A 144,179-nucleotide genomic window follows, 5' to 3' on the forward strand; every position below is an offset into this window, starting at 1 on the left:
ATATGTTTTGTTAATTTATTATTAAATATTGATTTAATCAGGTGAAGTTTTTTTTATGTTTTCTGAAGATTTTTTTTTTTCAAATTTGTCTCTTTAAGTGCATGCACAATTATATACCACTAAGAATTCATACTGGCTGAAAATATTTTATATTCAGTTCTTTCTTTGAATATAGATAGGCACATTTCAAGTGATCTTGACTTCCCTGCATATTGAAATTCATTATTATAGTAATAAAAATGATTTAAAATGTATAATAAAGAGTAGAAGTGCAAAACACTTTAGAGTTATCTTTCATATGAATAATAAAACAATTGAAGGTTCAAATTTTCTATCATTCCAGTTACTATTGCTGCATTAAAAATTTCATCCCAAATTCAGTATCAAAAGTAACCATTTTATTAGGCACACAGATTCTGTCAGTCAAAAATATGAAAAAGAACATGGAAAGCACTATCCTAACTGGAACTTCTGTTGAGAAAATTAAGAGGCTCTTGGTAATCAGGGCAGCCATCAGCTAGAATCATTTAAAAATACTTTGCTCACATTTCTAGTGCTTGTGCTGAGGCTTTCAAGGGGAACACTTAGTTATCTCTCCTCTATGTGGTTCAGACTTTCTCAAAGCATGGTTGCCTACAGATAGTCAATCTTTTTACATGTTCACACAAAGCTCCAGAATTTTATGGACAAAATAGACGTATATTCCTTCTTATGACTTATCTATACTAGGTACATGACCTCATTTCTACTTACATACTTTTATTATATCTTCCATGCATTAGCACAATCATATAATCAATCCACTATATATCAAGTTTCAAGAAAAAGAGACTTGGACTTGATGAGGAAAAGGATACTGCACTATGAATTTTTAAGTACACATATGGAAGAAAATGCATTAGAGAAATTGTGTTTCATGAATGCTTAGAAAATGAATCTGCTAAATCTTTTTTATTAAATGATTTATCATTTATTCTAATTTGTTGTATATGATGGCAGAATGTAATTCATTTCGTCTTACACATATAGAGCAAAATTTTTCAAGTCACTGATTATACACAAAGTATTTTCATACCATTTGTGTCTTCATACATGTACTTAGCATAAGGATGTCTAACTCATTCCAATGTCTTTTTAGCCCCATGCTCCCTCCCGTCTCCTCCTCCCCTTTGTCCTATATAAAGTTCCCCCATTCTTCCCATGCTTCCCTTCTATGCCATTATGTGTCAGCATCCTAATGTCAATGGAAACATTCTACCTTTGTTTTTTGGGGATTGGCTTACTACAGTTAGCATTATCTTCTCTAACTCCATCCATTCACCTGCAAATGCCATGATTTTATTCTCTATTATTACTGAATAGTATTCCATTGTGTATGTATACCAAAGTTTCCTTATCCATTCATCTACTGAAGGGCATCTGGGTTGGTTCCACAATTTAGCTATTGTGAATTATGCTGTTATAAACAATAATGTGGCTGTGTCCCTTCAGTATGTTGTTTTTAAGTCTTTGGGGTAAAAAGGAAGGAGTGGGATAGCTGGGTAAAAGGGTGGTTCCATTCCAAGTTTTCCAAAGAATCTCAATACTATTTTCCATATTGGCTGCACCAATTTTCATTCCCACCAGCAGTGTATGAGTGTTCCTTTTCCCCCACATCTTAGCCAACACTTCTTGTTGTTTGTGTTCTTAATAGTTGCCATTTGACTAGAGTGAGATAAAATCTTAGAGTAGGTTTGATTTGCATTTCTGTAATTGCTAAAGATGATGAACATTTTTTCATATATTTGTTGATTGATTGTATATCCTCTTCTGAGAAGTGTCTTTTAAGTTCCTTGGCCTATTTATTAGTTGGATTTTTTTTTTGTGTTAAGGTTTTTGAGTGCTTTATATATTCTAGAGATTAGTGCTCGATCTGATGTGCTTGTGGTAAAGATTTGCTCCCATTCTGTAGGTATTCTATTCATCTCACTGATTATTTCTTTTGCTGATAAGAAGCTTTTTCATTTGAATCCATCCCATTTATTGATTCTTGGTTTTAATTCTTGCACTATAGGAATCAAAATCTCAGTGACATTCCTCATAGAAATACAAAAAGCAATCATTAAATTCATCTTGAAAAATAAGAGACCAAGAATAACAAAAGCAATCCTTAGTAAGAAGACTTAAGCAAGGGGCATTACTATTCCATACCTTAAACTGTACTACAGAGCAATAGTAACAAAAACAACATGGTATTAACACCAAAATAGACCCGAAGACCAATGGTAGAAAATAGAGGACACAGAGACAAACCCACATAATTACAGTTATCTCATATTAGACAAAGACACCAAAAACATATATTGGGAAAAAGATAGCCTCTTCAACAAATGGTGCTGGGAAAACTGTAAATCCACATGTAACAAAATGAAGTTAAACCTCTTTCTCTCACCATGGACAAAACTCAACTCAAAAGTGGATCAAGGACCTAGGAATTAAATCAGAGACCTTGTGCTTAATAGAAGAAAAAGTAGGCCCAAATCTCCATCATGCCAGATTAGGCCACAACTTCCTTAATAGGGATCTGCTAAATCTAACATGACTCTCTTCATCATCAATAATCACCTGCATTCTTTTCTTCTTTAGATAAAGTCTGTGTCTTTATCATATGGTATGAGTCAATGGATTTGCAAATTTAATCTCAATAAGTATTAACTGCTGTTTGCAATTAATACCCTGTCTGAAATAATAAAGATTATGTGTGAGTAATTTAGCAATGTGATCCCAGGGTGCAAGAACACAAGACAAAATGAATGAAAGAGGGATGGAGACAAAATCAATATTAATTATAATGGTGTCACAGGAAAGGGGTAATTAACACATAAAATTTGAGGATGCATAGGATGAATATTGAAAAATTTCACATGTGTGGCATAGAAAACAAGAGCAAAAAAAAAAGAGAGAGAGAGAAAGGTTAAGAATGTGGGTGTTCATTACAGAGCAATGGTAACAAAAACAGCATGGTATTGGCACCAAAACAGACTGGTCAATCAATGGTACAGAATAGAGGACACAGAGACTAACCCACAAAATTACAATTACTTATATTAGACAAAGGCACCAAAAACAAGTATTGGATAAAAGATCACCTCTTCAATAAATGGTGCTGGGAAAACTGGAAATCCATATGCAACAAAATGAAATTAAACCCCTATCTCTCACCATGCACAAAACTCAACTCAAAGTGAATAAAAGACCTAGGAATTAAACCATAAACTCTCTGTCTAATAGAAGAAAAATTAGGCCCTAAACTTTATCATGTGGGATATGGCCCCAACTTCCTTAATAAGATACCTGTAGTGCAAGAATTAAAACCAAGAATCAATAAACGGAGTGGACTCAAACTAAAAAGTTTCCTCTCAGTACAAGAAACAATCTGTGAGGTGAATAGAGAGTCTAGATCTTGGGAGAAAATCTTTACCCCTCACAATTAGATAGAGCCCTAATCTCTAGGGTATATAAAAAAACTCAAAAAGCTAAGTACCAAAAAAACACAAATAACTCAATCAATAAATGGGCCAAGGACATGAACAGACAGTTCTCAGAGGAGGATATACAATCAATCAACAAATACACAAAAAATGCTCACCATCTCTAGCAATCAGAGAAATTTAAATCAAAACTACTCTAAGATACCATCTCACTCCAGTCAGAATGGCAGCTATTATAAAGACAAACAACAATAAGTGTTGCAGAGGATGTGGGGGAAAAGGCACACTCATACATTGCTGGTGGGACTGCAAATTGGTGCGGCCAATATTGGAAGCAGTATGGAGATTCCTTGGGAAACTTGAAATGGAACCACCATTTGACCCAGATATCCCTCTCCTCAGTCTTAAAATCAGCATACTACAGGGACACAGTCACATCAATGTTTATAGCAGCACAATTCACAATAGCTAAACTATGGAACCAAACTAGATGCCCTTCAGTAGATGAGTGGATTAAAAAAATGTGGCATACATAAACAATGGAATATTACTCAGCAATAAAAGAATAAAATCATGGCATTTGCAGATAAATGGATGGCGTTGGAGAAGATAATGCTAAGTGAAGTTAGCCAATCCCCAAAAAATAAATGATGAATGTTTTCTCTGATATAAGTTGACTGACTCATAGTGGGGTAGGGAGAGGGAGCACAGGAGGAGTAGAAAAACTCTAGATAGGGCAGAGGGGTGGGAGGGGAAGGGAGGGTGCAGGGGGTTAGCAATGATGGTGAAATGTGATGGACATCATATTCCAAAGTACATGTACGAAGACATGAATTGCTGTAAACATACTTTATATACAGAGATATGAAAAATTGTGTTCTATATGTGTAATAAGAATTTTGATGCGTTCTGCTGTCATTTATTTAAAAATAAAAAGCAATTTAAAAAAAGGAATGCAGGTCTTAGGAAACATTTTAATAAATTGTACCTGCAAGAAACTTGTAAGATATTGAATGAGGAATATCAGATAGTAGTGAAAAGCATGAGGAAGGGGCCCAAGAGATTTCACATGTCATAATGCAGGTTGCAAATAAATGGTATTTTCTGGTTACTGTTACTGTGAAATTGAACTGGCAAAATTATAGGATGTTATGTTTTGGTATTATATTAGCTTTTCAGTGCTGTAAAAATACCTAAGAAAAACAACTTAGAGGAGGAAAGATATAGTTTTACTTAATGGTTTCAGAGTTTTCAGTTCATGCTTAGTTGACAAAACACTGAGAAGAGGAAAGATAAAGTCTTTGTTCATGGTTTCAGAGTTTTTAATTCTTAATTAGTTGGCACCATTGCTCTGGATTTGAGGTGAGGCACCACATCATGACAGAAAGGTTTTGGTGGGGGAAATGTGCTCAGCTATGGCAACCAGGAATAAGAAAGAGGAGGAGGAGGAGGAGGAGGAGGAGGAGGAGGAGGAGGAGGAGGAGGAGGAGGAGGAGAAGGAGGAACAGCAGCAGCAGCAGCAGCAGCAGCAGGAGGATGAGGAGCAGGATGAGGAGAAAGAAAGATAAGAGAGCAATAATATTGTTATGGTTTAGATGTGCGGGGTCCCCCAAAAGCTCAGATGTGAGATAATGCAAGAAGGTTCAGAGGAGAAATGATTGGGTTTTGAGATTCTGAACCCAATCTGTAAATTAATCCCCTGGTAGGGATTAACTGAGTGGTGGTATTAGGGTGTGGCTGGTGGAGGTGGCAATTGGGGGCATGGCTTTGGGCTATATATTTTTTATCTGGAGATCTCTCTCTCTCTCTCTGCTTCTGATCATCATGTGAGCTGGTTCCTTCTTCCACAATTTTCTGCAATGATGTTCTGCCTCACCTGTAGCCCTGAAGAATGGAGATGGCCTTCTATGGACTACAGCCTCTGAAATTGTGAGCCCCCTAATAAACTTTTACTCCACTACAATTGTTCTGGTTGGGTCTTTTCAGTTACAGCAGTGAGAAAAGCTGACTAAAACAGAAGTTGTTTCTGAGAAGTGAGGCCGTTGCTGTGACTAACATGACCATGTGATTCAGAAGCTTTTAGAGCTTTTTAGAATTGGTGGTAAGAATTTTGAGATGTTTAGCAGTGCAAGCTGGAAATGCTTTAGTTTTTTGTAAAGTGGAGCTTAATGTCCAATTCTGATGGAAGCTCAGAAGACCAGAATGCCAACAGAACCATGGAAAGTGAAGACAGGGTTGAAGAGGGTTTAGTGGAAAAGGAGCACAGTATTGGTAATCGTACTATAGGCCATTTGTGTTATATTCTGCCTGAGAAGTTGTCTGCATTTGGCCCATGTCCTGAAACTTTCTGTGAGGCTGATTTTGAAACCCATGGACTTATTAATCTGGCAGAAGAAATGTCTAGGTAGCATAGCATTCAAAAAGTGGCATGGGTATTGTTGATGGCTTTTAGCCAAGTTTATTATGATATTCAGTAGCAGAAAGCAGAGCAGAAATAATTGAAAAACTGGAACTTGAAAGGCAGGAGTAAAACTGGGGCTAAGGAAGTTGCAGTTGTTAAGGACCTTATTGCCATTAAAGAAATGCTAAATACTTTGCCCAGAGACAATAATAAAGATAGGTGAGGCCACTTCAGGAGCTGGCAAGACCACACCCACCTCAATCTCTATGGAGTAAATGTGAAAATTCTCTTGAGAAGAGACCAGTGGAGCACCCTTCTTGCACAAGTTTGTACAATGTGCTCAGCCATCCAGGCACAGAGATGCTGCTGCATCCAGGGTCCCTGGACCTTGGCTTCTGCTTCAGAAGGCAGCAGAACTTAGAGTCAACTACATTGTGCTAGTTCTGCAGGAATGCATGATCCTGGACTTAGGGGGTTATTGTGGCTTCCACCAAGAATTCAAAGAAGGCCTGGAAGGCTAGCCAAAGTTGGTTTACCCCCAGAAACCTCATGGGAAATCAAAGTTTGGAGATGTGTGGAGGAAGCCGAAGTTATAGTGGAGACCCCTGCAATTAAGAAATGTTAGTAATGTGGGATATCATCCTAAGAAAGCTGCAGGAATTGAGCAAAGGCAAGCCAACAAAAAGGCCACTTGACCTCTAACAAATGAGGCCATGGAAGCAGAGTTACACAAGCCCTTTGGAGAGAACATCATGATGCCATATGCCCCAGATGCTAGACATGGAACTACAGGACTTGTTTGCACAGCTGGATTTCAGTCTTGCTTTGGCTTTATCCCTTCTTTCTATACTCATAATTTTGTGAATGGAAATATTTACTCTGTACCATTATATATTGGATACTTGTAAATTGCTTTTAATTTTCCTAGAGCTCACAATGTGAAATTGCCTTGAGACTCAGAGTAGACTTTACACTTTAACTTTGAACAGTCTTGGAACTGTTGAGGCTATGGGAACTCTTGGGAATGGACTAAATATATTTTTTTCATTATCATATAAGTGTGAGATTTTGGAGCCAGGGTAAAATGTTATGGTTTCTATGTGAGAGGTCCCCCCAAAATCTCACATGTGAGATAATGTAAGAAATGATCAGGTCATAAAAGTCTTAATCTAATCAGTGACCTAATCCCCTGATGAGATTAATTGAGTGGTGACTGAAGTTGTAGTTTGTGGCTGGAGGAGGTGGGGCATTGTGTGTGTGGCTTTGGCTATATATTTGTATCTGGCAAGTGGCAACCTCTCTCTGTGCTTCCTGACCATCATGTGAGCTAGTTCGCTCTGCCACACTTTTCTTCCATGATGCTCTCCCTCACCTCTAGACCCCAGTAATGGAGCTGGCCTTCAAGAGATTAAGACCTATGAAACCGTGGCCCTCTAATAAAGTTTACCTCCCCTACAATTGTTCTGGTTAGGTCCTTTTAGTTACAGCAGTGAAAAAAGGCTGATAAAAACAAATATATAGTCTCCAAAGGCATGCCTCCAATAACCTACTTCTTCCAACTATTCCTCACCTACCTATTGTTTCCACAGACTTCCAGTATTTGATTCAAATTATTAATACATGAGATGTATTAATGTATTGATGAGGTTAGAGAAAGCACTCATGATCCAATAATTTCCTAAAAGCTCAACCTCTGAACATTACTGTATTGGAGACCTAACATTCAACAAATGAGATTTTGGGGGCACATTCCATATACAGACTATAATAGGTATCAACTGTAAAATGACTGGCTCCACCTATATAACTGGATGATATGCAATTCTATAGGCCATAGTACTCATAGGCCTCTTTTTGTAAGGAATCTCAAATGCATTTTGTCTTTTTTTCAGGCTCAGGCCTTTTCTGATGCTCTTTTTTCTTTCTTTTTTTTTTTCTTTGCTTCATATCTCTGGCAATTATTCAGAAAAATTTCAGCTGTGTCATCTCCCTTATGCCACAATACCCAGGGCACTGTGAAGATACTTTTAATTAATGCCTTCTCCTATTGCTACTCTGTGTGCCCCATGACATATTGTCTGTGGCATGATAATAGTGACATTTAATTTTTTTTTCAAGCTAGGCCTTGGGAAACAATAAGCAATTCCATGCACTACCCTGTCATGACATAATGGGGATATTCTGGGTATTTCTCCAGTTCTTTATCAATTTCTTACTCAAGAGTGTGGAGTTCAAAAGGGATGTCATAGAAATTTAATGGAGTACTAGACTTTATGAGAGTTAGTTTAAAAGTAGTTAATAGCATGGAATCTCAAGTCAGATTACTTGGATCTCAATCCAGGATGCTTAACTTTGTTGTATCAGTGTTGTATAAGCTGCATGATATCTGGTATGTTGCCTATTTATATTTTCTTCAGTTTTGTCATGCATAAAATGAGAAAGATGACAGTAATTACCTCTTTGGGTTATTGTGAGGATTAAAGAAATTAATACATAGAAAATGCTTAGAATGATGCCTGAAACAATAAAGTTATAATTAAATATTAGATTATTATGCTATTTAATACAATAATAAATTAAAATGATTAGTTATTTAATTTAATAGTAAGTTGTTCTGTGCTCCCATGTCCTTTCTCACCATCACAATAGTCAGAAGATTTTTTTTTCTCCCCAGTTTGTGTCAGGTGACATCTTGGCAAATAGTAATACCCTATATTCATTTTAAAGTAGCAGCTTTACTAATACATGAATTTCATAACATAAAGATTATCACTTAGCATGCATAATTAAGTGATCTTTTATATATTTACAATATTTGTTCAACCATCAAACCTATTTAATACTAGAATACTCCATTATCCCCAAAATAAACCCCCAAAAACATAAGCAGTTTTTCTACACTCTTCTCCCCAAGGTCCTCAACATACATGATGTATTTTTTGTTATGTATAGATTTGTGCATTCTAGAGAGTTCATATATGTTGAATAATACAATACATAGTATTTTATATGTAGTTTCTTAAATTTTGAATGGGATTTTTAATATTTTACAATCTGTATCATATACCATTAATTATTTGTAATTTTGAACTGTATATTCCCCTGTATGGACATATCACATAGTAGTTTTCCATCCCTCAGTTGATGAACATTTGGGTTGTTTACACTTTTTTACTATTATAAATAGTATTTCTATAACCCTTTATCTATAAGGTTTTTTTTTTTCATAAGTTCTTATTTTTTGTGGTATGTATTTGGCAGTTGTGCTATATTGTAACTCTTTTTTACTGTTTTTGAAAAATGGCCAAATTCTTTTAATTTTTTAAGGCAATGACTGCATCTTTTTTCTTTTACTCTTATTTTATTTATGTATTTTTATGCTGTGCTGAGGATCAAATCCAGTACCTCACAAGTGCTAGGTAAGTGCTCTACCACTGAGTCAAACCCTAGCCATGGTTTTCCATTGTTTAATGCCACCAGAAATATATGAGGATTCCAATTTCTCCACATCCTCAACAATACTTTTTATTCTTTCCATATTCTATAATAGCCATCCCACTGAGGATAAAGTGGTCTCTTACTATGGTTTTGATTTGAATTCCTAGATGAAAATATGCATATTTTAATAGGCTTATAATTATATTATTGTGAATATATATGTATATGTGCATGTATATATTTATATACACATATATATTTATAGATTTTTCAATTCATAAATTACGTTTAAAATTATAATCTATATTTATGTATTTATGTTTCTCTCTCCACAGACACACACACACACACACACACATACACAGAGACTAAATCCTTGAGAAATATTTTAAAACATAATTTTCATACATTTAACCACTTATAATTGGGTACTTTCTCTTTTTATTGCAATTCAGAATATTTTCCTTAAAGATATATAATGGCTTATAGGGATATATGATTCAGACTTTTTAGGGTTATTTCCTGTTTCACAAAAAGAATTTTTAGAAATCATATAAATCTTTCCTAAGAAAGCATGATCTACAAAACTATTGTTTTATTATGATATCAAAACAATTACTTTAAACTCCAAATTAAACACTTTTTTTTCTATTTTAATTAATGGTACTGATTTAAAGAACGGGAAATTCATACAACAGTATAGTTTTATGTTGAAAAGGTAAATCAGTGTGGTAATTTCAAAATACTGTCATATATGTATATGGATGCATTTTCTATGTGGAAATAGATAAAGTTGTGGTTTACATATGAGGTGTCACCCAAAAGCTTCTGTGTTAATGCAGTGAGTGAGATGATTCAATTATGATAGATGTAACCTAATCAGTGGATTAACCCATTTTATGTATTAATATTTAGAGAACTACTTTACTGGATGGTAACTGTAGGCAGGAAGTACATGGCTGAAAGAAGTGGGTCAATGGCAACATGACCTTGGGGATTATGTGGCCCTGGCTATTTCTTATTGATCTCTCTGATTCCTGGCTACCATGAAGTAAGCAGCTTTCCTCCACCATACCCCCCTGTCATAATGTTCTGCTTCACCTTGGAACCAGAGTGCTAGATCCAACCAACTACAAACTGAATATCTGAAAGTTAGCCCAAAATAGTTTTTTGCATTTTTAAGTGATCTTGTCAGATATTTTAGTTACAGTACAGAAAACCTAACTAACATAGATAGAAAGAGAAACAGATGATTGATAGGTGAACAGATAAAATTATTTTCCTTTTCAATGTGGCATATGCTAGTTGGATAAAATTATAGGTTGTTGGAAAAATAAACCAAAATGCTGAAAGAAGAATAACTAGAATGGAAGAAGAATAGATGTCAATAAAAGAGGCCATTTCACTAAGTACATAATGGCTGCATGATGGGGAACTAAGCAAACTCAATTGCTTTATGTCAAGTCAGGAAGCTAAAACACTGTTTTAATATCAAAGCCTTGGGTCTATTGTTACTTGGAACTGTCTTGAATTTAAATCTTTTCCTATTTACTTAATATTTCTGTGCAATTTTGGCTATAAACATGGCTATGTGTAAAGTGTCTTGAAGGGGTTATGTCATCAAATTTTTACTTTTATGTGTGTGACTGTGTGTTTATGTCTGGCTGATATATTATTCCATGATCATGAGAATTAAATACACATATTTACAAAGTAGCTTTTACTTTGAAAGCCACATCAAATTTTATATTCTATTTTTCTAAACCAAGCATATAATGAATCTATTACCAAGTAATTAAAATCATTGATAAAATATCCAAATATATGTTTAATTCATTTTAATCTCTTTCCAGGACCTTTGAAAATTTTCTACAAAATAATGATGGGGGAAATTGCCAGACAGATTTACCATGTGATGTATAAGAACTTACTTTGAATTTGAAGAACTATAGTATTTCTTTAATATAGTAGTGTTGTTAATCTTACATTCTCTCTTCTTGACATCCAACTACAGAAATATTGCACTTACCTAATGGAAAAACATGAAGTACAGTTCTCAAATGGCAACATGAGGTACTCTACTGAACTTCTTCCCAGAGAAATATCCATAATTGCTGAATATTATGGATTAAACAATCATTAATAATACCTCTAGAATTTTTTTCTAATAATATACACAAATAAAAAGACATTTGATCAAGAAAATCTGATATTATATGAAAACAAGATTCTGTGGCACTTGAACCATGATTCACACTATACCTCCTCCCCTCTAAACTCAGCATGTTGGAAGCTCCACTCTGGTTAATTGTGGCCAAAAAGTATGGCTCCATAACTTTCCTCTACCTTCTGGTCAATGGTTTTGTAATCTTATCAGGAGAAATAATCCATTATTTTGGAATCTGAGAAGTTCCATGTGGTATGAGCTAAATTTCAGGCCAGTAAGTGCCCCCTTTATTCACTCAACCCCAACCTAAGGATATTATTTCTACCCCAGGCAGAGCAGGTCAAGAATACTAGGGTTCTGATCAACCTATGACATCTCAGTTGTAAAGTATATGTTCTATACCAATCAAGGCAAACTCACAAGATTAATGGCTATCATCTCTACAGAGTACCCATCTTTATTAAACAGACCTTTATTCTGAGAGAAGAAGGCCATGCTACCTGGATGTAATTTTGTAGAGGTGACTCAGAAATTTTGCTCAGGGAGAGAGTCAGACCACAATAAATAAATAGATGATTCCAAGCTCTTCCCAAAGAAATCGATCTGATCTGAAACACACAGAGAGGGAGTTCAATCTGTAATCAAGGAAAAATCTAAACATCTAAACAGCTCTTGATTTACTTGATTTTAGTTGACTTAAAAAGTGGCTAAATTTGGAGATCACACACCTGAGCAATATAATAGTAATCTCCTACTAGCTTTGCTATAGATGACACTTCTGATTAAAACCATCTAATGTATGAAAAATCTTTTCTGACAAATCTACCTTTTGCTCACCACACATTTTATGTACTTTAAATTGCAAAGTTAGTTATTTCTAGAAAAACAAATTTCTAACCAGTAACCTTTCTTTAGAATTACAAGCCCAAGACAGATGATAACCTGTAGAAAATGAATAGTATATGTGTCAAAAAAGCAGACCAAGTTGTAAGCATATTAATGTCCATCTATCTGATATGCCTCCCATAAAACCCTAATATCAGCTTGTGCCTTTGAGGGGTAAGTAAGATGGCCTTTCTAGGAAAAAGGTTGCTATCTTTCAATTTGCCAGCTTGTTGCCAATTAAAGCTTTTTATTTCCTGAACCACACAGTGGCAAATGAACCGGACATATTGCAGCTATGATTTCTTGAAAACAACAGAAGTTTTGGTGATAATCCATTAAGGAGAGGCAAATATCTTCATAAAACATCTGTTAAAGTATAGTTCATCTAGTTTACTGGAAAGGACAGGAAAGAAGAAGCTAAGAAGAGACCTCTTAGGGTAAAGCCCAATATAAAAGATCGGCCTACATATACCTTTCAAAGTATATAGAACTTAATTTATTGGACTGTAGAGCAGTTTAGTCCTTGGGGAACTATTGAAAACAATAAAGCAATCAGTTAGCACTTAATAAAACCAAGGGAGGAAGAAAAGGTTGAGATCAGGGAGAGAAAAAGAAAACCCTTCTAAAACCACTTCTAAAACCATCTTAGGATGACTGTACACATACGGTTGGGTCCTCTGAAAAGCAATATCAAAGGTTTCACACTAATTGAGGAAGTATAGACTTTACTAAAATAGCCCTATCAAGTCAACAAATAAGCAAGCCTTAGGTGAGGGCATCAATTTCTAAAACTGACACAATGTATCATCTAAAATGTCAACTTTTCACAAAGAAACAGGAAAGTGTCAACCATAAATTAGAAAAAAAAAAAAAAAAAAAAGACAACAGACTACTTCTATGTGGAGCTCAAATTTCAGATATATCAAACATTAGAAAATAACCATTATAAATTGTTAAAATACCTAAAGAAAATTAAAGAAAAAAAAAAGAAAAGTATGAAGTCAGTATCTCATCAAGCAAAGAAAATCAATAAAGCAATAGAAATAAAAAAGAATCAAAATGTAAAGGAATAAAGGGTGAAATCTTTCTAAATTTGATGAAAAATATAAATATTTAAGAATCTCAGTGAGCTCAAAGCAGAATAAACACCAAAAACATTATATTAAGACACAGGAATACATTAAGACACATCATATTAGAACCTTTGAAAGATAAAAGGAAAATCCTGAAGGCAGCAGAAAGAAAAATGACTCATCACTTCCTAGGAAACCCCAATAAAATAGAGAGATGACTTCTCATTAGAAATATAAAATGGTCACTTTATTCTCTCAATTTCTTTAAAAGACATTAAACTATGTCAAGTTGTAAAATTAACAATATTTTTAGATTTATAATATATATTAATGGAATGTGTATAATAATAATATCACAACATATAACACAATAGATTTATTTGAATAACATTTTCATATCATTGAAATTAAATAATTATAAAAAAGAAGTATAAGTTGATAAGGAATTTATGAGGTGAATTTAAAGTCATCATCAAGGAAACAACTAAATATAATAAGATTATTTTAAATAGATACATTGGATTTGATCAAAAATTAAAATTTTGTGCAACCAAAGACAATATTAAGAATATTTTACAAAACCCAGATATCATAAATCATTTACCAATCATATTTATGATCAGGAAATTTTATATAGAGTATAAAAGGAACTCTTATATATCAACATTAAAAACAAATAGCCCAATTAAAACTGGGCAACGCAGTGGACACATATCTGGAAAGAACAGTTTCTTTGGTTAATACACACAGAAAAATATGCTTAACAGTTTTAGTAATTTGAGAAATGCAAATGAAAACCACAATGTTATACCACTTCATACGCAATAGCATGTGAATTATCATAGAGAAAACATATGTGTCAGAAATGGGAATCTTTATGCATTAAAATGGCACTGTTTCTGTATAAACAATTTTGGCCATTCTTTAGAAGATAACCTTCTACCATATGGCCTATCAGTTCCACTTTTAAGTATATGACCAAGAGGAATGGAAACATATCATCCCAAAAAAGTGTATACTAATGTTCATAATAACATTATCTATGTCAGTCAAAAAGTGGAACTAGATTAATTGTCCATAAACTGATAAAAGGATAAAAAAATTGTTTATCCATACACTAGAATATTATTCAACTGAAATGTAAGAATTATGATGTATACTACAATATTGATGAATTTTCACAACATTCTGCTAAAAAAATGAAAGCAGTTGAAAAAGACCATATATTGTGTCATTTTATTTATATTAAATATTCAGAACAGGTAAATCTACAAGAACTAAAAGTTGATTTTTATGAACTAACTTCTGGATATTAACTGAATAAGAGTTAAATGAAAAAGTGACTGCTCATTTTACAAGGGTTCTTTTGAGGGCAATCAAAATGTATTAACATTTAGTATATTTGTGAATATACTAAAAAATCATTGAAAATACCACTTAAGCACCATTTGTTGAAGATACTATCTTTCCTCCATTGCATGCTTTTAGCCCCTTTATCAAATATATGAAAGTTGTAATTTTGTGGACTGGTCTCTGTGTCCTCTATTCTTTACCATTGGTCCACGCGCCTGTTTTGGTACCAGTACCACTCTGTTTTTTTTACTATTGCTCTGTAGTACAGTTTGAAATCTGGTATCGCTATACCTCCTGATTCACACTTCCTGCTTAGAATTGCTTTTGCTATTCTGGGTCTTTTGTTTTTCCATATGAATTTCATGATTGCTTTATCTATTTCTACAAGAAATGCTGTGGGATTTTGATTGGCATTGCATTAAACCTATAGAGAACTTTTGGTAATATCGCCATTTTGATGATGTTAGTTCTGCCTATCCATGAACAGGGTATATTTTTCCATCTTCTAAGATCTTCTTCTACTTCTCTCTTTAGGGTTCTGTAGTTTTCATTGTATAAATCTTTCACCTCTTTTGTTAGGTTGATTCCCAAGTATTTTATTTTTTTTTGAGGATATTGTGAATGGGGTGGTTGTCCTCATTTCCATTTCAGAAGATTTGTTGCTGATATACAGGAATGCCTTTGATTTATGTGTGTTGATTTTATATCCTGCCACTTTGCTGAATTCATTTATTAGCTCTAATAGTTTCTTTGTAGACCTTTTTGGGTCTGTTAGATATAGTATCATATCATGCACTAATAGTGATAATTTAAGTTCTTCTTTTCCTATTTTTATGCCTTTAATTTCTTTTGTCTGTCTAATTGCTCTGGCTAGTATTTTGAGAACTAAATTGAATAGAAGTGGTGAGAGAGGGCATCCCTGTCTTGTTCCAGATTTTAGAGGGAATGCCTTCAGTTTTTCTCCATTTAGAATGATGCTAGCCTGAGGCTTAGCATATATAGCTTTTACAATGTTGAGGTAAGTTCCTGTTATCCCTAGTTTTTTTAGTGTTTTGAACATAAAGGGATGCTGTACTTTGTCAAATGCTTTTTCTGCATCTATTGAGATGATCATGTGGTTCTTATCGTGCTGAAAAACTGGAAATCCATGTGCAACAAAATGAAACTGAATCCCTTTCTCTCACCATGCACAAAAGTTAACTCAAAATGGATCAAAGAGCTTGATATCAAATCAGAGACTCTGCGCCTGATAGAAGAAAACGTTGGCTCCGATCTACATATTGTGGGGTCGGGCTCCAAATTCCTTAATAGGACGCCCATAGCACAAGAGTTAATAACTAGAATCAACAAATGGGACTTACTCAAACTAAAAAGTTTTTTCTCAGCAAGAGAAACAATAAGAGAGGTAAATTGGGAGCCTACATCCTGGGAACAAATTTTTACTCCTCACACTTCAGATAGAGCCCTAATATCCAGAGTATACAAAGAACTCAAAAAATTAGACAATAAGATAACAAATAATCCAATCAACAAATGGGCCAAAGACCTGAACAGACACTTCTCAGAGGAGGACATACAATCAATCAACAAGTACATGAAAAAATGCTCACCATCTCTAGCAGTCAGAGAAATGCAAATCAAAACCACCCTAAGATACCATCTCACTCCAGTAAGAATGGCAGCCATTATGAAGTCAAACAACAAGTGCTGGCGAGGATGTGGGGAAAAGGGTACTCTTACATTGCTGGTGGGACTGCAAATTGGTGCGGCCAATTTGGAAAGCAGTATGGAGATTCCTGGGAAACCTGGGAATGGAACCACCATTTGACCCAGCTATTGCCCTTCTCGGACTATTCCCTGAACACCTTAAAAGAGCGTACTACAGGTATACTGCCACATCGATGTTCATAGCAGCACAATTCACAATAGCTAGACTGTGGAACCAACCTAGATGTTCTTCAATAGATGAATGGATAAAAAAAAATGTGGCATTTATACACAATGGAGTATTATGCAGCATTAAAAATGACAAAATCATGGAATTTGCAGGGAAATGGATGGCATTAGAGCAGATTATGCTAAGTGAAGCTAGCCAATCCCTAAAAAACAAATGCCAAATGTCTTCTTTGATATAAGGAGAGAAAATAAGAACAGAGCAGGGAGGAAGAGCAGGAGGAAAAGATTAACATTAAACAGAGACATGAGGTGGGAGGGAAAGGGAGAGAAAAGGGAAATTGCATGGAAATGGAAGGAGACCCTCATTGTTATACAAAATTACATATAAGAGGTTGTGAGGGGAATGGGAAAAGAAAAAAAAAAGGGAGAGAATTAAATTACAGCAGATGGGGTAGAGAGAGAAGATGGGAGGGGAGGGGAGGGGGGATAGTAGAGGATAGGAAAGGTAGCAGAATACAACAGTTACTAATATGGCATTATGTAAAAATGTGGATGTGTAACCGATATGATTCTGCAATCTGTATTTGGGGTAAAAATGGGAGTTCATAACCCACTTGAATCTAATGTATGAAATATGATATGTCAAGAGCTTTGTAATGTTTTGAACAACCAATAAAAAAAAAGAAAATACCACTTAAGAAAAAAATAAAGAATTTTTTTGAGAGAGAGAGAGAGAGAGAGAAGAGAGAGAATGTTAATATTTATTTTTCAGTTTTTGGCGGACACATCATTGTTTGTATGTGGTGCTGAGGATTGATCCCTGGCTGCACGCATGCCAGGCAAGCACGCTACCGCTTGAGCCACATCCCCAGCCCCCAAAAAATAAAGAATTTTATAAAAAAATAAATTATGGCTATACTAAACAAACTACTTTGTATTTATAGTATTTAAAAAATATTCAGGTGAATCAAAATAAGCTTACCTTTGAAAGGAGATAATTTGTGATCATTAGAAAATACACAATAATTGGGAGACTACACTATTCAAACAACTATGAATATTGTTTTGATTTCTTCAGAAAATGCCAAGTTTTGTTATGAGAAGCAGATAAAATGAAACTTGAAATTGTATGAACTGTGTGGATATGTTAAAGGCAAAAAGTAAGATTTTAAACTCTTATACTTACCTGATAATTTTTATTAAAGAATACATGTTCAAATGAAGATTCTGTTTGAAACATAATTTACCAGAAGTTAATTTTGTTCACAGTAGCTTCCATGCTACTTGCTCTGCATGCAAAGAAATCAATATTTTAACATTTTATAAAATCATATTACCTAAAATCTTTAAAACAGTGGTTGGTTCCATGACTTTATAAGTATGTGCATTGGAAAAATCATAAAAGTAAAAGAATCCAAGCTTTTGAATATGCTCTAGGTAATCATGTAGTCTGATTTCCTGTCTCTAGACACTAACTTACCAGTACCTATACTAGGTTGAATAGTGTCATCCAAATTTCCAGAACCTCAGAATGTGATATTATTGGCTATAGGATTTTTTTAAAAAATATTTATTTTTTAGTTGTACACAATACCTTTACTTTGTTTATTTGTTTTTATGTGGTGCTGAGGATCAAACCCAGGGCCTCGCACGTACTAGGCATTCGCTCTACCTCTGAGCCACAACCCCAGTCCTGGCTATAAGATTTTTATAAACAAAATTAGGGTACATGAGGTCATGCTGGATTATGGTGTGCCCTAATATAATGACCCTATGTGTATCCTTATAAGAAGGGAAAACAGAGATAAAAAAAAAAACAAACATAAAGTTGTAATGGAGAATGTCATGTGACAATGAAAGTACATATGAGTTCTGCCACAAACCAAGGAATACCAAATATGGTCAACAACTACAAAATGGCAAGGTGCTAAAACTGAGAGTGAATAATGTGTCCTAAGTGTCCATGTGTTAAATGTTTGTTCCCAGGGGTGGTGCCATAGGGTGGTGCTGTGGATCTTCAGAAGATGCTTTGTGGGAGGTCCATTGATCACTGGGAATATGACCTCATAGGGGATTATGGGACCCCAGAATTTTAGTCTTTCCCTATTTTCTTACTAAAGATATGATCAGTTTATTCTGGCACATGCTATCTAGAATCCTTATCAGAAGCCCAAATCAATGCAGCCACTTGATACTGGATTGGATTCTCTAGAACAATAAGAAAAACAAATGTATTCCCTTTATAAATTAATTTCTTCAGCTATTTTGTTGTAGCAATGTGAATCTAATATAGAAGGATTCTCTCCTAGCTGCTCTAGTTAGAGTATGACATGTAGATACCTTCATTTTGGATTTCTAGCATCTAATATTGTGAAGCAATAAAATTCTGTAATTTTAATCCACTCAGTTTGGAGTACTATAGTATTAGAGCAATAGGAATTTAAAATATTTATTTAATAAAATCAAAATTTTAAAAGGTATATCTAATACATTTAATAATGTTTTAGGACATATAAATTTCATTTGGCAGATAAGATGGTGGATTAGAGGAAGAATGCACTTCCCACCAGATCCTTAGTTCAAGATTTAAAAAGCAGGAAGACTGCTCCTCCATGAGGTGGGTAACTAAAGGACCTTACTGAAATTCAATACTGGACAGTAAAGAAAGTATAGAAACAAAGAAAGTAGGAAACTTTGAATATAATATCTAATAATATGTTAGAGATGTGACAGCCTGGTTGACTGCCATGGGATACAGAGGGAGTCTGATCTTAATGAGCCCAGAGATGGTGCAAAGCAACCAAAATCACTTAGTCCATGGGAAGATAGTCTAGTGTGAACCAGGTCTGGAGGTGTGAAACATTTACAAGGGCCACACATAGTGATTAGAGGTAGGAGATCAGGAACTCATAAAGGACGTTTCCAGGCAGAACCAGCAGTCACCTATTTTGGACTTCTAAGTGTGCCTGAATCAGCATGGTGACTGTAACAGGTACAAAAAGAATTGTGCCTATAGACCTCCTGGATTAGGACATCAAGGAGAGAGATCCACGCCCCACTTTTTTTTTTTCTGTCATCACATAAGAGCTATTGGGAAGATAATAATTAACAGCTATACAGGAACATCTGCATTCCAACTCTGATCCTAAGTAATTCACACCCATAGCAATGAATGTGAGATCTCTGGAGATTTAGTGCTACACCATAAAAGTGGAATTTAAAGTAGGACAGTGAGACCCAGATGTCCAGCAGAGATCAACATACCCCAGCAACAAGGGGTGTAGATTGAATTTCAAATACTCACCAACAGAGTTCCAAAGGTCAGACAAGACTAACTCCTAACTACTAGAATGTCTACTTTAGAATTCTGCATCAGCTCCACTATGGGAGTATATCACTTGTCAGTATCTGGAGATTGTCCCTTCCTCAGGAAGCTGACAGCTATTACAAGTAGGTTTGGCTCCAGGCTGTGTGAAGAATGCAAAAATGGGTCATTTGACAATGCCAGCCATTGATCCAAGAATTATAGAGTCCAAAGTAGAAAGAACATCTTTCCTTGAAAACATTTTTGACCACCTCAGCCAAAGCAAGAATTTTATTTCCCATTAAGAATGTTCACTTGATCTTTTCCTACTCCCCCTATTTTTTTTAACATTTTTACTTTTAATTTTAATAGAATATATATTTTTTTACATTTATCCATTCTGTGTGATTGTGTGTGTGTGTGTGTGTGTGTGTGTGTGTGTGTGTGTGTTGAGGGGAATGTTCTCACTGTGTGGATGGACAGATTGGAAGGAAAAAAATATACGTATAGACATACATTTATATGTATATATATTGCATATATATATTCATACAGTTTTATTTTCATTTTAATTGCTTCCTTCTTCCTTTATTAATTAGACCTTTTTGGTTTTTTATTTTATTTTTTATTCCAATTTGTTATACATGACAAGAGAATCCATTTCAGTTCATAGTACACAAATGGAGCACAATTTTTCATTTCTCTGATTGCACACAAAGAAGAGTCACAGCGTTCATTTTAGACTTGTTTTGTATTTGTTGAGGTAAAATTATGTGAGGATTTGAGTTGTTTTTGATCTTACATTAGTTTGTTAATACCATGGTTTTCTTCCTTTTATTGCCTCTTCTTCACTCTTTTCACCAAGTATAATCAAATTTTCTTGTTCCCTCTTTCTCTCTTCATTATACTATTGCTTTTAGTTATTGTTTACTCCTCCTACTTTATAGCTGTCATTTGTCCTATCTCCTTTTTCTTCTCTGTCATTTTTTAAACATTTCAAACTTTCTTTGCCTTCCTACACAATTTCATCTTCACTTAAGAAACTATAATTCCACTACCTGATAGAATTATATAGTTCAGGTAATTTCTACCCCATTAATATTGTTGTGATTATTAAAACAGTCGACAGCGTAGTGAACACTTGCTACTTAGTGTCTAATCTATTGAACAGTTTTTTATTGGTGTCACTGATGGTTATATCAACCCCATCATTTTTATAAAGGTAGTGATTAATGTTACAGATGTTGAAACGGACACATGACATTTATCTTAATGCTATACATCCATTCCTAATATCACGGTAATTCCTTCCTAAGCCCTTCCTTTAAGAGGAGCTGAAAATTGATTGGGACACTTCACACAGTAGAAATTCTGATGACAAGCAATACTCACAACACAGTCAATTAATAGGTAATCCTACTACACAAGATCTAATCCCACTCAACCTCAAAAATACTTCAACACATAGAGTAGGGATGACAAAAACCACAGAACAAATACCAGGCCACAAGTAGGAACACCAAAGGGGGACCTCATGTCCTGTTTCCAGATGTCTACTCAAACACCAAAAGCAGTGAGAAGTCCCAGAATAAAAAAGATTGTTACACACAAAAGGATAGATATATAAAAGAGGAAAGGAAATCCATCTCATCTGGTGCATAAGTTCACAACTTTTTAAATCATGAAAAAAAAAAAAGGCAAATACATCCACACATAAAATTCAGAATTCTCCAACAAAGAAACCACAGATATAATAGTGAATGAAATTCCAGAGAAAGACTATAAAATACTGATTATTAAAATGTTCAATGAGCTGGGCACGGTGGCATACGCATGTAATCCCAGTGGCTCAGGAGGCTGAGGGATGAGGATTACACATTCAAAGCAAGTCTCAGCAACTTAGTGAAGCCCTAAACAGCTCAGTGAGACCCTATGCCAAAGTAAAATATTTTCTTTTTTTTTTTTTCTAAAGGGCTGGGGTTGTGTCTCAGTGATTGAATGTAACTGGGTTCAATCCCTGGTACTAAAAAAATAAAATAAAATGTACAGGAAAGTATAAAAAACAATTTAAGAAAGCAAATACATGAAATGAAACACTGTTTTGATAAATAAAGATGTTATAAAGAAACCAACCCGGACTCCTAGAAATGAAATGCAAAATTAATCATATTAATCATTCACGTGTAAGAATCACCAACAGATTAGATTGCATACAAAATAGAACGTAGGTCCTTGAAAATAAAATTTCAGGCCTTAAAGACAGGGCTTATGAACTTAAATACTCTGTATAAAATACAGGAAAAATAAATAAAATATTTGAATATAAAACACCTCTGGGACAGCATCAAGAGAACAAATCTGAGAGTCACACAGATAGCAGAGAACATGGAGATACAGGCTAAAGTTATTAAGAATATCTTCAGTGTTATAGAAGCAGAAAAATATTCCCATATGGGAAATGAGATAGCCATATACAGGAGGTATATAGGAACTCATGGATAAAAGATAAAATCAGAATTTTACAAGAAATATTATAATCAAAATTTGAAATAGAAAATAAGGAAAGAATCTTTAAAACTTAAATAGAAAAGTGTCACATTTAGAGGAAAAGCAATAAAACTCACTTCTTACTGCTCAACACAGGTAATTAAATGACAGAGGGCCTGGAATGACATATCCCAAGCTCTAAAATAAAACAATAACCAAATAAGTTGAGTTACTATATCCTTCAATGCTATCTTTCAGAAACAATGGGGAAATGAAAACTTCCCTTGACAAGAATAAACTAATGGAATTGATGACTACCAAGCCAGCACTATAAAAAATACTCAAAGATTTACTGCACATAGAGGAACCCCCAAACAATCCCCAAAACTCTCAAATAGATAAAGATCACTAGAAAAGCAACAAATTAAATGAAATTATATATATATATATATATATATATATATATAGTGTCTATATGATTTAATTGGGGAGTCTAATATATATATATATATATATATATATATATATATATATATACTTTAATGCATTAAAAACCTCCAAATATGGGCTGGGGATGTGGCTCAAGTGGTAATACGCTCGCCTGGCATACACGGGCCACTGGGTTTGATCCTCAGCACCACATAAAAATAAAGATGTTGTGTCCACCAAAAACTAAAAAAATAAATAAATATTAAAAAGTTTTCTCTCTCTCTCTTAAAAAAAAATTCCAAATATATGCTGTTTGAAAGACTCCTTTCATGGTAGTCTTTTTTCACCCATAGGCTGAAAATAAAAGAATAGAAAAACATACTCCATGCAAATAGAGTTAAAAAAATAACAGTAGAGAGGAGTAGCTATTCTTATATCTGACAAAACAGATTTCAAGCAAATTTCATCAAAAGAGGCAAAGAAGACCACTATGCACTGGTAAAGAGAACAATACATAAAGAAGACATAATGAGAGAAAATACGTAAGTCCCAAATGTCATTGCACCTAAATAATTAAAAAAACACTTCTTGACATTAGATTTCAGATTTATTCCAATACAATTATGCTGGGAGGCTTCAGCACACCCTTATCACTAATAAATATGTCATCCAAACGTAAAATCAATAAAGATCTTTACAACTTTAATATTACTATAAATCAAATGAAACTAATAAAATGTACAAAATATTTCACACCAAGTAACTGGTTATACTTTCTTCTCAGCAATTCATGGAACATTTCCAAATTATATCATATTCTAGTTCACAATGTTAGTCTTAGTAAATACAAAGAGAGGGAGAGAGAGTGAGAAAGATACAGAGACAGATAATCTCATACATTCTATCAGATCATAATAAGATAAAACTTAAAAGAAACCACATAAAGACATGAAGATTAATTCTTTTTAAAATGAACAGTGGATCACAAAAGAAATGAGAATAAATCAAGAAATTCTTAGAAACAAATGAGAAAAGGAACACAACATATCAAAATTTCTGGGAAACTCTGAAAACAGTTCTAAGAGGAAAGTTTATAGAATTGAGAGCTCATATACCCAAACTTAAAGAATGGAATAAGAGACATGAGGTACAGTAAAAAGCAAGACTTTAATGACAATTTTGCTAGATCAGGTGCCTGGTTGTGCTCAGGGACACCACAGAATGGTTACAATCAGCATTTTATCCCCTATTGGGTAAGGTCCTGCCTCAAGTTCCTCATTGAAGGAGTATTATGAGGTACACAGTCTTTCTGAATGTTGCCTAGATTTTATTGTCTCCTACTGAATTATTTAAAGAAATATACCTTTAGTTGTTTCCGCTTACCTTTCTTCTCTTGTTATGGGAAACACTTCTTGAGGTGAATATATTCTGACACATATGCCACTCATTCTTCTTTACCCAAGTTAATATTTCTTAATAGATAAGTTTCTACCTGTGTTGCTTAGGCTGACCACTTCCCCCACCATCTGTTTATCAAGGGAGTATTCATGTGCCTGGATTCAGGTTTGCCACATCCATAGACTATGGTGCTATTATGTAACTTTCCATTCTGCTTCATTTTGCCTCTCTGTCTGCTTTTCTTGCAATTTTACATTTGAGGCTAAGTACTATATTCTAAAAATGGACCATGAGACTTTCTATTTCTCACAAGTGCCCCACCCCCTTTTTATAATTTTGGTGATGTCATTTTTATTTTTATTCTTGTATCTTCTGGTCTTCAAACCATTTTAGGATCTGTTGGCTTTTTCTTCATAGAAAAGTGAATTGTGTTTTGTCTTTAATAGTAGTAAGTTACTTTGTTGATGAGTCATGGACATTTGTTTGTTAATAGCCATCCCAGTCAACTTTTGAGTAAATTCCATTACACAAAGAATAATGCAACATCTCACAATTGTTAAAATTCCTTCCATAATAACAAGAGAGGTAAGAACAGAGGCCCTTAGGCCTTTCAATTTTCCAAACCATCTTTCTTTCTTTTTTTTTTTTTTTTTTGGCTTACTAGGTACAGGTTTAGAATTTTTTTAAACACTAATACATTATTTTAAAATAATTTTTCAAGTTATACATATAATTTGCCATCATACAAAAATATATTTTCTATGCATGTATAAGTGAAAGAGAAGTTAATCTGAAATAAATATGTTTAAATGTTAATAGTGAGTTTTACTAAGTGAGGGAATTATAGACAAATCTTTATTATGTTCAATGTGTAGAGGTGGTTGTTTTTTCCCCTAGATTTTCTAAGCAAACTGCATAGTTTTCAGCACTTTTATAATTTTAAAAAATTCTCATTTTTTAAAGTATGGTGGAAGGAGACCCTCATCATTATACAAAATACATGTATGAAGATGTGAATTTGGTGTCAACATACCTTATATACAAACAGAGATATGATAAATTTTGGTACAAAAGTGTATTAAGAATTGTAATGCAATAATAATAATAATAATAATAATAATAATAATAATAGAAAAAAATATATTCAAGTTGGGCCATCAATTGTATCTGCTCTTTTGGGATCATTACCAGGGATTTCCCAAATATTATTTTATTCTGACTTGAGTATGGTGGTTGATTTTGTTGCAGGTAGGGGAATAAGTCAGATGGCAAATTGACCCAAGATATGTCTTCCTAAAATGTCTACCTTCAGAGCATATGTTCTAGGAGTTACCTTTGGTGCTTGCTTCAAGGGTACTGTGTTGTTTATAGTTAGAAGTAAGGCATGCTTTATAAATATTGACAATTGTTAGGTGAGATCCCATTTGTCTAATGGATCTTCAATTTTAAGGGAGATAAAGAGGGGCTGACCCATTCAGCATTTGTTGTCCAACCCTGATATTAGGTAGTGCAACATACATCATCTTGGGCAGGGCACAGATTGAAAGTCCTAGTTTTTCTAGTGGGACTGGGATCTGGACACAGATACCTATATTTATTAGTGAATTGTCTTTGATTTGTAAAATCCTCATAAACCAACATCTGGCAAGCATCAAACTTTATGCTCTGGGGAGAAACTGGAATCTTAGTCACATTAATTATTAAATTGAACGGATAACTAGAAAAATACCATCAAGGCCTGTGTGGCCAAAGGTTGTCTTGTATGATTACACTGTTAGCCTCTTCACTGAGGCTCCAACTAAACTATACCAATACTCATAAGTGTCCATCAAACCTCATGATCATGGTGACTCAGCTCCAAGTCTTCATTGTAGGGCCTATTTTAAGGGATCTACTAGAGAGAGAAAATCAGAAACTTCTTGATAGATTTTCCTTCCTCATCTCCTTGTCAAATATCCTTGTCAGTTTCTTAGTTTGCATATAATGGGTCCATCCTTTTTCAGCAGTTTGGACAGCAGTCTCATTGATCAGGAGCACTTGGTAAGGGCCCTAAAATCAAGGCTGGAATTTGTTCTTTTTCAGCGTTTTAATGAATACAACATTATCAGGCTGAAAATTGTGCACTGGAAATTCCAGGGGTGGGTTCTGGGCAGGAAGGTTCTTTAATCTAAGGGATGACAGTATAGAAAATATGACAAGAATATAGTTCCTTAAAATACGGTCTGTGGTTTCCATGGTAGGGAGATTGGTAGCTCTACTGAGATATGGTAACTTATATAACAACTCATATATTTCCTAGGAGCCATCCTAATCCTAAGGAGAGCTATTGGAAGACATTTAGTTCAGGGCATTTTGGTATCTAAATTTTTAGCCAAGTTCTACAAGACCTTCAAAGAGGAACACACACCAATGCTTCTCAAATTAGTCCATAAAGTAGAAAGAAGGGAAACCTTCAAAGATCATTGTATGAAGCTATCTAGTATCACTCTAATACCAAAACCAGACAAAGCACAGCAAGAAAAGAAAACTTCACACTAGTATCCCTGATGAACATAGATGCAATTGTTTTTAATAAAATAGTTGGAAATTGCATACAAAACATATGAAAAAAATAGTACACCATGATCAAATGGGGTTCATCCAAGGGGTGCAAAGTTAGTTCAACATAAGGAAATCAATAAACATAATTCACCACATCAATAGACTGAAAGACAAGAATCACTTGATTATCTCAGTAGATGTGGAAAAACCATCTGACAAAATAAATAATTCATTCATGTTCAAAACAATGGAAAAACTAAGGATATTAGAAACATACCTCAACATTGTAAAAGCTATATATGCTAAACCCATGGCCAACGTCATTCTAAATGGAGAAAAAATTGGAAGCATTCACTCTAAAAACTGAACAACACAGGGATGACTTCTTTCACCATTTCTATTCAAATAGTCTTTAAAACTAGACATAGCAATAAGAAAAAAGAAATTAAAGGGATCCCAATAGGAAAAGAAGAGCTAAAACTCTCCCTATTTCCTGATGACATGATCCTATATATAGAAGACCCAAAAAACTATACAAGAAAAATTCTGGCACTCAAAAAAATAGCAAAGTAGCAGGATATAAAATGAATATGCATAAACCAATTACATTTCAATAATGAATCAACTGAAATAAAACTTAGGAAAACTATTGATCTCCCCCTTAAGGGCAAGACAGCAGTAACCTAAAGGGACACTATAAGATTAGAGTGTAGAATGTGTCTGTAATACCTTGGATCTGCACAGCTAGAGAGGAAGACACATGGAAAGCATGAAAAAACAAGGAAAGAAAGTGTCCCAAACAAACCAAGATGATACAATAATAGAAGCCATTGACAGCATAATAGATGAATTGTAAGAGAAGGAGTTCAGAATGTATATAGTTAAAATGATCTTCAAATCAAGCAGTTACATAAGAGAGGAAATACAGGCAACAATTGATCACTCCAACAAAAATGGCCATACAACCAAAAACAATATACAGATTTAATGTAATTTCAATTAAAATTCCAATAACATTTCTCATATAAATAGAAACAGCAAGAATAAATTTTATTTAAAAAAATAAGAAACCCAAGCCAAATCAATCCTTAGCAAGGATAGTGAAGCAGTAGTCATCACAATACCAGACCATAAACAATACTACAGAGCTATAGTAACAACATGGCATGGTATTTGCACCAAAATAGACATGTAAAGGAATGGTACAGAATAGAAGACAATGAGACAAACCCGCATAAATACAGTTATCTCATATTAGACAAAGATGCTAAAAAATACATTGGCAAAAAGATAGCCTCTTCAACAAATGATGCTAGGAAAACTGGAAATCCACATGCAGCAAAATGAAATTAAAACACTATCTCTCACCATGCACAAAACTCAACCAAAGTGGATCAAGGACCTAAGAATTAGACCAAGGAAACTGCACCTAATAGAAGGAGAAGTAGGCACAGATCTTCATCACATTGGATTCCTGACTTCCTTAACCAGACTCCTAAAGAGCAAGACATACTATTAATAAATGGGATGGATTCAAACTAAAAAGCTTCTTCTCAGCAAAGGAAATAATAAATATAGTGAAGAGAGATTACACAGAGTGGGAGAACATCTTTACTACATGCACATCAGATAGAACACTAATTTCCAGGATATATGAAGAACTCAAAAATCTTAACACCAAAAAACAAATAACCCAATCAATAAATGGGCTAAGTAAGTGAGCAGACACTTCTCAGAAGAAGATATATGACTGATCAAAAAATATATGAAAAAATGTTCAATATGTCTAGTAATTAGATAAATGAAAATTAAAGCTACTCTAAGATTTCATCTCACACCATGTGAATGGCAGTTATCAAGAATACAAACAACAATAAATGTTGACAAGGATGTGGAGGAAAGACACACATTGTTGATGGGACTGCAAATGGTACAACCACTATGGAAACCAATATGGAGATTCATTTGAAAACTTGGAATGCAACCGTCATTTGACCAAGCTATCCCACTCCTCAGTCTATACCCAAAGGACTCAAAATCAGCATACTACAGTAATGCAGCCACATCAATGTTTATAGAAGCTCAATTCACAATAGCTAAACTGTGAAAACAGCCTAGATGCCCTTCAATGGATAAATAAAGTGATATACACACAGAGAGACACACACACACACTATGGAATATTACTTTGCATTAAAAGAGAATAAAATTTTGACATATGTAGGTAAATACATGGAGTTGGAGAGTGTCTTGGTAAGTGAAGTAAGCCAATCCCCAAAAAAACAAAGGCTGAATGTTCTCTCTGATAAGTGGATGCTGATCCACAGTTAGGGTGGGAGTGTGTGGGTGAATGTAGGAATTTTGATTGGCCAATGGGGAAGAAGAGGAGGATAGGGGACACAGGGACAGGAAAGATGTTGGAGTGAGCTGAACATCTTTACCATAGGTACAAGTATGACTGCACACATTGTGCAACTCTACATTTTGTGCAACCAGAGAAATGAAAAGTTGTACTCCATTTGTGTACAATGAATTGAAATTCAATCTGCTCTCATGTATACCTACTTAGAACAATTTAAAAAAAATCAAAAAATACCACTATTCTTTCTGAGACTTAAACACATTTATAGAATAGATAATCTTGAAGTCGTTTCAAGGTTTTCATTAACTTCCAGAATTCTGAAAAAATTGATATTGATAATTTAATACTAGAATGAATAAATCAACAAATGAATAAACAAGTAAACAAATGAGTAAGGAAACAAGCAGCCTATATTATAAATGGACAGATGACTTACATAGATATTTCTCAAGAGGAAGATATACAAATAGCCAACATGTATATAAAAAATTTCAACATTATGGTTTATCTGGGAAATAAAAATTAAATATAAAATGGAATTTTAAAAAATGGCCAGACCACCAATAACACTGTAGAGATTTAATACGTTCCTATTAAAAATTTAATTATGTTCTTCATGGAAATATAAAAATTGCAATAAAATTCATGTGGTGTAAAAAGAGGCCCAGAATAGCCAAAGCAATCTTTAGCGAGAAAAGTCAAGCATGAAGCATCATGATACCAACCTTATACTATAGAGCCATAATAACAAAAATGGCATGATATTACCACCCAAACAGACATGAAGACGACTGAATAGAGATAGAAGAGATCAACATGAAAAAAAAAAAAAAAAACAGAGACAAACCCACATATAAACATTTATCTCATACTACACAAAGGCTGCATAAACACACATTGAAAAAAAGATAGCTTCATCAACAAATGGTACTAGAAAAACTGGAAATTCATATGTAGGAGAATAAAATTTAAGTGCTGTTTCTCGCAATGCACAAAAGTCAAAGTGGATCAAGGACATAGGTATTAGACCAAAGATACTGTGCCTGCTGGAAGAATAAGTAGGCCCAACTCTCCATCATGTTGGCTTAGGAACTGACTTCCTCAATGAGACTTCTAAAGCACAAGAAATAAAAACAAGAATCAATAAACAGGATGCTATTAATTACTCTAAAATGCATCTTCACAGAGAATAAAACAATCAAAATAGGGTAAACAGAATGGGGGAAAATCTTTGCCACCTATATTTCAGAGCATTAATCTCCAGAATATATAAAGATCTCAAAAAACTTAAGAACAATGACATCAAAAAGAAAACAACAACAACACAAAAAATAGCCAAATCAATAAATGGATAAAGGAACTGAAAAGGCACTTCACAGAAGAAGAAATACAAAGAGTCCAAAAACATACAAAAAAAGTTTAACATCCCTAGCAATTAGAAAAATGCAAATTAAAACTACACTGAAGTTCCTTCTTACTCCAGTCAGAATGGCAATTATCAAAAATACAAGTGACGATAAATGTTGGTGAGAATGTGGGGAAAAAGGTACACTCATACATTGCTGTTGGGACTGCAAATTGTCAAAACCACTCTAGAAAGCAGTATGGAGATTCCTCAGAAAACTTGGAATGGAACCACAATTTAACCCAGTTATTCCACTCTTTGGTATATACACAAAGGACTTAAAATTAGCATGCTACAGTGATGCAGCCATATTAATGTTTATAGAAGCTCAATTCACAATAGATAAGTTAAAAAATCAAACCAAGTCACCTTTCTAGATAAATGGATAAAGGAAATGTAGTATGTATACAAAATGAAATATTAATCAGCCATAGAAAAGAATGACTTTATGACCTTTGCCAGTAGTGGATCTGTAGACTATCAAACTAAGTGAAATAAGCCAATCCCCCCAAAACAATGGTTGAGTGCTGTCTTTAATATGTTGATGCTAACATAAAAAAACACCCAAAAATGGGAGTGGAGGGGTAGAATAGAAGTTCATTTTAGAAAGAGGAATGAAGGGAAGGGGAGAGGGGGATAGAAATAGAAAAGGCAGGAGAATGAATCTGACATATCTTTCCTATGTTTATATATGAATACAACACCAGTGAAAATCCACATCATGTACAATCACAAGCATGAGATACTATTTAGAATATTATACTCATGTATATATAATATGTCAAAACACATTCTACTATCAGTATATATAAAAAGAAAAACAACGAAATAATGTTATTTCCTCTCTTTCGGTTGCCACCTCTATTAATCAGTGATTCTTGATGTGACCTGGCTAAAAAGAAACTCTGACTCCCCTAGTCCCTATCAAAAGTTCTGAGAGTATCTTAGGGTGGTTTTGATTTGCATTTCTCTGACTGCTAGAGATGGTAGCATTTTTTTCATGTACTTGTTGATTGATTGTATGTCCTCCTCTGAGAAGTGTCTATTCAGGTCCTTGGCCCATTTGTTGATTGGGTTATTTGTTTTCTTATTGTTTAATTTTTTGAGTTCTTTGTATACTCTGGATATTAGGGCTCTATCTGAAGTGTGAGGAGTAAAAATTTGATCCCAGAATGTAGGCTCCCTATTTACCTCTCTTATTGTTTCTCTTGCTGAGAAAAAAAACTTTTTAGTTTGACTAAGTCCCATTTGTTGATTCTAGTTATTAACTCTTGTGCTATGGGTGTCCTATTAAGGAATTTGGAGCCCGACCCCACAATATGTAGATCGGAGCCAACTTTTTCTTCTATCAGGCGCAGAGTCTCTGATTTGATATCAAGCTCCTTGATCCATTTTGAGTTAACTTTTGTGCATGGCGAGAGAAAGGGATTCAGTTTCATCTTGTTGCATATGGATTTCCAGTCTTCCCAGCACCATTTGTTGAAGATGCTATCCTTCCTCCATTGCATGCTTTTAGCCCCTTTTTCAAATATAAGAAAGTTGTAATTTTGTGGATTGGTCTCTGTGTCCTCTATTCTTTACCATTGGTCCACACGCCTGTTTTGGTACCAGTACCATGCTGTTTTTGTTACTATTGCTCTGTAGTACAGTTTGAAATCCGGTATCGCTAAACCTCCTGATTCACACTTCCTGCTTAGAATTGCTTTTGCTATTCTGGGTCTTTTGTTTTTCCATATGAATTTCATAATTGCTTTATCTATTTCTACAAGAAATGCCGTGGGATTTTGATTGGCATTGCATTAAGCCTTTAGAGAACTTTGGGTAATATCACCATTTTGATGATGTTAGTTCTGCCTAACCATGAACAGGGTATATTTTTCCATCTTCTAAGATACCATCTCACTCCAGTAAGATTGGCAGTCATTATGAAGTCAAACAATAACAAGTGCTGGAGAGGATGTGCGGAAAAGCGTACACTTGTACATTGCTGGTGGGACTGCAAATTGGTGCAGCCAATTTGGAAAGCAGTATGGAGATTCCTGGGAAAGCTGGGAATGGAACCACCATTTGACCCAGCTATTCCCCTTCTCAGACTATTCCCTGAAGACCTTAAAAGAGCGTACTATAGGGATACTGCTACATCGATGTTCATAGCAGCACAATTCACAATAGCTAGACTGTGGAACCAACCTAGATGCCCTTCAATAGATGAATGGATAAAAAACAAATGTGGCATTTATACATAATGGAGTATCACTCTGCACTAAAAAATGTCAAAATCATGGCATTTGCAGGGAAATGGATGGCATTAGAGCAGATTATGCTAAGTGAAGCTAGCCAATCCCTAAAAAAACAAATGCCAAATGTCTTCTTTGATGTAAGGAGAGCAACTAAGAACAGAGCAGGGAGGAAGAGCATGAGAAAAGATTAACACTAAACGGGGACATGAGGTGGGAGGGAAAGGGAGAGAGAAGGGAAATTGCATGGAAATGGAAGGAGACCCTCAGGGTTATATAAAATTACATATAAGAAGATGTGAGGGGAAAGGGGAAAAAAACAAGGGAGAGAAATGAATTACAGTAGATTGGGTAGAGAGAGAAGATGGGAGGGGAGGGGAGGGGGCGATAGTAGAGGATAGGAAAGGCAGCAGAATACAACAGTCATTAGTATGGCAATATATAAAAACGTGGATGTGTAACTGATGTGATTCTGCAATCTGTATTTGGGGTAAAAATGGGAGTTCATAACCCACTTGAATCAAATGTATGAAATATGATATGTCAAGAGCTTTGTAATGTTTTGAACAACCATTAAAAAAAAGTTCTGAGAGGGTACAAACAGAAATATAAAAAATTGTGGTATATATGTGTATTAAGAATTGTAATGCAAAAAAAAGTTCGTGTATAATGGCATATATTGGCATGAATATATTTTATATACAGACATACAAAAATTGTGCTCTATATGTGTAATAAGAATTGTAATGCACTCCATTGTTGAAGTGTATTTAAAAAATAACAAAATCAATAAAAAATAAAAATAAAAATAAAAGTCCTGAGAGGGATCAATTCCTCTTCCTTTATTAATTAGGACGTCCTCTTCTAAAGTGCCCAGGTTTTCAACACTTTTAACTTCTGCTCATGTTTTTTTTTTTTTTTTTTGGATTTTGTTCATGAGTTTTTTTTTTTTTTTCTGCTGATCTATGGGGCTATTTCTTTTACCCTATCATCAAGTAGGGTTTTTACTCACTGGCTTGTTAATCCCCTCCTCAACAGTTGAGAGCATAATCTTCCTTTCTGTTTTAATTTTTCTTTTTCCCTTATTATAAAGATCTTTGGGGATTTTTTTTTAGTAATTCTTTCATTGGCCTCTTTTCAGCCCTCTATCTTTTATAGCACTTTTGTAATATCTGGCCAATCAAAAATGTAGCTTTTACTAGACCTTATCCCAGGGGTTCTTCTAGATCTGGGCAGAATTTGTTTTGTTTTGTTTTTGTTTTTGTTTTCTTGTCTTGTTTTGTTTTTAATTTGGTTTTAGAGTTTCTGCAGGAAGACTGAATGGGCTTCTTTCTTCTCCTGTTTAATCTTAAATGTCTTAGATATATTTTGTGGCCTAGGGGTTGACTCTCTTATATCTCAGATTATTATTCCACTATGGTCTTGCATACTCAATGGGGAATTTTATTTAGCTGATATGACACCTGGTCCAGGTAATGTTGTCTCTCCCAGATAGCCATTTCCACCTATCAGATCATTTCCCATTCTTTTCCAGAAAAAAAATTGCCCATGATGACCATCATTTCTCCCAAGTATGAAGACTGGGTGCTAGGAATTGATCTTCTTATTCTACAAGGCTGACAGTGTCCTCTAGTTCATCTCCTTTTTGAAATTCCTAACCTCTGAACTTGTAAGGGGGTAATTCACAAAATCACGTTCCCCTTGTCTCATGGCAACCTCCCAGAGATAGAACATGAACTGCATGGGTGGGATAGAAAAATTTTCAATATCTCTCTTTCATTGATGTAACCCTTTTTAATTTTTTTTAAATTATTTGTTCTTTTAAGATATACAGGATAATAGAGTACATTTTGACATTATACATACATGAAATAGTGTATGTAATTATATAAGTATATAAATATTCGAATTAGGATCCCATTCTTGTAGTTGTACATGATGCAGATTTTCACTGGCGGTATATTTATATATGAACACAGGAAAGTTATGTCTCATTTATTCTAATATCTTTCTTATTCCCATCTCCCCTCCTTTGCTTTTATTCCCCTTTGTCTAATCCAACAAATTTCTATTCTTCCCTGCCCACTCCTTATTATGTGTTAATATCCACATATAAGAAAGAACATTTGGCCTTTGTTCAAATTCTTAAGTTTGTATGTGGGGATGATGGTTGTTTCCCACTTTGTTTTCCTCCTCCTGTTTCTCCTTATTCCCCATTTACTCTTTTTTCTTCTTGCTGTCCATCTTCCTGGGCATATGGGAGGCCAAGCAGCAAAGGGGATCCCACTAATGTTTCTGCATACCCTTCTTCTTTCCTCTAAGGGGAAACATATAGGCCTGCCCTTATAACAATCAGAGAAAATAATTCTTCTCTTACTGGATAGAGAATGGTTTGCAATTTACTAAAATAACTAAGGCCTGATATACTCAGTCTTCACCTGAATGAAATTTGGACCCAAAAGAAACTTATGGCCCACAAATTGGGTCCTTGGGCCAAATAACATAGAAATATCTAATCATCTTGTGTTTCCTTTTGTCTTTAATCTGAGATCTGTCCTCCCAGAACCTTAACATTTCCCTTAATGAACTATCCAGAGGAATGTCCAAGGGAGTCTGTTTTGCTCCACTTTCCTGAATGTCCCTAAGCCTAGAATTTTTATTCCTCATTTTCAGTACTAATGGAATATTCTAGACATTAGTGACTCCATTTTAAGTTCAGAACTACATCTTAACCCAAAACCAAAATTTAAAACTGCCAAGGGGAAAAAAAAAAAAAAAAAAAAAAAAAACTTAAGATAACCTGTTCCTAAATACAGAAATATGTTTTTACCCAAATGCCTGCACTCAAAGGCAATTATAGCTTGCTACACCCAAGGTCATTTCCAGCCTGTTATTGTTACTTGTTAAAGATATATAATAAACCTCTATTTAAGTGACTCTGGATAATGAACAACTCCACTGGGCAGCCTGGTAGGCTTTCCCTTTGATTACAGAGCATGAGACTGTCTGAAAAGATTTCTTAGAGTGTTCTGTCCTAAAAGGTAGGTTGCCATAATTGGGTTTCCCTGTGTACTTAACCACCCTTTATTGGAGATTTTCTGTACACTTTAAATGGTTAGTATCTGTCTCCAGCCATTTCCCTCACAGGGGAATGGAAATGTAGATCAGAATTCTGCATTTACTTTGTGCCCAGGCACTTTTGAGTCACATACTCTTAACTTCTGAAAATTCTCAACCACCAAGACAACATTATTAGCTCAATTTTCCTACCTTAACCAGTGCATGAAGCTGCTTGATTCCCATGATCCCGGGCTTGCTTTCTTTCTTTCTTTCTTTTTTTAACACTGCTTTGCTGTTCTTCAAAATAGTCTTTCTTCTGCTTCCACATAGAGGTGGAGTGGCCCCAAAGAGTGGATCAATAAAAATGGGGTAGAACACCTCTTCTCTATTGGAGTCTCACTCCAAGTAGGTGAAGAGATCCTGCATGAGCCCTCAATTTGTGAAAAATTTGGTCACCTACCCAAACACAAAGAATGGGCTCAGAGACATGAAGTACAGCAAAAAGCAAGATTTTAATTATGATTTTGCATGATCAGGTATCTAATGGGGCTCAGGGATCCATGAATGGTTACAAAATAGCATTTTATCCCATGTTAGACAAGGTCCTTCCCCAGATTTCACTGGCTGTGTACTTTGGAGTACATTCTTCCTGAATGTTGCCTAGGTTTTATTGTCTCCTACTGAATTGTTTAAGAAAATGTACCCTTAATTGTTCCCACCTTTTTTTGTCCTCTTGTTGTGAGAAGCCTTTCTCAGGGTGAATATATTAAGACAAATATGCAGTTTTTTACTTCTTCGCATAATTTACTATTTCTTAGCAGAAAGATTCATATCTATCTATGTTGGTTAGGCCAACACCTTTCCTTACCTCCCATTTGTCAAAGGGCTGTTCAGGTGCATGGACTTTGGATCTGCCAATCCATAAGCTATTGCATAACTTTCAATTCTGCTCTATTTCTCCTCTGGTGTGGCTTAATACTATATTCAGAAAATGGACCATTGGACTTTCTACTTCTCACAGAATGTACATTCAAAAACAGAGTTATCCCAAATAGTTAATCTAATGTTGCACCTCAAGGCTTTAGAAAAGAATGAATGAACTAATTTCAAATCCAGTATAAGATGGAAAATAAAGATTATAGCCAAAATTAGTGAGATTGAGTATGTAAAAACTGTACTCAGGATGAATGCAACAGAGTTGTTGCTGTTGTTTGTATGGGGGATAGGACCCAGGGTCGCTTAACCCTCAGCCACATTCCCAAACCTTTTTTTTAATTTTTTTTAGAGAGAGAGAGAGAGAATTTTTAATACTTATTTTTTTTTCGTTTTCGGCAGACACAACATCTTTGTTTGTATGTGGTGCTGAGGATTGAACCCAGGCTGCATGCATGCCAGGCGAGTGCGCTACCGCCTGAGCCACATCCCTAGTCCAACCCATTTTTTATATTTTATTTAGAGACAGGGTCTCATTGAGTTGCTTAGGGCCTCAATAAATTGCTGAGGCTGGCTTTGAATTCTCAACCCCCTTGCCTCAGCTTTTGGAGACGCTGGGATTATAGGCATGCTCCACCATGCCTGATAGGTAGTTCTTTAAAAAGATAAATGAGATTAATAAACCTTTAGCCAAAACACTGGGAAGAGAGAGAAAGAGAAGTCAAAAATTAACAAAATTATAGATGATAAAAAAAAACATCCTAAGAGAAACTTCTGAAATGCAGAAAAAACTTTAGAAAGTAGTTTGAAAATATATATTTCAATAAACACAAAAATCTGGAAATAATTGACATGTTTCTAGACACATATGAACTACCCAAATCAAATCATATCTTCCTGATTTGATTTGGGTAGTTCATATGTGTCTAGAAATATTGATAACTAGATCAATAATAATAAAATTAAAACACAAATGAAAAGCCTTCCAACAAAGAAAAACTCAGAATCAACTGTATTCTCAGCTGATTTCTACCAGACCTTTAAAGCAGAACTAATATCAGTTTTCCTCAAAAGTTTCCATGAAATTCTAAGGGAGGAAACCCTTCCAAATACTTTCTATGAAGCCAGTATAACCCTAATACCAAAAGCAGACAAAAAAGACACATCTAGGGAAAAAAGTTACAAACTAATATTCCTGATTAATGTATGTGCAAATCCTTAATGAAATATTAAAAAATCACATTCAACAACATATCAATAAGATAGGGCACTATGATCAGGTGTGTTTAATACAAGGATGCAAAGTTTTTTACAACATAGACAAATAAATAAATGTAATTAACTACACATATAGAATTAAGGACAAGAAATATATGATTAGCTCAATAAATGCAGAAAAGCCTGTGTTAAAATGCAGCACTTATTTATTCATGTTAAAGACAGTTGATAGTTATATAAAGAACCTACATTGACATCATAAGGGCTATATATGAAAAATACAATTTCAATATTATACTGAATGGAGAAAAAGTGGAAAATCTCTCCTCTCAAGTCAGGAACAGGAAAAGAATTCTCACTGTTACCACTGCTACTCAATATAGATCTTGAAACAACACCAAAAGCAATAAGGAAGAAGAAGTCATTTAAGGGGATACAAATAAGAAAATAAGAAATCAAATTAACTATTTGCTAATAACATGATCCTCTATCTTGATAACCCAAAAAAGTACTACCAGAAGACATACAGAGTTGATAAAGGAATTCTGCAAAATAACAGCATACAAGAGCAGCATTCATAAATTAATAGCTTTCTATACTGCCACAGTCTGGCTGGGCACAAAATCACGAGCCACTCAAGCAGGAACAAACTTTATTTCTGAAACTCCCGCCAATGCCATGCATGCTCCCGGGAAATATGCTGAATCACACACGCAGCATTCTCCTGGGCCACACTACACCAACAGGAAAATCCCTCCTCCGGAAATCCCTCCTACCGCATTTTCCCAACCAATGGGAACTCTCTGGGAGTCCCCCTAGAGCTCCAAAGTAGCAGGCCAAGGCGGACAGCAGGGGTCTAATATCCATTTGAATGCAGATCTTAACATAATCATATCATCTCAATGGCTTCCTGGCTTCACCTTTCAACCAAAAATGCCATGCATCATTCCTACTTGGCTATGGCTCTCAGCATGTCCCCGCTTCTGTTTAATTAAGCAGCAAGCAATGTGGCTTAGGGACCGTGCCTGTTAGGTTGTCCAATACAACATATGGTCCTTACCCGTCCTCGGATGAGCTGACCTCTAGGCGTCAGCCTCCTGTCTTAGTTTGGGACCACTGCAATTGGATCATTCCCATCACTGAATACCGGTCCAGCATACAGCCATACTTGTGGATAGGCCTATGCACCAGTGGGGGGGTGAGGTTCTTTGCCTCACCTCTGTTGGCCCCAAAATTTTAAACCATCACTAGCAGAAGGGAGGAGGATGCAAAATGCCACGACACTAAGCCAAATGACGGCTCTTTTTGGAAAAATTGTACCACTGATGACACCATCTGCAAAGATACGCCAGCACTACCACAATTAGTTGCACCAACAGATAGTTCACAATGCATACAAGTGATACATAGTCCAGGCAAGTTCTGCAAGCAGTTCAAAGCAGAGGAATCCATCAATATGTCCATTTACTTCCAAAGTGAATCAACTCCTTGATTGAGCATTACTTGTTATTATTCATTGATGCATCAGTTTATACAGTCTACTGTGATAGCTATCGAAGAAGCTGTAGTTTGGTTTTATCTTTGTCTTCACTGGCACTGGGATGAAGGTAGGAATTCTGACAATGATGGTTAAAAAAAATTATGTAACATTCCATCAGGCACTAAGAAAACAATTTTCTGAACAATTTAATTATTCTGAACAGAATTATTAAATATAATGAAAAGGAAATGTGAAAGTAAGCAAACAGATCTGTTAAACTCCTTATTTGTAAACATATTAAAACAATCCTCAACAGCTGTTTACCCAATTTAAATTAAACCATTAAAATCACGTGAATAAAAAAAATTTGGATCCATTTTTTCATGAGCGCTCCTCATATATGATATATGGACATACGCACACACAGACATACAATACAAAACACAAGTGTGCACACATAACATATAACACATAAGACAATAGTAAAGGCCTTGTAGCTTACACAGGTGAAATCTCCATTGCAATGTTTAAAAACTCCACAGTCAAAAAATAAAACTGATCAGAAAAACATTAACCTAGGTCTGTATGAGCTCAAAAAATAAAATAGAACTTTATGATGTGGGAAAAGGCAATAATAAAATAGATATTGAAAAAAGCATCCTGGTTAATCACTGTCACAGATGTAAGAATAGCCAAGCTGGAGCTCTGGATATCAGCTGTTATGGATTTGAGTCAAATCATCTTCTTTTTGGTCTGTAGAAATCACTTTGGTTAGTCTCTCTGGAATCCAAATCGGCTGCTGTTCTCCCTGTGGAAACACACAAACAGACCCCCAGCTCCAGATAATCTCTGGGTCAGGACTTTTCCATTGTCCTGTTAGAATATCCTTCCAAAGTACCTTAGGCTTATGTACATTTTTTGGACATATATGCCTTTCCGCAGCACTAAGCCCTGATGAATCCAGATTTTAAAAGTTTAGAGTAAAAAGTGTTATTTTAAGTTTATCTTTGGGGGATATATACCCCTTTCCAATTCCCTCTTTTTGCTTTAATAAGTACATTTTAATAGTTTGATGAGCTCTTTCAAGTATGCCTTGTCCCTGTGGATTGTATGGAATTCCTGTTATATGAGTAATGCCAAATGATGAGCAAAATTGTTTAAAGCAGGTAGAAGTATAACCAGGAACATTATCTGTTTTTAGCTGTTTTGGAACACCCAGAGTGGCAAAATTTTGTAAGCAATGAGCTATAATATATTTAGTTTTCTCTCTGGCATGAAGGGAGCCCATTAAAAATCCAGAAGAAGTATCAACTGTAACATGCAAATATTTTAATTTTCCAAATTCTGGCAAGTGTGTAACTTCCATCTGCCAAATATGGTTAGGTATCAATCCTCTAGGATTGACTCCAAGATTAACTTGTGGTAAAAAGGTCACACAATTTTGACATTGTTTTATTATATGTCTGGCTTGTTCTTTAGTTATTTTAAAACGCTTTTGTAAAGTATTAGCATTGACATGGAACATTTTATGAAAACTTATAGCTTCTTCTATTGTGGAGAAAATATGTATGTCATGTGTAGATTTATCTCCTAAATCATTGCCCAAACTAAGGGCTCCAGGCAATCCTGTATGTGCCCTGATATGTCCTATAAAGAATGGATCTTTTCTGTCCCAGATTAGACTTTGTATAGTGGAAAACAAAGAGAAAACAGTAGAGGAAGGGGAAATCCTACCAACATCTTCAAGGGATACTATAGCATTAATTACATACTGACTATCAGAAAATAAATTAAATACAGAATCTTTAAACATCACAAAAGCTTGAAATACTGCATTAATCTCTACCTTTTGAGCTGATTGTTTGGGTACTAAAAATGTAAAAGTTTGATCAGGTGTAACTACTGCTGCTGTACCATTATTTGACCCATCAGTGAATATATTTGGAGCCTTCATGATAGGGGTTTTTCTTGTCATTTTTGGAAAAACTACAGGATGCGAAGACCAAAAAGACAACAAAGGATTAGATGGTAAGTGATTATCAAATGAAACATTAGATTTACACATGATTATTGCCCAAGTATTTAACTCATTAGCTAACTCATCAATTTGATCCATAGTATATGGAGTAATAATTTTATTGGGAGAAATTCTAAACACTCCCTTTGCTTCTTTTTTTTCCTTTGAGTATTAATTGTCCTACAATTCAGGATACCTAGTAATAATAGTGTTAGGAGAATAAGATAAATGTATCCACAATAATGGACCTTCTTGCCAAAATACCCCTGTAGGAATATTTTTGGTTGGTAGTACAATAAATAATAAAGGCAAACTTATATCAATTCTATCCAAATGCATATTTTCCATATATGTTTCAATGATTTTTAATGCCTTTCTTGCTTCAGGCGTTAACATGCGAGATGAATTTGGATCTGATGGACCTTTTAGGATATCAAATAAAGGTCCCAACTCTCCTGTTGGTATGCCTAGATAAGGCCTTATCCAATTTATGTCTCCCAATAACTTTTGAAAGTCATTAAGTGATTGGAGTTGATCTACTCGTATTTGAATTTTTGCTGGACGGATCATGGTTGAAGATAATAGAACTCCTAAATAATTAATTGGAAGATTTAATTGTACTTTATCTATTGCTATCTCTACATTATATTTTTAATAAATTTTTAAGTGTGGCATAACATTCTAGCAATGTGTTTTTATCTTTATGTGCCAATAATACATCATCCATATAGTGAAATATTTGTAGTTCAGGATTTTGATTTCTAAGTGGCTGGATTGCTTTGTAAACTTAAATTTGACACATATTTGGGCTGTTAGCCATCCCTGTAGAGAGTACTTTCTATTCATATCTCTGATCAGGACCTTCATGATTCAGTGAAGGGATAGTAAATGCAAAACATGGACTATCCTCAGGATGAATTGGAATTGGAAAAAAAAAACAATCTTTAATATCTATAACTAAAACATGCCAGGTTTTTGGCAAAGCAGACAATTGAGGAATCCCTGATTGAGCAGATCCCATAATAACCATCTCATGATTAATGGCTCATAAATCTTGCAATAATCTCCATTTACCAGATTTCTTTTTGATGACAAAAATGGGAGTATTATGGGGAGATACAGAAGGTTGTATATGTCCTTCCGGTAATTGTTGTTTGACCAGATCATGGGCTGCTTGTATCTTTTCCTTAGTCAGGGGCCACTGAGGAACCCATACTGGTCTTTCTGATTTCCAAGTAATTTTTATTGTCTCAGTGGCCCTTTCTGAAAATCCAACGCATGTCTGTCTGTTCCTTGATCTATTTGTATTGGTGCTGCTATACCTTGTTCTTGTTTTTCTAATCTTTTTCCTTTCCTAAAACCTTGTCTAGTCATAATAGTGGGTGCATTTTGGTTGATGTTATTTGTTAATTTCAAACCTAATTGATCTAGGACATCTTGTCCCCATAAATTTATGGGAAGATGATCCAATACACATGGCGGTATAGTTCCTTCACATCCTTCAGGATCCCTCCAATCTAATACCATTGCACTTCTATGGGGATTAGTCACCACTCCTAGGCCTCGAAGCGTTTGAGTGGCTTGTTGTAATGGCCAATGTTTTGGCCATTCTTGACGAGAGATGATGCTAAGGTCTGCACCTGTATCCAGTAGCCCATTAAATTCATGTCCTTGAATATTTAGTTTTAGCATGGGGCGAGAATCTAAATTTAAAGACAGCATAGCCCAATCCACACCTGTGGAGCCTAATCCCCTGGAACCTCTTTCTACAGTAAGACTGGAAAATTCATCATGTAGGCTGTGTATTATTAATAACTGTGCTATTCTATCTCCTTTTGAAATTACTGATATACCTCTTGGAGAACTAGCTATAATTTTTATTTCACCTTCATAATCAGGATCAATTACCCCAGGACTTATCATAAGTCCTTTTAGTGTAGAATAACTGTGTCCCAACAATAATCCTACTGTTCCTTGGGGAAGAGGTCCTTTTACTCCTGTGGGAATGATTTGAACTCCCATCTCTGGAGTTAGTATTGCTCTGGTGGAGGCGCAGATGTCCAACCCTGATCTCCCTCTGGTTTGTCTGATGAGGGATTTAATGGATAATGTGTCCTGGGCACTACCCTGATGGTGTTGCTGGGTTCCTCCATTGCCCCGTATATTTTTGCTTGTGGGCCCTGGAGCATTGGGCCCCCCAGTCCGTTTTTTGGCAATGGAGCCTGATGCCTTTCTCCATGATATTGTGGGTACATACTTGGTCCTTGTTCGTTTTTTGATAACAGAGTACCTTCTATGGTGGTTTGAGAACGGCATTCATTAGCCCAATGTCTCCCTCTACAGCATCATGGGCAAATACCTGATATTCTATTCCTTTGATACCTAGCTTTGTTAAACCCTCCTCCTATGGGGCAACTTATTTTAAAAGGTCCTGTTTGTTCACAATTGCAGCATGTTTTTGGCCTGGCATCTAAAGACTCTTGCACTTCAGCTGCCAAGACTTACCCTTGTTCATTAATGTCTCTACATAATTTAATATATGTATTTAAATCTTCATGCCTCCATGGTCTAATGACCTCTTTGCAGTAAAGATTTGCTTGGTCATAAGCCAGTTGTTTTATTAATGGCATTGCTTGTTCTGTATCCCCAAAAATTCTGCCAGCTGTTTGAATAAGCCTATCTACAAATTCAGCATAAGGTTCATTAGCTCTCGGTATTACCTTAGATAATTGACCTTGTAAATCTCCATGTCCTTGTAAAGTCTTCCATGCCCTAACTGTGTCTGCAGCAATTTGTGCATATATAGCAGAATCATATTCAATTTGTTGCCCTTGACCCTCATAAGGTCCTTTTCCTAACAACATATCTAGATTTCTTTGAGGGTAACCGGCTGCTGCATTTCACCTAGCTGTCTCCATGCAAAATTCCTCATTGGCAACCTTCCATAACAAATACTGTCCTCCATTTAGCACAGATTTACACATGTTAGCCCAATCTGCTGGCGTCATGTCCAAGTTGGTAATGGATTCGACCATGCTTACAGTGAAGGGTGCTTGTGGACCATAGGTTGTTACAGCCTCCTTCAATTGCTTCACTGTTTTGAAATCTAAAGCATGGTGATTTCGTTGCCCTCCTGCCTGCTCAAGTACAGTGCATGCTAATCTTTGAGGTCCTGCCTCAGGATTCCATCTATCAACTACGGGGGTTGAGGGCCACTCAGCTGTCTCTATAGATGGAGGTGTTGGTTGAATTATGCCCTCTGGTGATAGAACAGAGTTAGTAGCAGCCTCCTGTTGTAGCTTCCCCCGTGATAGCTGTTTGTCCTCTAAGCTTTCTTCCTTTAAATTTTCTTCCTCTATCTGACTAGCTGGAGAGACCTTCTCTTTTGCTTGATCTAACATGTTTTCTACCATAGTCTGGACCTCTAACAATTTACTTAACACTCTTTCGGTTTGTTTTTTACTAATTTCTAATCTACTATAAAGATAACACCACCCAATAAGATAACATAAAACAAAACCGAAACAGAATGAAACAAAAAAATCGCTGTATCAATTTTCTCTTCCTCAGGGCCGAACAACTTCAAACCTTGAGCCAACCATTTTTCCCAGTTTGCCTGAGAAAGCTCTAGGGATAGGCAGCTTGAAACAAAAACAAAATAAATCAAAACAAGAACACATTGTTTTTTTAAATGGTCACCCATTTTCTCACCTTCCCTCAGGGGCAAGCAATTTTACTTACCTCCGAGCTTCAGGCATCCCCTGCACGGGCCACCAATTGCCGCAGTCTGGCTGGGCACAAAATCATGAGCCACTCAAGTAGGAACAAACTTTATTTCTGAAACTCCCGCCAATGCCATGCACGCTCCCGGGAAATATGCCGAACCACACATGCGGCGTTCTCCTGGGCCACACTACACCAACAGGAAAATCCCTCCTCCGGAAATCCCTCTTACCGCATTTCCCCAACCAATGGGAACTCTTTGGGAGTCCCCCTAGAGCTCCAAAGTAGCAGGCCAAGGTAGACAGCAGGGGTCTAATATCCAATTGAATGCAGATCTTAACATAATCATATCATCTCAATGGCTTGCTGGCTTCACCTTTCAACCAAAAATGTCATGCATCATTCCTGCTTGGCTATGGCTCTCAGCACTATACTCCATCAGTGAGCATGCAGAGGAATGATTTTTTTAAAAAATTCACTCACAGCAACCTGAGAAAAATAAAATATTTGGGAATAACTATAACCAAGGAGTTGAAAGATCACTACAATAGAAAATATATAACACTGAAGAAAAAAAAAATGAAGTAGATTTTAAAAGATGGACAGACTTCCAATGTTTTGGATAGACAGAAGTAATATTATAAAATGGCCATTCTACCAAAAGCAATATATGGATTCAATGTAATTTCCACCAACATATCAATGATATTTTTCACAGAACTAGAAAATTTTCTCCTGAAGTTCATTTGAAAGAATAAGAAACCCATAATAGCCAAAGTAATTCTGAGCATGAGTAATAAAGGATGTGTCACAATCCTTGATCTCAAATTATACAAAAGAGAACATCAACCTGTGCAGGACCAGGCTCACAGTAGGCCCGGGTCCATCCCTCCACTGGCAAGCACCTGCCCAAGCCCAGCTTCCAGTACAGTACATCCCTTCCAACCAGCATAATACTGCGGGAGGCCAGGCCTAGTCCAGATCCACCCATACCTGCCTACGTGGAGACCCAGGCTCACAATAGGCCCAGGTCTACCCATCCACCAGCAGGCACCCTCCCTAGCTCAGCCTTCAGCACAGGATTGCCCCTTCTGACCAGTAGACTACCAAGGGAGGTCAAGCTCAGGCTCACCCCAGATCTGCCCCAAATGACTAGCCCAGAACCCAGGTCCAGGGTAAGTCAGAGTTTAACCCCTCCCCCACCTGGAAGCCTAAGTCTAAACCACTTACATCTTGGGACAATGCAGCCACCACCATAGCCCTCCCCATGAAGTAGCCCCTAACTTTTTGAAAGCAGATAGTGCCTAGAAGTAGCTGCATCTCAGAGCAGGCCTCCCAAAGAGAGTGTGAGGCCCACCCTTTCAGCACCATCTCTATAAGACATTGCTTCCATCTTGGGACACCTCAACTATTATCTCGAGTTATCTTGGCTATTGCTGCCACCACCTTTAGTTGAAGTAGCATACATTGAGAGATACCACCAAGGTCTGAAAGCCCAACATCAAGGTGAGGTACAGACAATCTGCATGGGTACTTCAAAAATATAGAGTAGAAACTGTAATATCTCAGATCCATACTGCAAGAAAGGAAGAAACAAACAACATGAAAAAACAAGGGAGGAAAGTGCCCCAAACAAACAAGGATACTACAATAACAGAACACATGGACAGCAAAGTTGATGAAATGTCAGAGAAGAAGTTCAGAAGATTCATAATCAAAATGATCTGTGAATTAAAGAATGAACTAAATGAGCAAATACAGGCAAAAATTGATAACTCCAACAAAGAGATAAGAGCAAATACAGGTAGCAAAAGATTACTTAAAGAGAGAGATAGAGACTCTGAAAAAAAGAAAAAAAAAACAGAAATTCTTGAAATGAAGGATACAATAAACCAAATAACAAACTCAATAGAGAGCATAACCAACGTACTAGATCACTTGGAAGAAACACATCACGTAATGAAGACAAAGAATACAATCTAGAAAATAAAGTTGGCCACACAGTTAAGATAGTAAGAAACCATGAACAGAATATCCAAGAATTATGGGATAGCATCAAAAGACCAAATCTAAGAGTTATTGGGATAGAGGAAAGCACAGAGTTTCAAACCAAAGGAATGCACAATCTCTTAAATGAGATAATATCAGACTATTTCCTAAGCATAAAGAACAAATTGGAAAAGCAAATACAAGGGGCTTACAGGACACACAATGTACAAAATTTCAACAGATCTACACCAAGGCACATTATAATGAAAATGCCTAGTATACAGAATAAGGCTAGGACCTTAAAAGCTACAAGAGAGAGGAATAAGATCACATATAGGGGGAGACCAGTTTGGATCTCAGCTGATTTTTCAACCCAGACCCTCAAAACCAAGAGATCATGGAACAACATATACCAAGCTTGGCAAAAAAAAAAAAAAAAAAATGCCAACCCAGAATTTTATATCCATCAAAACTAAGCTTTAGATTTGATGATGAAAAAAGAAAAAAAAAAATCCTTCCATGATAAACAAAATTTAAAAGAATTTATAACTAGAAAGCCTGCATTACAGAACATCCTCAGCAAAATATTTCACAAAGAGGGAATGAAATACAATGATGGAAATTAGCAGAGGGAGGTATTACACTAAAGGAAAATCTAATCAGAGGAGAAACCAAATCAAGTTCAGCACCCAAAATAAACAAAAATGGCTGGGAATACAAATCATGTCTCAATAATAACCCTGAAGGCGAATAGGCTAAACTCACCAATCAAAAAACATAGAGTAGCAGATTGGATAAAAACAAACAAACAAAACAACAACAACAGTGATATACTAGGTTGAGAAAAATCATACCATTCACATACACTGCAGAAGCAAGCAGGGGTTTCCATCCTCATATCAAACAAAGTTGACTCAAACTAAAGTCAATCAAACAGGATAAAAAAGGACACTGCATACTGCTCAAGAAAAACATACACCAAGAAAACTTAACAATTATAAATATGTATGCCCCAAACAATGGAACGTCTATGCTCATCAAACAAATTCATCTCAAGTTCAAGAGTCAAGTAGAACACAACACAATAACTTCAGGTGACTTTAACACACCTTTTTCACCACTGGATAGAGCTTCCAAACAAAAGCTGAACAAAGAAATATAGAACTCAATAAAAAAATCAATAACTTAGACCTAACTGACATATATAGAATATTTCATTCTTCAACAAGTGAATACACTTTCTTATCAGCAGCACATTGACCCTTCTCTAAAATAGACCATATATTATGCCACAAAACAAATCTTAGCAAATATAAAAATATAGACATACTACCCTACATTCTATCAGATCATAATGGAATGAAATTAGAAATCAATGATAAAATAAAAATTAAAGCTACTCCAACACATGGAGCTTAGATAATGTATTACTGAATGAAGAATGGGTTGCAGAATACATTAAGGAGGAGATTAAAAAAATTATAGGTTAATGAGAAAACTGATACAACAAATCAAAATCTCTGGGACACTATGAAAGCAGTTATAAAAGGAAAAAAGAAAATGTTGACAAATAAATGACATAAAATTACATCTCAAAGCCCTGCAAAAAGAACAAACCAACACCAAAAGCAGTAGAATATAGTAAATAAATAAAATCAGACCTGAAATCAATGAAATTGAAACAAAAGAAACAATTGAAAAATAGAAAAAAAAGTAGATTCTTTGAAAAAATAAATAAAATTGACAGACACTTAACCATGATAACAAAGAGAAAGAGAGAGAAAACTCAAATCACTAACATACATTATGAAAAAGGAAATATCATGGCAGACTAAAGAAATACAGAAGATAATTAGAAATTAATTTGAATACCTTTACTCCATAAAACAAAAATAGAAAATATCAAAGGCATCGACAAATTTATAGAGAAATATGATTTTCTCAAGTTGAATCAGGATTATATACACAATTTAAACAGATAAATTTCAAGTGATGATATAGATGATGCCAACAGAAGTTTTCCAACCAAGAAAAGCCCAGGACTGAATGGATACAAAGTCATTAAAGAAGAACTAATACCAATACTCTCCAATTTATTTCAGGAAATAGAAAAAAGAGTGGCACTTCCAAACTCATTCTATGAGGCCAATCTTACCATGAATCCAAAACCAGGCAAAGACACATCAAAAAAAACTCCATTTCAGATCACTATTTCTAATGAACATAAATGCAAAAATTCTCAATAAAATCGTGGCAAATCAAATACAAAAAAAAAAAAAATATCAAAAATATCATGCACCGTGATCAAGTGGGATTCACCCCAGGGATGCAAGTTCAACATATGGAAATCAATATATGTAATTCTTCACATCAATAGACTTAAAGATAAGAAACATAATATCATCTCAATAGACCCAGAAAAAGCATTTCACAAAATACAGCACCTGTTCATGTTCAAAACACTAGAAAGAATAGGGATAACAGGAAGATACCTCAACATCATAAAGGCTATCTATGCTAACCCCAAGGCCAATATCAATCTAAATGGAGAAAAATTAAAGGCATTCCCTCTAATAACTGGAACAAAACAGGAATGCCCTCTTTCACTACTTCTATTTAACATAGTTCTTGAAACACTAGCCAGAGCAATTATACAGATGAAAGAAGTTAAAGGAATGCAAATAGGAAAACAAAAACTCTAATTGGCACTATTTACAAATGATATGATTCTATATCTAGAAGACCCTAAAATTCCACCAAAAAACTTCTAGAAGGATAAATTAATTCAGCAAAGAATCAGGATATAAAATCAACATCCATAAATCAAATACATTTCTGTATATCAGTGACAAATCCTTTATAAGGGAAAAGAGGAAAACTACCCAAAATACAATAGCCTCAAAAATATACTTGGAAATCAACTGAATTAAACAGGTGAAAGGATCCATATAATGAAAGTTACAGAACCCTAAAGAAGGAAATAAAGGAAGACCTTAGAAGATGTAAAAATCTACCTTGCTCTTGGATAGGCAGAATTAATATTATCAAAATGACAATACTACCAAGAGCACTATAGAGATTTAATGCAATTCTGATCAAAATCCCAATGACATTCCTCATAGAAATAGAAAAAAACAATCATAAAATTCATCTGGAAAAATAAGAGATCTAGAATAGCTAAAGCAATTCTTAGCAAGAAGAGTGAAGCATGTGGCATCACTACACCAGATATTAAACTACACTATAGAGCAATAGTAACAAAAATAGCATGGTATTGGCACCAAAACAGACTGGCACTCCTATGGTACAGAATAGAGGACAAAGACCAAACCCACAAAATTACAATTATCTTATATTAGACAAAGGTGCCAAAACATGCATTGGAGAAAAGATAGCCTCTTCAAAAAATGGTGCTGGGAAAACTGGAAATCTATATGCAACAAAATGAAACTAAACTCCTGTCTCTCACCATACACAAAACTCAATTCAAAATGGATCAAATACTTAGGAATAAAACCAGAGACCCTGCATCTAACAGAAGTAAAAGTTGACCCCAATCTCCATCATGTGGTATTAGGCCCCAACTTCCTTAATAAGACTCCTTTGATGCAACAATTAAAATCAAGAATCAATAAACGGGATGAACTCAAATGAAAAAAAATCTTCTCAGCAAAAGGAGCAACCTGTGAGGTGAATAGGGGGCCTACACCTTGGGAGCAAATCTTTACCCCTCACACATCAGATAGAGCACTAATCTCTAGGGTATATAAAGAACTCAAAAAAATCAAATAACCCAATCACTAAATAGGCCAAGGACCTGAACAGACTCTTCTCAGCAGATGATATACAATCAATCAACAAATATATGAAAAAATGTTCTCTATTGCTAGCAATTAGATAAATGCAAACCAAAACTACTCAGTCAGAATGGCAGCTATTATGAATATAAACAATAAGTGTTGGTGAGGATGTGGGGGAAAAGACACAATCATACACTGCTGGTGGGGCTGCAAATTTGTGCAGTCAATTTGGAAAGCGGTATGGAGATTTCTTGGAAAAATTGGGAATGGAACCACCGTTTGACCCAGCTATCCCTCTCCTCGGTCTATACACAAACGACTTAAAAACAGCTTACTATAGGGACACAGCCACAATAATATTTATAGAAGCACTATTAACAATAGCTAAACTGTGGATCCAACCTAGATGCTCTTAAATAGATGAATGGATAAAAAAATGTGGCATATATACAAAATGGAATATTACTCAGTAATAACAAGAATAAAAGCATTTACAGGTTAATGGTTGGACTTAGAGAAGATAATGCTAAGTTAAGTTAAGCAATCCCCCAAAACCAAATGCGCAATGTTTTCTCTGATACAAGGAGGCTGATTCATAGTGGGGTAGGGAGGGGGAGCATGGGATGAATAGAGGAACACTTGATGTACCCTCCCTTATCCTCATACCACTCTACACTGTCTAGAGTGAGAGAGGAAGGGAGAGGGTATGGGGTTAAAAATGATGATGGAATGTGATGGACATCATTATTCAAAGTACATATATTAAGAAACAAATTGATGTGAATATACTTTGTATACAACTAGAGATATGAAAAATTGTGCTCTATTTGTATAAGAAGAAATGTAACACATTCCACTGTCATATATAAAAATAAATTAGTAAAACAAGATAAACAAAATATACTAATGAGCTGTAACAAAAATTTCACAGCATAGGTATCAAAACAGACTTGAAGACCAATGGAATAGAATACATGATGGAGATAAACCCACATAGTTACAGTTATCTAATAATTGACAAAGGAGCCAAAGTGTATGGTTGAAAAAAAAGATAGCCTTTTAACCAATGGTGCTGGGAAAACTGGATATCCACATTCAGAAAAAAAAAAAAAAAAAACTAGACCCATGTCTCTTTTTTTAAATGTTAATTTTTTTATTATTTTTTATTTATATATGACAGCAGAATACCTTACAATTCATATTTTTTTCATATCTCTGGTTTTATACAAAGTATATTCACAGCAATTTGTACTTTGGCATATGATGTCCATCACATTCCACCATCATTTCTAACCCCATGTACCCTCCCTTCTCATCATACCATTCTACCCTGTCTAGAGTTGGTCTATTCCTCCCACTATGAATCAGCCTCCTTATATCAGAGAAAACATTGGGCATTTGGTTTTTGGGGATTGGCTCACTTCACTCAGCATTATCTTCTCTAAATCCATCCATTTACCTGCCAATGCCATAATTTTATTCTCTTTTATTGCTGAGTAATATTCCATTGTGTGTATATGCCACGTTTTTTAAATCCATTCATCTACTAAAGGGCATGTAGGTTGGTTCCACAGATTAGCTATTGTGAATTGTGCTTCTATAAACATTGATGCAGCTGTGTCCCCTCTCTCTCACCCTGTACAAAAGTCAAATCAAATTGAATCAAAGATTTAGGAATCAGAGTAGAAAATTTGCAATTGCTGTAAGAAAATATGCAATCCACACATAATTATAACTTCCTTAAACTCATGAAATAAAACATATAATCACTGAGAGAGAAACAAATTATAAAGCTTCTGCACAACAAAGGACATGATCACGAACATGCAGAAAGCAGCAGAATGGGACAAAATATTTGCCTGCTACTCTTCTTGACAGGAAATTAATATCCATAATATTAAAGAAATCCAAAAACTTAACACTATAAAGTGAATATCCCATCAATAAATCAACAAAAGAAGAAAGATAAAGAATATATATATCAGTCAGGGAAATGAAGATCTAAACTCATCTCACTCCAGTCAGAATGGCAATTATCAAGAATACAAATAATAAAAAATGGTTACAAGAATGCAGGGGAAAAGATACACTCAAAAAATTTTGGTGGGACTGCAGATTAGTACAACCACTTTAGATAGGAGTAGAGATTCCATAGAAATCTAGGAATGAGATCACCATCTGATCAATATTCTTGGTATTCATCCCAACTTATTAAAGTCAGCATATGTTGATAAACCCATGTCAATGTGACAGTAGCATAATTCATAATAGCCAACTTATAGAACTAGATTGGATGCTTGTCAATACGTGAGTAGATTAGGAAAATTTGTGTGCTTACTCAATGGAGTTTTACATACAATCAATGAATAATGAAATCATGACATTTGCCAGTAAATGGATGGAAATGTAGAACATCATACAAATTGGAAAAAAAAAGCTAGTCTTAGAAAATCAAGGGTCAAATATTTTTCCTATTTTATGGTAGTAAGGGCAAAATAAGGGGGAAAAGGAGGGTTAATAAGATGTTATAAATATATAGGGAAGATCAGTGGCATAGAAAGAGATGTAGAGGTAGGGAGGAAGGATCAGAAATGGGAGGAAATGTACAGTGATTTTAATAAAATAACGCTATGTGCATTTATAAATATACCACCAAGAATGCCATATTTATGTATATCTATAAAGCACCAATTGTTTGGGTCAACTTTTTTTGCCACTGTGACCAAAAGACTTAATAAAACAAATTTTAAGAAGATGTTTATTTGGTTGCTACACTGTTTCAGAGGCTTCAGCCAATAGATGGTTTACTCCATTTTCCATTCCTTGGGGACCTGAGTTGAGGCAGAACTTGATGGTGGAAGTGTGTGGCAGAGGAAAGAAGCAGGAGACATCACAGCAGGAATCAGAGAGAGACCTCTCCTCACCAGGAGAAAATACAAACCCCAAGGGCACTCCTTTGTTATCCTATCTTCTCCAGCCACATCCTACTTGCCTAGTTACCACCCAGCTAATCCATATTAGATGATTGATGCACTGATTATGTTAAGGCTCTTATAATGCAATCATTTCACCTCTAAACTTTCTTGCATTGTTTCATATGAGTTTTGGGGGGACACCTAATAGTTAAATCATAAAATCAGTCAAAATTAAATAATTGAGCAAAAGGAAGACCAGTAAAGTAGCGGAAAGAAAATAGGGTAAGAGAGGATGTATGGAAAAGGGGAAAGGTGGACCAAGGAATGAAATGAAGTAAATCAAATTCAATCCATGTGTGATTTTGTCAGAATGAACCCAACTATTATGCATTACGATAATATATCAATAAGAAATAATGACAAAAATGAAGTTCAACAATTCTTGTCAGATAATACTCCCTTATATCTAATCTGAATCTTTCCTTTCATTCTTTTTATTGTGGTGCTGGGGATTGAACCCAGGGCCTTGTGCATATGAGACAAGCACTCTACCAACAAAGCTATATCTCTAGCTCCTCTTTCTTAATTTCATTATTGTATTAAAAAAATCATCTCATTCTCTTCCAAAATATGTCATGAATGTCTGCTGTGTATACAAAATTTATATTGTGCATATTTAAAAATTTAAATATACATATAAGTAACCCTATATTCAAAACTGAGACCTGAATGTATATTCTAATACAGATTTCATAATATTTTAATTTAGCAAACAATAAAGATAGACATGTTCAAGAGATACGATTGATTTTAGTGACTCATGATTTTAAGTTTGTTTTGAGGAAGCATAATCAAAAAACAAGAATGTTCTAGCAATTCACATGTTTACTTAGCAGAGATTTGCTACATAGGCTATAAAAAATCAAAAATTTTTAAAACTACTTAGAAGAAAAACTCACATAACACTGAAACTATACTGAAAGTAACTTACGTTTTGATGATTTGGGGGGCAATTGAGTGACTTTTAAGGCTTTAGGCTCACCAGGTAGTTATCATAGTCATAGAGATACATGGCTATTCTGTTTTTGGGTAAAAGATTCCAGAAAAATTGAAAATGTTTATATTAGTACATGTGTATTATTTGTGTAGCTCTTTACTTAACATGAGACAGTGTATGTCAAGTGATATGAAACCACAGGAAATGGTTGAATGTGTTGTCACTTCATTGAGACTGCATTTAAGACCCTGTGGCATTAGAACAAACATACATTTCATCTGTATCTTGAATATAAAGCAGAGGTTTCATTTGAGAAGTCACTGAAACCTGAAGTAGCACTGATGAAAAATTCCTGATAAATGAGAAATTAAAACTGTTTACTACATAAGTAGATGGTTGTTTATCAGATTCCTATGTGACATTATTGTACATAGTTCTATAACTTTTTGGAGATCAAGATATTGTCTGTATCATGAGAAAATGTTTTGAGGAAAATTATATAAATAACATTCCAGAGTAACTGATAAAAATGAAATTTTTTCTCTTTATTAGTTAAATAATTAACATATATACACATACATATATGTATATGTTTGCTTATGCATATGTGTATCTTCATTTTAACAAACCCCAAATTAACACCTTTCTATAACTGGTAGGAGTTATTTTTTTTATTTCAGAGTGTTATGCTCATAATTTAACTTTTTTACTTCCATAGCTTACAGAGGACAACCATTAAAATGTATGTTGTCAATGTTGACAAGTCAACTTTTATGAAATATCACTTTTAACAGATCACAAATGCATCACAACATGTACCTGCTTAACATGATCTTCTATATAGAATTCATATCCAAGAAATAAAACTATTTTTTTATAGTGCTGGGCATTGAACTCAGGGCCTTGTGCATGTGAAGCAAGCACTCTACCAGCTGAGCCATATACCCAGGCCCAAACCATTTATTCTAATTTTATTAAACAATTTAATCTAATTTTATCTTAACCCTATAAATAGTTCATATGCATTTATCATGCTTATTATTCACTGTAGTAAAATTCTTTGTATAAAATCTACCATTTCTAGTCTTTAAAAATAGATACACATTTTAAGATTTAGGTAATAACATCTGAGTAACAAGTGCAACTTGATGACAATTTACTTACCTTTCAATCAATGTTTTACTCACTTAATTTGATATTAATAAAATGTATTAAGTTTTTTGAACGATTTATTGATTGGAGTGATTTTTAAATGCCATGTCTACCATCAAATAAAGTTTATTAAAGGGAAAATGAATCTTTGTAAATATCCACTTAGCAATATTCTAATTACATTCCTATTATTTTGAAAAGAATCCTACATACTCTAAGCATATTCATGTTCTTTTTAAAATCACACTTAAGGAAAACCATAATCTTAAGTTATTTAATTCAAATGGATATTTGCCTTTATCGTTTTACAGGAACAAATATTAGTACTATATGTTCAAAGATTCTAGACAAGGATGAAAAAAATACTACCTTTTTAAATTTTTATTTTTAGTTGTTGCTATAACTTTTTTATTAATTTATTTATATGTGGTGCTGAGAATTGAACCAAGTGCCTCACACACGCTATGCAAGCACTCTACCACCATGCTACAATCCCAGCACCATACTACCTCAAAAGGTATATCACCTTTTTTTTTTTCATTTTAAAAATTGTGTTAGCTTTTCATGAGTGTGAAAAATATGTAAATTAAATCTACCTAAATAGATGAAAGAAAGGTTTATTATAGCTCAGGGAATGGTTACTTGGTCTTGTTTCTTTGGGCCTGTGGCAGCACAGGAAATCATGGCAGAAGTATGTGAGGTACAGCAGGCCAATTCAACTCATAGGGGCCAGAAATCAGAAATCGACAGGAAGGTTACAGAGTTCAATGTAACCACCAAGGGAATGCCCCTGATGACCTAATATTTTTCCATTAGATTCTACCTCCTATGGGCCAAGGACCTGAACAGACACTTCTCAGAGGAGGACATACAATCAATCAACAAGTACATGAAAAAATGCCACCGTTTGACTCAGCTATTCCACTTCTCGGTCTATTCCCTAAAGACCTAAAAAGAGCATGCTACAGGGACACTGCTACATCGATGTTCATAGCAGCACAATTCACAATAGCAAGACTGTGGAACCAACCTAGATGCCCTTCAATAGAGGAATGGATAAAAAAAAAATGTGGCATTTATACACAATGGAGTATTACTCTGCATTAACAAATGACAAAATCATAGAATTTGCAGGGAAATGGATGGCATTAGAGCAGATTATGCTAAGTGAAGCTAGCCAATCCCTAAAAAACAAATGCCAAATGTCTTCTTTGATATAAGGAGAGTAACTAAGATCAGAGTAGGGACGAAGAGCAGGAGAAGAAGATTAACATTAAACAGGTATGAGAGGTGGGAGGGAAAGGGAGAGAGAAGGGAAATTGCATGGAAATGGAAGGAGACCCTCAGGGTTATACAAAATTACATACAAGAGGAAGTGAGGGGAAAGGGAAAAAAATAACAAGGGGGAGAAATGAATTACAGTAGATGGGGTAGAGAGAGAAGAGGGGAGGGGAGGGGAGGGGAGGGGGGATAGTAGAGGATAGGAAAGGCAGCAGAATACAACAGACACTAGTATGGCAATATGTAAATCAATGGATGTGTAACTGATGTGATTCTGCAATCTGTATACGGGGTAAAAATGGGAGTTCATAACCCACTTGAATCAAAATGTGAAATATGATATATCAAGAACTATGTAATATTTTGAACAACCAACAATAAAATTTTAAAAATAAATATTCTACCTCCTGAAAGTTCTACCACCACTTAATAGTGCAACAAGGTGCCAACGAAGCCTTTAACACATAGAATTTAGGGGAAATTTAAGACCCAAACTATGTAAACAATATGATATTTTCTTAATTATAATGAATGAAGCATATATCCCAAGTAATTTTTTATGATTTTTCTCTGACAGTTAAGCACTACTTAAAAATACAAACATATATTTAGTAGTGAATGAAGGTCCAATTGGATAATTTCCATGTTTTTAAATTGTTGCCTTCTTTACAACCTAATAAACTTTTTGTGTCATTTTCAAGGGAAAATTCAAATCTTAAATTTATTTGTATTTTTTAGGTGTGTGGAGCTTACATATTTACTCATTGTGTACTGAAACAAAAGAGAATTCATGTATCAAATGTATAAAACATTATACTTGTCCCAGTTTTCAATTTTATCATCTTTCAACTCTAAATCTACCATTATTTGTATGGTTTTATGATGTTGCAACTAGATCCCATAATTACATCAATTTGTTACTTGACACAACAGTAGGCTTTGTCAATAAAGGATCCTTTGGTGATACTACAGAATAAAGAACTTCATTTTTTCTGGTTCTAGTGTGCTTTTCACTGTTTTTCCTGTAGTATGTAGTCAACAGCATGTGGTATTCTTAGCAGCACTCACTTTCCCAACTATCTTCAGTGGTGCATGCAAGAGTAGCTTCTCAGGCAGTGCTTCAATCAGTCTAGTTTTATTAGCACATCAGAGATAATCTTCTTATTGCCATTCCCAGAGTCAGTGAGATCTCCCAAAAAACTCAGTGAGATTCCGTGCTATTCAGTGGTCCACAGATGTAACCATTTCAAAGAGGTGTGAATCTCAATTTTGAATAGCTCTAGTACTAATGGGGATCTTCTAAACTATATGATTCCTTAGGTATTCTGCCTCATCTAAGAAATAATGGATGGGGCATATATCTTCTATTATTGGATTTTTAAATGTCTGTTTACTTTTTAGTATTTACTCACTTATTAGTAATAAATAATTATTTTCAATAAATGTTCCTTAATTGGATTATTGGATTTTTCATGATTAGATCCTTCCAATATAATTTTCTTTGCCCAATAATATAACATTATGATTTGATTTTTCTCTGTGTGTCTATTTTCTGTTACAACAAATTTAGATTTTATACACTTGGGTATAGTAGAACATGTTAGATAATGAGGAAATAGTTCATAAGAACTGCTATGACAACTCTTCTCCTTATAGGATGTTTTTTTGTTGTAGATGGACAAAATGCCTTTATTGTATTTGTTTTTGTTTTTGTTTTTCAATTTTTATGTGGTGCTTAGGATTGAACCCAGTGCCTCACACATGTTAGGCAAGCATTCTACCACTGAGCCACAACCCCAGACCCTTTATAAGAAATTTTTATTTCAAAGTAAGTTTCTTTCTGTATTTTTTCATTCAATTTAATGTTTATAGCTGTATAAGTTTACCAAGGCTTTGATAATGAATTATCACTGTTTACTTGACTTAAAACCACAGAAATTTATTATTTTATAGTTCTAGAGGACAGAAGTCTGAAATCAAGTTTTGAGAAAAACTGGTCATTTCTGGAGGTTCTAAGGATAATGTCTCTGTCTCCTAGATTCTGGTGATCACCATAAATCATTGGAATTCCTTGCTTATAGAATCATCACTCCAATCCCTGTTTCTGTCATCACATGGAGTTTTTCTTGTGGGTGTATCTCTGTGTCCAACTTTCTTTCTTGTTGTAAAATTAACATTCATGGCATTAGAGTTCTTCCCCAGCCTAATATGACCTCAAATTCTATTAATGTAACAGTGTAACTTAAGTATATCTTTTCAGGTCATATAATTCACTCCATAATGAACTTCTCTCCATTCCCTATCACCAAATATGTGGCCCTCTTCTTTGTAAAATACACTTACTCATTTCAAATTTCCCAAAATTCTGAACTCATTTTGGCTTCAGCTTAAGACTAAAATTTCACTTAAATATAATAAAATTTTAAAAATCTCATATTCTAAATCATTAAAGGAGGTTTGTGAGAAATTCTGAAGACGGTTCAACCTGGGGCAAAATCTTTGTAGATCTCTGAAATTGGTAAATTATCTGCTTCCAAACTACAATGGAAATGTCATAGACGTTCCATTCCAAAAAGAAGATTGACAGATAAATGGAATCATAGGTTTCAAGCATGTGTAGAACACAACAGAGACAATTCCAGTAGGTTTTAAGAGCTGTGAGTAATAATAATTATCTTTGTCTTGATCTGTTATCTGGAACCATGGAGGTTCTGTCAAAACCAGTTTCTGGGCCTTGGAAGATCTATTGGCCATATCTGTTCCTGCAGAGTATACATCAGCCCTACTCAGCCAGTACTGAATGGTGGTCCTATGATTTGAAAAACCTGTTTTCCGTTTATAGAATCAGAGAAATTTAACTGATTTATTTCATTCACCTCTGTCTCTGTTTCCTTTAGTCCATGCTGGCAGTGTTTCTATTTAGATGCTTGATTGTATCCATGAGACACATGCCTTATCTCTCAAGCAAGTTTCTTTATTTCCAGGCAAACCTTTGGTGTTTTCTCCAAATCACATTATATCTTTTGTAACAAAAATAGGCTGGATGCTTTCCACATTATCAGCTTCTGGTTCTTCGATGTCTAATGATTCTGTTTTAAATTTATGCCTGTCCTTTCCTGGTTTACTTTAAGTATTGAAGCAAATATAGGCTGCATCTTCAACACTTTGCCATAAAATAGTCTCACCTAAGTATACAGATTTACAAATTATAATTTCTTCATTCTGCCCAACAGTAGTACATAATCCATCCAGTTTTTTGACAATTTATAGCAAAAATTGTTTTCCTTCCATTGTCCAATGGCATATTTCTCAATTGTTTCTATGACCTTCCCAGATGCCTTTAATATTTCAACAGTAATATGTTCACATAATATGTGAATTGTCTAATACAATATTAGCTTTGTCTTCTTTCTGAGGCCTCAACAGAATTGCCATTAACATGCATATTTTCACAGACATTTTATGGCAAGCTAAGCTTTTTCTATCATGTACCTTAAAATTCTTTAATGTCTGCTTATGACCCATTCCAAAACCATTTTCACACTTATTGGTATTTATTATGTACCACTCCAACATCCAGTACCATAGTTTCTATTAATTTCCTATTACTTCCATAACAAATTACTACAAACAGGGTAGGTTAAAATAACAGAAATTTATTCCCTCACAGTTTTATAAGTCACTAATTTTAAAACCATGTTATCTGGAGTGCTTGTCATTCTGAGAATTCTAAGGAATACTCTTCTGTTCTTCTTTCCTAGCTTTTGGTGGTTTTGGGCAATCATTGACATTTTGGTATTATTATTTTATCATGCCAGCTCTGCTTCGGTCATCAAATGGCTTTCTTCCCTATTCATATATCTCTTTCTGTGTGTCTTCTTTTTCTATAAAACACCAACTTATAAGTTTTGGATCCCCTTTTAATAAAATGTGACCTTAACTTTTTTGGCTGTTATCAGGGATTAAACTTCTGTGGGTGGTGTGTGGGGTTGTAGTTCAGTGGTTGAGTGTATATCTAGCATGTGTAAGGCACTAGGTTCAATCCTCAGCACTGCATAAAAATAAATTATAAGATAAATATATTGTGTATGCCCATCTACAACTAAATCATTTAAAAATAAATAAAACATCCAGGGGAACATAACCACTGAACCACATCCCCAGCCCTTTTTATTTTATATTTTGAGACAGTTTCTCATTCAGTTAATTAGGGCCTCACTAAATTACTGAGGCTGGCCTTGAAATTGTGATCCTCCTGCCTCAAGCATCCATGCTGCTGAGATTACAGGCGTTTGACACTGCACACAGTTTAATATGTGACTCAATCTTAATTTTATTATATCTGAAAAGACTATTTCTAAATAAGGTTACATTCACAGTTAACTTGTGTTAAAACGTCAATAAAAATTTGGGGGATATAGAATTCAACAGCAACATTGATTAAAGGAATAGCTGATGTAGAGCCACATGCCTTCACCATTTTTGAAGTTTTTCTATTTAGAATTTATCTTAGCCAGGATATAATGCCTGCATTCACTTAGTCTTGCTCTCCTTATGGAATCTGATGGTCAGAGCATGTTATCAGAGACTGATAACAAAGAAAAAGAAAATGGGAAACAGTAGAAAAAGGTTTTTTTCTTTTTTGTCAGTGTAATAGCTATTTTGGAAAACTCAGGTCACTTTAATTTGCATTAATTTGGTCTCCACACAAAATAAATATTCTATAAATAATTAATTTTAAGAATTAGATAAAGTTCACAACTAAAATGATGTAAAGAGAACTTCTCTGTTTTTATTAGAAGTAGCAAAATAATTTTCACAGATTACATTTGCAAAACAAAAAAAAATCTGAGCGTAGGATATAATTTAGCAAAAGTTTTTTAGAATCATATAACTGAGCATTGGATTCCATTTACAAAGATTTTCACCAAAAAATGTATTTGTTTTTATAAAATGGCCTGAGATATTATAAAGATAATAAGGTTCTCAATCTGTCTGGTGTGCTCTCTTCAGAAACAAGGAAGCTTTTGAATTTCATTGTTACCAAGATCAATTATTCATAGCAAAGACAAAACCACTTTTACATTCAGTTCTGATATGCTACTCAGAGTTATAAATATGTTAATTCCTAAGAAAGGTGGTAAGTAGATTCTGTTGCTTTTCAAATTACTTTTTGTTTTAAAAATATTGAATATTCCTGTCGCTTGAAAAATAAGGGAATTAAATGTCAACATAATGAGAAATCAGAAAGCATCCTTAAGGAACTTTGTATGAAAAGAAAGCAAAGGAAACTTATTTAACATAGAATTATGAGGTCTCAAGAAGGGAGAGACCTGGGCTAGGAATATAGCTCAGTTGGTAGAGTGCTTGCTTCACAGAACAAGGTGCTGGGTTCAATCACCAGCACCAAAAAAGAAGTGAGAGACTTGTGTGTGACAGTGCTACTTCCTCTAAGGGTAAATAACCCACCAAGAGGTACATTTCCTCCCCTTGACGAAGAGGTTAAGAAGGGGAAAATATCAATGCTTTTGGATTTTTAGTAATTTTTTAATGAAAATGAACTTTGGGAGGCTCCTTTGAATTTAGATTTGGATATTTGATAAGAAGTTAAAAAAGTTACATGTCACTGAGTACTATTAATGCACAAAAGTCAAAGAACCTTCCCACAGAGTCTGCAATGTGTCCAATATGCTTAAGGCTGGTGGTTCCCTGGGTTCATTTAGAAATTAACTACCCTGGAATAATCTGATTTCCAAACAATTAACAGACAATATAAAAAAAAAAACTCTTAAAGTATTTAGAAATATAATTTTTAAACTGCTAAACCAGGCTGGAATAACTTCCACAGTGACCCACCTTCAGAGGTTGTTGGAATATGAGATATTTCTGATTAGTAAAGCTAGGATATTAAGAAAATTATTTGACCTATTCAGTATATTGAGTAGTTTGAAAGTGCTTGGAAACACTCATGTGAATATTTCTAATACTCTTATTAATGGTTACTTTAAGAAGGGTTAATAACTGAGAAAAGTTGGAAACTGTGATAAAAATGTACACCTAGAAGATCTGAATATGCATAAACATTTGTGTATGACACTACAATATTTTTTTCTTCATTTCAATTAATACAATCATTTTATTAAGAGTAGCAGTTGGGATTGCTGAACATATAATTTTTTTTTCTTATCCTTTATATGAAGACCACTAGCCTATGTAAAATTAGTGGACATGATTTCTCCACCTTTCCAATAGAATGAATGAATAGATAAGCAATAATCCTATTCATACCTTGTAAATTTGTCATTAATTCACGCTCTTCATGTTCAAATTTATACTTTGAAAACCATAATAAGTAATTTCATGTTTTTACTGGAAAACTAATATTAAAACAAATATAAAATAGATAAATGTCACATCATGTACTTGCTATGATATTAATGTTTCCCTTGCTCCCCACTGTGAATTCTTTTCCACATTATGCTCCTATGTGATTCTGGTAGGTTACTACACAATGGTAAATTGGCAGACATTAGATTCACACATGTAGAAGAATTTCTGTTTTGAATTTAATTAAGTACTTTGTTTAATCCTGCATTTTATTGGAATAGAATGTTTTGCAAGAAACATACTCATTCAAAAACCATGACAATTTGCACTTCAGTTTGCTTTGTTTTAATTCTATTACTCTGAATTGTGAATTTCTTAAAAATGTTTTAAATTGTTGATAGACCTTTAATGTATTTATTTATTTTTATATGATGCTGAGGAATGAAGCCAGTGCCTCATACATGCTAGGCAAGCACTATACCACTGAGCCACACCCCCAGAACCTGAATTGTGAATTTTTAAGCTATTAATTAGCCACTATCAAGAATAATCAGTATTATTATACTAAGAGGTATATATATAGAATGACTAAAGTGACCATTGTGATAAGGGAATATTAGAAATCCCTGCATGCAAGAAGTGTTTTATTATGTTGATAATTTTAAATAATAGGATGGTAATGATTTCTGGTTCTTAACTCCAAAAGAACCCTCACAGGAAACTTATGTGTTGTAAAAAATATGTAAGCCTACCACATATATTTTTTATTCACTAGCCTAATATAACTTGGAGACATCAGCTTTGTATTAATATCTATTGGAATGCAATTTGGCATTGGAGAATTGACTGAAATTTTCTTTGATGACTAAAACCATTCCGTAAGTTATTTTTTTTCCTTTACTTTTCTTTCTTTTTTCTGTTGTCTCCTAAGAGTCCAGCCATTGGAGTTTCCATATATACTCCCTATACCTATTGACACAAATCTTTTGAAGTGGAGAGAATAAGGAGATTGAATTCATGGCAGTAAAAGGAGTGACAATCCAATTCAATAGCTCAAAGGAGGCTCACATTTTATATGTGCTAAATATGCCTCACCATTCTTATCATGCCACTTCACAGCTCATGCCACTTCACAGTTCCTTTAAAGCTTTCCATGGTTATTTTGAGAGTGAAAACATTCTCTACAAACATCTCTCAAACTGCTTTGGAGCATTTATGAGGATATGGAAACTTTCATTGCTACTTTCTTTAAAGCTTTGAAATACTCAGAGGAAGCAAACACTTTGAGGAAAGTTTGTGAGCCTGCTTCTCATTTTGCTGTGGATGAAGAGAACATATTGTGGTTAGAACTTTTGTTTATTTGTGTGTTTAAATCAGATGTGTGTTAAAATATTATCAGTTTTAAAAACTTGAGTGGATTGATGTTGGGGTCAATTTATGCTATTACTTGGTAAACTTCTCTCTGTAATTAAGTAACGATTACAACAAATTGCACATTATTCAGAGTTTTATTCAGTGACATGACCTCACAGTTCCATTGTGAAGATATTTTACTGCTCATAATGATGATGCTTTGCTATAGCTAGTAATTCAGGTGGAAGTGATTTATTAAAGAAGCACTCCCAGGAGAATAATTAAAGATTGGGAGTGGGGGTGAAGCACAGAGTTGAGAACAATCCAAGGAACGGTGTAATTTTAGTGAAGCCAGAGATACTTCAAAGCAGGGCACTTTGAATGGCTCTTCTTAATCACTTCTTAATATTTAAACAAGGATTTGCCATCTGTATTTTTTACTAGGGACTGCAAATTATATGACTATACTGGCCTCAGATTTTTTCCTATTTCTAGGCAAAGACAGTGATGTCTTTGTATTCCCACTTTCATCGGTCTTTGGCTACAAGTTGTTATTAGAGGAGTAAACCCCCAGGCATTTCCATATATGACAATAAAGTGTCTAAATGTAAGCTCTAAAGTTTGTTGGCCAAGCAGTTAGCAATGGAATTGGTACAAGCTGAAGGTTGGCACACAGATTTACATATGGCACCAATAGTGTCAGATACACATAGTTAACAGTTTGAGACATATTCAGACATGTTTTCAGATTTTTTTAGTGTGTTATCATTATATATAATAGTGGGGTTGATTTTAACATAATCACACAAGCATTAAATATAATTGCTTCATTTCAGTCTTATTTATCTCCCTTCTGCCATCCCTCCATCTTCCTCTACTATACTGTCTTCTTTCTATTTATTTATTTTTAATAGGAATTTTATAGATAAAATATAAAGGTGGAATTCACTGTGGCATATTCATATAGGTATAAAACATAATTCAATTTCATCCCATAAGTTCCTCCATTTTCCCATCCCTCCTTCTTCCTCCTCTATGATCCTGCTCTACTCCACTGTCTTCCTTCTATTTTCATGTGATACCCAACTTTTTCTCCTTTATTTTATTCTAGCTTCTGTCACATCTGAAGTGACTTTTACTCATTTTTCATCAAACCGGTGTGGAGAGGGGATTGAAAAAAAAGAGGAACAACACAAAAATACAGAAAATAGAGAAAGCAGGGCCCAGTTGTTCCCCAGACCTCTAATGGAGGAAGACTGACAAGGAGCAGGCTCTGCATGTTTATTATATAGATTTTTACATCAAAAGGATGCACTTTCAGAAAAGTGACTTTAAAACAGAACAGTTGTCAAAAGTTTGAACAGCCCAATTACAGTCATCAGCTTGTCCCCACAATTCTCCACCCCCAGGCTGCTGGTATTTGAACCTTAGGTCATGAACTGATAAATTCCATGGGAAACACAGAGTTTCCCTTTGAACATGGTGTCACCATACAAGAGGGTGTTTTCCTTGGTGCTTTTGCACCAGAGAGTTCCAAGTGACATATCAGCCTCTGTCTCTACACAATTGAAAGACCCATTATTCATTTCCTGTTCCCAGCAAGCTTCCACATATGAGAGAGAATATTTCACACTTGACTTTGGGAGTCTCGCTTACTTCACTTAGCATGCTGGTCTTCATTTCCACCCAATTACCTGGAAATTACATAATTTTGTTCTTTGTGGCTGAGTGATGCTCCATTGTGTGTGTGTGTGTGTGTGTGTGTGTGTGTGTGTGTTTGTGTATCTCACATTTTCTTTATCCATTTTTCTGTTGAAGGGCACCTGGGCTCTTTCCATAAGTTGGATATTGTGAATTGTATTTATGTAAACATTGATGACCTGTATCATAATAGTATGCTGATTTTAGTTCTTCTAAATATCAAACAGTGAAATATCTGGGTCAAATGCTGGTATCATTCCTAATTTTTTTTTTAGAAATTTCCATACTGATTTTTAAGTAGCTGTGTTTGTTTACCATCCTCCCATGTGTCCAAGTGTACCTTTTCCCCCACATATTACCAGGAACTCAAAAAATGCCACCAAAAATATAAATCAATAAACTGATATTTTTTTCATACTTATAAAGAGCTGGGTTTGTGTCTTTTTTTGTAAAAGGTAGACATTCTGACAGATAAGCCAATAATAGAATAAACTTCAGATATTTATTGATAAATGCTTAGTTCTTTATTCGGTTTAATTTCTTATCTGGCTGAATTTATTCAGTAGTTCAGGATCCCCCCATCACCACTACTACAATAAATTACTTATTTGTATTTCATTTTCTTTCATTTATTTATTCAACACCTACTATTTACTTTGCTTAGGTACTGTTCAGGTACATTCAGGTACAGGAACACAGTATAGAACTGAGCAAGCCAAATCTCATGAAGCTTGCATACTATTTGATAGGTATGGACAATGCGAATATGTCTGACCAAATCAAAATTTAAAAAAAAAATGCACTTTACATATTGCATTGTCTTTCTTCCTGTACTATTTCTTGTGGACGCACTGCCATTATACTTAACCTTTTTCATTTGACAGTTTTTAAATTCTATCACTGGACTCTAGTATATTATTAGTGGTATACTTTTGTGTGGTTTATTTACAGTTGCTTGTGGTAAGATTTTTGGACATGCTACTTTATAGTTTTATCAAATTTGGAAATCTCTCACCAGTACTTCTTCAAAATATTTTTTTTTTGTCTTCACCCTCTGTTTCCTCCTTTGGTTCTGCCTACATATAAATTAAAGCAGATGATATTCTCTAACAGTACATTGAGGCTCTGTTCACTTTTCAGTCTGTTTACTCTTTGTGCTTCATATAAGGTTGCTATTATTGCTATATCTTCAAGTTCACTTTTTTTTTTTCATATCAGGGATTGAACCCAGGGGCACTTCATCAGTGAGCCACATCCTATTTTTTTTATTTCATTTCGAGACAGGGTCTCACTGAGTTGCTTAATGCCTCACTTTTGCTCAGCCTGGCTTTGAACTCACTATCCTCTTGTCGTAGCCTCCTGAGCCACTGGGATTACAGTCATGTGCCACTGCACTCCTCTCAAATTTACTTTTATTTCTTCTTCTATTGTTAATTTCCAATTACTCATATCCACTATATTTGTAATTTATTTTGTTATAAATTTTATCTCTTGAAGATTTATTTGAGTGTCTTTCATACTTTTCATTTTTATTTCTTCATCATACTTATGTTTTATTTGTAAAAGGGGCCCCAGCAAACTTCCAGCTGCCGGCTGATGATTGGCTCACAGCGGCCCCAGCAACATCTAGCTGATTGGCTCCTCTGCGGTGATGCTCATTGGGCTGTTGCTCTCAACATCTGTGAATATTTATAACTGCTGTGCCAAAGAAGTTTTCTGGTTATGCCATCTCTATCAATTCTCATTCTCTTTCTATTGATTATTTTCTCTTTGGCTATGGTTCATACATTTTGTATCTTTTAATTGAATGCTATCATGCTAGATAATTTGTATTTTAAATTTTCATGTGCAAAATTTTATGATTTTTTTTACTACTGTTGTTTTGTTCTAGAATGTTATTAAATAATTTGTATATCTATTTGAAGATTCCTGTTAATCTTTGTATTAGCAGATACCAGCAAGTCTGTTTCAGAAATACTTTGCCCCTACAAATATATATTCTATTCCATTTCAGTGTATTTAAAAAATTATTCCAGGCTAGCTTGTAGGAACATGATCTATACACATACAGTCGTGCCCTCTATTTCTTATTAGACCTATTGCTTACCAGTGTTTTTCACCATGGCTTGAATAGTTTTCTTTCATCAATGTTCAAAAAAAGTTGAAGATTCCAGGAAGGCATCTGTGAATCTCTGGTGCCCTCTTTCTTTCTCTCTGGGCACTTCCATTTTATCTCCTACTATCCACATGCCTTAAACTCCCCAAAATCTTATCCCTGTTTCCTTATCTCTGGAAAACTTCCAGAATTTGTTTTTCTTTGTTCTTCATTTGAGGTGGTTTGGAAACTGCCTCCCAGCATTAAGCTAGGGCAACTACAGAACTAACCTTATTTACAATTTCCTTCCCTAAGTGATCATCATCATGGAAATTTCCTCTAATGCCTCAATATCATATCAAATTATATTTGATTTTCTAGTTAACTCTGGTAGGAGAATGATTCCCATAACAGCCAAGCCTTCATAAACAAAAGCAGATTTATATAAAATGAATAGAATAATTTTCAAATGATTATTCAAACAATAAAGGTAAAGAAAAATCAAATAGTAGCACCTGATTTTAGTATTCAAATAAAATCAACTCCCTATTATTCAAGAAAGTATATAAAATTTGAATCATATTTTAAATGGTAGGTATTTTAATTTCATAAATGTCTTTTGATTAAAAATGTCTTTTGATTAAAACTTTTTGAGCTATTGAGAAGAGACCTAAATTATATAAACGTGTTATGAGTTGATTTTTCTTAACTAATTTTCTTTAATAATTCACTTGCTATTTTGATTGTATGATGACAAATATACCTTGATAATTTTTCATTTTCTTATTGTAAAAAATGTAAGTTTGTCTTATATTAGATAAAAATACTTCCACAAAAATAAATATATATAGATATATATGTATGTATGTGTATATATATATATATATATATATATATATATATATATATATATTTCGTTTTTATATTGAATGTCTGAAATTACCAGCCTTTAAACAATACTATTATATACAGATCTTTTAGAAAGTAAAAAAGTCACATCTATCATCACCATTCATTTTTTAGTAGCACTATTTAATAGATCTCAATGGAAATGTGATGAAAGTATAAAAGATTATAATGATAGAATAAAAGTATCATCTCTCTGAAAATTTTTGAATCAGGAAAATCATACAGATATGTGGAAATTATATTTTAAGCAAATATATTTTGTCTAAAAAATTGTAAACTATCTATGAAAACCACAAAAATCTTTCAGAGCAAATAATGAACTTTATTTATGAATTTAAATTCAGTCACAGGATGGTGCTTTATTTGACTGCATGGTATTTTGAGCAATTCTTAATTTTCTAAAATTAAACATCTTTCTAAAATACTTCCTTCAAAGTATTTTTATTAATTAATTTTATAAGTTGGTATTGATTGAAAACTTTTATTTTGACAAAGATTCTGATAGCTAACACAGGAGGTATAAAGTTTATTTAGGATGGAAGTCTTGTTCATAAGAAATTCATGCTCATTTGGGTAAGGCAATATTTAAACAGCTAAGTAAAATATGCTACAAATTGATGCAATAAATGTATATACTGCACTAGCAGAAAGAACTAGCAGGTTCTATTTTTAAAGATATTTCTGTAAAAACCTTATATCCTATGGGTTTTCTCTTTGCTTCCAAATTTATTTGTAGTACATTGTGCTACAAACCAAACTCATTGATCTGTTGGTCCAAATTTTTCAGGAGACAAAAAAAAAAAAAATACAATTATTTACTAAGTTGTGCTTCTACTGTCAAAGAAGAATCTAGATCTTATTTCCAGACTTAATTGTGCACTCTATTTTGCTAAAATCCAAAGTAACAGGACTTACTTTTTACTAAAAAAAAAAAGATATTTTTAAATAAAAATTATTTAATTTGCTGACATTTATTAAAGTAATAAATCCTTTTTTCTAAGACATATTGTCATGCTTTTCCTCATAAGTTTCAATAACAATCATGCAATGCCTGTCTTTTTCCTTCCTATTCCCCCTCTGCAATTGACTTATACAAATAGGCATTTTGAATATAAAGGGGAAAAAAAAAACAATGGACATCTGTTCCTTGTGTAATATTATTTCGCTTACAATTGTAGCTAGACCAAAATCATGGTGTTTGCAATTATAGGTATTCAAATGCTATTTTAATTAATTATAAATTAAATTTATAAAGTTTAAAATGTTTAAATGTACATGTTGATGGTTAAGGGCTTTGTGGAGCTTATTTATTTTTAACTATGTATTGCTGAATATCAATTGACATAGACAGTTCCATGATCACATTTCCTATAAAGCCTAATGCTGCTATGGGTTCCTAATTATATTGTGAAACTTCAGCAGCATGGGACTAACAAGGTCTCTAATGAGTGGTCAAATTGAAGGTGGATCATGATCTGATAAACACTGGAATATGGAATAAAAAAATTTAAGACCTTGCTAGCATTTGTTTTTGATGATACTCTCATAACAATTCATTATAAAAATACATACTGCTTCTATGAACTACAACAAATAAACTTTCAAAAAAACTTTTTATTTTCTACCTTTAAAGCATAAGTGCTGAAAAGTATGAAGATTTTTTTTAAAAAAATAGCTGTTTCAAGCTTTTATAATGAAAGAAATAAGGCATGATAAGCAATGCCATGTGTCTAAAACCTGAGTAGACAGAGAAAATATATGAATTCCGTTCTCCCTAGAACAATATCAAACTAAACAAATTTATATGTAGCATACAATCACATGTAAGGAAGTTAACATTTCATAAAATGTATTTAATCTGATCAGAAAATCATATCATTCTTAAATTGACCACTGCTCTATTCCGACATTAATTTTTTATTGGGAGCACAGTACTGAATTTAAAAAAAATTACTATAGATTATTAGGTCAACATCTCTACTATTGAAATATACACTTATTAAATTTTAAACATGTTTCATTAAATTATAAAATTCTGTCACATAGAGTTTTTAATATTTTCAGAAATGAATAAGCTTTGTAGATAAACATAAAATGGATTTCTGATATTCTATCTTACAGACTAGTGTATTTTATTTGGAACTTTAATTCTTAAGTATAATCTCATAAATTTGTATAAAAAAATTAAAAATATTAGACATAACATTAAATGTCATTGATTTGTTTTCATGTTACAATATGACTTTCCTTTTCTAAAAACATTAAAATTCCAACATTTATTTAACTACAGAATATAATATTAAATATCCAAAATTAAAAAATGGACCCTGATGAAGCCAGATGGCCTGACAATGATTATGGAATAAATCACTGAAATAAACACTAAGAAAAGAAAGCTATGATTAAATATTATCTAATTATATCCCTTTGGAACAAGAGTTCTCAAACTTGATAATGCTTCCAAATCACCTGGAGGGCTTGTTAAAACACACTGTTGGATCCCACCCTCAGAATTCCTGTGGGGCTGATAGCAGAACCCATTATTTATTTCTGAATAAAATATTTACATTTGTTTCTAAATTCAGTTTCATTAATTAGTAGTGAAGCCAGAATTAGACAGGCAGTTAGTGTAGATAGGGAATTCAAGTCAGGTCAAAGGAGGCCAATTTTGAGTGAGTATGGGAAGTTGTAGATTGTCCCCTGAGGGATTGAAATGTTAATTCCTTCAGAGCCCTTTCTCCATCCTTATCAAGAACCTGCCCCTGCTCCAACATGCTGCTAAGGTAATCTGTCCCAGGAATTGCCCCTCCCTATAGGGAGCTATAAGGTTGTTAATATGTCCTGGGCTACTCCACCTTGCCTTTTCCCCTTCAGCCCACCTATTTCCCACATTTGGGTCATCCCAGCAAGCATTTGTGGGCCTAGTCACTGACGCAGGAAAAGAAAGATAAGTGGGAAAAGGCAGGAGAACAAAGTAAGCCTAGGACATACAAAAAGGGCAGAATACCTCACTTCTTAGGATACCAGAATACCAGCAATGGCCCTCTTCTTTCTCCAGGGCGAAGTATGTGTAATCCCTTCTTAAATAAACTCTGCTTTATATGCTTGCCTCAGCATGCTTCCTCACCGATAACCAGGTATCAGTAGTAGATATTTTCTGTTACTTAACCTCCAAAATTGATTGCTATGGTTAAGAAGAAAATTGTAGTTCTGGAAACACAAATAAAACCACCATTGTTTCTTTCATAAAATACATCAATTTCCTATTGCATGAATCTTCAATAAGTACCAATTCAGATTAGATTAAAATAAAAAATTCAGATTAGATTCATTGATTTTCATATGGAAATGAAGAATCTAGAAAAGTAATATTTAATTAATATTTTACATCATCATCTAAACACAAACACACACAAACATATTATAATGAAATGAAAGTTAAAATATATTTATTTGCAAGTGGAAATATCTAAGACATTTAACAAAGTTATGATCTTAAGTTATTTGCCCCCTCTGACATCACTTTGTTTGTCAATAAAATCAGTAGAATTTAGTTGATGTGTATCAAATTCAATTACATAGTATATATTAAAATGCTATACATAACACCAGGCCCAGAGTAGAAAATCAATGCTTATTAAATAAATGAATACAATAATTGCTTATTAGGTGGTATTGTTATGGGCTGATTTTAAAGTTAAGTCATGCTGACACCATTCTGCTCAGACATCACACCCTGTGCAGCAAGTTGGCCCCCCTTCCTATAAGAGCCTACTCACATAGAAGATGACACCCCCACTGTTAGAAGAGCATTTATTCAGGACCGGGACCACACCTACTGAAAATAACTCACTTTTCTGGTGGAAAATGAGCCACTGAACAAAGGAAGAGCCTGGGCTTATATAGGTTATCCTGAGAGGTGTTCTAGTGAGCATATAAGTTTTCTTGGGCCCCCAGGAATTTGGGGTTTGTTCTATCAATCAGTGAAGGTGTCAGTTTGAATCCTGAGGAATCTGAGCTCTTGAGTCAGGGTTCTGTGGTCTATATCTGGAGAGGATTTACTCCAAGGAAGCTCAGTGCCCCTGAGAAACTATCACCTTACTGTGATGAGACATCTACTTTATGCCTGCAGTTAGCACCAGGAAAACATTTGTCTTGGGAAATGAAAGCTGTCAGTGCATGGCTTTTTTTTACTCCCTTTCTCTCAGGCCACATTATTTTAGGGATTCTTTATTTTGTGTATCTATTACCCACCACTTGCACCTATGGAGCTTGTGCTAGCTTACTTCCTGAATAGGTAAAAGAGGTACAAATTTCTGAGAATATACTTATGACTCTGCTTGTTTCTCCCGACCCCCTCTTTGTGGTTTTTCTATTTAAATGACCCTTCCACCTGCATTCAGTGTCTTGGGCTGCACAACTGTTTGCTTTATGTTCTCTTGGCCCTGACCAGAATAAATCTTTTGTCTTTTCGTCAAAACACCCAGAGTTTTATTTGGGACTTTGGAATAGCAGCTTAACATTTGGAGGTCCCAGTGAGATCCTCCAGAGTCAAAGTTGTAGTTAGTTCTCAGCTACCCTGAACTCTCACCTGACAAACACAGAGAGGGCTGCTCTTCCCTCTGGTTGTGGGAGCTCTCTGTTTTGGCAAGGTTAGGATCCCTCATGGTGACTGATTTGAGCCCAGCCATAAAGAAGAGAAAAATGAAGCTTCCTGTGTTTAGAGGTACTTTATTTGTTCTCTCTGTTTGGTGTTGAATGTAAAGCCTAGAGGCAAATCAAGCAGATTGATTGTAAAGCCTTAAGGAGTCTCAACCAGGTTGAAGGTAAATCCTCTATGGTGTTTCACATAGGGTAAATGTAAAGCCAAGGGGTGTATCAACTGGATTGTTTGTAAAGACTTGAGGTGTTTCAACTGGGTTGATTTTGAGGACTTTTTAGGTGTTTCAAATAAACTGGATGCCTAACAAAATGCCAATTTTGGGCCCAGGGGTTCTGGTAAATAGATTGTGTCTATAATCTGAGACTAGAATGCGAGAAGTGTCTGTTTTTTTTTTTATTTTATTTTAATTTGTTACATATGACAACATATTGCATTACAATTCATGTTATACATATATAGAACAATTTTTTATATCTCTGGTTGTACATACAGTCACATCCTTCATGTCTTCATACATGCACTTACGATAATGATCACCATTGCATTCCATCATCTTTCCTACCCCTATGCCCACTCCCTTCCCCTCCCTCCCCTTTTCCCCTTTGCCCCATCTAGAGTTCATTTAATCCTCCCATCCTGCCCCACCCCCTACAGCATATTATGGATCAGCATCCTTAAATCGAGAAATCATTCGACATTTGGTTTTGGGGGATTGCCAAAACCAAATGAATGAATGAATAGAATAATTGCTTATGAGAAGGTATCTTTGGGCTGGTTTTAAAGTTAAGTCATGCTTAACTTTAAATATATTAGCATATTATTCTTCAACTCCATCCATTTTCCTGAAAAATGCCATGATTTTATTCTTTTTTACTGCTGAATAATATTCTATTGTGTATATATACCACATGTTCTTTATCTATTCATCTACTGAAGGGCATCTATATTGGCTCCAAGGTTTAGTTACTGTGAATTGTGCTGATATAAATATTGATGTGGCTGTGGTGTCCCTGTAGTATGCGGTTTTACGTCCTTTGGGTATAGACTAAGAAGTGGGATAGCTGGGTCCACTCCTAGTTTTACAAAGATTGTCCATACTGCTTTCCATATTGTTTGCACCAATTTGCAGTTCCAAATGAGTGTACCTTTTCCCTCACATCCTTGCCAACACTTATTTTTGTTTGTATTCTTAATAAACTGACATTCTTACTGTAGCTGAAATCTTAAGAGTAGTTTGGATTTGCATTTCTCTAATTGCTAGAGATGTTCAACATTATTTTTCATATATTTATTGATTCATTGTATATCTTCTTCTGAGAAGTGTCTGTTTAGTTTCTTGGCCCATTTATTGATTGGGTTATTTAATTTATTTATTTAATTATTCATTTATTTTTGGTGTTGATATTTTTGTGTTCTTTGTACATTCTAGAGATTAGTACTCTCTCTGACATGCATGTGGTAAGAATTTTTCTCCAATTAGTAGGCTTCCTATTACCCTCATTGAGTGTTACCTTTGCTGAGAAGAATCTTTTGAGTTTGAATCCATCCCATTTTTTGATGCTTGATGTTAATTCTTATGCTATAGTAGTCTTATTAAGGAAGTTGGGGCTTAATCTGAAATGATGGAGATTTGGGCCTACTTTTTCTTCTAATAGACACAGTGTCTCTGGTTTAATTCTGAGGTCCTTGATCTACTTTGAGTTGAGTTTTATGCATAGTGAGATATAGGGGATTAATTTTATTTTGTTGCATGTGGATTTCCAGTTTTCCCAGCACCATTTGTTAAAGAGGCTATCTTTTCTCCAATGTACGTTTTTGTCACCTTTGTCAAATATAAGCTAACTGTAATTATGTGGGTTAGTTTCTGTGTTCTCTATTCTGTACCACTGGTCTACCAGTGTATTTTGGTGCCAATACCATGCTGCTTTTGTTACTATTGTTTTGTAGTATAGTTTAAGGTCTGGTATAGTGATGTCACCTGTTTCACTCTTCTTGCTAAGGATTGCTTTAGCAATTTTGGGTCTCTTATTTGTCCACATGAATTTCATGACTACTTTTTCTATTTCTATGAGGAATGTAATTGAGATTTTGATTGAATTTCATTAAATCTGTATAGTAGTGTGGTCATTTTGATAGTACTAATTCTGCCTATCCAATAAGAAGGTAGATATTTCCATTTTCTATGGTCTTATTTTTTGTGTTTGAAGTTTTCTGGTGAAATTGTTTGGGTCTTTTAGTTACAGAATCATATCTTCCGCAGATAGTGCTAATTTTAGTTCTTCTTTACCTATCCATATTCCTTTAATTTCTTTCATTGGTCTAATTGCTCTGTCCAGTGTTTCAAGAACTTTGTTAAATAGATGTGGTGAAAGAGGACATCCCTGTCTTGTTCCAATTTTTGTAGGAAATGCTTTCAATTTTTTTTTTTTTAATTTAGATTAATGTTAGCCTGGGTCTTAGCATAGATAGCTTTTACAATGTTGAGATATTTCCTATTATCCCTAATTTTTCTAGTGTTTTTAACATGAAGGGGTGCTGTATTTTGTTGAAAGCTTTTTCTGCATCTATTAAGATGATCATAGGATTCTTATCTTTAAGTCTATTGATGTGATGAATTACATTTATTGATTTCCATATGTTGAATCAAATTTGCATCTCTGTAATGAACCCCACTTGATTGTGTTGTACTAGGAGTGCCTGTTTCTCGTGTATAATTGCCTTTTCTTGATTGTGTGCTTGTTTGTCTAGTTGCCTTTAAAGTTGTTCCTTCATTGTTGTCCCAGCGAAAACCTTCTTTACCTGAAAGATCAGAACTGTCAGCAACTTGACCACTCACTGCCCCTGAATCCATGAGCTGACTGTCTAAATAAATTTTTGTCTATCTGTTTCCTCCTATTTTGCCTATTGTTTTATTCCTCAGCCTTACTATGGAATCTAACCAGTATTGTCATCTGACAGCCGCCCCCCCGGAGTGTGTGTTAACAAACTTCTCATTGGTATTCCATGTTGAGTATGGGTTATCTCTGATACCAGGTCACCCCTAAATTTTGTATGAGATGGAATTGCCCACATTCAATGTGGAATAGTCATCTGAAGGATCTATCCATTCACAGTCCAAAAGGTCTAAAATGTGGTAGCTGACAAGCCTGGCCATCCTGACCAGTTCGCATATATAGACAAATGACCAAATTTGGTTCTAAAGCCTCCAAAATGGTTACAAAAATGCCTCAAGGGCATAGCTAACTGCCCGTTCTGGCTCTTCGGGATATCAGAGGTTCCCAGGGTCACAACAGGTGGGAAATGAAAAAGTCTTCTTGGTACCCTTTTCCTCTACTAACTTCAGAATATTGCCTAAAATGTTGCCACCTCCCTGTATATCTTGTGGACCCCAGACCCCTTGTCATTCACCTGTGACTTACTGAGTTCCCCTGATTCTGTGTTTTCATCACCAGAAAACCATGTAACCTCTCCCACATTCTCAGAGAGAGATGAACACTTGTTTGAAATGATAGTATCTTCCCCAATTTTTTTCCTTCTCCATTCCCATGATGTTGCCCCTGCAAGAGGTACCCAAGGGAAGGGATGGGACCTCACCTTTGTGTATGTCTTCGTTACAGCTACATTGGGAGCATAAAAATCCTCCTTTCTCTGAGCATCCACAGGCCCTCATTTATCTTCTTAAGACAAAAATTTTCGGCATGCATCAGCCTGCTGTGGATGATTGCTAGCAGCGTTTTCTGGCTCTTTTCACTTCTGATGAGCAGGACCACATCAAGGCAGAGGCCAGAAGGGCTATACTTACATCAGTTGAAGGAGGTCTTTCTGAGATCCATCCTGATTGGGACCCTAACTCTGGGGCAAAGCAGGCTCATTTGAATGCCTATCACTGGCATTTGTTAATAGGACTAAATGGCCTACTAAAAAGCCCATTAATTTGTCTAGAATTACTGAGGTACTCCAGGGCTTAAACAAAGCTTCAAGCTTATTTCTTAAAAAAGCTGCAAGATGCTTTCAGGACATGTACCCTCTTTGACCAAGAGGCACCATAAAATAATCAGACTATAAATATGACTTTTGTCTGTCCATCAGCTCTACAACAGCCAAACAAATCTGTGAACTTATAGGAATGGCAGGTTACTGCAGGCCTTGGATTGCCTCCTTTAGAGAATTAGCAAGGCCTTTGTTAAAATCACCACAAGAACTGGCCCTTTAAAATGGACTAAGAAGAAACAACCAAACTTTGAAGCCATCAAGGCATCACTGATCAAGGTCCCTGTTCTAGCTGTGTCTGATATTACTAAGTCCTTCAATCGGTTTATGAAAGAAAGTGAAAGAGTTGTCAAAGGAGTCCTCAGTCAGGATCTAAAAAATGACACCTGGTAGTGCCTGGATGGCCTTTCTGTTTATGTATCATAATGACCACTGCCCTTATGTTCAAAGAGGCCAATAAGTTAACTTTGAGACAATTCCTACAGTGGGAACATCACACTTTGTAGAGACCTCCTAAATGGTGCACTAGATAGATGGATGACTAACAGTCATATTATTCAACATCAGAGTTTGTTGCTTGACACCCTTGACTCACCTTTGCCCCCACAAGGGCCCTTAACCCTCCTCCCTGATGCCAGAAGGTGATCTACACAAGCCCCTCCATGACTGTAAGGGTATGCTTTACCAGTTGAGCTCTGGAAGGCCTGACTTGACTGATTTTCCTTTGATTAAGGCTGAAGCCATCTTGTTCACAGATGGCAGCAGCCAAGTTATAGATGGGACTCAGAAGGCCTGGAGCCACAGAAGGCCAGAGCTGCAGTCACAACAGAAACAAAAGTCATTTGGGCTCAAGCAATCCCAGCGGAATTCTTGACACAGTAAGTGGAGCTTATTTCCTTGATACTGGCTTTAAGTTGAGCTGAAGGTAAAAAGAGAAAAAAAAAGTAAACATTTGCACAATTTGCACAGATAGCAGCTATGCTTTTGGTACTTTACACGAGCACAGGGAGCCATTTACAGGAGCAGGATTGGTAACTGCTGAGGGAAAGTCTATAAAAGTAGAGAAAATATTGGCCATACTTGAAGCAATTTGGTTACCTAGCAGGTGGCCATCATACACTGCTGGGGCCACCAAAAAGGAGACTTTCTGATCATCAGAGGCAATAATTTTGTTGATGAGACAGCTCAATGAGTGGCCCTGGACTCCAAATCAGAACCAGTCACCATGGTCCCTTTGGTTTTATATCCCAAAACTAGCCTTCTTTTCTTCCCACATTATCTCCCAGAAAAAGAGAATGTCAAAGAAAATTAGGAGAACAAATCAGAAGGCTGGTGGATCCTGCCTGACTCCAGACTAATGATACCCTGAGCTTCAGGGAAAAGAAAACAGTAATATTGGATTTACATGCAACATTAGAAAAAAGGATAAAATAACTGACTTTCTGTCTAAGACATACTATATCCCAGGATTAAACAAACAGCCCAGGATGTCTTTGAGCTCTATCCAGCCTGTCAACAGGTAAATACCGAACAAAAAAGATGAACCCATCCTGGGATTCACAAATGAGGTGAGCTGCCTGGAGATCACTGAGGAATTAACTTCAGTGAGTTAAGAGCTCCCTCCAAAGGTTATCAATATCTTCTTATTTGTGGATATACTTGAGAAAGTATTTTCAGGTTGACCAGAAGTATATCCTAAAAAAAGTGAGACTGCCAGGACTATAACAAAAGTTCTTGTTAATGAAATCATTCCATTCTATGAACAGTCTGTCACTATAAGATCAAGTAACAGGCCAGCATTCACTACAGCCACAGCACAAGAAATAGCAAAGGCTTTAAACATAGACAGGAAACTTTTTTGCACTTACTAGCCTCAAAGTTTTGGGTAGGTTGAGAAAATGAGCCAGACCCTGAAGAGAACTCTCTGTAGATTTATATTAGAGACCGGTGCTGGGTGACCAATGTTTTTGTCTGTTGCTCTTTTGCAGGCCCAGTGTACTCCTTACAAGTGAAATATTTATTCCTTTGAGATCATATATGTGAGACCACCTCCTTTGCTCCCCTGTGTGTCTGATATTCATTTGGCTGAAATCAGCTACCAGTCTCTTCTTAACTACCTTAAGCTCTCTCAAGCAGATACAAGAAAAGGCTTATAGATTCTTTCGCAAGAACCAACCAAGGAGGTTCACTGGTTTCCAACACCTATTCCAGCTAGGAGATAATGTCTGCATCAGTTTTAAAAGGCATGACTGACACTCAGCTAAAGAGGAAACTCCACTGTGTGTTATTTTGCTCCTAATGGGACTTGGTTTACATGTGACATTAGGTTATCTCTCTGCATTTGCCCTACTTACAACCCAACTGTTTGTATTATTGTACATATGTTATCCCTGATTTCTCTCCAAAGGGGACCAGAGGGAACTCATCTCTCAACTAACAATGTCCAAAGTATAAATTACAAATTACTGCCCTGTATCTAACATAGATAAATAATCAAGGATTGGATTGTTTCTAGAAAAGGGAGATATGTTATGGGCAAATTTGAAAGTTAAGGCAGGCTAACTCCATTCTGCTCAGACATCTCACCCTGCAAATAGTGTTGACTCCCCACTCACACAGAAGATGACACTCTTACTCACTTGCATCTTGACCACAATGTCTTTAAACTATGAAGCTTGTGCTAGCTTACTTCCTGAGTAGGTACAGGAGGTTCAAATTTCTAAGAATATACTTATGTCTCTACTTGCCTCTCCCGGCCCCTCCTTTGTGGTTTTTCTGTTTAAATAGCCCCTCTACCTGCATTCCGTGTCTGGGACTGCAGAACTGTCTGGTTTCTGCTGCCTCAGCCCTGGCCAGAATAAATCCTTTGTCTTTTCTTCAAAAAGACCCAGAGTTTTATTTGGGATTTTGAAATAGTGACTTAACAGTATAATAGAGAAATGAAATGAAATTAACACCTTTAGTTTTTTGATATTCATGTGACTATATTACATAATAAAAGCATCTAAAATTCTCAAATTTGAAATAAATAAACAATTTTTAAATAGTTATTTGTCTCTGATATTCATGAAACTCATTGCTTTAAAATTCACTTTTAGTTAAATAGAGAAAAAAATAGCCTCTAGAAAATATTGAATTACACAATCACAACACACACACACACACACACATATATATATATATGTGTGTGTGTGTGTGTGTGTGTGTGTCTATATCTATTACCATCTAGTAAGCAATATAGCATACATAATATTTACTAAATTATAAAAGTTAGTACTTGCTACTCACTTTACTGAGTAAACAATTAGCATTTTACATGAGGATACATGTCTCACAAACCTTAATTTACAATATTTTTATCTGAGTAAAGAACTGTTTGAAAGACATTTTTAACATTTTAATAATAGTGTATTCATTATGATTTCCTCTGTGGTGAGTTTTACCTTTATGTAAGTCTTAAGATAATAAGAATGTTAGAAAAGCATTCATTAGTTAATTGATTTTGCAAGACAATAGAGCTTATGAAACACGTTATAAATTTAATATTATTTTAATTATACTGTATATTTTATATCATTTGATAATTTTCAACAAATATGATAAAACCAATGTTCATATAACATCTATTTAAGCACTTTTAAAAAAGTTAATGGTTATCAGCAAGAGGAAAATTATGTTTCCTTTTAAAGTCTTTAAAGTTTTAAACTTCCATAAGTCATAATCACAATTGATTCAAATCTTGAACAATGAAATCCTGAAAGCTGAAACCCAAAATCCACAATTCCTAAAAACTTGTGTTTAAAACTGCACTATTTGTCTCCATTGGCATTCCTTCCAGGTAATAAAATTCTAAGAACTTTACATTAAAGCTACATGTGCCTGAAGAAGCATGCAAAGTTTTTGACTGGTTAAAAAATCATTTTGTAAGTGGTATTATAAAAAGACAATTACATAACAGTGTTGCCATTTGATCATCAGTATGTTTTTCCAAAATCTGTTTCCTGTTTTTGAATGCACAGAGAATGGATTTCCACATATCCAAAAAAACACAGAAGTGTGGCACAGAAGGTGGACAAATTTAATAGTTAATATCCATATAGGTGTATATCAAATAACAGAATTTCAACAAGAGCTGAGCTATGTAGAAAATGAATCTGAATGCATTCCCTGAGTAGAGCCAGGCCCTAAAAAAAGAAATCAGCTATTCATTTCAGTGCAAAACTTCAAAATATAATATTTCTGAATGTCAGATAGTTCTTATAGACTACTTTTGTGCAATTGCACATAATCTCTAACTATTGTACACTTTTTCATGCATCAAAATTTCTTTATAATTTTTAATTTTAGTATTTCCCCCATATTTTTAAAATTTCAGCATTATTTTTCACAATTTGTTATACAATATACATTTTTTCTTCTGTTTCCATTGTGAAGGCATAACTTGTTTAAACACTCTTAGAGAATTCTAATGGATTTTAATGTTTTTTTTCCAAATCTGACTCCATGAAAGTGTGCTGTTACAGCATTACACTCATTTGTAAAGTTCTACATGTATGTAAAAATGGTGAAACTTCCTCAGTACAAGAAGAGACATCTATTTTGTACATTTGCATTTGGAAAAGGAAATTACTCAGGATCTCAGTTTTTTGAGTACCTGCCTATGTGACTTATATTGTCCTTCAAAGTATTTCAGATCAATGCATCTATAAAGCTAGGTGCACTACATTACCAAATATAGTGACTCTGTATTCATGCATTTAGCCTTTTAACCAATTTGTTCATCTGCTCATAACTATTATTATACCTGTTTGACCATTGTTAGGACATGAGTGGATAGATTGGAAAAAAAAATATGTATGTTATTATTACTTATTTTTTGTGTAAAATTAATTATGAAGTGTTCTTTCATGTTTACATTTCTTAAATCATCTTTTTAAATTTTAAATAAGTATATATTAATGAGTATATTATTATTTTCTATACATATTTTAAAGATATTCATCTTTCAAGATTTTAGACTTTAGAGATTCTGCCCTTTGGGGGTTTGTAACATCTTGGATTACAACATTTGCAATTGATTTTTTAAGGGGATTATGGCCCAAACAAACATATAGCAACCACTTAATTTTATATAATATACTTTTGTCAAAATTACAGAACATAAATTAAAATGCATTAAGAACATATTTAAGTAATCTAGAATTGCACAAGAAAAGGAAATAGTGGAACAAGAAACAAAAGGAAAAATTAGAAAACACAAAATAGAATTCTGTATCTAAATCTGAACATATCAATAATCACATCAAATATGTGCATTAAATTTCGAAATTGTCAAAATAAACTTTCAAAAATGTTTTAAATACAGTGAAAATTATCAGTTTATGTTATAAGCATATTAGAAATATGCCACAATGAAACACATTGCTCTGTGTTCTTAATGTACACCAATAAAAAATGAACCAACTGTGTTCTAGTAGCTTGAATAAAGGCTACCAAAACATATCAAGTTTTAATTCCTGACAATAAATGCTACTTTACAAGAAAAAAAGGGTCTTTGTAGATGTGATTAAGGATCTTGGGCAGGGGACATAGTTCAGTAGTTGAGCACTTACCTACTGTGCGTGAGGCCTTGAATTTGATTCCCAGCACTATAACAATAAATAAATAAGGATTTTGTCCTGGGGAGATTATCCTAGATTTCCAGTTTGGCTTTTAACTAAATTATGTGTCCTTATAAGAGAGAATCAGATAAATTTTTCATCATACACATGGAAGGTTGAAGGCATTCTGGATATAGATATTAGGGTGATGTGGCCACTGGTAAAGGAATATAGGAAGCCACTAGAAAGTGAAAGAGAAACTCCCTTGATCCTCTTCAAGGAGTTTCACACTATCAACACTTTAATATCTGCCCAGTGATACTGATGTAATTCTTCTAGCCACCCCAATTATATCCACAGAAACCAAGAAGCACCTCATTTTCTTTTAATAAAAATACTGCCTCCTACAGCCCTTTATTTCACTCTGCTCCCCATTGAAACCCTCATTGTGGCTCTGTTCAGTGTGTGGTTTCCTCCTTCCCCAAATTATAAGTGAATATGACTAAAAAACTAATATTTAACTCATCTTCCTCCCCCCAAGTATATCCATGAAAATAAGAAGAAAGAAAGGAAGAAAAGAAGAAAGGACAGCTGTTTCTACATATTCTAAGGCTACAATAAATGGTCTCATCAAGTATCTGTCTCCTTTGTAGTTGGAAGACATTACTGAACACGTTTCACTTTTCAGATTATCCAATGCTGCATTCTTGAAAAAAGAATTCAATAGAACTTTTATCTCCTTGATAGTTTCCAGATAGCCTGTTAAATTCAGAGGGACAATGGATCTCTCAAATATTTTTTTTTAAGTTGCAAAGTTATAAATTGTCCCATTACTTGGGGTCATTATTTTCACAGGAACTGACTAATCTAAATCCAAATCCCTTTAGAACATATACTCCTAAACCAATGCTATGAAGATCCTTCAATTGCCTTTATAATGTGAAAAACATTGCAAAAGATGTTTTTGATAACTACCTCACCACATGCCATTTCCCTCTTGGTGAAATGCTTATTTTACTTCTTAAGGAATCATTTGTTCTCTCTAATACATACTCTGAGCCACACATTCTCAATTTTTTTAATATGCATTGGAATCCTTTACTAAGTGTGTTAAATCCAATCTCCCTTCTACAATGGCAAATAATTCTGATTTAGCAAATCTGAGATGAAGAATGAAGATTTACATTTCTGACAATTCCCTTTTGTTTCTGATAATGCTCATTGACCACATTTTGAGAACCACTGAAATAAACACAATCAGAAAAAGAAGAAAGTAAATTGTTCTCTTAAGCTTATAAAGTTCTGTATATGTTTGAAATATCTACTTTAATATTCAATAATTTTCATTTTTAGGAAAGAACACTTTTGAGAAGTGAAGCTGTATGCATGTAATAGGATGCAAAGTAGGATTTATCAATAATTAAATCAATTAAAAGACATCAAAAATTAAGGAAATAATCCTAGTAGTATAACCAGAACATCCTCCCTTAGGAGAATGATAATAATATTTTATATAGTTATTTACTGTCTTTCACAAAAATAAACAATGATATTGTTTGGCCTATTTGATTTTTAAATATTCCCTATCCAGAAAGAAAATCCACATTGAATGAAACAAGCCAATCAGTTCATTTGTGATTCAAAATATAATTACACATATGCTTGATACTATCAAACATTGTCTGAAAATGGAGCTACATTGTGTAATATAATGATCAATAGGATAGAATTTGTATCAGTTTTATGAACGGCTAATGACGAATTTGCAGAGAGTTTTTTTCTTTCAAAACAAGCATTTCCAGGCCTTCTTTGAGTTTCAATGTTCTAATTAGTTTTCTGTACATATAATATTTTAGAGGCATATTTAATAGGCATAAATTAGGTGAAAGTTACTTGGGACTTCATGAACCTCTTATTTGATCCTTAAAAGTTTGTGTCCATATGAAAAAATTAGGAAACTGGACCTAAAAAGAAAGTAAGGGACATTTCTGAAGTCTTAAAGATAGTAAATGGAATACTAAGGATTCAGATCTAGGAAAATATTGGACCAGAGTTCTATCCAATTTAATCAAATTTGTTGACGCTTATTAGACCGTATAATTTCTGCTTCTGTTAGTCAATCTAGGTAAGGAACAATGATGATAGATGATTGAAAAAATGGGCAGAGAAATACCAAGTTCATTGTGTTTTGGTAAAGTAAATTCTACCATGTTCCTAAGGACTGAAATCAGCTTCACAACTTTGATAAGTCTCTCTCCTAATTCTGAATAGTTCTCCCAGTTACCTCTTCTACATCCCACTGTTTCTTATTCCATGAATCTCAGTGCAAAACATCACCAATGTCTTCCCTCATCAAAGTTCCCTCTTGTTGAATAATAAACAACCACCTAGCTTGAGGTCACTACTTTTTTCACACTCTCTCTGACAATGACTTTTATTGTTTTTTTAAATAAATCAATCCATATCCTTGTGTGATAACTGTTATCTCTACTATCACTACTCATAATATTTAGAGAGCTTTTATCTGTGAAATCAAGTAAGTGATAAATAATTGACACATATCATTTCATTTAATTTATACAACAATCTTCTGAGTTGGGTACTAGAAGTTTTCTTTGTAGATGACATAATAGAGACACATAAGACTAAATTGTGCCAAGTTGCACAGTTAATATTTTGATGATGATTATGAGGATAACAATATTAATGAGTTCTGTGATTTATTCAGCACTTTACATGTTTCCAAAACTATCATAGGATTTATGTATTTGTTCAATCATCCTTTCAGGTAGAAATTATTACTTTTCAGCTTTTTTTCTTTTGTTTTATTTATTTTTTATCATTAAGTCTGTGAAAGGTAAAATAAATAATTCAATGTGACAAGGCAAGTATTTATGTTTATGTAGTCCAGTTCTAAATTACTGAGTTTTCTAAGCATCCTCTCAAAGCCAAAATAATGATTAATAGACATGTGAGTGATAGCACAACATGTCAGAGTCCAGATAATGGGAAAAGATCAAGGTGTTTATTGATGAACACCTATATACCACTAGTTAAGACATAAAAGTGGTTATCTCACAGAACCTAGACCTTTGGAACATATCACCTTTTTATTTTTCACCTTGCCCTATAATGCACCATAATCAGAGCCATCATAATTACCAAAAGTACTGTGAAAACAGTGATTTCTCAATAACATAAACATTTTTGGGAGAAGATAATGACATTCAGAAGAATCAATCTTAGAAGCAGATTTTGAGAGAAGACTAACTCTATGTAAGAAAATATCCTTTCTATAAGTCAGAATTCATTCACTGCAATGAACTTCCTGTGCCAAAATCATCCAATTTGAGACTTTTATTACAAATATCTTGTTTTAAAAAGGAACATACTTATTTGAAGAATAGAAATATTTCCATGAGTTCATATCAATATACAAATAACTAGTTGAACAAAATTAAATACAGCAGAATACTCTTGTGGAGAACAATCTCAATATTTTATGTGAAGTAAGTTAAGCTTAACTCAAATCCTTAAATGTTAATGTTTATGTGACCTCTTTTCAGAATATATACAGCACAGAAAAGGGAAAAGGGATGAATTTACAAGTAGACAAACCGGAAAGACAATACTTCAGTCAGATGACCAAGTTCTCATCAATAGTAGTAAGGCATACTGCTAATATGATGGGAAAAGAATTGTGATTGAGTGATATGATCTTTCATATGTCTCTTCTCAGAACTCATAAATTAAGTTTAACTCTAATAATAACCCCACACATATCCATTTGTGTAACATTCTAGAAAACATTTGACCAGGAATACCTTAAATCTACCAAGGTAATCAACAATATGAAAAGTCTGAGAAACTATCACAGCAAAAAGCAGCCTGTGATAATGAAAGAGACATGATGACTAAGTGTAATGGAGTATCCCTGATTAAATACTATAAGTAGACAGAACTCTAGGTAAAAACTAAGGAAATATAAATGAAACATGGAATATAATACTGGTATATTAAATTTATTAATTGAGACAGCATAACACTTTTATATAAGGTATTGATAATAAGGAAACCTATATGTGGGGAATATGGAAACGTTAGTGATTTCACAGTTTTTCTGTAAAGCTAATGTTATTCTGTAATTTTACAGTTTATTAACAAAAATGTAGGAGGATGTTACTGGCAACCTGTTTATTCAGTAAAATTTTGAAATAACCATATATTCCTTTTTCAGTTAAATTAACAACTTGTTACCATTCCCAAACGTGAACATATTGATGCAGAGGAGAGGAAGACAGACATAAAACATTAAATGCTGAAGTTATATAGTACAAAATACCGTTTAAGTAAGTTAAAAAAACTTAAAATATCATCTTTGATTTCAGAAATCTTCTTGGATGAGGATAGTACCTTTAATTTGGCAATTATGACACTATATATAAACTGTTAATGTTAAACTTTATATAAATTGACTCATGCAGAATGAATTATTTTGTTTCTTTGTTATGGGTTACATCTGAAATATCCCAAAAAGTCTCATGTGTTGAAAACTTGGTCCATATGCAGTAAAGTTCAGAGTAGGGACTCTTGGGAAGTGATCAGATCATAGAGCTCTAACCACATCAATAAGCTCCTGGGTTGGTAGCTGACAGCATTATAGAGAGGTAGTGAAAACTGTAGGACTTGGAGTCTAGTTAAGGGAAGTAGTCACTGGATGCATGCCCTAGAAAAGTATTTCTTGTCCCAGCCCTTCTCTCTCTCTCTCTCTCTCTCTCTCTCTCTCTCTCTCTCTCTCTCATTAGGTAAGCAGATTTGCTCTGCCAGCATGCTCTTCTACCAGAATGATCTGCTTCACAGTAGGCACAAAAATAACTGAGCCAGTTGACCATGGACTGAAACCTCTAAAAATGAGCCAAAATGAATCTTTCATCTTTCAAGTTGGTTTTCTTGGGTATTTTGTCACAATGATGAGAAGCTAACAAGCAGCCTTTATTCCTTAGTATTATATTTTAGAGATTTATGATTTTTCCTATACTACAATACTATGAAATATTTTGTTGTGTGAAATCTATGGAATTTATTCAATCATTCATATAAAAGTCTTGCATTCCAAAGTTATAGCTAATGTCTTAGTCCATATGGGCTGCTATAGCAGAATAGCATAGATTAGTTTAATTATCAAAAATAGAAATTAACTTCTCACAGTTCTATTGGTTAGGAAGTCCAAAATCAAGACACTGGAAGATTTGGTAAAAACAGCCATCTTTTCACTGTTTTCACAGAGCAGATGGGTTAAAGGAGTTCTCTATAAAGTCTTTTGTAAGATCACTAATAGTATTCATTATGACTTTATTTGCATGACTTAATCACCTTGAAAACACCAGAGCTTTTAATACAATTATCTTATGGATTAGGTGTGTGTATATATATATATATATATATATATATATATATGGGGGAGTCCTTAGGTCTATAGCATCAGTTATAAAAAATACTGCTCTGAAACTTATTTTGTTTTGCATATATATATATATATATATATATATATATGCATGCAATTCTATAGAAATAAAAATATTATTGTATGGTGTATTTGAATGTTCAAATTTAGTTAAAAATGTCAAAGTTTTCCAAAGTCATTGTACCAATTAAAACTCCTACCAACAGTATATATGAATTTTATACAATTTTGAGAAAAAATTATATAGCATTCTTATAATTTTTTCTTAACTATAAAATTGATTTTTTGTACCACTCTTGGACAATCATTTTGAAGATGAAATGAAAATTAGTAAAATGTATTAAAATTGTAATCAAATACCTGTAACAAAGTAGTTATTTATTCATTGGATGAGACATGCATATCACCTTCATACACATTAGGTCAAATCATATCATTTTATATTATTTTCAATTTATATTGACAGACTTGGAATATGGTTAAGTGGTAAAAAGCTTTAATAGCATGTGAAAAGTTAAAGATGGTTTGAAATTGTATGCAGCAAAATTACATGATTAAAAACTATCTGGAGTTTTGTTTAATCCCACTGACACTATTAACTGTTTTTTTTTTTTTTTTCCATCAAAGGAAGCATATTTAGTATCTGGATACTAGCATTTTATTTTTCCATAAAATGAGAACAATAATTTATATTATTTCTACCTTTCTGCATCAGAGAATTATATGCAAAATTAATTTGATGTTTCTGTAATTTATTCAATGAATATATACTTGGTCAATTACTATGCAACTGGGCATTATTCTCCAAACTGTGGATTGATCAGTGACAAAACAAAACAAGAACAGGTAATATCCCTATCCTCCTGGTGTTTACATAAGGGGAAACTAACTATATATGTATATATAAATTAGTTTTTGTGAGAATTAGAGTATGTCATAGTACATTGTGGCAAATATAAAGCTTTATTTGAATGTAAAATATAGCTAGCAACATCATAATGATTTCATAATTTGTGTGTATGCCTCCCTTTGCTCTATTTGCTTCCTGTGTAGCGATTTTAAAATGAAAGAATAATTGGCACAATTTCTCCCCATCTATATATAGAATTTGAATTTATAGACACAACAATATTAAAAGTAATCAAATAAAAATATTAGATATGATATAAAAGCAAATGAAAAACCAGGAAATAAAGGCATAATAGTCATATATTAAATCAGAAGTTGATTTCCTGATCTAAAAATTTTCACAAATTAATAATCTTACTATACTCCATTTGTTCCTAGTTTTCATTTTTCATTATTTTCAAATTTATAAAATTAATGTGTGCTTATATTAATATTGATGTGAATAAACACAAATTAATAATATCTCCACACCATTTTTATTTAGTGCCTTTTTATTTTAACTTAAAGCACAAATACACAAATAGAATAATACTATCCAGCTAGAGACATTTTTCGATGTAGTAAATTTTAAAAATCTATTTATTTCTTTTTTATCATTTGCATTGTTTGTCTAATATTTAAGACACAATAGCCTCACTTAAACACATAGTGTGACTTTTGCATTCTGGACCTGAGCAGCCAAGAAATTAGCACGTCCCGTGCAAGTTGGAAATGCACCTAGTATGTAAACCAACCAAATAGCCAAGCCTCTCAGATAAGAGCTGCATCCAGGTTGGCACCAGAAGCTCAGCCACCAGCTGCAGCCCAGCCATCTACAGTTGGCTCACTTGCTTTGGCACCTGGGCAGCCAGGTGTGATGACCCAGATGGTGACCACTGAGGCTGGTTCGGCTGTGGGGTCTGCTGTGGGGCAAAGGCTGGGCCATGCCCTCACTGGGGGCTTCAATGAAGGAAGTTTTGTAGAGCTCTCAAAGCCTAATATCACTTACCGGGAGCCTAATATCACTTACCAGGGAATCCATCCAGCATAGCAGCAACAGCTTGGTGGCCCTTGCTTTTATGAAATCAAACAATTTTTTCAGTGTTCCCAGAACTCAGGAAATGTTAAGCTTTGTGAAAGTTTCAATGAGGTGCTGAAACAGTGCAGAATTGCTAACAGATTAGTTTAAACAAGAAGTTCAAATTGAAAAAGTGGAAAATAGGCTTTGATGACTAAGTAACTTTAGCATAAAAAATGTAATTCATAGTGAAAGTATGAAATATAAAACTGCAATGTGAAACCTCACTTAATAACTTCAATATTTCTGAGTGGTAGCAAAAGAGTGTGTTGTAACTGTTGGAAATTCAAAGAGTTGGTACAGAATTTGGGGCGGGGCAAAGGTTTGCGTGGCCTCCTTAAGCTAGCTATATTTTTTGGCCAGTCTATTTATTTATTTATATATGTATTTATTTTTATTCTAATTAGTTATGCATGACAGCAGAATGCATTTCAATTCATTTTACACAAATGTAGCACAACTTTTCATTTCTCCAATTGTACACAATGTAGTGTTCCATGATATGTGCTTCATACATGAACCTAGGATAATGATGTTCTTCTCATTCCATCATCTTTCCTGCCCCTGTGCCCTCTCCCTTCCTCTACCTACCTGTTTGCCCAAAGTTCCTATATTCTCCCCAAACTGACCCCTATAATGGATCAGCATCCCTTTATCAGAAAGAACATTTGGGCTTTGGTTTCTTGGGATTGGCTTACTTCGCTTAGCATGATATTCTCCAACTACTTCCATTTATCTGTATGTACCATAATTTTATTCTCTTTTAATACTGAGTAATATTTCATTGTGTATATACACCACCGTTTCTTTATCCATTCGTCTGTTGAAGGGGATCTAGGTTGGTTCCACAGTTTAGCTATTGTGAATTGAGCTGCTATGAACATTGATGTGGCTGCATCAGTAGAGTATGCTGCTTTTAAGTCCTTTGTGTATAGAATGAGGAGTGGAATAGTTTTCTAAGGAATCTCTATACTGCTTTCCATAGTGGTTTCACCAATTTGCAGTGCCACCAGCAATGTATAAGTATACCTTTTTCCCCTCATCCTTGCCAATACGTATATTGCTTGTATTGTTGATACTTGCCATTCTAAGTGGAGTGAGATGAAATGTTAGAGTGTTTTTGATTTGCATTTCTCTAATTACTAGAGAAATTGAAAATTTTTCATATATTTGTTGATTGATTATATAGCTTCTTCTGAGAAGTGTCTGCTCAGTTCCTTAGCCCATTTATTGGTTAAATTGAATATTTATTTAGTTTTTTAAAAAAATTTATTTATTTATTTATTTATTTATTTATTTATTTCAATAAATAGAACACAAATGGAGCAAAACTTTTTATTTCTCTGGCTCTACACAAAGTAGTAACACCATTTGTGTCTTCATACATGTACCTAGGGTAATTTCATTTTGTTGCATGTAGATTTTCAATTTTCCTGGCACCATTTGTAGTAAATGATGTAGTAAAGGCTACTTTTTGCCAAAGTATGTTTTTTGGTGCCTTTGTCTAGTATGACATAACTGTATTTATGTGGGTTTGACTCTGTGTCCTCTATTCTGTAACATTGGTCTACCAGTCTATTTTGGTGTCAACACCATGTTACTATAGTTACTATAGATCTGTAGTAGAGTTTAAGGTCTGGTAATATGATGCCTCCTGATTCACTATTCTTGCTATGGGTTGCTTTGACTACTCTGGGCCTTTTTTTTTTTCCAAATGAATTTCATGATTACCTTTTCTGTTTCTGTGAGGAATGTTGTTGGGGTTTTAAATGGAATTACATTAAATCTGTATAACACTTTTGGTATTATATAATCCAGCTATACTGATGTTCTTTGAGTTTATTAGAATAAAATTATTTTCTCCATAAAAAAAAAAATGCAAACCACACATATAATGAGATTTCCAGGTCTAAAATAACCTTTTCCAAAAGTTAAATCTGGTGGTGTTTAACATTAAAAAATGACATATTTCAATGTTTTCTCAAGTTTAAAGCTAAAATAATTTATAAGCCATATTTGGTAAAATGTAATCACTGTGTCAAATTCAGTATTCCTATCCCTTAACAGGGGTAAAAACTTCTATTTTAGGTTGGATCAGCAAGTTAATTATGAGAGAGGCAACAAATTATATATATATATATATATATATATATATATATATATATATATATATATATATATATATATCATATGAAACACCCAGAAACAAGTTATTAAATAATAATAGGAGCCAAGAAACCAGAGACAGAGGTTTCAATCACGAGTACAGAATTGTTATATAATTTTTTGTTTGTTTGTTTCAGGGTTGGTTTGTTGTAAAACAAGCAATATCATAGAAAAATACATCAAGTACAATTAAGTTAGATTAAGTTTGGGAATTATTACAATCATATTAAGAGATTTATTTTTATTTTTAATTATATGAAAATTTTGTCTTACATTGACAACAATTTAAAATATTTTAGAGGCAAGTATAGAATAATTTGATTTGTTTGGGTAAAATTGTAAATAAAAATAATAAGATAATCTTACCATAGTCAACAACATCTTAAAAGGATGATGCTTGTCACATGATTAAATGCCATGTTTCATATGACAGTCTGGTAAAATGGGAAAATTATAAAGTAATACATTTTTCTCACAGGTCAAATAAGAACAGATAGTGGAGCCTTGAATTTGTTGTTCTTATCAATTTTCATAGGACTAAATTGTTACAAGTTGTTTTTCAATATCAATTGAGTATATTTATTTATTCAGGAAAGATTAACAATAACACAATGTACATGGTAGTAGCACCAGGTTGAAAGATCATAACAAAATATAGGTTTTTTTTTTCTTAATTCCTTTGTAAATACAAGGAACAAGTATAATAAGAAGAAAGACATGTTGTATTGTTTCTCAACTCATTAGCAGTTAATGAGGCAGAGAATAATAGGAGTCCAGAAGGAGATATTGAATAATATCACTGAAAAAGTTCAAAAAATGAAGACAGATAAAGGGTATTATGAGCCAATGCAGTTTTTCAACTTTGGATTCACAGAGAACACCAGATGGTTTTTCCCAGTGCATCACAGAATATAAAGTCCGTGGAGAAAATAACCTTTAGTGTTTAGTTTACTTAAAAAAATGCTTTATTTCCCTAAAAAAATGTGAACCTTGACAGTGATTTAATACAGAGAAAGGTCAGAATTGTAAAGCAAATTTTAAACAACATCTGTTTCCATCTCTGCTTCTCCTTGGGAGTTGGCTTTGCAAGTTACCTTAAGGGTCAAGATGTAGAGAATTTATTCCTGGGCCCTACCAAACACAAGTTGCTAAAGTTTCTGTGAGATTATAAGAAAAATGATAATGACAACAAATCTTAGGGCTTCATTTATTGTTCCTATTTGAATTGTGTGCCAAATTTACTATTTTATAAAATATCTCATGTTGAGAGCCACAGCCGAAGGGGCCCCAGCAAACTTCCAGCTGCCAGCAAACTTCCAGCTGCCAGCTGATGATTGGCTCACAGCGGCCCCAGCAACTTCTAGCTGATTGGCTCCTCTGTGGTGATGCTCATTGGGCTGTTTCCCTGCCCTTTCAGACTACGGAGCTGCTCATTGGGGGACTTTTTTGGCTCCGCCCACACGACCCAGCCAATCAGCCTCAAGAGCAGGAGGATTGGGGGAGGTTGAGAAGCTTGGGAGAAGCCAGTGGTGGCAGTTGGGCTCTGAGGCTTTTTCCTGAGGAGCTGTGTGGTGTGGTGTGTGGTTCTAAAAATAAAGTTCGTTTTTTTTGACAAGTGGCTCCTGAATTGTGCCCAGCCAGACTGCGGCATTTGGTGGCCCGTACGGGGAAAGACTTAGGGTAAGTGATAAGGTACACTGCTCGCCCCTGAGGGCAGGGCAAGAGGATGGGTAGCCATTTTAAGATTCCACAAAAAATTCAAATACAAGTAGATCAACTCAAATCACTTAACAACTTTAAAAAGTTATTGGGAGACATAAATTGGATAAGGCCTTATCTAGGCATACCAACAGGAGAGTTGGGACCTTTATTTGATATCCTAAAAGGTCCATCAGATCCAAATTCACCCCGCATGTTAACACCTGAAGCAAGAAAGGCATTAAAAATCATTGAAACATATATGGAAAATATGCATTTGGATAGAACTGATATAAGTTTGCCTTTATTATTTATTGTACTACCAATAAAAAATATTCCTACAGGAGTATTTTGGCAAGAAGGTCCATTATTATGGATACATTTATCTTATTCTCCTAACACTATTCTTACTAGGTATCCTGAGCCTGTAGGACAATCAATACTCAAAGGAATAAAAGCAGCAAAGGGAGTGTTTGGAATTTCTCCCAATAAAATTATTACTCCATATACTATGAATCAAATTGATGAGTTAGCTAATGAGTTAAATACTTGGGAAATAATCATGTGCAAATCTAATGTTTCATTTGATAACCACTTACCATCTAATCCTTTATTGTCTTTTTGGTCATTGCATCCTGTAATTTTTCAAACAATGACAAGAAAAACACCTATCATGAATGCTCCAAATATATTCACTGATGGGTCAAATAATGGTGCAGCAGAAGTAGTTACACCTGATCAAACTTTTACATTTTTAGTAACCAAACAATCAGCTCAAAAGGTAGAGCTTAATGCAGTATTACAAGCTTTTGTGATGTTTAAAGATTCTATATTTAATTTATTTTCTGATAGTCAGTATATAGTTAATGCTATAGTATCCCTTGAAGATGCTGGTAAGATTTGTCCTTCCTCTACTGTTTTCTCTTTGCTTTCCACTATACAAAGTCTAATCTGGGACAGAAAAGATCCGTTCTTTATAGGACATATCAGGGCAAATACAGGATTGCCTGGAGCCGTTAGTTTGGGCAATGATTTAGCAGATAAAACTACACATGACATACATATTTTCTCTACACTAGAAGAAGCTACAAATTTTCATAAAAAGTTCCAAGTCAATGCTAATACTTTACAAAAGCGTTTTAAAATAACTAAAGAACAAGCTAGACAAATAATAAAACAATGTCAAAATTGTGTGACCTTTTTACCACAAGTTAATCTTGGAATCAATCCTAGAGGACTGATACCTAACCATATTTGGCAGATGGACATCACACACTTGCCAGAATTTGGAAAATTAAAATATTTGCATGTTACACTTGATACTTCTTCTGGATTTTTGATGGGCTCCCTTCATGCCGGAGAAAAAACTAAAGATAATATAGCTCATTGCTTACAAAATTTTGCCACTGTGGGCATTCCAAAACAGTTAAAAACAGATAATGCCCCTGGTTATACTTCTACCTGTTTTAAACAATTTTGCTCATCATTTGGCATTACTCATACAACAGGAATCCCATACAATCCACAGGGACAAGGCATAGTTGAAAGAGCTCATCAAACTATTAAAATGTACTTATTAAAGCAAAAAGAAGGAATTGGGAAGGGGTATATATTCCCCCAAGATAAACTTAAAATAACATTTTGTAATTTAAACTTTTTAAATTTGGATTCATCAGGACTTAGTGCTGCGGAAAGGCATATGTGTCCAAAAAATGTACATAAGCCCAAAGTACTTTGGACGGATATTCTAACAGGACAATGGAAAGGTCCTGACCCAGTAATTTTCTGGAGTCGGGGGTCTGTTTGTGTGTTTCCACAGGGAGAACAGCAGCCAATTTTGATTCCAGAGAGATTAACTAAGGTCCTGACCCAGTGATTGTCTGGAGTTGGTGGTCTGTTTATGTGTTTCCACAGGGAGAACAGCAGCCAATTTGGATTCCAGAAAGATTAACTAAAGCGATTTCTACAGACCAAAAAGAAGATGATTTGGCTCAAATCCATAACAACTGATATCCAAAACTCCAGTTTGGCTATCCTTACATCTGCGACAGAACCAGGATGCTTTTTTCAATATCTATTTTATTATTACCCTTTCCCACATCATGAAGTGCTATTTTGTTTTTTGAGCTCATACAGAGGTAGGTTAATGTTTTGCTGATCAGTTCTATTTTTTGACTATAGAGTTTTTAAACATTGCAATGTAGAATTCACCTGTAAAAAGTTATAAGGCCTTTACTATTATGTGTTGTGTGCACACTTGTGCTTTATGTTGTATGTTTATATGTACGTATGTCCATATACCATATATGATGAGCACTCATGAAAAATGGATCCAAATATTTTTTTTTATTCACGTGATTTAGATGGTTTAATTTAAATTGGGTAAACAGCTGTTGAGGATTGTTTTAATATGTGAACAAAAAAGGAGGTTAACAGATCTTTTTGTTTACTTTCACCTTTCCTTTTCATTATATTTAATAATTCTGTTCAAGATAATGTAAATTGTTAAGAAAATTGCTTTCTTTTAGTGCCTTCTGGAATGTTACATAATTTTTTTTTTAGCCATTATTGCCAGAATTCCTATCTTCATCCCAGTGCCGGTGAAGACAAAGATAAAACCAATCCACAGCTTCTGCAATAGCCATCACTGAACTGCTTGCAGAACTTGCCTGGACTATGTATCACTTGTAAGCATTGTGAACTATCTGTTGGTACAGCGACTTGTGGTAGTGTTGGGGTATTTTTGTTGATGGTGTGATCAGTGGTACAATTTTTCCAAAAGGAGCCGTCAATTGGCTTGATGTATCTTCCTCCCTTCTGCTTGTCATGGTCGTTCAGCTAAAATTTGGGGGCCAACAGAGGTGAGGCAAAGAACCTCACCACCCCGCTGGTACAAAGACCTATTCACAGGTGTAGCTATATGCTGGACCGGTAGTCAATGACAGGTAAGATCCAATTGCAATGGTACCAACCTAAGACAGGAGGCTGACGCCTTGAGGTCAGCTCATCCGATAATGGGTAAGAACCATATGTACTATTGGACAACCTAAGGCAGGCACGGTCCCTAAGACACATGCTTGTTGTTTAAACAGAGAGGGGGAGATGTTGAGAGCCACAGCCGAAGGGGCCCCAGCAAACTTCCAGCTGCCAGCAAACTTCCAGCTGCCAGCTGATGATTGGCTCACAGCGGCCCCAGCAACTTCTAGCTGATTGGCTCCTCTGCGGTGATGCTCACTGGGCTGTTTCCCCGCCCTTTCAGACCACAGAGCTGCTCATTGGGGGACTTTTTTTGGCTCTTCCCATGCGACCCAGCCAATCAGCCTCAAGAGCAGGAGGAGTGGGGGAGGTGGAGAGGCTTGTGGGAAGTCGGTGGTGGCAGCTGGGCTCTGAAGGTTTTCCTGAGGAGCTGTGTGGTTTGGTGTGTGTGTTCTAAAAATAAAGTTTGTTTCTTTTGATAAGTGGCTCCTGAATTGTGCCCAGGATCTTGAAAAGGGGAGGTTATGACTTTTTATATGAGAACACCAAATATTATCATAAGAATATTTATAACAAGGAGACAGGAGTATCACAGAGAATATTATTGTAAGATTTACCCTTCTGGATTTGAAAACAGAGAAATGGGCCATGAGCCAGGGAATGTAGGCAATCTCCCGAACATGTAAAAGACAAAGAAAAATGTTCTTTTTTAGAATCTTCAAAAGGAATACAAGTCTACAAACACCTTTATTTTATTCGTGTGAAAACCATTTTTGAATTTATGTCCTCCAGAATTATGAGATAACAAATTGTGTTATTTAAAGCCTATGGATTTTTTTTCAGCAACAATAGGAAACTAATACACCAATGCTGAGTTCAGTATTCTCTTTAATGTGTTTATATTACACATCAGACACTATGCTAAGATTTAGGGAAATAGTGGTGAGTGATATTGGCCAAATTATATGGTTATACTGTGTGCAAGTACAAATATGTAATGACAAATCTCATCATGTACAACTATAAGGTATACATAAAAAACACGGAAAGAAGAAAAAAATGTCATATATGGTAACATTTTCTGTAATGGCAAAGGAGAGTTATCTGATTCCCTTTTTCCAGTAAAGCAACCACAATTTAAAAATTATTTTTTTAAAAAATTAACATCAATAATACTATCACATCAAAATGCACAGGAAATTGCCCTAAAATAATATAGCTTTTGAGCAAATATGTATTAAAGAATTTCTACTAAATGCCATTAAAAACAGAGACAATATGGAATTTGAACTTTGATATAATTTCCTGACCTCATGGTTATCATTGTGGAAACTCCACTCCAGGTATCTATGCTAATCCTGGATCTCCCGGTTAAGTACCTTATATCCCCAGGATGTCGTTCCCACTTTTCTCATCATCCTTAGCTCATTGTTGCACTGATGAAATTCTAAAGATACCCTGACCAAGAAGACATCAGGTATGGCAGAAGACTCTTGCTCTCATCAACTTTGTTTGTTAGAAGATCAAAGTTTTAACATATATGAAGCATGCCAAGAAAACCAAAAATTGCTGTAGTAACCTACTACCTGACTTGGAAAGAGGGGTATAGTTCTGAGAAAAATAGAACACTGTCCTTTCTCCTATCTCAGGATCATTCGTTGAGAGATTTTGCACATGAGTAAAGAAAACTCTTAATAATAAGAGACCTAAAACCAACTTCTTCTACAAGAGTCCTGAAGCTCAAGAAGGAAAAATCAAGAATGAATATGGGATATGCCATAAAATTGAAATGTTTATGCACAAAGATAGCCTATAGAATTGGAGAAAATGTTGCCACATACTCTTTTCATATGGAATTAATATCTAGAATATATAAATAACCCAAAAATGCATTGCAAAAAATGAATAAATGGGCAAAATAACTGAACAGAAATTTCTCAAAACAAGAAATACAAAAGACCAAAAAATATTTGAAAAAATGTTCAACTTCTCTAGCAATCAGGGAAATGAAAATCAAAACTACACAAAGATTTTATCTCATTCCAGTCAGAATGGCAGTCATCAAGTATATAAATAATGAAAATGTTGGCAGAGATGTGGGGGGAAAGGTACACTCATATATTGTTGGAGGGACTGCAAATTAGTACAACTATTTTGAAAAGCATTGTAAAGTTTACTTAGAAAAATCAAATGACCTAGCTATTCCTCTCCTTGGTATTTATCCAAAAGAACCAAAATCAGCATAATATTACATTATAGCCACCTCCCTATTTATAGCAGGACAATTCACAGTAGCCGAATTATGAAATCAACTCAGACACCTGTCAACAGTTTTACTCAGCTATAAAGAAGAATGAAGTAATGGTGGTAAATGGATGAAAATGGAGAAAATCATGCTAAGTGAAATAAGCTAGACTCAGAAAAAATGAACTGTTTAATGGTTCTTCTCATATGTGGAAGATAGAGCAAAATAAGGGAAAGAAGGTGGTGAGGAAAGGGATAAGATATCATAAAGATACAGAGAAGATCAGAGGAGTAGCAGAAGGAGAATGAGAGGGAAGGAGAAAGAAAAGGAAAGGAGAAGAAATTTGAAATGAATTTATTTTAGAATTTTTGAGTGAGAATTTATTTAATTTAGCTACTAACTTCACAAGTGGATTAAATAGTGTTCTAAAAAATTGTGTGCACTTCAAACTCCAGAATATAAAGTTATTTGTAAGTAATTTATTTGCATATATAATTTACATAATATCCCAACATGATATCGTAATGAATTTATGGTGGGACCTATACTCAATATCTCATGCCCATGTAAATAGTGAGAAGGACATCAGAAACATGGAGACGTCAATGTGAGATAAAGGCACAGAATGGAGTGATAAATTTAAAAGGCAGGAATTGTTACAGATTATTGGCAACCATTAGAAGCTAGGACAGAAGAATTGGGAAGTTTTTCATTTAGAACCTCCAGAGAAAACCAACTCCATTCTCATTTTTATTTAATGTTTTTGGCATTTGCAATTTATTTCATCTAATTTATATACTTTGTTTTCATACATTGTTGCTCATAGTATTCTCTATCAATTCTTTAATTTATTTAACATTGGTAGTAATGCTTCTTTTGAAATGCAAAGAAAAAAATTTCTCATTTCAATCCAGCAAAAACTGTATACATTTATTTTATGAGTACTTTCAAAAAACATTTCTTTATTTTATTGTTTTTCTCCATTTTCCTATCCTAAAGATTTTTTTTGAATCGGGAATTGAACCCAGGACATCTAACTACTGAGCCATATCCAAAGCCATTTTCTGCACTTTATTTAGAGTCAGGGTCTTGCTGAGTTGCTTAGGGCTTTACTGAGTTGTAGAGGCTATCTTTGAACTCTTGATTCTCCTGCCTCAGTTTCACAAGCTGCTAAGATTACAGGGATACTCCACTGCACCCAGCACATAATTATTTTCTCCCTTTGGCTTTCTTTAAAACTAGTTTGCTCTTTATTCCATTGTCTTAATACAGAAGAGTTGGTTGATTTGAGATATTTCTTACTTATAAACAAGTTATATTTAGAGTTGTATATTTCTCTTTGTAAATTGATTTCCCTGCATTTTGTAAGTTATTGGCATATCCTATCTTTGTTTTCATTCATCTTAAGTAATTTCAAGTAATTTCTAATGTATTTACTTCTTTTTTTTTCCTTTCAAACATCCGTCGTTAAAGAGTATATTGTTTACTTTCAAAAAAAAAAAGAATGTGAATTTCCCAAATTTGCTTGTTAATTTCTAATTTTACTCCATTGTGAAAGTAGAATGTATTTCAGTTTTTTAGTCTTTAACATTTATTGAGTTCATTTTATGGTCAAATGTTGTGTATCAAGAAAAATATGCCATATGCACTTGAGAAAACATTTTTTTTTTTTTGCTATCGTTACATTATTTTATCTGTCAGTGTGATTTAGATTATATCCAATTTTTTTTTCAAAATTTCTATTTATTTGTTGATTTCTACTTGTAGAACATAGACTAGAAGGGGGCACTTCCAAAGTCATTTTATGAGGCCAGCATTACTTTGATGCCAAAACCAAGGGAAAAAAAAAGACTTAACAAGGAAAGTTTTGTTATAGTCTAACAAAGAAATAGAAATGAAAACTCTTAACAAAACTATAGAAAATTGAATTGAGCCCATGTGTTACTCAACTTTAAATCACCATGACAAATTCCTGACAAAAACAACTAGAAGAGGAAATTTTATTTTGGCTCATGATTTTAATTCACTGTAGGCCATCTTGATTGCTTTTATTTGAAGAGAGGTATAAAATCATTGTGAAAGGGTGCAATAGAGAAGATCTGCTTGATGAGTTCATGGAATCTGGGAAGCAAAGAGAGAAAGACTTGGGAGAAGATAAAACTTTCCAATGTGAGGCATACTCTAAAAGCTCATGTGTGCAACAATGCAAGAAGGCCTAGAGGTGAAATGATTGGGTTATGAGAGTCTTTACACACTCAGTGTGTTAATCCACTGACAAGTATTAATTGGATAGTAACTTTATACAGATAGGGTGTTGCTAGAAGAGGTAGATCCCTGAGGGTATGATATATATTCCATGTTGATCAGGGCTTTCTCTCTTCCTCTGCTTCCTGGTGCCATGTTTTCTGCTGTTTTTTTACCACCACACTCTTCTGCCTTGATATTGTGGTTCATCCCAAGCCCTGAGGAATGGAGTTGGCTATCTATGAACTGAGAGCTCTGAAACTGTGAGACTAAATAACCTTTTCCTCCTCTAAAATTTTTCTTTTCAGGTATTTTGTCACAACTGTGAAAAAAAAGCTGACTCAAACACCAAGGCATGCCCCTAGTGACCTACTTTCTCTAACTAGGTCCCACCTCCCAAGAGTTAATTCAGTCATCAATGGATTAATCCACCTATAATGTCAGAGGCCTCATGAACCAATAACTTCCTAAATTCTCAATTTCAAGCACATGAGATGTTGGGGGAAATTCAAGATCCAAACCATAACAATTCACTCCTGTCCCCCAAAGACTCATATCCATCTCTCAATGCAAAGCACATTTAGTCAGTATCCAAAAGTACCTGATCTTATCAGTTCCCTTATTTCTCAAAAGTCCAAGTCTAAAATCTCAGAGATCTATGAATCTCTTAGCTGTGAACCCCTGTAAAAAAATAAGCTATATACATCCAATATAAATTGATACAGAGTAAATATTTCCATTCCAAAAGGGAGGAATAGGGACACAGAAAGAAAGGATTGATCAAAGCAGAATAGAAACCTAGCAGAATAAACATTAAATCCTATAGTTCCATATCTAGCATCCAGAGCATGTGGTTGTGAGATGTGAATGCCAAAAGGTTTGGGGAACCCCAATCCTATGGCTTTATTGGTTGCAACCCACATGAATTCTCTTTTGGACTGAATCTATTCCATGCCTTTATATTTTTTCAGCAGGCTTTCCACATTTCTGGCATTTCTAACTTTTTGGGTTTTCCAATACAGCTTGAGTTTTACTTAGAGAGCTTCATGCATCACCATATGAGGAGATTCCTGTAGGGATTATAATTCTGACACACACTGATTGTTCTTATAGATCTTCATTTGAAATCTTGGTGACAGTCCCCATGACCCCATAACTCTAACATTCTTTGTGTCTGCAAAAACAGCACTGTGTATGATGTCAAGTTCTACTCACAGCAGAAGCAGAAGCTGGGACCACTTGGATCACACCTGCAGTGGCCTGTGGCATCTCTTTGCAATAAGTGTGCCCTGGCACTTTATTCTCAATGCAGTCTTTTTAATGAGTTCCCAGTTTTATATATGAGCCTCAGTTGAGTGGGCTTATGTTGATTTTTGTTGTCTCTCTGTAGACATATTATATGTCTCATGGTGTCATATTAGATGTGCTCATCACTTCACTAATCACTGCTTCCAAGATGACAATGTTTCTTGTGCATTTTTTGTTAAATCACCCCCACTCCCAATTTTTCTATTCCACTTTTTACTCATGACCCTTACAGTAAACTGGGCAAAAAAACCAACAAAAATAACAAGCCAATGCCTGAATTCTGTGCTTCCATAAAATTTCCTTTGCCAGATTAATTAGTCAATCACCATTAAAGGCAGTCTCAAATAAATCTCAGGGTATGGGCAATATGCAGACAAGTTCTTTGCCAGAATATTATATGAACAGCCACTAGTACAATTCCTAGCGGGGCTCTCATTCCCATCTAAAGAATAATGAGCACAATCTTTACTCTTCATGGACTGAGATGTCTGAAACTGTGAGCCGCCAAATAAACTTCTCCTCCTCTAAAATTGTTCTTGTCAGGTCTTTTAGTTACAGCAGCAAAAAAAAAAAAAAAGCTAACTGAAATATGAGGTATAGTCACAGCAATGATCCCACTTTTTGGTACTAATTTTCTGTGTCAGTTATTTTTGTGTCACTGTGATAAATACCTGAGAATAACAATTTAATGGAAAAAGAGTTTATTTTGACTCATATTTTCAGAGGTTTCAGTCCATGGTTGTCCAGTTTCGTTGCTGTGGGCCTAAAATGAGGTAGAACACTATAGTGAAAGAGTATGTAGGATATTTTCTCAGTTTATGGAAGCCAGAAATAAGGGAGAAAGAAAGGAAGGGGGTGAGGGAGGGAAGGAGAAAGGGAGGGAGGGACGGAGGGAGGGAGAAAGAGAGAGAGAGAGAGAGAGAGAGAAAGCAGTACAGGGCATGCCTCCAGTGATCTACTTTTTCCAACAGACTGAAAGACTCAGTCTTTCAGTCATCAATAGATTAATCTACTGCTGATTCCAAAGACCTCATGATCCAATCAGTTCATTTCAAAACAAACAGTATGGATTTATCTTTGGAAATTTTGATATAAATTGGTAATACCAACTCCATATATGGTTGATGTTGAGTATAAAATCCAGAATAAATCATTAGATCAAAGCTTGGAATGAAGGGCTTGAAGAAAACACAATGAGCATATAAGAAAACCAGAGATTCCTGTGAGGTTATAGAGAAAACAAAAGAAAACCTACCATAAATGGTTTTTAAATAACTCTTGTGATGACAAAATATACACATAATGTTTTCCTCAGAAGTGCCATCCACAAATCTTTGTGTGATGATTTTGTTTACATAGGGAGATAAACAACTACAAAATGAATGTTGGATCTAATTTTTGCACTAAGATAGCAGCAGTATTGAAAAACAAATAGGAGATATATTTGTCCTACAATTATTGAAATATATTCTTAATATGGAAAACCTACCTTGAAATTATTTTAAACAGCAAGCCTAGGTACTTAGTAAATACAACATTCTTGCCTTTAAAAGGAAATTGATGAAAACTGCTATAGAATGCTTATGTGAACTTTTATGAACTAGATAACACCACTGAAAAAATAAGGAATCACATTTTCAGCACAAATGTACATTTCCAGTATTTGAATTTCTCACTAAAACCACTCACATGTAAAGAAGTGCTTTAAGACTTGTTAATTTAATGGAATATTCAAATGGTATGGAATGACAAAGTTTCTTTTCCTACCTGCAGGTAGTTTCATAAGTAAATTTCAACTGATATATGCTGCTAATATAGACCATTTAGTTTTTCCATGTTTCTATTTAATTGGTATTATCAGCATATAGTATTACTTTCACATATTAAATAATCAACTAAGTATAACTAGTTAGAATCACCTAAGATAACTAGATATAACCAACTAAGTATAACTAGTTGATATATAGCATAAAAATGTCTCAGTTTTTATTGGGTATGGGAACACGATTTTTGCACTGACACTCACTTTGAGGTAGGTATTGGTATTCAATATTCTTCAATTCTTTTTTCAGTGTGTAGTCAAACTAAGATATGATAAAAGAAAGTAAAAACTGGTTTGCCACACTAGAACTTCTATTGATACTGATTAATGTAAGTTTTAACAAAGAATTCAGTATGACACAAGGATTTCTAAGAGAAGACTTTTTTCTGGAATATTAAAATACTGTCAATTAATAAATTGTTACTGGTTTGAAAAACAATAATCCTTATGTTATTGAAAAAGCTAGGAGAATATTTTCGTTTAAAGTGTAAGAAAAAAGTGTGAACAGATTTATCATTATAATTATTGTTAATAGGATAACTTGTTTAAAAAAAAAACAGTAGTTTCTTACTCTTGAGTCAAGAAAGGCACCCTCTGATGAAAGATTTTTCTTTTGTCTTGAGAAGTTACCCCTTTATATAGACCATAAACATTCTGGAAATGGAAGAATTTTAATAGAGTTCTCTGAGAGTGGATTCCCAGTAGTTAGAGAATAAGTGGATAGAAGTTGGAACAATCTGCTAATTTAACACTACCAACATATTTTTGGAAAGATATTGTTTTTTGTTTTAAGAAAATGGTTTAAAATGAACTTTTTATTTTATTAAAATATAAAAATGGAGAATTCTATTCTAAAACTGAAGGAATGAGTTCCACATTTCTACCAAAATGAGGGCAAATGAATGGGTAATCTCCAAGTACATAAAATAGGAATTAAAATTTTGAGAACTTAAGTCAGAGCTAGAGTGACCCTTAGAGTGTGAGACCAGTAGGAATTCAGAGAAATCCTGTGTAATAGAATGGACTTTCCATTCAGTGGTATAAGAACTTTAAGTAACATTTCTTGAGCCTAAAGGACAATGACCCAGCATGACACTTCATAAAAATGTGTACTTTTTCTTAAATTTATTCATAAATGAACAAAAATTTTAAAAAGTAATGCCTTGTTTTCATAGACATATGTTGATGTTTCGTAGGTTCAATGATTATCTCAGTTTTAGTACATGCTTCTATTTCCACTTGATACAATTAACCATCCAATACCAGATGCATTAGTGCCAGTCTTGGAGCTTTCAAATTTTAATGCAAGTTAGATGAAATTGTGTTGCTAAATCCGGACTGTGAAGAGTCCACTCTAATAATTACTTAAGTTTGCAATTAAAAATATACTTTTCATTCAAAAATATATTTGAACCTCATGATCAATAATTTACATAAGCATATGGTCCTTAATATATGTGGCTTCTGGTTTCTTAGAACAGTGGTTCTGAATCTTGAGTGAATATTGTAATTATCTGGGGAGTTTTAAGCAATTTTAAAGATATTGCCTCATCACCAGACAAATTAATTCAGAATATCTCAAGAATGGGCCTGGAGACTCAATTTATGCTTCTCATGTGATTCTTATGTACAGTCATGGTAAAAAACACTACCTTAGAATAATAAGGAAGGCTCCTATAGAAAAAGAAGAACATATGTTGATATAGAAGTGATTTTGAATCCATGTGTTGATCTAATAAAAAATGCAATATTTTACATGAACAGCAATATTTTAGAGATATGACAATTATCAAATTATCTGATATGAATGTTGAATATACTATATCTTTATACCCTCATATCAACTAATGGAACAAATAAGTTACCTAAGTGGAAAATATAAGTTTAGGATTCTTTTTTCTTTTTCTCTTTTGATTTCACTCTTCATTAGCAAAGTAAACTTTACCATCATTTGATATTAATATTCAACAAACAGGATAAGTGTGTTCTCCATAATAGTATCTGAGGAATATTTTTTCTAAGTTCATTTTTTAAGATTATCTAATCTAATATTGATATCTCAAAAAATTCAAATTATTTGGTGCTTGAACAAATAACTGAATTCAAAGTATTATATTACTATAAAACAATTATATTCTCACCATTTTTTAATTTTACAAATAAAATGTTGAAATATGAGGATTTACTCCCTTGTAGTTAAGTCTGTCTACAATCAGATAAGCTCTGCAAACCTTGAAGAATTTTTTGCCCTATTTACAACTACTTTAAATTTTAACACATTTTTAACATAGCAAATAGCAATTAGAAATATCGAATCACCACTACCTTGAATTAAGAATAAAGCAATGAATCAAAGGGAAGGTGCAATTCTATGTTATGCCCAGATCTGAGATTTGTGGTGTAGTGTCTAAAATTCCTGGTTAAGGGTCCATTCAGACCAGTTAGAGATAAGTAGTGCATATTTTAGTTTGTATTTCCTTATTCATTTGTTATTCAATTCATAGGAATTTTTCCTTTTAAATATATAAAAAAGGAAATGTACTAAGATACCCAGTTTTTTTTCAACTATTAATAAATAACTTGGAAAACCCATTAAAATTTAACTTCTGGATTCTGATCTAGGAAATGTTCCCTCTAAAAACATATGATATGTAATTTCAATTTTAACAGTGTTGAATTGTGAAACATTTAAGAGCTCATTTGGTAATGAGAGCTCTGCCCACATCATTTAACTGCTATTGTAAGAGTGTATTAATTATAATAGGAGTGAGTTCCTGATAAAAATAAATATTGTCCTAATTATTATTTTTTTTGTGTGTGTACCGCTCTCTTACCATTGTTCCTTCCATCAAGGGATAAAGCAGCAACAAATTCATCACTGTATGCTAGAATAATATTCTTGGACTATCCAGCCTACAGAACTGTGAATCAAATGAACTTTTGTTACTTATTAAGTACCCAGTATCAAGCATTATGTTATAGTATGAAAAAACAGATCTTGACAAAAATTATGAATGTCCAATTTGTGTAGGTCAGAGATTTAAAACTCAAATACTTTTAAAGGCCATGGAAGCAGTGTAGATAAAGCTTGTATATAAGAACAAAATTCAAAGCTGATATTTACTTTTATTGTTATGAGAATAATAGGGGTCATTGAGACATCTGGGGAGCATGCACAGTTCTAGTCATTTTTTCCTAACTATACATGCAGATTAAATCTTCTGATTCTGAGAGAGGATTTTAAAGACTAATATTTTGTGTGATTTTTAAATTTACATTTTAAATATTAGCAATGGATGCACATGTCAGTGACTATGTGGACCAATAATATCTAGGACAAATCACTCTTTTATTCTCTCAAATATATTTCTGGATCAGTGAAACCCACTATGGACTATATGGATCTAATGCTTATGGGATGTAATTACTCAAATTTTTTTTTCAACTTTATTTTCAGTGACTTCATATTGGCTGTTTTGGAGTATTTACACCATGGAAATAAATTAATTCTATAAATCTTTTTCTTCTTATTCTTTGATTTTCAGAAAGCTGGCTTATAAACACAACACTGGTATGTACTGAACTGGTCTAGAGAGTACACATTTGTGGCATATTCTAAAATAATGTCAAAATCTTCCAAATTTGTCAGGTGTGGTATATTTAGTAAGGGACATTTAAATCCTAGGTAACAAAAGATAAATCTTATGATCACAAATGAAGAAATTCATTATGAGATAGCTGATATTTCTCATAAAGTTGAGAGAATTTAAGTAGTAGCTGAGGTCAGAAAACTGAAGAGGACATGATCTCAGTTTTCTCTAGCCTTAAATCATACTCCAACAATGGACCCAGTTCCTATTTTTATGAAGCATAAATCAAGACTGTTTTATCCATATTAAGTTCCATGTCATCCCTCTTTAGATCAACCAATGAAACAAAAAGATGGGTTTATTAGGACCTAGGTAATAGGGAGATTGAATAATACTTAATAATTTTCATTCTGATTATAATATAATTTAAGTGATAAAGGAACATTTCTATAATGATTTCTTTTATGAGAAAAAAAAAGTTAAGAGAAAAGAGATGATAAGAAAATCAAAAAATATGAATATATTACAAATACATATTCTTCCCTGGATTAGGAAACCATATATATTTGAATCATACTGCTAGGTAGTAGTTGGCAATGAGCAGTGAAATTAATGGCAAGATCACAAGGGTTCTTTAAATTACTTTAGGGTCTTCTTTGTACTACTTTTCATTGAGAAATCAAATGGTGGTAGTTAATTTTGCAGAAAATAAACAGAAGCAAAAGAGCTAATGGGAATTTTAAAAAAAATGGATTAATGGAACTAACTCTTGACATTGATTTTGATGTGAAACTAGCAACTATGGCTGTAGGTGTCTCCATTTGTCCATGAAGGATAATTCCTTTGGTATCACAGGTGCACTAAGGAAACTTCTGACCAGCTATTGATCATGGTAACTCACATTAACATGGGATTGACTTGTAGATGAAATCCCTCTAAATAGGATGGCCACCATGAAAGTTCCTGAGAGGACCAACTAAGTTCAGAAACTCCACCACCTGACGTGAAGGAGGAGTTGAACACCTGATTGGCCAAGAGTACCGAAGGTGATCCACAGTTGTAAATATAAAAGAGTGATAAATTTGGAGACTATGTTGTCTATTTTGTCATTCTCTTCTCAGAGTCAGTCTGCTCTCTCTCTTGAGAGTGCTCTCTGCTTAAACCTCACTTTACTTTTTCTTTAATTTCACTTTTAATAAAGTTCTCTTTCATGGCTTTTTGTGTCTGACTTTAAATTTTATTTTGTTGGAACAAAAGTACCAGGGTTTGGAGTTTCAACTCCCTGCTTTCCTGTGACAATACATCTGTTTTTTATCATGGTATGTAAGTGGGATCAAGGAAGAAGACAGACAGAATGATGTTTTGTGGGTCTATTTAATACATTTAATTTTGTTTTATCGGGGTTCTCCAGATAAATTGAATCACTAGAGTTGTATATGTGTATGTGTGTGTGTGTTTGTTTGTATGTGTGTAGAGACAGAGAGAAGGAGAGAGTGAAAGATAGATGAGAGATATGGGGTTACAAAAGAGAGATCTGACATATAATAAGGAACTTTCTTATGTAATAAAGTAGGCAGAATAGTTCTGAGGTCTGCAGTTGATCAGCTAAAGACCCAGGAAAGCTGCTAGTTCATTTCCCACTCTGAGAGTCAAAAGGCTCAAGATTCAGGAAGTTATACTGTTTCAGTTTGCATTCAATGGCAGAGAAAGACAGATGATCCAGCTCAAAGAGTCAGATATGAAGAGATTACCTTTATGGGTGACAGAATCAGTCTTTTTACTCTATTCAAGCCTTTGATAAAATGAGAGTCTGACACATTAGTAATAGCAATTTCAATAATTCAATCTATCAATTTGAATGTTGATCTCATCCAAAAATTCCCTCATTTATTTTTAAAATAATGTTTGACCTAATATTCTGGTACCCCATGACCAAGTCAATTTTATATGTAAAATTAGTCATCATAATATTTTTCCCATTTTTTAGCCACACTTAATGTTCATACACTAACAGGGATCAAGAGTACTTAAAATTTAACTCCAAGAAGTAAGCATTATTTTTTAAAAATCAAAGTCATGTTGCTTAAATAACTAAAAGGCCTATTAACAATATTAGTTGTAGCTAGCAATGAGCAGTAAAATGCAGGCAAGGTCACAAGTGTTCTTTGAATTATTTTGGGGTCTTTCTTTAAACTACTTTCAAAGTAGATGAGAAAACAAAGGGTGGTAGTGAATTTGTAGAAAAATAAACAGAATCCAAAGGAGCTAATCATAAAATATATCAAGAAAAAATGACTAATAGTACTAAATCTTGACAGGGTCCACTGATACTGACATAAATCTAGGAATTATGGCTATAAGTGTCTCCAATTCTTTGGGAAAGAAGATTCATTTAGTAGTGCAGGCACAATTAACTAACATCTGACTGGCAATTGACTCCAGTGCCCACATTAACATGGGATTGACTTGTATAAAAAGCCCCCATAAAGAGAATGGCCAGCATGAGAGTTCCTTAGAAGACCAACTAAGTTCAGAAATTCTACAGACCCACATGAAAGAGGAGTTAAACAACTGATTGGCAAAGAGTACAGAAGATTGTCAGGAGTTGACACATAGGAGTAAGCATGGACCTTAGGTTAGCTTGACCAACATAGTGTGAGACTTGTTTCTGCTGCTCGAAACAGGTGGATCTCACCTCCACTTGGCAGGGGAATAAAGCTCTGGGAGTGGGCATCACCCAATGAGACTAGGATACACCCCCCCTGAAACCCAATCCCTTGCCTCATTTGAGTACAACTTTCTTGAGTGTCTTCCCCTCAATAAATAGGGCTTCAGGGTGTTCTCTCTCTCTCTCATCTGCCTCTCTTGCTTCCCTTGTGGGAGCTGAGGTTGAGGAGCTGCCACTAAAAAATTCAATTCAAAACTCCAATTCGCCTGGAGTGACCCTGACTGATTTAGTCATGTATTGTGGCAGAAGGTGGTCCCCAGTTCTCCCAGTAAACATCAAAGAGTAATAAAATTGGAGACAGCATTGTCTCCTTTATCAAGACAGACCACTCTGTCCCTTGAGAGTGTTTTTGCTGAAGCCTCACTTTTCTTTCACTTTACTTTCACTTAACTTTCACCTATAATAAAGTTATCTTGCATGGCTTTTGGTGTCTGACTTTAAATTTTTTTTTCATAGGAACACAAGAGCTCAAGTTTGGTGTTTCATCTCCTAGCTTTCCTGTGACAACAACTTGACTTACTAAAATTTGCATAAATTATTTAGGGTTAAGTATATCTCTGGTTTGAAGATGCAAAACTAATAATGGAGATTATAGAAAAAATAAGGGAAACTCTCCAACATATGAGCATAGGCAGCAACTTTCTAAATAAAACTTCTGTGACTCAGGAAATAATAATAATGATCAATGAATGGGATTGCATTAAGATAAAACAGTTAAACACATGGATAGAAAATTTACAGAATGGGAGAAAATCTCTGTCAGCTATTTTTCCAAGATAAGATTCAAATCTAGAATATATAAAGAACTTAAAAAACAACATACACATACACAAACACACACCAAAAAAACACTCAACAAATAGGCAAATTAAATAAAGGCACACTGTTTAAAAGATGTACAAATGGCCAATAATTACATAAAAAGTTAAACATCTCTAGCTATAAGGGGAAAGGTAGATGAGCATAGTGGGAAACACAAGGTTAACAGAATAATTCTATAAAATGAGCCCATTATGCTGACCTCCCACATGCTCTATTTATTTATTTACTTGCCAAAAAGCAATCTGCCTTCAGCTCTGACTGGCCTGAGGGGACAGGATAAGTCACAATTCTTATTGAAAGTCAAGCAGTCAGTGTAGGTAATGAATGATAAGGGTTGAGAGGACGAGGGATGGTTATCAAAGAAAAGACAACAGGTTGCTAATAAGTAACCCCTGTGCTTCTGCTCGTTCCTTCTCTTAGGCATGTACATGGAGAAGAAAGAGAAGGCAATGATAAAAAGGGAGATTCTGGGGCCTATAAAAGAGTAATACACACCCACTCCCATGAATCCCCAGCTCCAGGTCCCCTTATCTCTGGAGAAGTCTGCTTTTATCCCTTTTCTTAAATAGAACTTGCTTTGTATGCTTGCCTTGGCATTGCTCAGGTGTTTTATTTTCAACACGGGGGGAACAAGGACCAGTTTCTGATCTACAAGATCAGTACCATAGCTATTAAAAATTGAGACCAAGACTACACTGATTTCATTTCACTCCAATTAGAATGGCAATCATCAAGAATACAAATAATAAGTGCTGTTGAAAATTTGGAGAACAGTAACACTTATACTCTCTTGGTGGGAATGTAAATTCCTACAGCCACTATAGAAATCAGTATAGAGGTTCTTCAAAATATTATAAACAAAAATACACTATGATACAGCTATACCACTTCTAGGTATTTACCCCAAAGAATTAGGATCAGCATGCTATAGATATGCATGCATAACAATGTTTGTATAAGCACAATTCACAATAGAAACATAATGGAACAAACCTAGATGTCCATCAACAAATGAATGGATAAGAATATGTGGTATATATGTACAACAAATTTCTGTTCAGCCACAAAGCAGAATTAAATTATGTCATAGATAACATGGTGCAGAGCGATTGCAGCAGAGTGGGAAGCTAAAGTGCTAAACCTTGGTTTTGTTACTATTGGGATGTCCATTTGAAGTCCAGGTCCTAGGTGTGAGGAACAACAAATTGAATGAGGCACACATAAATAAGAGAATACAGACTTATTGAAGGTGATTATAGCACTTTATTAGGTAGAACAAAGTGGGTCTAGAGAGGCTCATGTCCTCAACTTTGGAAATCAGGGTCTTATATCCTGAACTGTGTGACTGTCTCTTCTCTATATGGACCTGTTTGAAGACCTTACCCCATTTTATCCCATTGGTCACCTTATGAAACCTGATTAGGATATTTTCCAATGTTTACTCCATTGGTTATTTTAGAAAACCTAATTAGAACACTGCCTGCCTTACTTCTTTTGTTCATTTAAAAAAAAATTGATACAGAGTTAAGAAAACTTGTGCTGTAAATCGGTAATGATGAGTGTAATACATTCCACTATTGTCATGTATGTAAAAAATAAATAAGTAATTAAATAAATAAATAAACTGTGAAGATAAAAAAAAAAATGAACCTGTGGTGGGAGTTGTCATGGTAATGGGATTCATTTTAAAATGGGACAAGACTCATTTCTTCATTTTTTCCTCCGATAGCTTCTTTCTACTTCCCTGTCTCTGCCATCTTGGTGTCCTTAAACTCCTACTTAACAGTTCTTGTGTTCTGAAGAAAGAAAATTTGAAGTCAGACACCAAATGTTAACTAAAGAACTTGATTATAAGTGAAAACAAGTAAGGCTCAAGCAAAGAGCATGAGAGAGAGAGAGAGAGAGAGAGAGAGAGAGAGAGAGAGAGAGAGAGAGAGAGAGAGGGTTCTCTCTGAGCACAGAATGACAAAGGAAACTGTTTTTTCTCTAAATTTATTACTGTTTGTTGTTTGCCTTGAGAACTGGGGACCATCTTCTGCACTCATTGCTAATCAGGTGTTTAACATCTTCATCACTCCAGGTGGTGGAGTTTTTCACCCCAGTTGTTCCTCTTTGGAACTGTCATAATTGAAGCAGAAAAGGTACCCTCACCCAAAATACTGCCATAATTATGTTTCTCTTTTTGGAAAGAAATATTTTTGTAAAGAGTGTCAACAGTATATCAGCAAAATTTTCTGCAGAGTTCATTGTGGTTTGTAACTTCCTCTTTATAGTAAAAGCCATGTTTGCAGATAAAAACCTGTAAAACTGCTATCTAGCCTAAGATTATGGACCCCCAAAAGAAATAAGCAGTCTGCTCAAGTCCCTCTACCCACCACCAGATCTGAGAGTTCCTGGTGCTGCCAAATTCTGCTGTATATGGGTCCCTACATTTTCATTTATGTCCAAACCTTTCTATGAGTCCACAAAAAGAGGGGAACAGGATCCTCTAATGTGGAGATCAATGCAAGGAAAAGCCTTCAAGGACATTAAACAAGCACTCACCAGTGTACCTGGATTAGGACTCCCTAGCCTCACAAAGCCTTTCTTTCTGTAAATCCATGAACAATCTTGAATAGCTAAAGGACTCAAATGCTGGGGACATGACACCATCCAGTGACTTATCTTTCTAAATAGCTTGACTCTGCAGTTCAAGGCTGGACACCTTATTTATGGGCCCTTACCACCACAGTTATCCCTATGTTGAAGGCAGAATTTAGCATTGTGACTTGAGCATTACAACTTGCAAGAGAAATCTGTGTCAATATTTACATAGACTCAAAAATATGTCTTCATCACTCATCGTGTTCATGGAAACTCATATTTTTAAAAAGAGGCTAATTAACTCAGGAGGAAAAGGCATAAAATATGGACAGGAAATTCTTAATCTTCTAGATGCAGTATGGGCACTCAGAAAAGTTGTGGTTATTCATTACCAGGGCCACCAGAAGGGGAGCATTGTGGTTGCTCAGGGCAACTGAAGAACAGACTGAGAAGTAAGATTTGTAGCTTATAAAAAGCAGACAGAACAGGGTGGTGGAGATTTTTTGATGGCCAAATAGCCATCCTTGAGACTCTGACCCTGCCTTTATCAGACAGTTCCACAGGGGAACACATATTGGTCAAATGGCACTTGAGACTGTTCTGAGTCAGCATTTCTATGTCTCCCCAGCTCACAAGCATTTTCCAGGTGACTTGTGAACAGTGCAATACTTATGCCCACAACAACACATGCCAGGGGCCATAGCACCCATTGGGAATCTGCACTATAAGAGGAATACATTTTAAGAAACTAGAAATAAACTTTACTAAGCTACCATGTTCATGGGGGATATAAATATCTTTGGGGTTTCGAGTACTCTTATTCTGGTTAGATGGAAGCCTTTCCAACACACAGTAAAAAGGCTCAAGGGGTAGCAAGAATACTCCTCCAGGAAATTATTAACAGATTTGACATTCCATTAACCATTGGCTCAGACAACGGGCCAGCTTTTAAGGCAAAGATACTCAATTATTGACCATGAGTTTAAATATCAGATGGAAATTTCATACTGTATGTAAACCACAAAGTTCTGGTAAAGCAGAAATGAAGAATAGAATTTTAAGGGCTCAGTGGATAACCTTTGTCAGGATATTCACCTGCATTGGGATAAAATCCTCTCTATTGCATTGTTACAGATTAGATTCACTCCCACTAAGAGAACTAGATTCTCTCCCTATAAAATAGTATATTGGAGACCTTCCCCACTTAACAGGATTACAGGGAGAATTAAAGGAAATAGGAGAATTAAAATTAAGACAATAGCTTCAAGTTTCAGGACTCTTAGCCTTGAAGACTCTCAACCAATGGGTCAAGAAAAATTGCCAGTAAGCTTGACTGCAGATGCACATTCCTTCAAGCCTTCAGACTCAGTATGGATCAAAGAATGGAATATTCAACCCTTAAAACCTTTTTGAAAGGGTTCTTTCACTGCTACATCTTCCACTCCAACTGCAGTAAAGTTACAGAGATAGGTCCTTAGATTCAAGACACCAGTCTCAAGCCCACAGCTATGGACTGGAAATGTAGTCTGGACTCTGATGTACCCCTTAAGCTGACCATCCTGAGGAAGGAAACACAAAGAAACTTGAGTAGCAGAAGGACAACAGCCCCACTCTAGTAATTCCAGAAGCAGACTAACCTGTGCAGGACAGAAGCTTGAGGAAACAACAGACCAGCTTCAACCACTCGGAGGCTGGCTGATCAACACGTGGCAGAGAATGAGCTAAAAAGTACCTATGGATTCCCTTGTATGAGGATCTAGAACCAACAATTTTTAAGAGGTCTAATGGGGATTAACTTAATCTAGGAGGTCAACAAATTTAGGGTGAAGATGACTGACCACACCAAATGATTAGTGCCATTTGTTGTCCTGCTATCTAGGCATTTGACAGCAGTTGGAGCTATAGAACTATAGTTTATATGCTAACCTGGATTATTTATTACAAAGTGTATTGGAAATTATTACTAATCAAATTGCTACAGCCTTTGAACGCCTATGATTTTTACTCTTGATAAATTCAAGTTTAATTGACATAATATGTATTATGTTGTTAACCTATTTATTGATCCCGTGTTTGGGCTCCCCTTTGCATTACAACTATTGGGTCTACTAAAGAAATAGCTGTTAAAAGAAGGACAATAACTAAAGTTATAACATTATATAAGGCTTTAAGCCAAGAAGATGATGATAATCTTTGATTCAAAAAATGAATAATTCCTGAACATCAAAGAGGGGAGTAAAGCATACCAGGTACCCTCACCCAAAAGATCCTTTCTCTTCTTGTCAGAAAGATTTTTACAAAGGATGTCAACAGGATATCAGCAAAAATTTCTGCAGAGGGCTTTTTGGTTTTTAGGTTCCTCTTTCATATAAATGCCAGATTTGCAGACAAAACTTGTGAAACTTCTGTCTAATCTAAGAATATGGGACAAAGAGTAACTGTTCCTACCCACTGCCATGTAACCATCCCACTTAGTATAAATCTAAAAGAATTTTCAGACTCAAGGTCCATATTTAGGCAATAGCTGCTCTGGACTGTTGCAGCTAAATAAATGTGCTTCCTGAAAATTCTTCAGGTTTCCAGCCTCTCCTGTTGTACATCATGGTGGCAATGCTGTTTGTTTGGAGGGGTTATTTACAAGTCAATCTTATGTTAATTTGGGTACTGGAGACAGTGGTCAGTCAGAAGTTATCTTGGTGTGCAAGTACTATTAAAGAAACCACTCATGTGGCCATAATTCCTAGCTTTATTATTACCTTCCTTTGAGGTCCCTGTCAAGAGTTAGTCCCATTAATTCTTCTTTTTTGACCTATTTCTCTAATTAACTCCTTTTGTTTCTATTTGTTTATCTCAATGTCTGTTTACCTAATAATTTCCTTCAAGTTATTTCTATAAATTATTACTCATCTGCCTTGGAAATAGTTTAAAGAAGAATACAACACTAACTAAATATATAATATATATTTAGTTAAATACATATATTTAGTTGCCATGCATTTCACTGCTCATTACTAACTACTATCTAACAGAGTTAAATACATCAGACTCAGAAAGTCAAATGTCATGTATTTTCTCTCGTATGTGGAAGCTATAGAGAGGGGGAAGGAAAGGAAAAGAAAGATCTTATAAATGTAGAAGGAATACCAGTAGGATAAATAAAGTGTGCCAAGAGAGGAGGAATAAGGGTACAGGAAGGGGAAAGATTGGGTATTGAAATTGATCTAGTTATGTTGTATATATATGAATATGCTGCAATGAAATTCACTACTCTGTATACTTATTATACAATAATATAATATTGTTTAAAATAATTTCATAAAATGCTACTAATGAAAACTGAAATATTAAGCAAAGTATCAGAATCACATTAGTTTCATCAATGAATAATACATATAAACATAAAAAAATTGTGACTATCAAGAAAAGAGATTTATATTTTGATTAATGTGTCTGCTGATAAGCATTTCTCACCTCATTTAGTAAATTAGAGATTAGAAGCACTAAGATAAATGAAGGATGCTGAGATTGGAACAGGGCCTTTACCTAGATTTTCAGATAATGACTTTTCTTCCCTTTTAAAATAAATGATGGTCATATAATACTAATGTGCATAAGTATTTTCACCAATAATGCATTATAATTGTAGGACAAATTTTTTATAAGTCTATAATTATCACACTTATCTTTGCACAGGTAAGTAAAGTGAAATGAAAGCTTGAACATTCTATAGTTCATTTAGGCTCTGTTTATGAAAAATGTTGAAAAAGTAGGCATTCAAAGGTCAATTTCTTCCATAAGAGCTTTTATTTTTCTACAACATACCTAAATATTCAACTCTCAGGTGTTTCTTTTCCTTTTTCTCTTTTTTTTTGTTTTTGCCCTTGAAAGAATAGCTTTAAGGATTTCATACCAAATATCATTTATCATTTTAAAGACCTAATTGTTTAATATTCTTGGTTTACTATGCTTTAATTCCATAAATTTTATTTGTCACAAATACCAAATTTCACATTTTTACACCTTTCCTATATTAGCCATGCATCAAGATAAAGAACATGGCATAAAAGAGCAGAAGGCACAGTTAAGATAGAATCATTATGCAAATAGGTTATGGCATGCTTTATAAGAGAACAGTTTCCCTAAAGAGACATAATGGGATGACTGACCTATAAAGCATATATATAATTTGTTGTTAGTATTCATTTAATTGTCTTATAGTTCCTCCAGGGATAAAACTTTTAATTGTAAACTCCAAAGGATGTAATGGTTTATTTTTCTGTAACTAACAGGTTCCCTCATGGTGGAACAAAAAATTGTATAGTATCATTTCATAGATGCTTCTCTAGTAGGGTTTTTAAACATTGAGATAAAGAAAACATTTAACACAGTTATATAGATCACCTCTTAATTTGTAATAGTTTGTTTTAGTAAATGATTGTTTCTTGATATGTATCAAGTCTGTTCAATACTCACAAAAGAGATAAGAATAAGAATAGAAAGAGAAAAATATTTTTCATTAAAAACAGCAATTTTTCACTTTATTCCAGAAAGAATTCTATAGCTTGGAATCTATACTCAAAAATTTGATGATAAAATGATAAATATGTCAGAGTCTAATAATAGTAAGACTTGTATGATCCTCAATAAAAGTCTTTTAATTGTGTTAAACTTATTTCCACATCTATTTTATTGATACACAATTTGAACTATATAAATTATTCTAAACTCCATAAAAATGTAACCTAGAAATTCTCTAACTTATTTATTAGCTGAAATTATCTCGAGCTAATCCAGTGTGGAAGAAGGGGGACTACTACAAAACATACTGATATCTGTGCCACACCTCCAGAGATTAAGGTCTGGGAAAAGGCCTGAACTTTGAAATTGTTTAAAGTTGCCTATGTGATACAAATATGCAGTCAAGATTGGGAAAATAGATGCAAACTAGAAATATTTACTAGAAGCCATTTAAATTATTATAGTTTCAAATTTAGAGTACTAAGCAATAACTAAATATTTGCTGGTTAATTAAGGTCACAAGTTAATAATACTTACTATTTTAAGTGTTAATGAAATATACATATACATGTACAAAACATCTAAAAAAATTCATAGCAAAATTATCATTCTGTATTACCTGAATATAGTAGACTAGTTGGCACAGTGATACAAATAAATACCCCATGAAATATTTGTTGCTTTCAGAGTTATATGCAGCTGATTAAATTTGACAACAATAATGAATTATTAAAGAAATAACTGCATGAAAAAGTGCTAGGTTGCTTTTCATGGTGACATATGCCTGTAATCCTGGTGACTCAGGAGGCTGCAATAGAAGGCTTTCAATTTTGAGGCCAGCCTCAGCAAAGTGGCCTGGCCCTAAGCAACTTAATAAGACCCTGTTTCAGAATAAGAAACAGAAAGGACTGGCATTGAAGCTCAATGGTAAAGTGCCACTGATTTCAATCCCTGGTCCCACAACAACAACAACAACAAAGTGCTGTGTTATAGGCAAGAATATTTTAATAGTATAAAATACAAACTAAAAAACATGGTTTGTTTGTTTTATTATTTATTTGTTTATCCTCCTAATGGTCACAAATATAGATATATGTTGAAAGTTAAAAAAAAAAGAAAGTTCATGTGCCTTTGTGGAGTTTAACAAACACTTAATCTCAACAGATTTGAAAGAAAATACTAGAAATCCATAAGATTTTAGTGTGATAATTGTGTTACTTATCTAATTTTCTTCTCTGAAGATCTACCTGAAACATTGGACAGTATTGTATTAGGTGACCATTAAATATGCATATGTGGTGGCAGAGTTGCTATCATGAGCTATAAGATAATGATATAAAATATTTATGATTAGAAAAAACTTAGCAATCATCAAAATGTCCAGACATACTAAGGCTAATAACATATATAAATATTACAAATTAATTTGGAATTAGAAAAAATAAGTTGTCAGAGATCTAGTTATCTGAAATATAATTATGTACTGGGCTATTCTTAGGATGAAAAACTCTTAATGATTTGCCTGTGATTGGAGTTTACAGGGAAGAAGAATTTTCATTGTTATATTTAATACTTCTTGGGCAAAGTAGGAGAGTTAGTCAACCCGAAACATTTCATCTTTTAAAATTTCTTTAAAGTTTCTTTATTGTTTCAAGGTACATATTCTACTGTTGCTAACATATTTCATGGAGAAGTTGTAGCAAGTTAAGAAAATCTAAACTATAATTATACAAATAACAAATTGTTGGATGCTAAGTTTGGCAAGCCTGTGAGAAATACAGGATGAAATAATCCAGTGTGGAAGGAGAGGGACTACTTATATTAATATTACTTCTAGGAGCACCCCTGCATTCATAAAAAAATGATTGAAACACAATTGAAGAAACATGCCCTCTTGCTTTCAGCAGGGAGTAGGGAAAAGAAAGTAGCCATATGTAAATACATGCAGAACATTTTTCCTTTTCTTAATAAAGCCTACCCTGAAAACAAAGTATTTTACCATACATTAAATTACTAGGATTTGTCACAGCATAATTAACTTGGATGAAATGAAACATCCAAGTCTAATGAACTCAGGCTTTCATATGAAGGGAAATAAATACTTCCCTTTCACCATCTGTTCCCTTTTCCATAAAGGGAGAGGTAAACCTGAGTAACATTAGTAAAGGAGATAACCAATGGCAGAATCTCAAAAAAAAAAAAAAAAAAAAAAAGAGAGAGAGAGAGAGACTAAGACAGAATTTTAAGTAAGTAGAATGCTTACTTAACTCTCATCCTTTACCATCACATTATTAAAGAAAATTTATTGAAATTCCTGTTGCCCAGTTCATCATGTCTAACTTTCAAATTTAAAAACAATATAAGGCATATTTAATTGTAAAAATCACAACTTGAAGACAGAGTAATCACCACAACCAGATTCACAGTGAAGATGTTGAAATCACAGAAACTTAAACCCACAATGATAAATATGCTGAGTTCTATTGAAAAAAAAAAAAGTAGAAAGTATGTTGAAATAAAACCATGAGAAACATAAGGAGAAAGATACAAATTCTAAAATGATTTCATAAAAACTACAAATCAAAAACATTATAATAATAACAAATAATTTACCAATCACATTAATAGATTTGACATGGCAGAAGGAAAATTCAGAAATGTGAAAATATTATATGGTGTAGTAAAATAAATACAACAAGATGTGAATAAAAACTTTTCAAACTGATAAAAAAGAGAAAAAGATTGAAAAACCATGCAACATAATAATTAAGAATTGTGAGTACCTTCAAGAAGTATAATATATATTTGATTGAAATTCTGGAAGGAGAATAAAAACAGTAAACAATCAAATAAATATTTTATTCAATAAGTGCTGAGAATTTATAAAACCCATGTGCAGTTTCAGGAAGTCCCAAAGCAATATGAGTGCTAAAAAATTTAACTGAAACATATTATATCCAAACTGCAGGAAATTAAGGCAAATAGAAAAATCTCAAAATAAACCATACTGAAGTCAAAGCAATGAATCTTCCTTAGAAACCTGTGATCTGCATGGTGCATGCCTATAATCCCAGTGACTCAGGAGGCTGAGGCAGGGGGATCTAAAGTTTGAAGTCAGCCTCATTAACATAGCATGATTTTAAGCAAACTAGTGAGATGCTGTCTCAGAATAAGAAAAAGTGCTGAATACTTGGTACCAAAGGAATAAAAAATCAAAACATAGTATAAAAAGAAATAAAGCAGTGTTCAAGTAAATAATGGAGTAAAATATATAAAGTGTTGAGTGAAACAATCTACATACCAGAGTAAGATCTCCTGAAAAATATCAACTTCAAAAGTAAAGAGAAATAAAACATTTCTCAGACAAAAATAGTATTCTACATTATTTTTTTAAACATAAAATAAAAACTTTCATTTTTTCTTATTTTTAATCTAACAAATACTGTTAAAAAATAATGCAAACAATGTATTTGAAAATTTTAATTTATTGATCAGTGAAATGAATGATGACAGTGATATTAGAAATGGGAGAATTAAATAAGGAATAATTTAAAGTAATCACATTGTCTATAATGTAGTAGAGTGTTACTTTAATGTGAATTACTTATAAATGTATATTTAACACTTAAATAGCCCATTAACAATGTAAAGATAGAAGTAAAAGTTATATGCTAAGAGAGGAAAAAAATTGAATCATTCCACTGTATTTTCTAATTTTTGTATGTACATATATGAATCCACCACAGTGAATCTCACCGTTATGTGCATCCAAATTAGAATAAGATATATTCCATGCTTGTATAAATAGAACAAAATTGGTTCTACTGTCATGTATAAATAAAAAGAAGCATGGGGCTGGGCCTGGGGCTAAGCAGTAGAGTGCTTGGCTGTGTGAGTCACTGGGTTTGATCCTCAGCACCACATAAAAATAAATAAATAAAATAAAAGTATTGTGAACAGATACAATTATATATATATATATATATATATATATATATATATATATATATACACACACACACACATATATTCAATAAAAATTTTTAAAAAGTAAAGAAAATAGAATTACTTAAAACGCTCAATGAAAACTGCCTCTCCAGCAAAAAAAAATGAGTGGCAGGCAAAATATAAACAAAGGAAAAGGGCAATAAACAGAAAACAATAACAAATATATTAGAAATTTATCCAAATATGTGAATAAACACTTTAAATTTCAGGAGCCTAAATCAATTAAAAGACAGTGATTGTCAGAATAAATTAGAATAATTTCTAATTACATGCACCTATATGTAATATGTTTTAAATATAGAAATGCATGTAGATTAAAAGTAAAAAAGGATGATAGAACATATATGATCCTAATATTAATCAAGAGATGCCTGGCAGCTCTTCCATTGCTTTTAGAAACGCTATTGGAAGTCCTATCAAATGCAATATAATGAGAAATGTAAATAAAAGAGAAACACTGGGAAGGACAAAGCACAACTACTTTTTCTCACAGATGATATGATCATCTATAAAAAGTTAAAAAGAATCACCAAACTCTCCTGGAACTATGAAGCTATTATAACAAGATTACAAGATACAAGTTTAATATAAAAAAGTTATTCATTTTCTTATGTACTAGCAAATAAAATGTGAATTTGTTATCTAATATATAGTTATTTACATTAGCATTTCGTACAAAATAAAATACTACTGTAAAATCTAACAAAATATGTAATAAATCTGATGGAGGATGACTAAAATCTCAGAAGAAAGGCAGAGAATAAGAACTAAAATATAGTTCTGTTTATAGATAAAAATGCTCAATATGTTCAAGATGTCAATAATTCCCCACTTTATAGACTCAATGGAGAAATAATAAAATTCTATCATCTACCTTTTGAATGTCAACACACTGATTTTAAATTTATTTGGAAAAACAAAAGCCTCAGAAGTTCCAACTCATTATTAAAGAAAAAAAAATTAGATAAAATTTAAAAAGTCAGCCACTATCTAACTTTGAGACTTATTATAGAGCTACAATAAACAAGACAGATTGTGATTAATGAAATAATAAACAAATAGATTGATACAATAGATTTGTGAACAAAGAAATATGCCTACATAAATATAGCCAATTAATCTTTAACATACAGAGATAATACAATAGATTATTATTTAACAATCAATGTAGGAAAAGTAGACATCCTCCATAAAAATTGAATCTGGATATCAACATTAAATTCTTCACAAAATATATCTCAATGTGTATCATAGAGCTAAATGTGAAATGCAAAACTACAAACCCCATAGGAGATAACATTAGAGAAAATATAGGTGACCTTGTGTATTTCAGTGATTTTTTTGATACAACGTAAAAACCATGATCCTTAAAAAAATACTGATAAGCTGAACTTTGTTAAAAAGCAATGCTTTCCTCTATGAAAGACAATATGAAAATAATGTGAGGATATGTTACTAACAAAGAAAAAAATCCCAAAAGATTTATGTGATCTGAAAAATATTGAAGTACACTTAAAACCCAATAACAATGAAATGAAGAAACTAATTAAAGGTGGCTAAAAAACTTGAACAGATACCTCATTGAAACAAATATATGCAGTCAATATGGAAAGCAGTACGGAGATTTCTTAGAAAACTGGAAATGGAACCACCATTTGACCCAGCTATTCCTCTCCTTGATCTATACCCAAAGGACTTAAAAACAGCGTACTACATGGACACAGCCACATCAATGTTTATAGCAGCACAATTCACAATAGCTAAATGCCCTTCAGTAGATGAATGGATTAAAAATGTGGCATATATACACAACGGAATATTACTCAGCAATAAAAGAGAATAAAATCATGGCATGGAAAATGGATGGAGTTGGAGAAGATTCTGCTAAGGGAAGTTAGCCAATCCCAAAAAAACAAATGCTGAATGTTTTCTCTGATATAAGGAGGCTGATTCATAGTGGGGTAGGGAGGAGGAGCATGAGAGGAATAGACAAACTCTAGATAGGGCAGAGGGGTGGGAAGAGAAAGGAGAGGGCATGGGGTTAGAAATGATGGTGGAATGTGATGATCATTATTATCCAAAGTACATGTATGAAGACACGAATTGGTGTGAATATACTTTGTATACAACCAGAGATGTGAAAAATGGTGCTTTATGTGTGTAATAAGAATTGTAATATTCTGCTGTCATATATAAAAAATAATAAGAATAAAAAGGTTTTTAAAAAAAGAAACAAATATAAAGATATTAAGTAAGCCTATGAAAAGATGATTGACATCACTTATCATTAGGGATTTGCAAATTAAAAAAAGCAATGTATAATGTCTAAACAATTATTAGAATGCTAAAATTAAAAATAATAATAATCCCAAATGTTAATAGGATTAGGGAAAAGGGAACGCTCATTTTTTGCTAAAGGTAATACAATGTGGCCACTGTAGCAAATATTTTGGTAGGTTCTTAAATTCCAAACATATTCCTAATGAATTTAAAACTTGTATTCACACAAAAACATTCACAGATATTTACAGTAGCTTTATTAATAATCAGTAATTTCAAGAGTAATGAAGGTGTTCGTCAATAGGCAAATGCATAAATAAACTATGTTACATTCAGAAAAAGGAATATTTTTAGTGTCATATTTAAAGAAATGAGCTTCAAGTCATACAATGATATGGAGTAAATTTAGCCACATATCACTAAGTGAAGTAAGCAAATATGAAAAATCTACATATTGTATTATTCCAATTCTGTGATATAAATTATGGAAAGGACCAAACTAAGGAGACTGTAGACAGATCAGCAGTTGAAAAGAAAAGGGAAGAAATAGAGAACAGAGGATGTTTAGAACAGTAAAATTATTCAGTATGATAATATATTTCTTTCTCAAAACCCATATGTCATACACCTCCAAGTGTGAACACTAAAGTAACCAAATGATATTGGGAGATAATGATGTATCATTGTAAGTGTATACTACCATAGCATGGAATGTTGATAGTAGGGAAGGTTGTAGGCATGTTTACAAAGAAGCTGTTAGTCAGCTTTCTTTCACTGGGACAAAATACAAATTAAGGAAGGAAAGATTTATTTTGATTTATGGTTTTAAGGGCTGTGGTTTATGGTCACCTTGCTCAATTTTTTCTATTCTTGTGATGAGGCAAATCATGGTTGAAGGAAATGGAAAAGCAAGGCTACTCACCCCAGGTTAGCCAGGAAACAAGAAAAATGACAGAGTACTAGGGGACAGGAAAATACATATGTTCAAGGCATAAACCCCTTTGACCTACCTCTTTCAAATAGACTCAACCTCCTAAAGTTTCCAGTATCTCCTACTAGTGCCACCAAACTTTCAATGCATGAGTCTTTGGATGGTATTCCTTGCTCAAAACTTAAAAGATGTATATTGGAATTTACTGTCATTTCAACTGCATTTTTCTGTGAATCTAAAACTGTCCTGATAATGATTATCAATTAAAAAATAAATAAAACTATAGTAGCTATAGTATCAAGAAAAATTATCATGAATAAACAGGGGCATTATATAATAATAAAGTGGTGTAAAAATACTTGGCCAAACATATGAAAATGTAAGGAAGAATAGATACAATATTGCAATTGGACTCTTCACCAGCTCTCCAATTAATTGACAGATACAGCAGTTATAGAAACACTAAGGACATAGTTGAACTTCAGTGGAATCATAAATCAGTTGATACTTCCTGACTTGGAGGCATACTATAAAGTAAAAGACAGTATATTTTCAAAGAATAGATGAATAGATCAATTGAAGAAAATAAACCCCAGAAAAAGACCCACATACATGTAACTCAAAATGCATCATACAAATACATGTAAAACATAAAACTGTAAAACTCCTAGAAAAAAATATGTATATTCTTGAATTTGGTGATGACTTATTTTTGATACAATACCAAAGGCACCATTCAAGAAGAAAATAAATAAACAATTTGGACTGCATTAAGATTAAAACTTTTTGAGTAAAATTTGTCAAAGGAAGAAAACAAACTACAGAAAAGGAGGAAATATTTGCAAAAGACATATCTGTACATGACATTTGTAATAGTTTTATTTATATTTGCCAAAAATTTATATTCAACCAAGACATACTCCCATAGATGAATGCATAAACTAGTATATCTGCAAAATAGAATATTGCTCAGTTCTTTTAAAAATAAGCCATGAAGCTGTGAAGACATGAGGAATCTTAAATGGACATTGTTAAATGATGTAAGTCTATCTGAAACTTCACACCATATGATCCCAACACTTTAGCAAAGGCAAACTATGAAGACAGTAAAAACATGAGTAGTTGTCAGGTGTTGGGGCATGGGGACCAAACAGGGCGCAAAATATTTTTAGGATAATGAAGCTATTAAATATGGTATTACATTGGTGTATATATTATATATTAATTAATATTCATACATAGAATTGATTTATGGCAGTAAGAGTGGGCCAGAAAGTAAACTATGGACTTTGGGTAATAAAGAAACATCAAAATAGGTTTGTGTCTTGTAAGAAATGGACCAGATGGACACAAAGTATTGATAGTAGGTAAGACTTCAATATGCACAGTAAGGCAGTATACTATCATATACACTGTCTGAAATTTCTGCAAAATTTTGTTGTGCATGTAAAATAGATCCAAAAATAAAGACTTAAAAATATTTTGTAGACATAGAGTTGCTAAACAACATTATTTTATTAATACTGTAATGTATATGAAATAAAAAATATTGGCATTTCATTTCTATATAGGTAATGTGTGTGTCAATCTAAGTTTTCTTTGTTTACCTACTTATAGGTTTATCGATTTTTATTTACCTTTTCAAAGACTCAACTTTTGGTTTTCTCTAATTCTATGTTGATTTTCTCTTTTCTTAATTTCTGTTCTAATTGTTATTTTTTCTTTATTCTGCTTGTTTAACTTTTAAATTACATTCTTTCTCTCCTTAGGTGGAAGCATAGATTTTTTTCTTATTTTAAATCTTTCATGTTTCTAATATATTTATTAAAGGCTACAAATATTCCTCTCCCCAATAATTTGTTCTGCATCACAACTTTGATCAGATGTATTTTTAATTTTATTGATTTAAAAGTATTTTAAATTTTATTGAAACTTCCCTTTTGACTCATGTTTTACTTAATGGTGTCTAATTTAATTTACAATTAAATTTCTTTTTTTACCTGTTATAATTGTATTATAGACTGAGAATATACTTCATATGTTTTTTTCATATTTTAAACATGTTCAGGCATGTTTTGTGGCTCATTATATATTATGTCTTGGTGATTTTTTTTTAGCTGGAAGGGTATTTGTATTTCACAGTTTTTGGGTAATGTATTGCACACTTGATCTTTAGATCAAGTTTATTGAATGAAATTCTGTTAGTCAACTTTTCATCATAGTGACCAAAATGCTTGAGATAAAAAATTTAAAGGAGGAAATATTTATTTGAGCTTATGGTTTCAGAGGTTTCACTCCATGGTTGGTGGTCTCCATTGAGAACTGAACAGACACTTCACAGACGAAGAAATACAGTTGATCAACAAGTATAGGAAAAAAGTGTTTGACATTTCCAGCAATTAAAGAATTGCAAATAAAACCTACACTGAGATTCCATCTCACTCCAATCAGAATGGCAATTATCAAGAATACAAGCAACAATAAATGTTGGTGAGGATTTGAGGGGAAACAACGGACACTCATACATTGCTGGTGGGTCTACAAATTGGTACAACCACTATGGAAGTATGGAAATTCTTTAGAAAACTTGGAATGGAACCAACACTCCTCAGTGTATGCCCTAAGGACTTAAAATGAGCACACTACAGTGAGTCAGCCACATCAATGTTTATAACAGCTCAACTCAGGATCCAACAGCTAAACTATGAAACCAACTCAGGTGCCCTTCAGCAGAGTAATGGAGAAAGAAACTGTGGTTTATATACACAATGGAATATTACTCAGCCTTAAAGAAGAATGAAATTATGGCATTTACCAGTAATGGATAGATTGGAGAATATCATGCTAATGAAATAAGTCAATCCCCAATAACCAAAGGCAGAATATTTTCTCTAACATGTGGATGGTAGTTCACAATAAGAGAGTGGAGATAGAGAGGAATAGAGGGAAGCAAGGCAGTGTAGGGGGAGAACAAAAGAACTAGAATTAATCAGACATTTTTACCCTATGTGCATATATGATTACACAACTGGTGTAATTCTACATCATTTACAACCAGAAGAATTAGAATGTCTACTCCATTTCTGTATGGTGTGTCAAAATGTATCCTACTGTCATATATATCTAATTTGAACCAATAAAAAATTAGGAATTTTTGAGGACATATCATAGAAACTCTCCTTTTTTTGACCTCCACTCTGAGGCATGATAATATTATTTGCTTTTTAATTTTTCAGTGATTTTCTGTATTAATTTTGTAAAGTCTGAAGAGTCCACCTCTTGGTTTAAAATGATGTGAAAATTTTCAAGCCCAAATAGTGGCAATTACAAAGTCTTTAGCTGGCAAGTCTCTATCAGTTAAAGATGTCATCCCCATGACAATCTGGATGTATGCAATGCATTGCAATCTCTGAAAGGAATTTCCATCAAGGACTCTTTGAAAGTCATGTTCTTAAACATAGTTGAATTCTTAGCCCAAGATCCTTCATCTCTGAGAAAATCTATCTAGGTGTCCCTGCTATGGGTTTTCTCAGGTGTGTCAGTCAAGACTTTCATACTCAGGAGGGAGTGAGAAACTCAAAGATACTTTTCTCTGGATCAGTACTGATTTTCCACTGCAACCATTACACTCTCTGGCCCAAGGTTCAAAAAAAAAAAAAATGCATGACACTTTTTGTTCCTTCAGTAGTAAGATTAATTGTTTCTGAACAGTTATGTCATTCCATGTGGAAAAAATGTATGAAGAAACCTCAAATTAAACCAATCAAAATTAGACTATTGTACTTTGAAGAAATATTTGCCAAGGCACTGTTTTCTGCTAAGTAATAAAACTCAACTAATTAGTATTATTCTAAGCTGATAATGTACTGACGTGACATTTTCTCAAGCAATATTTACATTTTTTCCCTAAGGATTTTCAGTAGTTGATATTGTGCTTAGTCCAAGGTTCATTTTTCAAAACTTTAAAAGAGAAAAAAAAACTTTAGATGTCAATGGACCTTTATTTTATTTATTTGTATGTTGTGCTGAGAATCGAACACAGTGCTTCACACATGCTACGTAAGCACTCTTATCACTGAATCACTGGTGATTTCAAGAACATTTTCTCCTAGCTCATATTGTATAATTTTGCGGCCAAATTTACATTCTGACTTCTGGTAATCATTGGTAACTATTGTTTGTAATTTTCTTCTCAAAGGTTATTTTGCGTTATTAAACAACAAAAGAAAAAACTTGGTATATGATAATATTTGATAAAGCATGTTTTCCCAAATAATCTTTCTTATCATATTGCCTAGAAAATTCTGATGATGAACATTTATATGTAATTATAATATTACATTAATATTAATATTAATGAATATATTCACAATTTTAAAAAATAATATTCTAAACTTTAGTTTGAATTTATCATGCATGTAACAAAAATTTTACATAGTGTATTTAATATATTTTGCTTATATTGACTTATACTTTCTTATTTTTTATTTAAGTATTTTCTCCTCTTTTCTTGGGGTTATGTGAATAGAATCCAGGGCCTCTGCATGCTAGGCAATTTCTCTACCACTGAATTACATCCCCATTAAGATAATTTTTCACCTCTTTTTTTCTGTTTGTAATTTTGTACATTTTAATATATATTATCTTCATTTTCTATAAACCATTTGAGCCTTTCATGATACAGTGATGCAACATGTATTTTAATTTTAACCTACTAAGAATGTACAACTTAAATCATAACAATTGTAAAGCAATTCTTCCAATTTTCACATGTGGCATAGAATTAGTGTAAGATAAATGTCATATATTTTTATTTTTATTTGTTAACAGAATTTTGCAAACATGACCCTAAAAAGAAAAATATTGTTTTTTTTAAAAGGTATTTCTACCTTTCATATAATAATTTCATATTGCTAGAGAAGACTACAAAGATTTTTATAATTCATTTATAATATGTAATATCAAATCAAAAACCCTGCTTCTATACTAGACTTCAAAATGAAAATTTTCAGGAACAAAAGGTAAAACGAAGTAATTTGAAAATTTTATTTCCAAAGTACTTAATTTCAATAATTTACTTGAATTCATTATCATAATTTTCAAAGTTTTTTCAAAACAATTATTTAATTTTATCATTCAAATCTGAAGTAATGATTATTGTATACTCTGTATAAATTGCAAGAAAAAATGAAGAAAATATCTTATAACATTTCTATTAGTGTAGGATCCAGATTTCTCACTTCTCAACTCAAGCTCATACTTAAATATTTTACATATCATTTTATATATTGAGGATTTTCACCTCTTTTTTTTTTGTTCTAGGTGGACCATTTTTCAACATAGACAATATAAAATTATATATATAACTTTGTTTATGTTTGAATAAGTATGTAAAGAGCATAATAATATAAAAAAATATATGCCAAAGTAAAAATATCTGTATACAACATTCACTATTGACTGAAAACAGTACTGATATGCAAGAGGACATTTAAATGTAATTAGAAATGAAGTCATATTTGCCTTTACTGTGTATCCTAGCAATTTTCAATTTCATTCTCTACATGTGTTTATGGATATGATTATGTTTATATTATATATGCATGTGACTGTGTGTATGCTTGTTGGCATTTTTATACTATGTTAGATTTTCCTTATTCTAACACAATACCTAAGATAATTCTTCTCTATTAAAAGATCTTGTTATTCTTGTTGAAAACCATTTGACTATGTGTATGAGGTTTATTCATGGATTTCTTATTCTGTTTCATTGCTGCATATGTCTGTTTTTGTGTCAGTCCACACTATCATGTTTCTTGTAACATTATTACATTTTTAAATCAGAAAGTGTCATACCTCCATGGCAAAAGTCTGCTCTGAGACTTAAGGTTATCTTTTAAATGTGAACCCTTATAAATACATATCTCCAACATAAAATGGTATGTGGTAAACATTCCAATCCCAAAAAGGAGAAATATAAGAATATAAGAATAAAAAGGAGAAATAAGACTAAAGTAAGACTAAGGGCAAGCAGGAAGAACATTAGATCCTATAGCTCCAATTCTAATATCTGGGGCACAAAATGCAATGCTGTGACCTCCAAAGGTCTTGGGCAGCCCTATACCTATGACTTTGCTCACTGCAACCCATATGGCTACTTTCTTGGGTTGGTTCTACTAGCTGTCTATGGTTTTCCTCAGAAGACTTTCCATGTTTCTAGCATATCTATCTTCCTGCCATCTCCATTGTAGATTTAGCTTCACTCTCCAAGCTTTGCACATCACCTGCTCAGGGACTATTCTCAGGTACCCCAACCCTACAACTCACTGTATAACCTCCTAGGTATTTAAAAAAAATCTAAATTAAAGCGTCCATGACACCACAACTCATGTTCTCCTTGCATGCAAAACAAGCACCACATGGATGATGCCAGATTTTGCCTTCATCTGAAATAGTACTCAGGCCCAATTTGACCATGGCTGCAGTGAGCATTAACTATATGTATGACTTAGTATGGTGAAAAAAATCCTGGAATAATGACACCCATCGTGATCTTTTGGATCAAAGGAGAGGTTTTAACTTTTATATCTTTGAGCCTGTGAGGAGTAAGGTCATGCTGATTCCTGATATGGCCTCAACATCTCTTTCCCATTGTTCCAGTGCAAATACTTGGCTTGTTTGTAATAAAGCTAATCTTCTCAACAACCACACACTCTTATGCTGAACTTTTACACCCACCTTCTTTCTGACCAAATTGTAAATTTTTCAAATTTTTATTCTCTAATTATTTCTCATGGTTCTCACAATAAATCTGATTAAAAGCAACATTGAATAGACATGCAATCTCCTGAATGGTATGCTTAATATTACCTCTGGCAAAGTATATAGTCTGGCACCTTTAAACTCAATCTCATACAGAGTCTCAGAGAATAGACATTAGGAAGACAAGTTTTGTTTTGTTTTGATTGGTTTTGTCAGAGTTTAACACATGTGGTCCCTATTCCAATTTCTCAAAAAGTTCTATTTCCTCTTGACCCCTAATAGGACAAACTGTACTGTTCACATTCCTATCAGCATTCTGGTCTTGTGAGCTCCCACCAGTATTATTCAGCAAGTTCTGCCTAAAGTGTGCTAAGGTATCTCTATATTGCATCTCCAAACTTTTCGAAAACTGAATTGCTCCCATAAGTGAGTTTCAAGGGCTTCTGAACCACCTAGTCAAGTATAAACAAAAGTAATGACCACTTTTCAGTACTAATTTTCTGTTAGACTTTCATAAATGTAACAAAATTCCTAGGAAATTAACTTGAATGAGAAATGATTTATTTTTTATTTATTTTGTGTGGGCTAGCAAGGATTCACTTGATCACTGAGCCAAATCCCTAGCCCTATTTTGTATTTATTTAGAGACAGGGTCTCACTGAGTTGGTTAATGCCTTACCATTGCTTAGACTGGATTTGAACTAGCAAACCTCCTGCCTCAGCCTCATGAACTGCTGGGCAAGATTTATTTTGTATTACTGTTTCAGTCTAAGGCCAGTTCTCTCCATTGTTTTTGGGTCTGTGGTGAGGCACTTATTCTATGTCAGAGAAAAGATGCTCATTTCATGGTAGCAAGGAGGCAAAAGGGAGCAAGCAAGAAAGGAGCCAGAATCACAATATATCCTTCAAGGACATGACTCTAGGGACTTACTTCCCAAAATAAATCCCATCATGTAGAATTTCCATGACCTTCTGATAGTGTTAAATTGTTGGGAAATAAGCACTAAACATATCATCCTTTGGTGGATATTGTGCGCTCACTGGGTCCAGCTGAATCTCACCAAATAGCTGAGGAGGGTGTGGCGACAGAGTCAAAAAGAGACCTCTGGAGATCAGTGTTAGAGAACTCAATCTACTTTATTATTGCATAGGCAAGCTTTTAATGCATAGCCTGTTACTGGGGAAATTAGCTAAGGACTGTAATAATCCAATGAGCTATCAACACCCTTAAGAGCGGTTACCGATGGGCTGAAAAGTCAGTGGTAAAAAGCAGAAAGAAAAGGAACAGGCTGTTTGCCTGAGGGTGACCAGGTTACCATGGTAATGGGGATTGGTCATGGTCTGTGTTCCAGATCACAAATATCTGGACTTGTGTGCTGAGCCTTAAGAATCCTCACATAGGCAACATAGGCTACTTTCCAGCTTATGGGCTCAACAGGATGTTACAGATCTAAACTATAATACCTTTTAATTTTTGAAGTCACAAATTTATGTATTTGTACACTTTTTTCCAATTGTAAAACAAAACTTTTTCAACACATTAGCCTCAAATTATGTAGACACCTGTAGGAAGCCAGAGTTTCTTCCTTCCCCAAGGACTGCTTTTTTTCTGTCTTAATTTTTCCAGTCTGTAATAAGAAAATCCTTTCTAATGAGCAATTTATAAGCAACAGAAATTTATTTTTTATAGTTCTGGAGGCTGGAAAGTCTAACATCAAGAGCTGACCAAATTGGTTTCTGGGAGAGCTCTCTTTTTCACAGATAAAGTATTATCTTCTGTTCTCATGTAATAGAAGAGAAAAAGAAGCTTCCATGAGTTATTTTATTTCAACTTAAAGACTCCCTTTAGTATTCTTGTAGCATACATTTAGTAGCAATGAATACTCTCAGCTTTTATTTGTCTGGGAATGTTTCAATTTCCCCCTCACTTTGAAGTTCAACTTTGCCAACTAAAAAAGTCTTGATTTATGTTGCTTTTTCTTCTTCTTACATTGCTTTAAATATATCATTTATTTGCCTTTTGTACTGTAAAATTTATGCTAGAAAAACCACTGATAATTTTATTAGGGATTCTTTATATATTACAACTTACTTTTCTCTTGGAGCTTTCAAGATTCTCTTTGTCTTTATCTATAAAAATATGTGGTTTTAAAGTGTCTCATCCTGAATTTCTTTGGCTTAATTATCCTTGAAGTTATTTAGCAATTTGCATTTTTATATTCACATATTGTATCAAACTTGCAAAATTTGTGATCATTATTTAATAAAATTACTTCTCTTTCCATTTTTTTTCTCTCTGCTTATGAGACTTCCATAGTGTAAGTCTCATGATGGTAAGTTATTAGGTTTCCTAACATTTCTTCATATTTTTTTGTTTGGATTCCTCAGACTTGATAGTTTAAAATTCACTCTTTTCAATTTGGAAGACTTTTTCTCTTGCTTATTCAAGTTCAGCTTTGAGGCTCTCTTCTAAATTTTTTAATACAATCATTATATTTTTCAGCTCCAGAATTTCTATTTAGTTTATTTATAAAATTACTAGTGCTTTGTTGATGTTTTCAGTTTGTTCATATATTGCACCCTATTGCTCTTGTTTCCTTATTCATGTTTTCTTTTAGCTCTTTGAACATATGTCAAATTGTTGTTTTAAATAATTTCTCTAATATAACTGATGATCTTGTATTTAGTAATGGTTTCTGCCAGTTTATTTTATTCATGTGAGTATTCCATGCTCTTATTTTTGTGATTGCCTTATTCCATTTTATATCTTTTCAAATAGTGAATATTTGGAAAAGCATTCAACTCTCACATTATTTTCAGTGGGAAAACTGTCCAACCTTTGTGATCACCCTCTGACAAATGCTGAAAATCTCTTATTTGTTGAACATGTACTTTGACTGGGGTACAGTGCTTACTGTTTTTAAAATTCTACTATGCAGGGCTTCTTATAAATATCTTATCTCAAATAATCTCACTCCAGATTCATCCTGGGAACTTATAAGTTATATTGTGCTCTTCGAATCATAATCTATTACCCCATGCATCTGTGGATCTGTAGTCTCCCTAAAAGTTTCACACACTGTGCTCACAACTAAATTTTATGTCTTTTATCACCCTAAATCTGAGCTATGTCACTTAATGTTCCTTGTGATTAGAGTGAGGTTAAACAGTCCAATCCTTCAAAAAGCCTCCATATAATTTAAAATGCTGCATATACTGTCTGCTCTGCTTCCTACAATTTGAGTCGTCTCACTGTGAAGCTAAAGGGGTAAAAATTAGGAAAAATTTCATGAACTTTCCAACAATTTAATTGTGCCTTCTTCTTATTTCTAAGTTTGCTTCCAAACACCTTTAAGTATTTTCCATTATACCTACAGGGATATTTTTCCCTGTATCTTGTGGTTTGATTAATATGTAAAGGATGAACTATGTTCTGGTACATCCTAGTCTACTATTTTCCTGACATAATACTTGAAATAGTTTTAATGAAGACACACAAACTAAAAAATTAAATATTTTTATTTAAAATTATGCATGATTAAATTTGACTTATTATGAATTAGGAAACTAAAAATAATAAGAAGCATGGAACAAAACACATTTAAAATATTTTGTGAAATGACTCAAAATAAAATTTCTGTTAACATATTTTTAAAATCTGAATGAAAATATAATATTTAGGATTTTCTAGATGTCTTAGATCCTAGAAAAGTATAGAAAACTTGATGTATTTTGTGAATTTAGAAAATCCCTCATAAAGCAACATAATTAATAACCAGAAGATCTGATTTTAATATGTATTCCTTTCAAAATTATGTAAACTTTTATCTAAGTGAAATTAATATTAAAATAGAACATGGTAAATAAAATTATTGAATATTGACCCATATACTGCTGTAATTAATTTTGCAAATATGTCAAAATAAAAAATATATGCTTAAACAATATTAATAGAGAGATAATTTGATAATGACATGCAGAATGCTGTGCTGAGAACTTCCATAAATTATCTGCTTGATTAAACTAAAGAAATTTTAGAATATCAAAATATACATTTTTAAAATTCTTGAAATTAACCAAGAATTGAAGCAAGATTAAATTAATTTATTAAGGAAAAAATTTCTAGACCTCACTAAGAACCTTATGCTTTATTTCATTTTATCTTAAGCTACTCCCATTCCCCTCCTTAGATCTGCATGAGCCTTGATGAGTGGGGAGGATAGCTTCCCAACCTTAGTAGCTGTGTAAACTATCAGCCTGGTAGTCATTACCAGAGTAGTTTTGGGATTGTTCAACTAGTTCTAACCTAAGATCATTTTCACAATTTTATCTGTCTTGTAGCTCCCTGGAATGTCTCATTTGCATGATTTTATATCTGTATATAGCAGCTCTTCAATCAGGGCATTTTTCAGACACAGTTTCAATTATTTAATACATCAGCTACCTGAAGATGAACTGTGCGATTGAATAAAATAAATCATGTCCAAATACATTCTGGAAAACTTCAGGGATTTAAATGTTCCTAGGGGTCTTTGAAGAGTTCTGACAATCCCAGAGATCTAAAAAAACCTGTGTATATAGAGAAAATTTATATGACAAACAATGGCCTAATGACATGTAATCTCACCCCAATCCTCAATCTAATTGACCCTGATGATCTACACATGCAAGAAGTGATGTCTAAAATATATATTTTAATTTCCTTGTGTTAAAGACATGCTATTAAATACAAAAGGTCCTTATCAAATGGTGGGAAACTTATTGTATCAAAGCTTTGTAGGAAATCTCTGAGCAATCATCAGCAGACAACCAAATGAACATATCAGAGAATTAGTTACACATACTATAGTAAATAAATACTTTATCACATTAGTCAAGGAAATTAATTAATCAAAAAACTAAATAAATGGTGTACCCTTTCACTTAAGATCTTCTTATTTGTTTTGTTTTGTTGAAATTTGTGTCTTAAATTAGTCCTGTTTCATAAAATTGGCTACCTGGCCTGTGGAACAACTTGTGTGGTTAATGAGTCTCAGGTTACTATGTTCTCTTATTTCTATCATATTTGAGATGAGGGTAATATAAAAAGTATACATAAAAATGTTAAAACCTATGTCAAGGTAGAGAACTTTAAGGATTTTATTTTTGGACTGTAATTTCAAAAAGTGTTGTTTGAGGAGGTCTATATCTATATCTCTCAGTTAAACTAGTTATCAGGGAAGTATGAGGACAAGAAAATTTATTTAAATGTCTTTATAGGAATTCAGCATTGTCTATCCTAAAACGTGGGTTTTGTTATTATCATTGATGCCTTCAACTCTGAAAGAAATAAAAAATATCCTAGCAAAACCTTATATTGTTGTGTTAATGTATGTGGGGATGTGTGATTTTGTAGTTAGACTATCTATAAGGAAGGAGACAGCATATATTATTTTTAACTTAAAAAGGACAATTTATAGGTAATGGCCAATACTTCATAATAACTGTAAAGATGATGATTGCCAGTTTGTTCAAATGTGCTGTGTATTGGATTATTTTTCTATGGATATTCTGGCTAAGGAGTACAACTCAGCAACGTTCAACTAAATTCCATCACATATGATGGTTAGTGGCACCATTCACATACTTTATATACTCCTATTTTTTTTTATTGGTTGTTCAAAACATTACAAAGCTCTTGACATATCATATTTCATACATTAGGTTCAGGTTGGTTATGAACTCCCAATTTTACCCTAAATACAGATTGCAGAATCACATCGGTTACACATCCACATTTTTACATAATGCCCTATTAGTAACTGTTGTATTCTGCTACCTTTCCTATCCTCTACTATCCCCCCTCCCCTCCCCTCCCATCTTCTCTCTCTACCCCATCTGCTGTAATTCATTTCTCTCCTTGTTTATTTTCCCCTTCCCCTCACAACCTCTTATATGTAGTTTTGTATAACAATGAGGGTCTCCCTCCATTACCATGCAATTTCCCTTTTCTCTCCCTTTCCCTCCCACCTCATGTATCTGTTTAATGTTAATCTTTTCTTCCTGCTCTTCCTCCCTGCTCTGTTCTTAGTTGCTCTCATTATATCAAAGAAGACATATGGTATTTGTTTTTTAGGGATTGGCTAGCTTCACTAAGCATAATCTGCTCTAGTGCCATCCATTTCCCTGCAAATTCCAAGATTTTGACTCCTATTTTCTTTCACTCAGATAATACAAAGGGCTTTGCAAGTAGTTAAGACATGTGGGTGAGGCATGAGCTCCTCCAGTACTCTGCCATCCATCATAGTACTGAAGATAAGGGAAGTCAACCCTTTCTGCAAGTGAGATATAACAAAGGGTCCAGGTTTGGTTACATCGTACTATGGATATTTTAATAGCTATGCCAAGCTTAAAGGATGCTATTTTTGTTTGCCATACTCCTTTTTTGTTGAAAAGTTAAAATTCGGAAAATAAGCCATATTCTGGACCATACAGGAAGTTTTGACAAACAGTATAATATTGAAATAATACAGATATATACTATAATCATAGTGCAAAGGATGCACAAGTTAAGAAGTCAACAAAAGTTAAATAAAATATCTCAGAATGTTTGGCAGTACACTTAACTACTTAAGGATTAAAACATTCACAGTGAAATTATAAAATACTTAAAAATGTATGATAATGAAGGTACTATATATCAAAGTTGTTAATAAATGTCAAAATTATATGTGTATATATGTATACTTAAGTTTTATACTGGAGCTTATTAACAATAAAGAACAGTGGATTTCATTCTGACATACAAATATATACCATAATTAGAGCAATCACAATCTCCATCACCTCTCTTTATCCCCCTCTCTCCACATGATCCACTTTCTCTACCCTATTTTCCTTCTACTTTCAGGATATCTCTTTGTTTCAATTTTTTTTTCTGGCTTTCACATGATAAAAGGAGAGTTGATTTTTTTCTGTATCTATTAAGATGATTGTGTTATTTTAGTTCTTGATTTTATTTTTCTGGTGTATTTTGTTTAATGAATTGTGAATATTGCATCATTCCTGTATTCCAGGCATAAAACCAACTTGATCATGAAGTGTAAACTTTTTAATGCTTTTCTGAATTCTATTTACAGATATTTTGTTAACAATTTGGCATTCATATTCATCAAGGAAATTGATTTCTAATTTTCTTTCCTTGATATTTTCTTATGTGCTTTTTGTGTCAGAGTGATACCTCCTTTGTAGAGTGAGTTTGGAAGTGTTTCTTCTCTTTCTACTTCATGGGATAATTTTAGGAGCATTAGGGTTAATTCTTCTTAAAGATCTATAAAAGTTCAGCTGTGATTTCATCTGATCTTAGGTTTGTTTTTTTGGGAGGCTTTTTATTACAGTTTAAATATTGTTGCTTGTTTGTATATTCAGTTTTCTGTATGTTATTTTTTAATTTGTGAATTATAATTATTTATAATAGTGGGCTTTGCTATTAAATATTCAAAGATGTCTTAGTGGTCATGAATTATTTTAGTTTATGTGTATATATGAAGATTTTAATTTTTCTTTCTATTCTGAAGGATACCTTTGCTAAGAAATAGCTTTGCTATGTTGGAGGCTTTTTTTTTTTTTTGGTGGTGATGGTGGTGTGTGTTTGTTTGTTATGTTTCATTTCATTCTGTTTTATTTTTTCAAATCTTAAAATTCATCATTTCATAGCCTCCTGACCTTACAAGTTTATTATGAGAGATGTACTGTTTTACTGTTTGATTTCCCTTTATAAGTAACATGGTACTTCTCCCTTGCAGGTTTAATTTTTTTTTCTTTGTTCTGGACTTTGACATTTTAATTTTATAGTTTTGTGGAGAGGTTCAGTCTTTTTCTTTTTGAGAATTTTAAATTCCTTTGGAATCTTAAAGTCCTTTGCATTACACAGGGTTAGAAAACTTGGGGCTATTATTTCTATGAATGTATTTTCTGAAAAAATAACCTTTGCTCCTTCTTTAAGACTTATAAGTCCTAATTAAGGTATGTTAATATTGTCACAGAGATCATATATTCTAATCTTAGTTTATTATTTTATTACTGTCTGAATGTACTAATTTATATATCTTATCTTCATGTTATGAAATAATAAATTTGGCTTGATCTGATTCATTGATAAGACAACTGTGTTTTTATTTGCTCAATTGATTTTTTTTTCATTTCCAGGATTTGTGTGTGTTTCTTTTAGACTCTCTATCTTCTTATTGAAATTGTCTTTGATATTCTGAAATTTCTTAGTTCATTCTTTAGATCTTATTTTAGTTCATTAATCTGTTTAACACTCCACATTTAAAATTTTTCATTTTGAGATATTTCAATTGAAAAATTGAATGATTGAATTATTGGACAGCTATGGAATATTGGAGTTATCTTATTACCTTGGTACATTAGCCATTTTTTGTCACTGTGAACAAAATATTTGTCAAGTACAACTTAGAAGAAGAAAGGTTTATCTTGGGTTCATGGTTTCAGAGATCTTTTTCATGGATGACTGACTCCATTCCTCTGGACCCAAAATGAGGAAGAATATCATGACATAAGGCATGGCAGAAGAAAGATGCTCTGGCCATGGTTTCTGGGAAGCAATGTGTAGGAGGAGACAGGGACAAAATATCTAATCTAGAAGGCATGCCCCCATAGACTCACTTCCTCCAGTCACACCCCACCTGCCTATAATTACCACACATAATCCATTCAAATTATTAATCCATCAAATGATTGACCCAGCAATTAGGTTGCAGCTCTCATAATCTAAATATTTAACCTCCTGCATTAACATGGGAGCTTTTGGGGAACACCACATGTCCATTTCATAACACCTGTTATCTCACAATTCTGATCTTACTACATTGAAACTCAGGCATCTACTGAGATATATATCTCTTCCTCTATTAAGTGAGAGTTATTTTCATAAACTTCTTTCTCTTTTCTATGGGCTCTGCAACAGGAGTTTTTCTCAGAGCCTAGACTTCCACACAATATGTGCATAGATCTATGACAAATTTCTAGCCCTGCTTTCAGAGATAAGGACAACCACTTGAAAGCAAACCACAGACTAACTATTTATAAAATATTAAAATATTCTCTATAGTTTCATTAGACTAGAAGTGGAAAAGTGGAGTAATAACCTATATTAAGCTGAAAAATGTGTATTAAAGAAAGTAAAGCAATATTAAACTATATATAAGATGAAAATTAAAAAAAAGAAATAAGAAGCAGAATTAAGATGGATGAGGGAGGAAAGTGAGACTTAGGAATAAAATATAATGAGAGAAATGAAGAAGGAGTAAATATGGCAAAAAAAAGAAGATAAGAGATAGAATGAACAAATCCAGTTAAGACATTATCACATTAAAAAATAAAACAGCAAATCAAGGGAGTGGTGTTTCAAGAGAAACACAAGAAGAAAAAATGGGAAGAGAAAAAAGAAAGTGTATAAAAAAGGATATAGAAGGACAGTGACAGAGTGAATAACTCCAAACAACACATCACAATATTAGAGAAAAAGTACAAAAAAATAGATTAAAGTATGCAATATCAAATAGCATGGGAAAGTTATCAATTCAATACAGAAGAAAATACCAGTGAAATAAAAATACTATCATTAAGGAATATAAAATTACTCATTGTCAAAATATTTTATTGGAGATACAGACATTTCTGATTGGGCCTTATTTTTTTTTATTAGTTGTTCAAAACATTACAAAGCTCTTGACATATCATATTTCATACATTTGATTCAAGTGAATTATGAACTCCCATTTTTAACCCATATACAGATTGCAGAATCACATCAGTTACACATCCACGTTTTTACATACTGCCATACTAGTGTCTGTTGTATTCTGCTGACCTTCCTATCCTCTACTATTCCCCCTCCCCTCCCCTACCATCTTCTCTCTCTACCCCATCTACTGTACTTCATTTCTTTCTCTTTTTTCCCCTTTCCCCTCACTTCCTCTTATATGTAATTTTGTATAACAATGAGGGTCTCCTTC

At 33.8% G+C, this 144,179-nt stretch overlaps 1 pseudogene; it reads left to right on the forward strand.

Moving 5' to 3' along the window:
• Positions 1 to 5,638: 5,638 nt before the first annotated feature.
• LOC114091653 (coiled-coil-helix-coiled-coil-helix domain-containing protein 2-like) lies at positions 5,639 to 91,637 on the forward strand (annotated as a pseudogene).
• The last annotated feature ends 52,542 nt before the right edge of the window (positions 91,638 to 144,179 follow it).

The sequence above is a fragment of the Marmota flaviventris genome, chromosome X, assembly GCF_047511675.1.
Source record: "Marmota flaviventris isolate mMarFla1 chromosome X, mMarFla1.hap1, whole genome shotgun sequence".
Lineage (NCBI taxonomy): Eukaryota > Metazoa > Chordata > Mammalia > Rodentia > Sciuridae > Marmota > Marmota flaviventris.